Raw genomic sequence first — 142,179 nt, 5'->3', positions numbered from 1 at the left:
GAAAGCGACTCGATGGAGGAGGCGGAGATCACCAACTTTACCATCTGCAAGATCCAATCCCTGCTGGCGCACCGCACGCAACCATCGGAGGAACAGAACGATCCCACCAGCTTCCAGCTGGCGGTGAACAAGTTCCGCGAGAAGTTCCGCATGCCCGAGGACGAGAAGTTGGTCAACTACTACTACTGCAGCTACTTCCGGAAGATTCCCCGACAGGGCCAGCTGTACCTGTCGCTCAATCATCTATGCTTCTACTCATACATACTCGGCTCGGAAAGCAAGCTCTGCTTTCGCTACAACGAGCTAACCGAGATCAAGAAATCGGGCAACACGATCACGATCCGGGCCGGGCAGCAGAGCACCAAGGAGTACACGTTTATGTTTCTCCTGTCGCCGAGCGAAGTGTACCAGCTGATCGAGCAGCTGAGCAAGCTGACGATGCAGAAGATGATACAGGACCCGGACCGGCCGCTCGTCGACCATGATCCGGTCATACTGAAGAAGATGGAGAAAAACGTCTCCCAGAAGACGCTGTTGCTGCGCGATCTGACCGCGCGCCAGCAGTCGGACGAGTATCGGATACATTTTCGGGTGCCAAAAACGGAGATATTGGACGGGCGCATCAAGGCGTCCCTGTGGGCACCGTACAGAAAGAAGCACATCGAAGGTATACTCTACTTGTCGCAGAATTATTTGTGTTTCAAGAGTGACGTCGTTGCGATGGTTAGCTTGGTTATTCCTCTGAGTAAGATTGTTGTAAGTTTCCTTTCTTTACCGTTGTTGCTTTATAGTTGGATCATAACATTTTCGCTTTCTTTTTTTTTTCTTGTAGAGCGTGGAAAAAAACGAAGATCCTCACAATAGGTTCAGCAATCGAATCATTATCACCACCTCTGACGGGAACATTTTCGTGCTGCAGCACATCCTCGATCGCGAGTTTTTGATAAACAAAATTTCGGAACTACTTTCCAAAACTGTCGCGTAAGTATGGGTTATAAACTTGTGATGATGGCATGCTACGATCCTTTCCTTACTTTGACGTTTGAATCTCATTAGACATAATACGGTTTTGCAGAAAATTTTAAGAAGTCAGTTACATAATATACAGGTAATGGTTTGTCCTATCTCCCTCAGACCGGCCCGTGTACCCGACGATCTAGATTGGGTCAAACAGGAACCTCTGATGCATCTGTTCAAGGACCCGAACAATCGCGCCTTTGATGAACTTCAGGCGGAGAAGGTAAATAGCTAGAACGTGGAGGATGTTGACGACCAACGTAATTTGTTTTTCTTTATCATATCCTCAGATGAAACGTTGGGAGGAACACTTTTCGATGTACGGGCGAGGCATCTCGATGTTTCGTACCACGGACACGATCAATCTTGTGATCGAGGGCATTCCCGATCACCTGCGACGAGAAGTGTGGCTCATTTTCTCCGGGGCGATCCATATGAAAATGACACATCCGAACCTCTACAAGGAGCTGGTTACGAAGGCGAAGGACCAGCATCCGGTGTCGTTTGAGGAGATCGAGCGTGACCTGCATCGCTCGTTGCCAGAGCACCCAGCGTTCCAGACGAGCATTGGAATTACGGCGTTGCGGCGTGTCTTGCAAGCGTACGCATTGCGCAATCCGGAAATTGGATACTGCCAGGCGATGAACATCGTGACGTCGGTGTTTTTGATCTACTGCGACGAGGAGGACGCGTTCTGGATACTGAGCTGCCTGTGCGAGTCGCTGCTACCCGATTACTACAACGATCGCGTGGTCGGGGCCCAGATCGACCAGGGACTGCTGGACGAGCTGATCGCGAGTCACTTGCCGAATCTGCACGTCAAGCTGGCCGAACTGGGGATGATACGGATGATTTCGCTCTCCTGGTTCCTGACCATCTTTCTCAGCGTGATGCCATACGAAAGTGCCCTGCACATCATCGACTGCTTTCTGTGCGATGGTGCCAAAGTGATTTTCATAGTAAGTCGAGGCATTGAAGATCGCGCGATCGGTCCATTTTACTTATATTCCTTGTTTCCCTCTCTATCTTCTGATTCACAGATAGCTTTAAAAATTCTCGAATGGAACCAGGAGAAGCTGCTCAACTGCAACGACGACGGCGAGGCGATGCAACTGCTCTCCAACTTCCTGTCCGGCATCTTCAACGATGAGGTTCAGCGGATCAAGATTGAGGACAAGGAAAAGCAGCAAGTCAAAGTGCGTAAACATAATTTAATTTTGAATTCCGAAATGACATTTCAAGTTTCTATACAAACCATTTTTCGTATCTAGAGTCAATCAGTGCAGACACTGATCTACGAAGCATATCTGAAATTCGGCAAAGCAATAACATCCCAGAAGATTGAGGAACTGCGGAACAAACACCGCCGATTGACCGTCCACCAGCTGGAGAAGGATCTGGAAAATAGTGTGATAAAAAATTACAAAGACAATGGGTAAGGTTAGCTTCAACAGAATTTGACCTCTAGAATCCAAAAGCGGTCATTTCATGTGTTCCTTCGTCATATCTCGGAAACGGCATGATATTTTATTTAACAAAAACTAGGCTTTTCTGAACTTTTTTTGCTGCTGCTACAGCGTCGTTTTTCTTCATGATTTTATTAAATATGTTAGTGATTTTGTTTTATTCATTTTTACTTATCTCCGCTAGCTCGAGGCAAAGGAAAAAAGGAAAAATGAATTTCACATTTCCAATTTGAAAACACTCTTTAAACTATTAAGGACTGTGGTCTCTGTTTTTTACTTCAACTTTAAGGTACTTCGACTGTGACGAGCTGCGGATGCTGCTGTGCTACACGAAGGACGAAAAGATTAGCTTGAAAAATCGATCTCGTCCAACGTCGGTGAGCGGTGGTGAGCCGGTGTACGACGTTGCGGTGCTGAACGATGCCAAGAAACGATTCCGGGACAATCGCTACGACTGCTTCCGGGTCGACTATGAAACGTTTCGAAAGCTGTTTGTCGATCTGACTCCCTGGGGACACTGTCAGAATATCGACATTTCAGAGAAGTTGTTCCGGGTAAGTGATGAGCTTCTTAACGATGGGTGTTTATTTATTTTCATCTTTCACCCCCGTTTTTTCCCCCCGCAGTTGATGGATAAGCAATCGTGTGGCTACCTGGAATTCAAGCAGTTGATCTTCGCGATCGGCATCATCTGTTCGAAGCGGGCGACGGAAAAGCTGAAGCTGCTGTACATCCTGCACCTGCCACCGCTGCTGACCACGCAGGAACTCGAGACGAGCAGCATTAGCGAATCTCGCGACTCGGACACCGAGGTCGCTACCGAAGCGGAAAGCTTCTTCAGCGAGAATCCACTCGAGACGCTCAAGTCACTCCCGTCCCCGATCGACATAAGCCTCGAGGCCACCTCGGACGTGGAGAATCTTTCCCTTTCCCATTTCAACGCTACCCCGAACCTCTCGATGGACGAATCGAAGTCCGTCGGTGAGGGGGAAACGTCCTCCGTATTCTACGTGGATCTGCCCAGCACTAGCGGTACGCTGATGGTTGGAGGTGGTTCGATTGCAGGAACGTCGGGCACGGCCACCGGCGCTGCCAATGCGAACCTGGGTGAGGCGGAGTCTTTCGGTTCGCGTTCGGACATTAGTGATCTTGGGTTCCATCGGTACGGTAGTCTCGATGAAAGTGCAAGCCGTCGGACCGGGACGGAAGCGCGCAGCATCAGTGGCCTGCGCATCTTTCTGGACGATCCGGACTCGAACTTTACGTACAAAACCATTCCGAACATGACGCAGAAGAACTTTATCTCGCTGTGGACGACACTGTTGGAGATACTGAACAAGGATCGGAAGGTGACCGATCAGGAGGTTCAAACGTCCTGTAGGTTCCATCAATTGTGAAGGGGTGTTTGAACGACAATTTATAAATTTTCTCTTCTTTCCTTACATAGATAAAACGTTAATCGCTCTCGGGGAAGATGCCGCCTTCAATCGGCGAGATGACAGTAACGATAGCTTCACCCAGTTGGCCTACCCGGCAGTGGAAGTGGGAGGTGATGGCGTACGTATACCGTTCCTATAGAGATGGACCACAACTCATAACCTTTTACCTTCTCCCAATCTCACCCACTTTCAGTTCGATCCGAACGGCAACCCGTCGTCGTCCAGCTCGGAACGTACACCCCGCCACCGGTCGGCATCGGGTGGAGGGGGAGGTGGTTTTGCCAGCAACGCACCGGACGTACCGTGGGAAATTTCTCTCACCCAGTTCGTCGCCACCGCGATGGCCGTCGGTATTATCGAGGAGCAGTTTTCGCTTCCATTTTCGATCAGTACACGCGTCGAGACGCTGCAAAAGAATCGACGAAAGTGCAAAAGTTAAGCAGGAGCTGATACGTACAACTGGCCACACAGGGCTCTCTTCCCATTCCCTCCCCTTTCGCGCACACAGCGAAGCGCTTCTTGCCGCACACCGTTCCCGCCGTGTCCCCTTCCGTTCGAGCTTTATTCTCTCCCCCGGCATCCCCCGGGAGGAGGTTACTGTTAACGCGACGATGAATCGTTGCCCAGATGATAATGCCGCTTTCTCCGCTTTTGAGCCGGTGCTATATTGTTGATATTTGGAGCGCTTTGAATTGTTACAGTTTCTTACGTTTTTTTTTTGTTACTTGTGGTAGTGGAATATTTTCTTTGGAGCTCATTCCTTCGGCGCCAATTTCTGTTTGCCCGAGAGTAGAAAAGATTGCTGAGTGCTTCTAGCGAGTATCCTTTGTCCCGCTGCTCAAATGTAGTGCCCCCGTTTAGTGGACCCACGTGTATGTTTCCCATCATCCACTAGCATCGAGGAGCATGTAAACGAACAAACGGTAGAGGAAGAAAGCACATAAATAATCATCGGTACGGACGGTTGCTCTCAGGCACACATGGATGGTGATGGATTCCGCCTTCCCCCGGTATAGTGAATCACGTGTTTGGCTCGGCAATGGCCCCGTATGAAGGGGTCTCTCGTAGAGCAGCCCGTACCGTGGCTTGTAATGTGCGGGCAATATTCTGATAAGTTATGCCTATACACATATTCTATAGGAAGCTATTTTATGAGAGAAATATAAGAGAATATATATGAAACAAAAGGTTGCGTATTGTGGTTTTAAACATCCGAAGAAAAACTAAATTAATAAGAAAAAAAAAGTCCATTTTGCTTCCATTTTTAAGTTACATTGTAATGACTTATAGGTTGAGGGCCAAACTGTTTGTGCAAATTCTGATCAAAGCTGCTGGTTTTTTTTATCTGAAAAAGTTATCACACAATCGTGTGTAATTCTAGTAGTAAATACTACAAAAAGTAATATACTAAAGGAAGTGCTGCACATAACATAAGAACAGTCAACGACTTGTGTGTGTTCAAGCTTCAATAACTTTTCTGATTTTCATCGCTAACAAACTCAAGCCGTCTTGTCTAGAAGTAATCTAAAGGATTGATATACGAGTGAAATAAATCACTACGATCAGTTCCTAATAGAAAATAGGAAAAAAAAACCTCTGGGGAGATCCAAAGCGAAGCTTGATAAAATGCCATTCAATGAAGGATTGTTCTGTGCCTTGTGTGCATTTTAGCTAATTTGAAGTGGACCCCAGTGGTTCAGGCCCAAACCAACATGCCAACCGTCATGGCATCGTAATCTTACACGTTATGATTGATTTTCGAAGGCAAATTCTTGGACAATCTCAATTGAGTATCACATGGAGCAGAGAAGAAAGAAGAAACGTAATGAATTACGAACGGAGTGGAACTGAATCAGAATCTGCAGAATATCAGAATAGAAAAACAATTATTGGACCTGACGTTGGACAGCACAACATTAGATTCATCTCCACCGACACTTTCCACCTCCGTCCGCTGGACGTTGAGGCGAGCTTCTATGTGCTTTGCACCGTCGAAAACGTATTTAACTTCGCTGGACACTGGACAGTCTGTCAGCATTGGCAAAAGTACAAATATGGATTCGCAGTCGTTAGTGGAAAGCACTGGCTCGGTTTGGAGAAGCCTCACGCCTTGACGAGATCGGGTCGACACTAATTGCTTACTAGTTGGGCAGGATTTTAAGGATGGGACTGCTTATTAAAATCCGTGAAAATGATGATTCGAAGTTATAGCGAAAAATCACACCTTCTAACAAACAAGGTCAAACGGAGGCAAGGAAAGTGAAGCAATGCCGTGAAAAGAAATTCATGTTTGAAAGCTGCATCCAAGTATGCAACGATTTGATAGAAAACACGTTCCGGACCATTAATCTTGCCCACCCCGTTTGGTTCAACCTTAGAGCAACATTTTCGAACGAACTATAAAAATCATAATCATATGCAATCGAGATTAAAATTAATCTAGCCTACCCAGTTACATACAGAATAAAAGAACACACGCGTTGGTTTTCAGATGCCGTCTTTAATTAGTTCCTTACATTATCATAACAGTAGATGTAGTGGTTGGTTCCTACCCGCTATAAACTACGTAAGATAGTTATGCGCCGTCGTATAAATAGCGGAATATGTGTTGCTTATTGTATCATTGTTTCAAAGAGATTCCACTACGGACTACAAGTGTAAAATGATGTACTCCTCCCGTCCTCGGCTGCACGGGACCTCCAGGAGTCCGGGGGTGTGTGAGGTGGTCACACGGGGTGTATTGCTCATCCATTATGTTTATGCCATTATTTTCCACATTTTGGGAGCGTATCGACAATGTATTGAATGCTGATTATATTATTTCCATAACAGACGGTTTTTAGATTTCGATATTTGTTTCAAGTTGGCCGAATTGATCTACGGTTCCATTGAGATACAACAGGTATGTGTAGAACGAATTGAAATAGACAAAAAAAAATCTTACTCTAAAGTAGGATATAGTAAGGTGTAATAAGTTAGGTGGCAAAATAGGTTTCGTTCCGATTTCATCTTCCATTTGCCCCTATAGAGCACGACAGCCAGACCCTGCTAGTTACATGCCTCTGCTGTTTGACAGGGAATAATTTCGCGCATTGTATAGTTTTTTTTTGTTGTCTCAAATCTAGAAAGTTTCGCTGATGATTTTCATTTTCCCCTCCAGAAACTAGCTAAGCTAAGAAATAATAAATTTTTGGTAGAACCGGAATGCACCAGTGAATCGGTGCCTCCCAATGGGAAAGATAGCAGTTAGATACGCGATTTCTTGGCCTACGTGTGCCTCGAGCCCTAGTGCCGAATCTACGACAAATCTTGACAAACATATATTACGTTTAGTTGGGTTTCAATGCCAACAAGAAAAAAGTCTTACACAGACTTACAAATAAATAAAATTTAAATGAAATTCCAAAGTCTAAAACGTGTTCGTCAACTTACGTTTCTCCTCCATGATCCGTTTCTTATAACCTCTAGAATTATTTTCCAAAAATTAAAATCTAACAAATACTCGACTGTTTATGACTAAGATTATATAATTTAAAACAGTCCCTACCGTAGGTATACTAAGAAAAAGAGAGAGAGAGAGAAAAAAAGCTCGATATCAAAAAGAATTACTGGTGCGAACGGGTGCGTTTCTATTTTACTGGTTTGGTCGTAAAGTAAATCTTCCTTCCATTTGTGGAACTTCCTTTGGCGAAAGGAATCTTAAATGCTACACAACATTGCTCGAATGTTTTAATGGTTGTGCCATCTTTCTTTAGAGATAACTAAAAGCACGTAACTGTAACAAACATTGTCCTCCGTAGGTAAGCTTTCTTAACGAGCAAAAAATGGTTGAGCTGAGAAACCAAACTTCTCGCTGGGAGGGGGGTTAGTGGAATTGTGCACAAGAACGATACGTTCAAAAGCTTGCTATCAGAATACGATTAAACCATTAAGAATGAAAGAAAATCTAAACTCATTATGCACCTGACTATTCGCTAATAGGTTCATGAAACAAAGAGGTTGAAAACAAGCCAAAAACTAACTTTCATTGACAAGGACTCCGTTGTTGTCGAACGATCCTCTGCTTTTGCTTACTATCTGTTACTTCAGCAAAAGATTGCAAAGTGGAACGAAAACTAAGTATCTATAGTTTTGGAACCTTTTGATAAAGAAAACGGGTGTTTTTCTTCCTTTTTGTGCATCCAAGGAAATGTTAGCCATTATTTGCTCAATTATCCTTCCGTTTTCCTGCAGCCTCTCCGCTGTTAAAGATCGTAAAACTGTATGTACAACTAAAACAAAAAAAAAGATGAACCAATGAGTCTTGCGTGTCGTAAGACGCTCCCTCCTATCATATCCATTCTCATCCATGTAAAACTGATAAAAATGTAGTACCACCACAATCACGTTCCCTATCCACCCCTAAAAGCAATCTCAACGTTCCCTACACCTATATACACATTGCTTCTTCAGTAAACCTGCAAACCCCTTTAATCACCCGAGAGGACTTTTTCATCTTATTCAATTGCGAATGATTTTGTTTGATTTTATGTGGAGACATTTGGAAAAATTTGTCTACTAAAACAAATGCACTTTTGCTGTTCCACAGGTACAGGAATACATGATGACGGTTCCGGTCTACGGTCGTTCTGGTGGTTCCTAATTGCAAACATCTCCTTCCTTACGCTGCTGCTGCTGCTGCTGTTGTTGCTGCTGCTGCTGCTGCTGCTGTTGCTGTTGCTGTTGCTGCTGTTGCTGTTGCTGTTGTTGCTGTTGTTGCAATTCTCTCGCCTTAAAAAAACCCTGTTCCGTCTTGCACTCGCGAATGGTGACGGTTTCCAGGTTGACGGTGACATCCGTAATAAACACCTGGTTCGTCGTCTGCGACTTTGGCAACCAGAGACGGGGCGGAGCGGCCCGTGGCGATAGTGACAGGTTGCTGACATGCTTGTTGATGCTATTGTTGTTGTTATTGTTAATATTGTTGTTGTTGTTGCTACCGTTGATCAACGGGCACTCATTGTTGAACCGCTGGTTCGCGTTCGGTTGAGGAGGTGGTGGTGGTGCCGGTGGTTGCTGCCGCTGTTCATCGGGACCGGCCGCTCCGCCACCGGGTAGTTGATTGCTTTCGGCCGGTGGAGGAATGTTCGATTCTGGTCTCGAGGCGGGCGTGTCGGGCGAGAGGGGGGCCACCGGTTTCAGATCCAGCTTACCGCCGGGGGCACTGATCGGTGCAACGGTCGAGGCAGCGGCCGCCGTAGCGCTGATGGGTGCCAACGGCGACACCTCGAGCCGTTGCGCTTTCGCTAGGATACCGCCGTCGTCCGGCGAGGATGTCTTTATCGTCACACCCACCTTTCCACCCTTGGAGAGCACTTCCGCCTTTCGCTTCGTGCCCGCCAGATCCTTGTGGCTGAGCGGTTGATCATCGCTCGAGTTGGAGTTTGTGTCGAGATCGTTCGCTTCGCTTTCGGCGGACGAGATCGATATCTTTAGGCTGTGCAGTTGGGCGCCCGTACCACCGACCAGTGTCCCTCCAACGACCGTTCCGCCCGGGGTTGCGGTACTGTGTGTTCCCTCTCCGGCGGATTTCTCCTTCGAAGCGTTGTTTGGACTAGTGCTGGTGCTTCGCTTCAGACCACCGTCAGTTGATCCACCGACGGCACCACCACCGCTAACACCAGCGCCAGTGTCCTTTTCCTTCTTAACACTCCCCTGCGCTCCGTGATGGTGATGATGATGATGATGGTGATGGTGTGTTTTTTCCTCCTTTTCCCGCTTCACGGGCACACATTCCTTTTTATCCTCTTTCTTTATCGGCACGGGAGGCTCGGGGGTTGCCGAGGCAGAACCCGGTGCCGGTTCATCATCATCGTCCGAGTCCTCGATGACGGCCTTCTTCTTGCGCTTCGGTGTTGCGGGTCCGCGGAGCAATTTTTGGAAAATATCTATCAACCGAGGATCGAGAATGTTTTCCTCCGGCTCCCAGGTGTTGTGCCGTTGGCTCCAGCCTTTCCACTTAACCCAGTATTCTACTTTGCCCTAAAAATAAAAAGAAAAAATTTAATAAACGCATACAAGTATGATATTTAAATGTTAAAATTGAAATATTGTAACACAACGTACAGAAATTTCAACCACAAATTAGAAATTGAGTAATTTTCAATCGATGATTGTTGGACGGGATTTAGAATTATTTTATCTGAACTTTTTATTTTCTATATTCCTGTTCTATCTATTCTTCTTTTAGCATAGAATTATGTTGAAAATACAACTGTTAACTGGAACTTCTAAAACTTAATTTTTTTGTTTTAATAAAATAAGGACCATTCGTCTTTAACACTCCATTGTTTTTCAAAACATATTCGTCCGAACAATATCGTGAAAATTAATTTGAAAAGCTGAATCTCAGAAGAAAACATGACAACTTTTAATACTAAGAAGATACAACTCAAAGAAAACTACCCATAATCCTTCGTTAACCCTTCCATGTACAGGCGGTATCGCTAGAAAGGGAAACATTAGAGAACGCAGTGTGTTCGCGAATACCAAATTAATGCGCAATAGTTTATTTTCATATCGCGAGGCACTGGAATCGATGAAAAAGAAAGGAAAAAACTAAACAAAACAAACCGGAACCATCTCGCTCACTCCACCGCGGGGCGTTAAAACATTTGCCTCCAAAGCGACGCCGGCTTCGTCATCATGGGAAGCGCTTCGCAGCATAAAAACGGAGTCGCAAAAAGGTAAATTCGCAAACACACGCACACGCCAGTCAAGGTCAGCTGCATTCGTAGAAAGAAAAAAAAGGTTTATACTTCTCCACAGGGAAGTGCGTTCAGCATGCATACACGCTATATTTGAAGGGAGCTTGGCTAACAATTGCCTATGTTGCATAAATGTGTATGTGCGCTGGGTGCATCGACAGCATATTACGATGTGTGGAAAACACCACCTGCTGTATGCTTAATGTTGTTCGTGGCATCGTGTAACTAAGGTTACACCGGTAGATTGCTTGTGTGTCTATCAATTGAACAAAGCATAATGACGTAATAGGAGCGCTTTTTATAAACATGTACTACTTTTGGTAGATTTTTGGGAATAAACAAAATTGCCGCCCATACGGCATAATTTAAATTTTTCGCAATGAACATTTCCAACCCATTCTCACACCAACACACTTACCGCTCGGACACGTTTTTTCATAATCTTCTCGGCGGCGTAAACACGGTCGTCGGTAATCTCCATTTCTTTGGCGTCGTTCACTTCTTCGCCCTTTTCTGCCGGTTTCCTTTTAAGCGGTTCCTTTTCTCGTCCGCTTCACCCTAATCCGATTTCCGCCGTTTCCACTCCCAACACGTTCTTCGTGCCGAATGTTTTCCTTTCCAAATGCTCTTGCAGCTGCCTAGCAGGCAGAACTTTGGGTTTCGATGCCGTTTGCGATTTGCCTATGCTTTCCAAGCCCTTCACAACGGGATACAACTGGTCTTGGCACTCCGCAACCAAGCGCACAAACACGCACACACATACACACACGCTTGGTGGCAAAAATCGATTGTAAACTTTTCTGTTTCCTTGCAACTGGATGGTCGACAATGTATGGCAAAATTGTACACTATTTGAGCATAGTGATGCTTCCAGCACATACAATGAGGATATCAAATAAGAAATTTACGCCACTACCGCGCTTCGAACAGCATTTGCACTTTTTTAAACTGCTTCTTGGAAGACGATCTGCTGCTTGTTCACGCAGCAGCAATCCAAGCCTCAAGGGACGCGAAACCAAAACAAACCAATAAATCGTACAACGGGCGTACGCTGGGGACAAACTACATTTTCAACAGATGTGTCAATTGTATTAACTGTACACTTTGCTTCTCTCGCAACCCGATTCGCGTTGCTTATCGTAATAAACCACTTTTCGATTGCGTTCTCAAAGAACGAAGATGCTATCCCGTCGCGACATTTGTAAAATCAAACAATGCGTCAGATTGTGGCTAGTGGTGGCACAAGCGGGATCGGAAGATTTGTGCCTTTTACGGATTCTATAGGATTGGATCCCATTTGACTGATTCGTATCAGATTTGATCAAATTGGGATTTGAATGAGATTTGATTTGTTTCCCAAGAACTAGATTTAATTCGATTCACACCTGATTTGATTAAGACTTGATCCGAATCTGATTGCAGAGGTATGGCTCGATCCAGTATCGAGGTGAGTCGAACAAGTCGCCGGAAACCTGAAAACTAAGGTGGTAGCGCTTTTTCTAAACTTTCTTACGCAAGCCATTCACTAGTTTCATCGGTAAAAGAGTAAATGAGGCCCCGGCCGCCATGTTTTCGATCGTGGCTACACCTCTTGTGGACGTTTAAACTGAATGTATGCAATTGGTGATACATTAATTCGTTAAATTCAACCTACGAGTATTTGAACCGTTAATTTCGGCTACGCAATCAACCTAGGGGGTGCGGTATGAGGGGGGCCCACGGGCCCCCCTTATTTCTCAAAACTATAACAAACTCTCTTTTTCGGTAGACCTAGCGCAGTCCGCTCGCTTCGCTCGCTGCGGGCGCGCCGCCGTTTCCAAATCATTTCTTCGGCTAAACTCATTGTTTCATGCTGTCCATCATGTGTGGTATAGTTTACTTACTAGTAACTTAACATGTAAAAGTATATTAACCCGCATTCAACCTCCACTGGGTGATTAGTTTAAACCGTTATGTTCTTTTAAGCGAACCGTTAGCGTTCAAAAATTCGAAACGAATGCATGTGTCGCGCTTTGCATAGCTTCAGGCGCTTAATGTGAACCAGCAGGAAGAGGAGAATCTAGCCCGGGGCCTCATTTACTCTTTTACCGTTTCATCATATGATTACATCATCCGGATTACAAGATCCGGATCTTAGACCGGAGTTGAGTCCAAAGATACGATTCTGTACAGAGTTATGATTTTCACACCACTAGTCCGAACGGTTTTCATGTTCGAATATTTGGTTAATTTTCGAAAAGTCAGGCAACGTGTTTGTTTACATTTTTCTCGGACGTGCTACACGAAATAATTTAACAAAGATGTTTGAACAGGTTATTGGTGAAACAAGTGTACGAAAAGATTGTGTGCATAATTTCTGGAAAGCTGTAGATATTTATCTGTTCAAAACGCACGTTGTTAATAAGAAATTGTTTGGTGTTAAAACTTTGGCTCTCCTGACGATCCAACATACCGAGAGACCAGTGTTTGATCATGCATTACTGGACGATCTCTGTGCAGTACCGCTGGAACAATTCGTGGATCAAACCAGGCAGATTTTTGCCCAGAGAAATACGCAGCTGACTGAAGAAGCTCGGGACCATGCTTCCGTTGACCAATTGTCGCAGAAAGGAAGTGATGGAGTGGTTGTACTGAATCGACTCATTCCGAAGAACATTGGAGCTTTTCAAACGCTGGATGTAGTTGGACTGATTGGTGGGTAGTATGAATTTGAACACTTGCTATGAACTAATTATTATTATGTTGTAGATTATGGTTCCCGCTCGGTTCTTCTAAAATGCAGGCAAACCGGGGAAGAAAACAGTCTGTTTCCAAAATTTGCATTTTCGTTGCAAATCATCGACGACAACCTATCGATCCGTTATGAATCAGCAGAGAGCAATGACGAACGTTCAATATTCTGGTTACGTGAAATATTGCTTGGGAGGATGCAGAAATGGATGGAATCAGCTGTGCCAACGAACGCAACCGGTGTATCTACCTCATCCATCCGCTCGCTTGCGTTAGTGGACAACTTGGAAGAGTACAATTGCCTTTTCAATGAGCTAAAGCAAAAGTATGGTTTGTCCATGGTGTCCATTTGGCCCGAGTGTACCGATCCACAGAAGTTCGTGTTCGAGGATATAGCCATTGCCGCGTATCTGCTGATGCTGTGGAGGAAGGAACGAACCGAAACTGGTGAACATATGCTGCAATCTTTCGTTGACATAGGCTGTGGCAATGGCCTGCTTGTATATATTCTCGCCTCTGAGGGCCACAGAGGGTACGGCATTGACTTAAGAAAACGGAAACTTTGGGACCTCTACCCATCTGGGGTCGTATATTTGCGTGAGCAAACACTTGTGCCATCCAACTCATCTTTGTTTCCGGACATTGACTGGATAATAGGAAATCACTCCGACGAACTTTCACCGTGGATTCCGGTGATTGCGGCGAGAAGTTCTTATAGGTGCCGATTTTTTCTACTTCCATGCTGTGCCTACGAGTTCGATGGGAGCAAGTATCAACGGCAAAACTGTAACCTGAGCCAGTATGGTGATTTTTTGAACTATGCGAATCACATAGCGGAGATTTGTGGGTTTCGCGTGGAGACGGATCGATTGAGAATCCCGAGCACCAAGCGAACGTGTCTCGTTGGAGGATCTCGAAATTACCCTGCATCGGTTCATGACGAGCATGATTCTAAAATACAAGCATTCATTAACGATAGAACTAAAGTTACAAATGCATCAGTAGATGAGCCTTTAAATACGGTCAACGATACTTGGTCTTCCAGCTTTAAGCCGCGTGAAAGTACGGAAAAGGTTCGTAATTGTACACAAGTTGATCGTTCCGTTATAGATAAAATCGTTATGCTGGTGTTTGGCGAACTGTTGGCCAAAAGAAAAGTACTGCCCGAGTTCACCAATGTTAACTGGAACTCTGGAGGCACGATCACGATTGCCAATCTCGTCAAAACGATACCCCAAGAACAGCTGACCGCCCTGAAGGCTGAATGTGGTGGACTACAAACGTTGCTGAGAAATAACCATCAAATATTCCGCGTCGAAAGTGGAACGGTTCAGATTCGAATACCGACGAAAGTATCGGAGATCCCTGATGCTGGGCTTGCTAAGAAAATGAAAAAAGTGAAGAATTTTAAGCCCATCAATTTTAAACAGAGAGTCTGTTGGTTTTTTGCCAACCATCCGGATGGATGTCCGCTGGAAGAGAGGGAGTGTAGATTTAACCACGGGAGTTAATATAATAAAAGAAATAATTGGGTAATGAAAAAAAAAAGTTTATTATTTAATAACTCAATGTGATGTCATTTTTAAAATTTTTAAATTTCGAAAATATTGTTTGACTGATTGTTGTGCTAGCTGATGGGAGAATGCAAATTGTCATCGGAAGTACCTACAGTATTTTTGTTTCTAGATTGAAATTGTTCAAGTAAAAAGATAAATTATCATTAAAATTGTTCAACCAACGTCATGAGTCATGGATGCAAAGTCATCTGCCTCAAAAGCAAGAATAATTTACATCGTCCAAATCTCGTTAAAAGTTTTGTGTGTAACAGTTATATTCAGAAACCAACAGTTGATAATTTGAATGTAACGTATGTAGTTTTCCGAGAAAAACACTGTACAAACAACAAGCAGCACAACAGTAAACAACAGTTTACCAGCTCGCGAACCGTTGCTTGGGGCTTTTATTTTAAAATAGTTTACTTGTTAACACATGACACGGTTAGGACGAAAAACTTTCTTCTGGGAAGAAAGTGACCCAGATTGTAATAGAATGCGAAGATCAAATACTGCCATTCATTGCACGAAATGGTGGAGATAAAATCGTTCGTGTTCTTCGACCTAGAGACGACGGGCTTGCCAGAATATGAACATTTCAAAACGAAAATCACTGAACTGTCGATGGTGGCATGCAGCCGGGAGCATCTGCTGGAGTGCGTGAACGAGCTACCCCGTGTCCTGCACAAATTATCGCTTTGTTTCAATCCTTCGCGGCTCATTACTATCGGTTCCTCGCAAGCCACAGGAACGTGTTTAATCGTGAAACGTTTCCGGATTTGGAAATCGTCTTATCAGCTAATCGTTACATTGTTCTCCTTTCATCTATAGGTCTTTACAATGATTTGCTGGAAAGAGAGGGCAAATTCGATGGAGGCGCAGGCGAAATGGTGAAACTATTCCTCGACCGTTTGCAGAAACCCGCCTGCCTGGTGGCTCACAATGGCAACAGATTTGATTTTATCCTTCTCAAGCAACATATGCTACGGATCGGTGTTATGCTGCCCAGTTTCCTGTATGTGGTTGATTCGCTGCCAGCGTTCCGGGAGATTGAAGCCGACGTGGAAAAATCGTACTTCGAGAACAATGAAGGCCTTGACAGTGAGATCCCGGAACTCGAGTATCGAACCATCGGTATCATGGAACAACTAGAACGTGAAAACGATGGCATGAACGATCGGCAGCGATGCAATGAAACCACCCCACGAAGTGCACACGTTGAGCGCAAGTACAAGCAAACGCTACGCGAGTATCTTAACGTTACACCGGAAGGTACACCTTCCCCGGGCGAACGCGACATTCCGGTCTCTCGGACGGCAAACGCACGCAAAAGACTGTTTCACGATGCATTCGATGATAAAACGTCCAGTTCGGAGACGGAAGGATCACCAGCAAGGGTGAAAAAACGATACAATCTTGCCGAAATTTACAAACGTACCGTAGGGAAGGAGCTTGTGGCAGCACACCGGGCAGAAGAGGACGTACTGGCGCTGATGAACTGTGCTGCCGTACACGCAGTTCGGTTTGTGCGGTACGTGGAGGCAAACTGTGTCTCCTATGAGGAGGTGAAAAGTAAATTCTAGTGGGCAGCCTGCATCTTAATGTGTGACGACCATTCTTGGGAACAGTATTTTTTTTTTTGTGTAAAATTCAAAAATCTTTCGTGTAAAATTCCATCGTTTAACTAAATTCAAGTGATGTTTGCTCTTCAAATTAAAAATAATAAACTAGATGAAAGGTAGTCGTAAATTGTTTAATTTGAAAAACGTTTATTCACGACTCATTTATTGTCTCATTCGAAGACGCTTCATCCGGCGAGCAAGCGTCACAAATGTTCTCCATTATCGCCTCACATCCCTCCACGTAGCTCGTAAACTCGGCCAGTTTCTGTTGCCTCTGCGCCAGCGCAACCCGGCACTGCTCCAATCCTTCCTCCATCAACTGCTGCTTGTTTTGGGCCAGTTTCTCGATGGCCTTCTTGTTGCTCTCCAGCTGTTGCTTTAACTTTTCTGCCTCCTGATCGAGTTGCTTTTCCCGATCCTGCCAGTTCTCCTGCTCGTGGGCACGCATGGCCAGGTCGGTGAGTTGACGGGTGATGGCGTCCCGTTGCTGCTGGAGCCGTTGCAGGCGTGCCGTTTGGCCGCCGATCTTTGCCTCCAGCGGCTGCAAGGTGAGCTGAATGTCGGACAGCCGCTGCTCGAGGCGACACTTTTCCTGGCACAGTTTGGCGTACCGCTCGTGGTATTGTTTGAAGATCTCGTTCATTTGTAGCTCGAGTTCAAGCAAGCTTTTCTCCAAAGCCGGATAGTTTTCCGTCGTTAAACTGAGTTCGATCGGTGTGAAGAGAATGTCCGGCTGGAGGGCATTGGAAAGGTTGCACAGTTTCGTGTTGAGCTCGGAGATAAAATTGATCTTTTGCTTGATAAGCCGGGACAGAGTGATCTGATGGTCGGACGATGCCTCCTCAAGGCTCGCGATGGCGTTCCGTTTCGCTGCAACAATATTCTTATCGCGCGTTATGAGGTTTCTCATCTCGTCCCGTTCGGCCACAGTCATTTCCTGCCGGGCCAGCTCTTCCTTAAGCACACGGATAGATTTTTCGTAGTCATAGTACTGATCCTGCCGTTTGTAGTGCTCCTGTTCCTGTCGTTCGAGCTCTTTGGCGAGTTGCTTGGTTTCGGTGGCCAGTTGTTTCACTTCGCGCTGCTTTTCTAGAACTTCCCGCTGCACGCCGTCAAAGCTCTGCTCGCGCGTTTGACCCTCCGGACGATTGGCGTTGACCGATTCCAGCTGCTGCTGCAGTTGTGCCGTCCGTTCGTGGACCTGCTTTTGATTGAGACCGTTCGTTTTGCACGCCACCAGTCGGTCGACCATGGTGTCGACCTGTTCGCCAAATTCTTCCTCCTTTTTCAGATTCCACAGGTGAAAGATTTCCATCGCGGATTGGTAGAAAAAATGGGTGTAATCTTGCGATGGGAACTCGGACGCGTGCAAATAATTCGGTGCCCATTCTGACCCGCTGACGGGCGGGGGTGCGAGGTCGATCAACCACGAGAGCATCGTGATCACTTGGTGTATCGAATGCGGTGCGCTGGGAGTTTTCAGCATCGATTTGTTCACCGTAAACGGACACTGCAGCTCGGTGATCACTTTCAGGATGTCTTCTATAAAGTTCGATCCGATTTTGTACCGACTGCCGCCGATTTGACGGAACAGATGGGCCACGATGATGAGAAACTGCTTCATGGACATCGCTTTCAGGCTGCGCCGGTCAATGAAATCCTTCGGTAGATCGGGCACGTTCGCTTGTGCCAGGTAGTCGAATATTTTCTGCGCGTCCACCGTACTCCGTTCACGTTCCACCGTCGAGGGGATGGTCATCTGAAGGGCATTTTCCGCATTCCCAGCAAATCCGACGCTTCGCAATGGCGTTCGGAGGCGCGGTGTTACGCTACTGCTCCGTGGGTTGAGCGATTTTTTTGTCGCCGTAGATGGGACGCCCAGCGTCATTCCACTGAGCCCCTTTTCCATCGATCGCGAGCGTCCATTTTCACCAAACTGACCGAGCCCTGGTTTTGTGGATTTACGTAAGGGTTGCGCGATTCTGCTTACACGGCTGCGGGTGACACCAAGCGAAATGTTTAGTGACCAAACCAACGTTCTTGAAACGGTGAACTTACTTTTGTGGCTTTTTCACTGAGGACGGTGGAACGGGGATTTCAAATTCTTGCGTTCGGCGCGGCAAAGTTATCCGTTTGTTTGATGACATGCTGGTAATGTTTCTTTTTGAACTAACAAATTTATCAAAGCGAAAATTTGTTGTTCCCACAAGGCGTTGAATGGCGCCTAAAATTGTTTAATTTTCTGTTTGACGGTTGATTGTTTTGTTTTCTAAATTTTAAACTTACTAGCTGTCAAATACCAGTTTCCCATCAGCTAGCAGCAAAAGATAAATTTAACTGGGATAGACATTTAATAAAAAATTAAAACACAATTTTTTATGTAGAACAATCATTTAGGTCCACTTTTTTAATGTTATGAATCTTCTCATGAACCATTCCAAATAGCAATACCATTTTTCTAATGATTATTCCCAAACAAATCAAAATGTGTCAAATGGGACTCAATCCTTTCGAATCCGTCTAGGGAGCGAATCGTCGAGTCTTCCCAATCCCCATGCTGCCAACACTAATGCACGAATGCCTTGTCAAACTCATAAAAATATCGCGGTTTAGCGGATCGGTACCCGTACAAATTAGCGTCTGGAACGAGGATTGAAATCGAAAGGACGATCCTAACTTTAGTGTTATTACTGTGAGTTCAGTTACTTGCGACCATGATGCAGAAAAAACCGCAACATTTTGCGCATGATCCTATGATAATACCGCGCGTTAAGCAGGTAAGCATACGGGAGGCCGTACAACAAGCGCTTCGCTTGCGCCTTGCAGTAGGCGGAGGTTATGTAGAAAAGCGCGAGAGCAATGGGTAGCCATGACTCGTCGTACCCTATCGATTTGTATCGATTTTTATCTTTACAGTATTTGGAAGAGAATGTACACCAAACGTATGTGGACGTTGGTGTGATGGCACGCGAGCTCCAGCAACGCTACCGGGAGTACTACCGTCGTAAAGCCGGTGTTTTCCGTACGTTGGTGGAACAAGCGTACCGCACGGTGCTCCATAGCTACGGGCTGGACAGTAATCCGTCGTCGGACAACGACGACGAAGCGTTGTCGGATGTGGAAGTGATGGATGAAACGATGGCCAACAGCCGGGCCCAGATGAACGATACGCTCACGAATCTGTACATGAACAATCGCAACCGTCCACCGGCGTCGCAGGTGATGGGCGCGGTTGCGGACCAGTCGACGGCCGGTGGCGGAGGCGGCGGCGGTGGCGGCCAGGTAGCGATCGACATCAGTAGCGACGAGGAGGACGGCGGGCAGCAGGCGCCGGATGGTTCCCGTTCGGGAGGTGAAAAATCAAACTTTGTTCAAAGTATGGAGTGGCCCTAGGAAGGGGCCTCTTTGTCAGTTCATATTTACAAACATTTTTGTTAACACTTTCTTTCCCCTCCTCTGTAGCATTCGTCACATCCAACAAGCATGTAACGGTAACGAAGGTTACACGCACCAATAACACACGGGATGATGAATCGAGCAACGGTAGTGCGTCCGGCCCGGAAGGTAGTGGTGACAAGGACCCACCGGTACCGAAACGTCGACGAGTGGAAGAAACGGGGCTAACGATGGCACAACATTTGCGGAACACACTGAAGGTCAACAAGGACAACAACTCCACCGCCGATTCCGCGGCGAGTCGCCCGAACAAACCAAACAAGTCGGGAACAAACCAGAACGGTACCGGAGCAGGACAGCAGCGTATGGCGAAAAAGTACCGCAAGGAAATTGTCCCGCGTGTAGTGACCACCACGTTCGAAGACATTGGAGGGATGGATCGTATTCTGAAGGATCTGTGCGAGTTGCTGTTGCACGTGAAGCACCCGGAAATCTATCGCCACATTGGGTTGCCACCGCCGAGAGGATTTTTGCTCCACGGCCCACCGGGTTCGGGCAAAACGTTGCTTGCACAGGCCATCGCTGGGGTAAGGGGGACACATTTTTGCCCTCTTGTTTGGGTAATTGACTATACGGTTCTTTTCTCTCGTTTGTAGCAATTAAAAATTGAAATGATTGAAATCCCGGCCACGGAACTGATCGGTGGTATTTCGGGCGAGTCGGAAGAAAGGATACGGGAGGTGTTCGAGCAGGCGGCTGCGAACGCACCGTGCGTACTGTTCATCGACGAAATTGATGCCATCTCATCCAACCGCATCAACGCGCAGAAGGACATGGAACGGCGCATCGTTGCCCAGCTGCTAAGCAGCCTGGACAATCTTGGTAAGATTGAAGGTGGCGAAGGGGTGATTGTGATCGGCGCTACCAATCGGGCCGACTCCCTTGATCCGGCCCTCCGGCGTGTCGGTCGGTTCGATCAGGAAATATCGCTCGGTATACCGGATCGGACGGCGCGCTTGCAGATACTGAAGATCATCTGCCGGAAGCTGAAAATTGCCGACTCGATCGATTATGGCGAGCTGGCCAAGCTGACACCGGGCTACGTGGGTGCGGATCTGCTCGCGTTGGCCACCAGAGCGGCCAACACCGCCATCAAACGGTAAGCGTTTGGATGACTTCGTGTAGAGCTCTTCGTAATATTTCTTTCTTTTCTTTGGTTCAGTCTTTTTACGCAAAAGAAGCAGAAGCTACTGGAAGCGAATGAACTACAAGACGACACCTCGGACGATGTAGTGGCCATAGATGATGAGGTCGACGAAGTGGTAAACCTTGACGATGACAAAGATGAAGAAATTGCAACGGAAAATGAGACGGAACAGTTGAACGGCGAGAAGGATTCACCCGTTAAAGCTGCTGAAATGGACACCGAGCCGCCGGCGACCGTCAATCAACCGGAGGAAAGTAATAAAAAGGTAACTGACCAAGACGTCTCTACAGCACCGGTCAGTGAACCGGTTTCCAGCACCGACGAGCAGAAGGAAACAACCAACACAAACACCGAGGAAGTGAAGGAAAAGGCCGTACCAACATCGACCGAGGAAGTAGCACCTTCCGCTGGAGGAGAGGCAGAAAAAATGGATGTTGATGGGCAACCAACGAGCAAGGACGAACCGGTGAAGTCGGTGAAGGAACCTGTTGAAGCAGATACAAAGAAGGATGCCGAGGTGGATAAACCTGAAAACAAATCCACCAATGGTCCAATGGCGGAGGAAGAAAAGCAGACAAAGGAGAGTGAAAAGGAAACGACAGAGACGCAGGTGACAAACACAGTGAGCGAGGAAAAGGGGGAGGAAGCTGCAATGGAAGTGGACAACCCGCAGCTGACATCGGTGGTACCTCCGAAGGAACCCGTCGTATCTACGAAGGAACCCGTCGTACCTACGAAGGATCTCATCGTAAAGGAGGAAACCACACTCGAGCAGATGATGGAGATGTTGTTGAACCAACAGAACGCCCTACCGACGGACGAGCTGGAAGGTTTGTGCATCGAGCGGGAAGATTTCATGGAATCGCTCCGAACCGTGCAGCCATCGGCGAAGCGGGAAGGATTCATCACCGTACCGGACGTGACCTGGAACGATATCGGTTCGCTGGGCGATATCCGGGAGGAGCTGAAGCTGGCCATTCTCGCGCCGGTCAAGTTCCCCCAGCGGCTGAAGATGCTCGGCCTGAACGCACCGTCCGGGGTGTTACTCTGCGGTCCACCGGGTTGCGGTAAAACGTTGCTTGCCAAAGCGGTCGCTAACGAGGCGGGCATAAATTTCATCTCCGTTAAAGGCCCCGAGCTGTTGAACATGGTAGGTAGTGGTGGCGGAGTTGGAGGAATTAACGCGAAAGATTAATTGTTGACGTATTATTTTCACAGTACGTCGGAGAATCGGAACGCGCCGTAAGACAGTGTTTCCAGCGAGCGCGCAATTCCGCCCCGTGCGTTATCTTCTTCGACGAGTTCGACTCCCTCTGCCCGAAGCGGTCCGATACGGCCGAGGGAAGCGCCGGTACGCGTGTCGTCAACCAGCTGCTCACCGAGATGGACGGTATCGAGGAGCGTAAGGGGGTGTTTCTTATGGCCGCAACCAACCGGCCGGACATTGTCGACCCGGCCGTACTGCGCCCCGGGCGATTGGATAAGATTCTCTACGTCGGGCTCCCCGCTTTGACCGATCGGGTCGACATACTGCGAGCGCTGACGAAAAACCGAACCCAACCACCGCTGGCCGCGGACGTGGAGTTCGAGAAGGTGGCCGAGCTTACCGAGGGCTACACCGGAGCCGATCTGGCCGGGCTCGTGCGGCAAGCGTCGCTACAAACGCTCAAAGATTCGATCGTTGCGTGCGGTCAGGAGGAAACGACGACGGACGACGGTGGTGAGCAGGCGGAAATGTCCCTCACCGTCACCCTGGCACACTTTCTCGAGGCGATACGAAACATTAAACCATCTGTCGGTACTGAGGTGAGTGAGAACCTTACGGCCCAAGCCTTTGAATCGTCTGTTTTACTTACTCACCCCGCGTTTTTTTGCTTTGTTTTCACAGGACAAAAAACATTACGAAAAACTACGCCTCAAGTACGGAACCAGCGCCACGTGTTAGAGCTCGATCGTGGGATTTATTTCTAAGAGGCGGAAAATTACAATTTTTCGTACACTATTTTCTGTTTCGTTTTTCTTCTTTCGTTTGATGATGATTGATGGTAGCTATCCGACACTTTGACCATTGAAGATAGAGTAAGAAAGGGCCGGAGGAGAATTAATCGGTTTAACTGAAACGCGTTCCACTAGCTGTACTCTACTGCAAACGATGTTATACTAACAGATGGATAACACTTTGGATTATTGGATTTTCATTCACACTCTCACACTGACATACCCTTGCGCCGGAATTCATGATTTCTGTTTGTCCCTTTCGTCGAAGTCGCTATGGAATGGAATTTATAAAGCACGAATACACAGGTTACTTTCCCGCACGGTCTTTTCCCAGTGGGCTCGTACTATCTATTGGGCGTTTAGGCTGTTGGTATGTAAGAAGAATAGTGACTGGCCACCCGGTTTTTTCCAACCAGCAATCATGCGTAAAATGGAATAAAATGGACAAATATTTTTAGAAATTTAATTGAGCTTACTCTTTCATTTGCGTTCGTGGGGGTGTTTTTTTTTGCTCAGCGTAGGTGTAACGTTCCACTGCCCCGGAGGACGGTGCGGAAACTGCCGGCGAGACAGTTTACCATCGCCCCGATACCGATCCAGCTTTCCTCGCAGATCCGCTCGATGTTCGCCTCGGGTGGATGGAAACCCTTCGAGGCAACCTCCATCACGAGCGCGACCGGTACCTTCTCGATGTCGTGTGCGTAATCGATGCTGGAACCACCGATCGGGCGGTTCAGCACGGTGGACGCACTGCCACACCGGTACCGTACGCCGGTCGCTTTCTTCATCGCCTCGGCGCCCGCTTCCGCAACCGTCTGCTGCATCTGCCAGTTCCGTGGGAGGGTTCTGGAGAGGGGGAGGAGGAGTTAGAAGTTTCTTTTTCCGGTGACAATCATCCGGGAGGAAAACGGTGTTCCATACCTGGTGTACGCCCGGGGATAGAGGATCGCTTTGGCGTAGGAATGCAGTGAGAGGTAGAACTTGCACGAAGGTCGAAGCTTACGGAACAGATCGCGCACATTTTTCGTCTCACGTTCGGAAAATGGCCGCTCCCCACGATACAGTAGCGAGCAGAACCGGGTCGATCCGATCGTCCAGGCCACGTTAAAGTTCCGATTGCAGTCCACCCCAACGCAACTACGCTGGCTTTTGTGCCCAAGCGGACGGCGTGTTTTGCGCCACATTTTATTCTAGAACGAGATTCACCATAAAAAGTTCAAGTAGCGTGAAGAAAACAAATCATCACCGTAAATGACCTACATGCTCCCGGCTGTACTCGTATCCGTCCGGGTTTAGCAGGGGTAAGATAATCCACTCGAAGCTCCGGAAGCTCTTCGCACTGATCGCATCCTTCTCGAGTAGCTGCTGTACGATGAAGAGCGCCACCGAAACCGTTATCCACTCGCGGGCGTGTATCCCGGCGTCGATCAGGATGCACCACCGGTTGGCCGGCGGACGCTTCTGCTGCACATCGGAGCAGATACGGACGGTCAGTATTTCGCGCCCTTCGTACGATTCGGCACGGGAAAATATTTCCATTTTGCTGGAGAACCGCGTTAGCAAATCGTCCAGGTAGCGCTTGATGTCCGCGTGACTTTGGTAGGTCTGGAAGAGTTTCGCCGAATCAACTGCCATCTTTGGAATCAGGTGAGATTTAGTCACGGAAGAGATTTGTAACTAATGTGTGTGCCCTCAATTTAGCGGTTGATCAGTTGCCTATGGTAACGCTATCCCAGATGACTTTTTAACTTAAACTTTCACATATCCCACTCATATCGTTGGGGACTAAACTCTTCATTTAACTTCCGGGGGTACCACAACAGCCCTTGGTAAATTACTCCAATTTGTATGGTTCCGTAACATAGACATCTATGTAGGTCACGGGTAGCCAAGGATTGCTTTGCTTTTTCATTTAACTTTACTTAATCGTTTCTCAACTAAACGGGGTATCGAAAACTTTGACACAGTTTCACGAAAAACACGATCTACATTTCTGGAGGCGTCCTCTTCGTTTTGAAAATAAACAAGCACTAACTCATGCTCCAACCTCCCGAAGGCACCAGACGTGGTATTTGGGTGCCTTACTAGAAACGAAATTCGGCCACGATTACTATACTATCTGTGTTCCTTTGCAGGACGAAACGAACCACCACCACCACCAAAAAGGGTCCAAATGTGGTTGGCGTAATATACCCTCTCCGCTTCTGTCCCCCTCCGGGGCCCGAACTTCACGGTGGAAGGGTTACAATCGCTTTCTTCAAGCGAACGACGTCGCGAGTTCCGTGACGCAAGAGCAAAGGAGTCGACGCGCCGTTACAGGGCCGGAAGGATTGTCAAGGAAGATAGTAAGTAAATAGCCGGCGGCGTTGGAATGAGACGTTGGAATGTTGTTTCCAGCGGCACCCCCAATGCGGAGGTCGTAACCCGAGCTCGGCGGGAGCGTTAGTTATCAATGAAAATGGAAAAGCAAAACAAGAGAAAAAAAGGGTACAACGAAAGTGTTCGTAAAACACGACATTCCACGACTTCCGAGCGAGAACGCCCGTGTTGGGTTCGATGTAAGTGGCGGAGGAAGGGAGTTGGTTACCGACGGGTTATGACATTTGGAATTTGGTGACGTACTTCCAGGTGTAGTCCTCCGTGCGCGAGGATCTATTCTGACGACACGAGCGCCAAATTGGCGTTGAAGGTGGGCCGTCCCCTTTCCAAACCTTTGACTCGCAATCGATTCCATCGATTCGTTGGTGGCGAGCCGAAAGTAGAGGCGGAACGAACTCGGTATGGGTTTAGAAAAGTTTTGGGCTATAAAACTGCATGTCACGAAAGTTTTGAAATGGGAAGGATCATTAAGATTAACCTTTGTAAGGCAATTAAATGGTTGCCATTGATTCAACAACCTGCTTCTAGGACCACATGCAATCTGTCTGGAGTTCCCACTCTCGCTTGGACTCTTGTTTGAGTCAAGATTTGCCCCATATTTTATAGATTACACGTGAACATGGTTTGCATTATTTCATTGGCCCACCTTTATTTAGTAGAACAAGTTTTTAAAGTAACCAACTAAGCTAGTTCCAACTATGCCTACAAGTATTAAAACCCTATGCGTTGAGATGGCTTTGCTAGGAATAGTTTTTGGCGACCTCCAGCGCCATCGCTCGGATGCCAACGAAGGACTCCTTCACTATTTCTTCGATTCGCGACGGTGGTGGGTTGAATCCGGCCGATCCTCCACCAGGCAGTTCCATCGTGATCGAGATTGGTACCTCGGCGACCGCGAATGCCCAATCGTCGCTGCCTCCGGCGGCCGCGTACAACACATTGGTCGAGCTGCCCACGGTGTACCTTGTGCCGGTCTCTTGACGGATTGCCGATGCACCGGCCTGTGCCACCTCGTCGATCTTTTCCCAGCTCTCCGGCAGATCGGACGTCCATCCCCACGGGTAGAGTAGGTACTCGCCGTACGAATGCAGTGTCAGGTAGAACTTACAGCGTCCCTTCAGCCGCAACAGTTCGTCCCGGATGGCGCGTGTTTCCGGCTCGGAGAACGAGTGCTCCCCGTGGTACGTATCGGCACACGGCATATTGGAGGCACCCACTTCGGCCCAGTGGAAATCGAAGTTGCGGTTCCCGTCGATACCGTAGCAGCTAGATCCGGCCTGCCGGCGGGTCTTGCGCCACAGACGCTGCTGCTCGTGACTGTACTCGTACCCGTCCGGGTTGACGATGGGCACGATGGTCCACGATAGTCCCTCGAGCAGATCCGCATGCTGTGCCGCATTCTCCACCAGCTCGCTGATCAAGTACATGGCCGTCGCTGGGGCTGCCCACTCGCGGGCATGAATTCCTGCGTCAACAAACACGACCGGCTGGGAGGCGTTCGGACGTGCCCGGAAGGTGGGCGAGCGAATGGTTACGGCAGGGATGTCCCGGCCCTCGGACGACTTGCCGATCGACGAAACGGTCACAAGGTTCGAGTGACGCACGGCGAGTTTGTGCAGGTAGTCGACCATTTCCTGGTAACGGAGGTACTTCGTCAGGATTGGGCTCTTGCGTGGCACGGACCGCACCGAGGCAAACACGAAGTCATCCGTAGTCCTGTCGGAACATAGATATGTAGGGTAACGAAGACATTGTGGAACCTATGGTCATGATTCCAGCATACCTTGAGTAATCGGCGATAATCTCTCTATGGGGAATTCGTTCTGCTGCCAAAAGGGTTTGGAACGTGTGGACCTGCTCCGGCGGTACCAGGACGTGTGCCTCCGAGCCGGGCACACGATCAAGCTTCCAGAAGTCAAGATCCTCGACGGCTTGCTGCAGCTGTCGCAGGAAGTCCATCTGGTGCTGGTCATTCTGTCGCACGGAGAACAGTTTGTAGCTGGAAGGAGTTGGATCATAACATGTCTAAATAAACTAAAGTATCACTTTCATCACCATTACAGGTTATCGCCATCTCCTGATCACCAGTAGTGATCGGCACACGTCACGTTATCAGCAAAAATAAAACATTGAACTTGAACGAAAGGTGAGTGACTTGGGAAACGAAAACAAGGGCTTGACTAACACCGATGGCTTCAATGGCAGTCGAAGGAACAAAGCCAATCGATCCCGGCGGACCGATGTTAATTATTCACAGGTCCACAATTGGAGCCACTTACCCAGTGTAAGATTTCTTTCCACTTTCGGTGGCCACGGCTCCACTAAATACGACAACCAGTACCGCCAGCAGTAGACCGGCCTGGTGGATAAATGCTCGCTTCGGGAACGACATCTTCGATCACTGTCTACGCGGATTGACCACCGGGTGAACACTGGTTGAACCGACGGCTCCGAGCGTTCATTTTATAATGAAGGTAAGTATCGATCGGAATCATAGGTTTGCCGATGGTATTTGTAAGCGATAAGCGATTCGCAATGCAATGGTGCATGCACTTGACGCTGGCACGGTTGCGGATTAGGTGAAGTACCCCGCGTGAATACCGAACTATTTGCACAAAGCCTTCCCGAACGTGCCACCCGCGATCGGGGAGGGGACGGGTCTGTACCTCGAGTGGCTCTTGAGTCCCTGGTCATTCCGTGCGATTTAGAGCAGCCGACTGGAGTAATACCAGAAAACCCTTAGGCCAGTTCGACGTATCCGTTGGGTACTTTTCCTTTTCGAGTGCCTATAACTGTGTGCTAGTGAAAAATAGCTTCTGTGGCAGTGGTGATGTTATTTTTAATTTTGCTTATCTCTTTTTAGCTTCACCTGGTCGGATCGTTTACGCGCACGTTTTTTTCAAATACTTTTTTCTTCCCCTCATTTAAGTAGCTGCAGGATGCATAATATTGTCCTATCAACTGATAACTCACCCCTTTCTAAGGGTGGCGGATGTGTATGGGGGGTTTTTTTTTAATAAAAGTGAACAGCCAGCCTGGGGCTTACATTAGCGCTTCACATTCTTGAAGCAGCTGATTCCTGAAGCTATCTTTCGAGACTGTTTGTTTGAAAACTTTAAACCAGTTTTCAACGAGAAGTGTTCGATACTTATGTTGTGAATAGTGGCGCAATCGGCGGATGATTATTAAACAATAAACTTTTGCTTGAAAAACATTGGAACTGAATGCCTTCGGACGATGCCCGAATGCTTTGGAGTAGTCAGTCATGGTCATTTTCCAAACGTAATTTTTCAAAAAAATTTCCGACTTGTGTGTTTTTTGAACTCTTCTGTACCACGTTACAAAAGTCCAGCTATTCGCATACAAAATGCTTGACAGAGACCGGATTTTCTGGAAACATTAAGTCATGGAGTTAAGGCCAAAATCGAAAATGATCCGTTTCCGAAAATGATTTTTGATCCTAAAGTCGAGCGTTATGGCGCAATTATGAGACGATTAACAACCAAAAGACTTCCCAATGTAATTTTTAAATTAAAAACTGTTTTCCATAGATAAGAAATACAATATGCATTTGTTTGTACTTTTTTTTTGCTAATGACTTTTTTTTCTCAGAATATGAACAAGGTGTCCAATGTCTTTGGATTGTTTCCGAGAAACTTATCACACAAAATCTCATCGTCCCAACCGGACAACCGGCGCAGGTACAATTTGCAATTATGTGTAGAGCATCTGCATCCTGTTCTCCAGTGGCAGCTTACAAAACAGCTTCTGCGCATAGTAATCTAGGTGTGAGGCCGTATCGCAATGTATCGCTTATCATAATTGCCAGGCGCCATACTATCTGTAGGGAAGGTGACTGCAGACTACCGTACACCTAGAGCGTTGGTATTGGCGTGAAAGGCAATTTTACTTTGATCGATAAACAGTTTGCCATCAGCAACCGATAACATGACATGATAAAGAAACGTTATCAACCAATACGATTAATGAATCCAAGAGCGTACCGTTGCGAGAAGCGATTGAAACGATTAAGTCTTTCAATTTCAGTAATGTTACTTAAGTATTTGGAATAAGCGTCACAAATTCGGTTGGTATACAGAAGATTAAAAGAACTTGAACCATTCACCCGTTAGCCATAAATACTATTTATAGCCATAAATACTATTTATAGCCATAAATACTATATAAAACTCATTCGCAAAATGTCATAGAATTCGAGACTCCTTCCTCTTTGGCGTCCAAATATTGCGTCTCATTTGATCGCTTGTCTTACTGAACGATCTACGCAAGCGTTCGGCCATATCTAATCGTAGGGATATACAACCTCGCTGTAGTATTACGGCATGAAACAAAGGTTGGCTGTACACGCAATCTTGGACTGTGTCTTATGGGTTTTTTGGGCCATTTATCCTACGTCAGAGTGACTTGTGTTGTGGTCAGCTGGGAGGGGATTATCAGGATATGGCTCCCGCAATGGTATAAATTGAGCGATTTTAGCCGCGCTGGCACCATCATTGTGCGTGGTGTGAAGTGATACGGTTTGTGAAGCAATGAAGTTCTGTGCCGTGTTTGCGCTGGTGGCCCTCGCGCTGCTCAGCCAGGGTGGTGCCACCGAGCGGGTGTCCTATCGGAAGTGAGTTGGAATGACATCTTCCAAAATTAAATACGAAGTAAAGCTAACCCTATGTGAGGGGATTATTTGTGTCGTTACAGCTATAAGGTGTACAGCATCCAGGTGGATAGTGTCGAAAAGCATAACATTCTGAAGCGCTGGGAGGATCGGAAGGGGGTGGACTTTTGGGATCGCGCTGGCTACCGTGTGATGATTCACCCGACTCTGCAGGACGCGTTCGAGCGGTTCCTGAGCGCGAACAGATTCACCTACGAGCGCATTATCGAGGATGTTGAGGCGTGAGTTAAAGCGTTATCGACTAATTCAATCGGAGTTGATCATTGCTTGTTATCGATCGCACCAACAGCACCATTGAAGCTGAACGGCAGTACGATCAGGAGTACCGTCGGCGTAAGGATGCCACTGGACGTGCCACGGTCGATTTCGAGCACTTCTGGACGAACGCGGAAGTGAATGACTACTTGGATGAGCTGGCACGCACCTATCCGAGCCTGGTGAGCGTGGAGACGATTGGATCAACCCATCTGGGCAATCCCATCAAGTCTATCAGCATTTCGACTAACGGAGGTGTGGCTGGATCGAAGCCGGTTGTGTTCATCGATGGCGGCCTCCACGCACGGTAAGGGCAGACTTCATAGGACCGTACGTTGGTTGTTTCGATAGATAACCATTTTGATTGATTACAGTGAATGGGCTGGTGTGATGTCGGTCCTCTACCTGATCCACGAGCTGGTCGAGCACTCGAGCGATTATGCCGATTTGCTGAACAAGGATTGGGTGATCGTGCCCGTGGCGAACCCTGATGGGTACGGTTTCTCCCACACCGACAACCGCATGTGGCGTAAGAACCGCTTCCCTGCGACGATCCTCTGCACTGGTATCGACCTAAATCGTAACTGGGCCTATCAATTTGTTGCATCTACTAATGTAGGTTTCAATTGTTAAGGTTAGTGACCTTATCGTGCATCGCTGACTATTGTCGTCTGCTTCATTCAATTTGCAGGCGTGTTCGGACTCGTACACCGGTACGGCGGCGTTCTCAGAATTGGAAACGCAAGCCCTTGCCCACTCCATGCGCCGGTATGGATCGAACATCGCCTTGTACCTGGCAGTGCACACGTACGGTGACATGATCCTGTACCCGTACGGTTACGCCTGGCCGTTCGTGCCAGTGACAAACCAGGCCGCACACATTGCCCTCGGAGAGCAAGCCCGCGATGCGGTGACCGCTGTCGGTGGTCCCCGGTATGTCGTTGGCAATAGTGCCGAGATTCTGTACACGGCCAACGGTTGCAGCGATGACTATGCCGCGGCCGTCGTCGGCGCCCAGTTCGCTTACACACTCGAGCTGACCGGAGGTGGCAGCCAAGGTTTCGATCTGCCCGCTTCGCAGATTTTGGCCGTCGCCACGCAGACCTTCGAGATCTTCCGTACCATGGCCAATAATGTTTAGTGTAGTATTTGCAAAGAAATACAGAAGCTGCCAAATAAAATAACGTAACATTTTACATGTATGGTTTTGCCTTTTGAATATTTGTAGAACGTTCTTCCGAGTTCCATATTAGTTCCCTACCTTGGAGTCAAGAATGAACACGGTCGTGCACCGTGAACACTTGCAGTTTTATCAGTATCACAGCCAGCCTATCAAATTAGACTGTAGTTCCTGATATTATCGAAATTTCAATTACAGAAATTTGACCGCATGTAAAATGTGTTGCATGAAAATGTTTCCGCACGTCTACCGGCCCTCTTATCTGTGGTGTGTGCGACCCAATTTATACGACTGCATTCGCAACGGACCCGAGACAGTCGACACAGGACTCCGAAACGATGAAGTTACTCGCAGCGGCGCTGCTGCTACTAGCCGTCAGCCTCGGCTGCCAGGCGCAAGTCAAAACCTTCCAAAAGTAAGGCATAGGTGGGCCTTCCGTAGTGGTGGTTAGGTTTGTGTGTGTTGAAAGTATATATAGATTTATTTTTTCGCTTCTTTTCCCTTCTGTCGTATGTAAAGCTACAAGCTGTACAAGCTGATCGTAAACGATGACGAACAGGCGGAGGAGCTGCACAGCTGGTACGATACGGGTTCGCTGGACTTCTGGAGCTACGCCAGCCTCAACCACACTTTGACGGTAATGATCAATCCGGGCCTGAAACGGCGCTTCGAGCGCATGCTCGACGACCAGGAGATCGAGTTCGAGCTGGTGGAGGACAACGTCCAGTCGCTGCTTGACCACGAGCAGGAGCAACGCAAGCTGGCGCGCAACGTCACCAGCAAGCGTATCGTACAGAAGATGGACCCGATCGACTTTGATCACTTTTGGACTCTGGACGAGATCTACGAATACATCGATAACCTGGCGAAGGCGTTCCCGAAGACGGTGAACGTGATGGAGATCGGTCGTACCAGCGAGAACCGTGCGATCAAGGCGATCTCCATCTCGAGCAAGGGAGTGATCGATCAGACCCGGCCGGTGGTGTTGATCGACGCCGGTATCCATGCGCGTGAGTGGGCTGCTCACATGTCCGCGATATATCTGATCCACCAGCTGGCCGAGAAGGCAGAGAACAACTCGGAGCTGCTCGAAAACACCGACTGGATCATCGTGCCCGTGGCGAACCCGGATGGTTATGTGTATAGCCACGAGCAGGTGAGTACTATGTTCTGGAAAAAGATGTCATCGGGTATCACGTTATGTATCATTTTATTGAATCATTTTATTTACTACCTTGGCAGAATCGTCTTTGGCGTAAGAACCGTTATACCGACAACGAACTGTGCCCTGGTGTTGATCTAAACCGCAACTTCCCATTCCGTTGGGGATACACTTCAAACGTAAGTTCAGTCTATTGTTGTTCAATGTAGAGACACAGTGTTCCCAAAGTTCATTAATCATTAAGTAATTTAAAAATAGCTAAGAATTTAAGTCCTTGTTTTACACTATACACTATCGGATCGAGTGTTCTAAAATTCTCCATCTATATGTTCGCTCCCTTGCAGTCTTGTACTGACGGCTTCTCTGGCAACGCGCCAGCCTCGGAGAAGGAAACGCGCGCTCTGATGCTGCTGATGGCCCAGTACTCGCGCGCCATCAAGATGTACCTGTCGCTGCACGCCTGCGGTGACTACATCCTCTATCCGTACGGGTACGACTACCAGCTGGCACCGAACGCCGGTGCCCTGCACGATCTCGGTCTGAAGGCTGCCCGTGCCGTCCAGAAGTTGAATGGTACGGAATACGCGGTGGGCAATGCGGCCGACCTGCTCTATCCGGCCAACGGCAGCGATGACTTCATCTACGGTAGCTACGGTGTCGAGTTCGCGTACACGCTCGAGCTGTCCTGTGGTGCGCGCGGATATGGCTTCATCATCGAGATCGAGCAGATCTCCAAGATTGCCGGTGAGGCGTTCGAGATGGTCCGGGTGTTCGGAGAGTTCGCCGGTACGCAGACCGTGTCCAAGCGTCCCCGTGTGAAGGTCCAGGCGGAGAAGAAACCCGTCAAGGTGGTGGAGCCGGTGAAGGAACCCGTCAAGGTGGAGGAGCCGGAGAAGGAACCCGCCAAGGTGGAGGAGCCGGAGAAGGAACCCGTCAAGGTGGAGGAGCCGGAGAAGGAACCGGTGAAGAAGGAGGAAATCGATGCCTAAACTGTGTATGTTGGACGTTTGAAACGCGAAATCGGTGTTGAATTTTAAGAATGTAATAAACAAAAAAAAACAGAACCCCCCCTTATGCTCGTATACAGACTCGTGCTCGTGCAATATTAATAGTATCAATAAAATAAAAGAACCCCTCACAAACATCCACTCGATTCCCGATAACACCCGTTTTGGCGATAAATAAACTAATTCATTCTGTCCGCCCTATCGAGATTGGGTCAATATTGGTTCGGAGACGCTCAATCGATTCGAAAAGAAGAAGCAGCAGCTGCAGGGACACGGGAAGGCGGGTCGAAGATAATGATTCCGACGAGATAAGCTTGCGATTCAGCACGAACTTCGCATGGCATGGATCGGCGAGAGGCGATTTGACCGGTTCGGTTCCGCCAGTTGACGTTCGGCAGCGGATGAGCAAGGAAGGATGAAGTCACTGGTCGCGCTGATTGGTTGCCAGTTGCTGCTGTTGGCCTTGGCCAGAGCCGGTTCTTACCACGAGTGCGTACCGGGTGTTGGATAAGTTGTGTCAACGTTTGGAAGAGCAGTGGGATTTTTGTTGTTTGTTCTGGATCTACTTAAACAATGATGTTTTATTGCCACTTGAAAGGTTTGAGGTGTACAATGTACGGCCGGAAACGTCGGAGCAGCTGACGGAGCTGCTGAAATGGCGCACCATAGCCGATGTGGATTTCTGGGACGTTCCCAAGCTGAACCGGAACGCACGGGTTATGGTGGCCCGACCGGAGCGTAAAACCGTCGAAGAGTTTCTCGAACGCCACGACATCGAGTACGATCTGGTGGTGGAGGACGTCCAGGAGTAAGTATCACGTGATCCCACGCCTCGGGTTCGGGAATGATCTCTTACGTCCTCTCCGATGTTACCAGAATGCTGAACAAGGAACACCGTCGTAATGAGGAACACAACCGGCGTGTCAAACGTGACTCAAACTCCCGCTCGACGGTAAATTTCGAGCACTTTTGGACGCTGGACGAAATCTACGACTATCTGGACGAGCTGGCTCTTGCCTATGGATCGCTGGTCCGTGTATCGCAGGTTGGCGAGACGCATGAAGGTCGCCCCATTAAGGCCATCACTATCTCGACGCGTGGCGAGATCGATCAGACCCGTCCGATTGTTTTCATTGATGGAGGTATTCATGCACGGTAGGTAGTAACGTTAAGCCTCAGGCTATCTGCATTCCAGACGACCGTCGTTTATCATGCTTCTCGATCGTTCGCCTTTCAGAGAGTGGGCCGGAGTGATGTCGGTGATGTACATGATTCACGAGTTCGTTGAACACTCGGAAGAGTATGGGGCTCAGCTGGAGAATGCTGACTACGTCATCATACCGGTCGCAAACCCCGACGGGTACGTGTACACGCACGTCGAGAACCGTCTGTGGCGCAAGAACCGCGTGCAGAGCAACGTGCTCTGCTACGGCGTGGACCTGAACCGCAACTTCCCGTTCCAGTGGGATCGAACGACCAGCGAGTGTACGAACAACTTCGCCGGCAAGGAGGCGTCGTCGGAGAACGAAACGAAAACCATTATCGCGCTGATGGATCGCTATAAGGCGGCCATTAAGGTGTACCTGGCGGTCCACACGTACGGTGAACTGATCCTGTGGCCGTGGGGTTACGACTTCCTACACGCACCGAACGAAGCGGACCTCCAGCGGCTTGGCGAGCAGGCCCGGGATGCACTGGTGGCGGCCGGTGGTCCAACGTACGAGGTTGGCAACTCAGCGGACATTCTCTACACGGCCACCGGTGCGACCGATGACTACGCGTACAACCTCGGCGTGCCGTTCGCGTACACGCTCGAGCTGACCGGTGGAGGATCGCAAGGATTCGATCTGCCTGCGTCCGAGTTGCCCCGCGTAACGGCACAGACGTTCGAGTTGTTCAAGGTGTTCGGGCAGCACGCCGGCACACTGTCTCTATCGTAGGCACACGATCGCTGATACGGAATCGCCAGCTCAGTGTCCCGGCTTGAATGAGCATTTCCCTAGTGTAGAGCAATAAAACATTATCGTTTCAACGTAAGCGATAACGCTTCTTGGAAATGCAAAAGCTTTCTTATCATCGAGGTGTAGCTAATTATTCGTTGATCGGCTCGTTGCAACTTTTTGTTTACGTACGTAATCCATTGAATCGTTTTCGCCTTTTCTTTTATGTTTGTCACAAAACAGTTTATAAGAAATTAATAAGGATTTTAATGGAAATGGAATCTTCGCAGGTGATTTTCAAAGCATTAAAATTATATTTTGAAATAAATCCATCGTATAAAAGGCGCACGCATTCCCTTTATTTATTTGCCGTTACGGCATAAAACCAGAAAAATCAAAGTATGTGTATTATGTTCATTCTTTTTTTTACCCATTGCTATTACAATGTGTTTAATGAGCGTTGCGTGTTTATCAAGCACATTGAATGAATATTTTCCGCTAATATAATTAACGTTTGTTTGCGATCTAAAACAAAATAAACAGTTTGTAAATGATTGGTAGAAATCGATTTGCTCTATCGATCATTATTATTTGCATGTTTTTTTCACTTCACGCCAAACATATTGCGTGCTGCCTTATCAGTGATCAGGTTTTACTTGTTTTGCGATGAAGAAGTATGGTTTTTATTGCAACCTGCCCGTTACGCATTCAGAAATGGCCGTTGCCCTTTTTTTCCTCTCGGCCGCTGTTGAGTCACACTGCTCGAGGCGTTAAACGATTGCTAATGACATTTTAATAGGTAGGGGTGTAAAATTTGTTGTTGTTTACACTTAATTTCGCCTTTCACCCACAGCCGAAAGGACCCTTTTGGTGTTCCGAAATGGTGGTGTGTCGTGAATTTTTGCATTCTTTCAACCACTCCGCGAAACGCTTTCTTTCGCTACTTACCACGTCCGGGCACCGTATTCCGTCACAACGATGGCCGGTGTGATAACGTTTCGTTTAACCGTTGCGACCACGTTCGTGTCGCTTATCGCGTGGCCAGCCGTTTCCTTCGATGATGTAAAGAAAACGGCGCCCACACCGCCGAATGGGAGTCCTGCTAAAAACGAAGGCATAAATTTCAACACCTCCCAACACAAGGGACCATTCGCTCCCCTCACCGACGTGGAAAAGCGTGTTCAGCGCATCGCATTAGTTGCTATTGTTATGCATTTAAATGCGAATATTATTGGGATATTGCATACATCCAGGCGGCTTCGCTCCAAATGGCCTCCAATCGGTTTGAACAAACGGTAAGGAAGGAAAAAAAAGCAACGGACTAAACGGGATCAGCAACAGAATCTCGGGTCCGCCCTTTTTCCGCTCTGGTGGCACATAAATCATAAACATTATCGAAGGCTGTCCACCCGGTCCGCCCATGTTCATTCCGCTCCATGCCATAAACAATTGGCCGTTTGCGTTGACAACAAATAACGGAAGCTCCAACGAGACCGGGGTGGGCCTTGCTGGGGATGCTAAACCAGGGATGAGATTTTTACACCCCCACCCGATTCCTTCCTGGAGTCTCACTTCTTCCACCCGTGCGCCTCATTGGCACTTTATTCATTGTGGATAAAGTTTAGCGTCGAACGAGGATAAGAAGCTCAGCTCGCGTTTTCCCAGTCTGTGTCTTCGTTTTTTTGTTTGTTAAGTCTTCTTGCCCCAACCGGGGCGGTACAATGCAAATATAAATTTTTATTATCACGTAATTGTTTTCTATCACGGTGTGGGCCATATTTCCATCCAGCCAGCCAGCCACAGCATCGACAGCGTCCTGGCCCAGCAATGGTACAAATGAACGCTGGTGGCTCGGGGAGGGAAACCAGTGGAAAACTTTTCCTACCGTCGAAACAAAACTTCCATAGTGGGTCGGAAGGCTTTTCCTCGTTGCCTTTTTTCCTTAGATGAACTGCTGCTGCTGCTGCTGATGGCCTTTTGTGTTTATGCTCCACCGGTCGGCATTTTCAGTCTTGTCATTGTCATTTGAAAAGGCGAAAGTCGAAGACAGCGGAAGAATAAATAAAACTAAAATTGCAAATGAGAGTGCAGATAGATAGAGTAAAAAAAACACGTAAAAAGCTGGTAGACTAGTTGGAAAAGTCTACCCTCAGTGCTCGGGCCATTTTCCTTCCCGAGGCCATTGGACGTTTCAATGCCGATCCTAGCTGAGGTTTTAGGAAATACGAATTGTACGGAGGGGAAACAAGGGACGGGGACAAAAGTATAGGCTTAAAAAGTTTCTCTACTCCACGAACCGTCGGCGGATGAGTAAATCAAGCAATCTGTTCGCCGGAAGTGCACAAAGTAATAGACTCGATAATGTCCGATATTGAATTTCACGATAAATTTTAATCAATTATTCAACCGCACCAGCAAACCGCACCACGTGGAAAATGGTTGCGGGCAACTGAGGGTGGCAGCGGTTTTTCCGCTCGTTCGATTCCTGCGGCTGGCTGCGGTGGGTAAGAGTAAAACAAAAACAAAAAAAAAAAAACGGTACAGTGAGCAAAAAGTTGTTCCCACCGCTTCTCACTGGCCAGTTGGTCGTCCTGGCACTGTCATTAATATTTATGAGACAATCGAAAGTTAGGCGTTTGGTTGGTTGGTCGGTTGGTTCGGTGAGGTTTTTTTTTCGATCCGTGGATGGACTATTTTTTTTTATCGGAAGAGGAAAGTTTTATTTGTTTAATAGGTTTTGGCATGCTAAGCCGTTAGTGCGGATATGGTTTATTGTGCAACTTTGGTTTCTGTAACGGACAACAGGATTACAGATTAAAAACAGTAAGCAAAATAATGCAAGGGGAAATGTTACAAAATAAGGAAAAAGGAAACCATAAAAAGACGAATACACTTATGAAAACTTGAAACACTATTCAACAAAACCTAAAAAATTTAATATTGATCAATCTCTACCTATAAATGTGCCAAATACCCATCAATTCACCGAACAATATTTAATCTTTTAATGCACACACCTTCTAACAAATTAGTCCTACGGGGTTAACCACACTCACGATGTTACGGGAAGGTGAAAGAACGAAAGTGAAACATTATTCCCACATCAACAACCGGAAAGCGGAAGAATTTTAACCCTTTCCGTTTTCCTATTCATGTGAAACCTTTCAATTTGCATCAATTCAACCAGTAAGTATTCCCCTGACACACACACACACTCTCTGTCCCTTTTTTTCAACAGTCCGGACACCATTCGTCTCGAGGTTAAAATAAAACACCCCGACTCCATGGGTTTTGAAGTGAGAAAAAACCCGACACAAATTCCCAAACATCGAATCCTCATCAAAATGCATCACTCTGTTTCCCTTCGTCGCACTCGTTTTCCCATGTTCGTTCCATCCTGTGCCAGACGGTTCCCGTTATCGTTGTTTTGCGCCAATGTTACGCTCCGTTGGGGGGGAGCTGGCCGCTGGCTGGAGCGACCCCACATATCATAAAAAGCTATTTGGCTTATAAAGAAATACGTCGGAAACGGTGGAACAACATGGGCAGGGTTGGATCCTTTGGGTGCACACGATGAAAGGCACTGGCATCCCTCTGGAGATCCTCCCTCCGGTATCCGGGTGTTTAAAAAACTTTTCCACCAGTGTTGCCAAACCCAAGCGAACTGAAAATCCCGACAACACGGATGACGAAAGCGGTTCGCCGTTCGTGACTTGTTGGTACATTATGGATGGATTTAATGGTCCTTTCGAGGAACGATCAAATTGAAGGGCAAATAAACCTGAAAGAAACCTTGCGTCAACCACGTGGTGTGCAAGGGTAATTAGATTTTCCATAATTTATCGCCCCAATCGCGTTGAGAAGTGCAAAACCCAACGTAGAACGGAAAGGCATCAAGTATGCAATGAGTCGTAAACTTGGGCCGAAACCGGGGCATCGTGAACCAGTTTGGCAACACTGCACGTTTTCACTGGAGCTTGCGGTTTGTTTTTCCATCTTTGATCCTTCGTGGAAAGCCAGCCCACTTTGGGAATCCCTTCCGACACGTTCGACAACAGATGACGAGGGAGGGGAGAAAATAACGGAACAAGAATGGAGAAGTTGTTCAAGTATCGTTAGGATATCGTTAGGTCAGGCCGGGACAGCAAGAGAACGTATGTTTTCGAGATGAGAAAAATACATACTCCTCCACAAAAAAAGGGAAAAGAAAACCCACGGTGTGATGTTTTATGATGTTTTCACATCTTCAGTTACCCTTCCCACTCGGTGGGGGCATTATCTTGTTTACGGTGTATTGTCAAAAGATTTATCTCTCCAAAGTCGCCGACTGCTTCGGATCGCCGGGAAAGAGAAAGGAAAGCTAGGCGAAAGTTTTCGACAGCCTGAGAAAAAGTTGGCCAATAATAAAAGGAAACCTTCGTCGAAGGTAAAGGGGTTTGTACAGAGAGGAAGGAAAATCTAGTCCCAATCTTTTTCGGTACATCTTGGAGTGAAAAATCCACTTTAAAGTTTTTCCACACTCTTTTCTATTTTCTCTGAAAAAAACGTGCAAGTGGAAAGCCCACCTACAACCGAGGACAGATGGGGATGTTACGATTTCCGATGTCTTATTTTCGCCCTTTCCTTTCCTTTTTTTTATTTTGGTCTTTTATCGCTTTATAGATCTTACGACACTGAATGAAATGGGATGTATTGATAATGTATGTTTATTACACTCGTGGGAAATTTCGCCCCCGGAAAAAGGAAAGTAAAACCATTTTGAACCTTTGCTTTTTCATTTGATTTTTGTCTTCACGCACGTTGTGAAGGAATTATATGAGGGCACGAAAAAAAAATGATGAAACTTTGAGAGTATTGTTAAGATTTAATATTCCAATGACGGATTTCCTGGAATACAGAATTTAAAGGAAAAGTATGTCAAATAATTGCATATTGTTCCTTTATTGCGATACAAAGAATTCATTGAAAATAATCAAATGCCTTGAAAAAACGATTGACAAACACAAGCGCAGTTTAATTGTGTAGTAAAAGTATAAGATTTATTCAAAACCCACTTTCCGCCGTCTCCAGAAAATCCTATTGCTAAAGAGTAGAGTGTCCAGGATCACAAACGCTTCACTTGTTGTCGGCAACGTACGTCGCCATCGTCAGGAAACCGTACGTCGTCTCGCTCAGGTATTCGGCCATCTGAGCTTCGGGAACATCGTAGCCGGTGGTGCCGCCAGCACCGGTCTCGAGCGTGTACACCAGGTTCGGCTGGAAGGTTCCGGCCACATAGTCGATGCTGCTACCCGACGCGGCCGGCTGCAACAATCCAGCACCACCGACGGTAAAGATGCGTCCATTCTGGTTCATCAGTGTCAGCGCAACACTGTTGGCCAGCGAGCGCAGCTCGGCCACGTTGCTCGGGTTCGTCATGGCACTGTGCGAGAACGGATAGAGCACCATCTGGTCGGCCGACTGAATGCTTAGGTAAAGCACCAGGTTGGCACTGTTGGCCTGGATGAAATCCCGCAGGGCGGCCGTCTCAGGGGCAGAGAAGGCAGCCGTTCCGACGAAGCTATCCGAGCAAGGCTACATAAGAAAAATGGATTAGAACATTCGTGAAGGAATGATGGGTCTCGGAGGGGACTACTTACATTCGAGCTTCCACCGACGGTATTCCACAGGTAGCCAAAGTTACGTGCAAGATCGGTTCCGAAGCAACCGTTTCCATTAACGCTACGCGACTTGACCCACATTCGGTTGTTTGGGGTGCGCGAGAACTCATACCCATCAGGGTTAGCCAGCGGTACGACCAAGAAGTTCACGTTGTCCAGGATGTGCTCGAATTCGTAGTAGTGCTCAACGATCTCGTGCAGAATGTAGCTAGCAGACATCGGCGAAATCCATTCGCGGGCACGAAGGCCACCCTCTACGATAACCAGAGGCCGGGTGGCAACGTTATCCTTGCTGACACGCAGCGCCCGGATGGGACGACCCTCGGTACTGGTTCCAACATTCACCACACTTGCCAACGTTGGGAAATCCGCCACCAGTTCGTCCAGGTAGGCGTTGATCTGAATTAAAATCGCGTGCGTCAAGCCTTGTCAGAGTTGGTTGTTCTCTGAAAGATCTTACCTCCTGAGCGGTCCAGTAGTGGTCGAAGTCAAGGGTTGCTCCAGCCACAAGGGCCACCAGCATGGGGAGTACGAGTAGACTGCGCATCTTGACTGAGTTGTACTGGGTTGCAAGACTGTAACGGAATACCTAACGCTTCCAGGCCCCATACCATCCTTTATATACGAAGTCCTAAGCCGGCCTCCAGAAGCCGTTAAGATAGCAACAGTGCCCAGCCTGATATCGTCGAGACGTTGCGGGCTCAGTATGGTCCACATCAGCAGCACGTTATATCAGCATATACGGCGTTGGTGCGTAAACGTTACGAGCGTTTAATTGTTGTTCGCAACATTGTTGGCCCCAATCAGCATCGCCCTACCGATTATCACGTGCCGTTATCATGGCGAGCCGTTGAACGGAATCGAAGTGAACAACAACAAAACGAAGAAAAAGAACCATCAATTACCGAATGTAGCCGCTATCGGAACGAAAATCTTCGATCGAGAGCGAACGGATTACGGATGCCGTTACAAACAAGCCCGCGTTTGGGTTCGCTACATCGTTTAACGATAACGATTTTTAGCGGGTTTTGGTGGAAAGTACAACGGGTGATAAAAAATAACCGTGATAATGGCAACACGGTCGCCGTTTACTGTGGAATCTTATCGGTGGAAGCTAGCGGCAATGGCAGCCTATGGTAGCCCGTTAGGGATTCGCATGTCTATGGTACGATGCAACGCGTTATGTAGCGATAATCTCCTGATGTCATAATCGTACGGTGTGGTTCAAGAATTTGCTAGAAGGATGTTGGTCTTATCAATGGCATGATCGAAAGGTCGTTTTACGATGTCTGAAAATTTAATTGAAAATATGAGATATGTGGATTTGCGGAACATGACGAAATTTAAATTATAGGTAAGGCAACGAAATTTAAAGAGAAACTTATCTGTCATAGAAGTATCTGCAATATCGAAAAAATATAGATTCAACTGCTTTTACCCCAATTATGCATATATGGTGTGGACAATAAAACTACCTTAAAAAAGTCCCTTGATTAATTTATAGAGTTTTTTTTTAATCTATACAATGAAACAGAGAACATCTGTTTTGTGATAAAATATCATGCGAACCTATTGTTGTTTATAAATGTAATTTCTTTATATGTATGTGTTTCAACCTTTCTTATATTTATTTACCAAAATTCGCCAAGAATATCTTTCACGCGTTGCGTCTTTTGCGTATGTTGCAAATACGCTTTACATACTTTACTGTTGACGAGCAGTTTTAATATTTAAGAATAAAATTGAAAGAATTAGAAGTATTTAAGGGTTTTCCAGACATGAACATCAATTTGACTATTTTTTTGTAAGAAATTCACAAATTTTTTTTTATGACACATAATACACAATAAATAAATATTTAAACAATAAATACTAATTGACATCATTTACATGTAAGATCTTAAACGCTGTGCCTAAATTATAAAATAAAAAATAAACTTTGTGAAATATCCTAAGATTTCCATAATGTAATGTAGATGACATTAATGGTCTAAAAAAGACCAATTTCAAAGAACTCAAGCTAATTTTCAAATTTAAACTTATTTGCTGATTGTAGCTTGTTTATGTAGTTACATTTTAAAATAAAACAATTCCAATCCTACCAGATTGTGACATGTCGTTGCGCTTGCTAATTCGTAACAATTTCAAGCGCTTTGTTACTGATTTGCAACAATACATCATTATCATAATCAGCAGCGGTGAACGTCTTGAAGTGCACGTTCATTGGATTGATTAGTGCGCTTTAACATTTACCATCCAGCAATCGTTCAACGTTGGTCTCGTTGTGAAACAATAGTAGCGTTAAGTAACGCGTTCGCCATTGGCAATTGGGTGGAAGGATTGCCGACGTCTTCGTTCAGTGAGCTACATAGGGCCTACACATCGACAGAGAAGTGCACCCGAAAGCGCTGTCGAGCAGAGACTTCACCGTTCCTCCGTTCCCGCGCAACCTTAGCAGACATAACTCATCGACACATTGTTCTGGTAATTATTCCGTTATTGTTGACCGTGATTTATGGACGTAATTAATTAGAACTTTCCATTTCATTGTCCTTCGCGATGTGGGCGATGTTGCAAAGTTGGCGCGATGTCGGCAACCATATGCCATAATGAACGCACCGCCCAAAGGATCTGGTGGAATGTTGTTCGCCAGCTGACCGCAGGCCAATAGATGTTGCGTGAAGTCGTCGAAATGGACACTTCATCGTCTAAGAAGCAAACGTCCGTTTTCGGAGTACGAAAACTCGAGTTCCCCTTCCCTGGCCAGCGAGCGCTTAAATTAGCACTCGGTGCGTGTGACATTAATCCACTTCCAAACCCGGCAACATATCGAGCTTCAACTGGCCCACCCTTGCGTAGTCTGTCTGAGAAGTGCCGCAAACAAACCGTCATCCATCGGATATATTGGGCCGAAAATAGCTGAGCTGCTTAAGTAACTACACTTGTGTGGTTTTTCCGTGTAAACACCTACCACGAGTGATCCACCTTGGCCGCTGAGATGCGGGGTGTGGACCCGCTGGCACTTTGCCTGGATTTCCGGTCAGACAACCTGGTAACCCGCCGGTGGCTTACCTTCCTGGTGGTGGAGTGAAAGATAAAATTTAATCCTTTATAAATCTCTCCGAAAGCACACAATCCTGGGTTGCCCTCCAGGAGGGATGAGCCGATGGGCGGGGGGGGGGGGGGGGGGTGAGGGGGGGGGGTTTGTTTGTTGTCTTATGGTTCCCATCCGAGCCATAACTTATTCATCGGGCTGCTGAGGGATGGAAGGAAGGTGCTAACGTACCGGGTACGGGTACCGTGTCCAGGACGCAGGCATTAAAGGTAGCGTAGAGATAAGAAGTATGTTTTCGTTCGTGATGCTCGAGGAACATAGGATTTATGCGGCGAATAGCCGTCTGGGAGTTGTCTACCGGTACGCGGTATTGGCTCACCGGAACTGGAACAAACAGACAGACGGTTTGTTAGCTCTGGTGCATATGAGAACTTTCTTTCGTTGAGTTGATATATGGTTTGGAGATGGGGGTGATATCAAATAGTGAAGTCTAACCGCTGAATGATCTGGATCAATTTTGGTTGAGCGTCAGAACATATTTATGACTGCAAGTTTTTTCATCGAACATCACCCGTTGCAGGTATTAGCACATTATTATGGTTTGTATTAAAATTCTTTTCCTTTCTATTGGATGAATAAAATGCATAACACTTTCAGATCAGACTGTCAAATGTATCCTGAAGCCTAACCTGACCACCACTTCCAAACACAACATTTCTAGAGAAAACTAAAATTTTTCATTCGTTGCTATAGTAGTATGAGTTTAAAAATGGTAGCTTGAGATTCAGCGAGTAGTTTTACAATTAACGAAAGCTGCAAATTAAAATCTTTAAACAGGCTTTTACATTTTGTCAAAATGAATTTTGTTTAAATATCGCCAACCCTAATATAAACTGCTTTTACGCGTATTACAAAAAGGAATGGAAAATATCTTCGACCTATTTCCTTGAGGAAGACATCTTCTCGCAAACCCCCGGAACACATTGGCATATGCATAACGAACGTATTTTGTTTCAATATTCATGCAATACGAGAGGCAGTTATGCTGATTTCCTTACCAATGGCTGCCACTGGGTCCCTTCCCGAGGGTGCCCTTTCTTCGCGGTTCTCTCTGACTTCCCTGCGTGTCTGTGTGTGATTCGATTCGCTTCTGGCAATTCAACGCCACATCGACAATAACGGCGTGCCGATGGCGTACGGCAAATAAAGATAAAGAAAAATGCTCCCCATCTACGGGAGGTTCGGTTTTCGGGGTCACGACGTTCGTGTACTGTGCGTTCCGTTGGTGGCGTGAAAGTGATAGTAAATCAGCCAATAAGCGGAAATCGGCGCCCTAACGTTGGGACTGGCTGGCTCCGAGGCAGTAGCTCGAATGTGTGTGAGGAGTTTGCCAGGTTTTTTTCATACTAGCCTCACAAGGAACAGTCGTAATGATCACCCTGGGACGAAGGTAGACCGTAGATGCTTGGAGGGGCGAATGTAAATGAATATTTGCAAATGATTTACGCTCTGCAATGTGAGCCTCATTAGATTTGCCCTCGAAATCGGGATGGGTTTTACTTTTCGGGATGGGGAAGCTGATGTGAGGGGCAAAGAAGAATGGATAACGAATGAGTTCCAAAGTTCATATTTGTAGAATAAGTAAAACGAAACAAATAGAAACAACACTATAGAATTATTTTAACAATGGAAAAAGTAAATCACATCTGTAGCATACTTTAAACTATTACAATAAGAAAAAAATAATAAACAATTGAAGGACGTTTAAAGTATGCAACGTAAGAGAGAGTTTAAAGCAATGTAATGAAAGCATATGCAACGTAAAGAAATTTGGTAAATGATAGAAGAACCGATTGGCATTGGTCAAAAATACAACTGTAGAACGGCTGAAAAGTAAAGACATAAATCAACTTAACCGGTAAATGAAACAGAAGATGGAAAACTAACATATTTAAAGAAAAAGCGTCAACTATCGCAACCAGAGTCAGAACCCTGTCTTATATCAATATTAACGTTCGTGCGGGATGTTTCCTTTGCCGGAACGAATCTGTTGATTGTTGACTCCGGGAATATTGATTGTTTAATGTCGGGATCGCTTCCAATAAAGTTGGCACGTGACCAACGACGCGCGAAAGAACAAAGTGTCGAAGTGAAAGAACAAATCTTTACCTATCGTTTGAGACGGGTGGGTGAGGGGAAACATTTTTCATTCCCAACCTCGATCCACCCCTCGATGTTCGTCCCTCGGGGTGAACTGGTCCAAGATCGAGCCGTGATTCGCAAAATCGATTGAAAAGAAATCTTGTGTTAAATGTAAAATATTACCATCATTTCCTCCCGGCAGGGAATGGCAAGTGACCTCAAGAGTGGAGATGGATTATAAGCGCCCTTTTTTGGCGTTAATGAACATTTCCTCCATCTCGTCCTTCGTGCTGCCCGGTTGATGTAGTCGTTTGTTTGTAAGGTTTTTCAGTAAAATTTTCAGAACCTATGTCCGTAAACCCATTGCGTTTGTTCGAGGAAAACAATCGGTACTCAGTTTTAGGGTTAGTTTTGCTCGTGCTTGAAATAAATCACCTACTCAACCCACGCCTTCTGCGATACGAGCGGAGAAATCTCGCCTAACGCTACGAATCGGTGGAAGAAAAAGAAACCAATTTATTTTCAAATGAGAAAATTTAAATCGATTTTTTTGTTCTCATACGCTTTCCTCCTCTTCAAAGGCCCCCGCAATGCGCATGTTAATGCAATGGTGTAGATTTGTGGCAAGGATTTTCACGAGAGCGTCCTAAGATTTCCTCTGGTTGGTACGCTTTTCAGAACAATTAACTGGAGCCGACGATAAATCTCAATTCACGTCATTTAACAGTGATTCCGGGCGTGTGAAGTGATCCGACGACGGTTTCAATTACGATTCTAAAAGAAATTGAAGTAAAAAATCTAATAGATTGGATAAAAGGTGAAGGATTCACGTAAATGGAGAGAAAAATAATAAGGTATGCTATAGGCCATATTATAATGAGAGATAAAATCAGTTAAATGTTTTTATAGCAAAATTATCAGCCTTAAAGATTTTGTTAAAGTTTCAAAGAAAAACAAATAACAATGTAGTAAGTAATGGAGGAACTCTTCTGGCTTTAACATTTTAATTCATGTCGTGCCACGGTTGAAAGAGACAATAAAATCAAACAACATAATCCAAAAGGAAAAACTAAGTATCCACTCATCAGGACGCTCAATGGTACATAAAAATGAAACACCCAACTACGTACAGCAGCTAAAGCAGTGCGCGTGTGGGTGGCCACTTGAGAAAAGCCTCCACTCGGCGGTTCTTTCCCCGATCGTCTTCTGGCGAGGGGCTCGCGGAAGGGTGTAAATCTGGTCCCGCGGAATGGATGAAACAAACATTAACAAACAGTTGAATACACTCTCTCCTATTCTCGACGAGTGTCGCAGGAGTTTTCCACACCGCCTCCACCAACATTCCACATCGAATGGAAATGGCTACGGGTGGTGAAGTGTTGAAGCATAAAAATGAAAAAATATTACCAACTGTTCACTCCTTTCGGTCTCCTTTCTCCGCTGCATCCCCTTTTAGCAGTGCTGATGACACCATCATCATCATCATCATCACCAGCACCGGTATCAGCACGAGGACCATACGTCCCAAATGAATCCGAGCGAGGCTACGTTGTCACTGGCTACTTTTTTTCCCTTTCCATCCTCCCGACGTACCAGGATACGCTCGATGGGCGATGATATGCTGCCGGTGACATGGCCGCCGCTGGTTTCGGTGACGATGGTGCAACACCGGGTGGAAAATCAGACTCAACAATAACAACCGCGAATCCAGCAGATGAAAACAAAACACCGTCACCAGGGAAACTTTAATTCTGCTTAAGCCTTCTCCGTGACTTTCCATGTGGATTGTAGGTGTATATGTATGTGGCTCGTTACCCTGGTTACCGTTTGCTTCTGCGAGTACAGACACGCGGTGGTATTTTTCAATTGTCTGTCCATTGTGCAAAGGGATGCTTTTTAGCTAGCGATGGTTATAATTGTTCTTTGCGTAGTTGTGTGTTTTGTTTGTGCATGACTACGAAATAGCAGTTACGGTCATATAGTGGTTAGTTTTTTTTCCTTTTAGTCAAAAACCAAAATGGAAAATTCGATTCGGTCCATTCCTATTGAACATACCGAGTTTCAATTGGTTTTGATTGAAAATAGAATAAGCGAAAAGCTGCTAGAAGACGTATGCAATCTTTCAATGCAATGAAATAGACTTTAGGGCTTCTACCAAAAGTGACAGCCATTGCAATATTATATTGCATATATTACCACCCCGGTTAGATCATTGCAATGTTGCAATGCAATACCTACAGAAATAATGCAATGACGCATTAAACAAAATCGAAAATGACAAGGAAACATGTCAAGGAAAAACAAAATTCATAAGCAAAAAATATACCGAATTACAAAAAAGACAAGCACACAGTTCTCAAAAAGTGCTTCGGGCCAACGCAGAAGAGTAAAAACACTACACTCTTGTAGATTCCGGTATGTTTCAAATTAGGATGAGTTTACAATCAATTTAAAATATCAATAATAATAAAACCTCCATCTGTTCGTCGACTCTGAACTATATTGTCGTCCATGAATGTAAAATTTTACTTTTATTTCATATTGTATTTGCCTTTTTTGTAACAAATTTCTTTTTTACAGTGCTATGCTATGGATGAAAGCCATACTATCTGTTTCTTTTGAATGGTTGGCTTCCTCGTCCTTGTAAGAAGATCACCATTCTAACCAGATTCGTGCGAAAGAACGCGCTTCCAGGACAAAGTTCTCGCCGTTGGCATCGCAGTAAAATTAACCATGAAATTAGATTAAAATTAAAGCAACTGGTAATGAAGATGGAGGATGCTGGCAATACCCTGTGTGCCGTTAGGAAAATGATACTCTTTCTTTACAGGATGTTGCACGTGCCGTGCGAAAGGGAAAAAAGTGTGGAGAGCTGGTCTGCCTGAAAGTGCCAAGTCAAACGCTGGTAATTGAATTAGCATTCATCAGCTCGGTAGCCGGCGTCGTGTCGTTGTAAGTCCGGTAAGGAAAGAACCATTATGCGACACTTAAAAAAACTGAGGAGAAAAAGGACGAATAATGGAGAACGGGCAAAATTAAGAGGGAGAAGGAATAACGAAACCATCTGAATTGTAATAATCTAAAGAAGATATTATGGTTATGTTTATGGGGATGATCCGTGACAGATTTAAGATTATTCGCAAAATAACATTGGTTTGCATACTTATTCAAGACACATTTATTTCAACCATATTGTTGTATTAATCTTGTTTGCTCAAACCTATGTTGGGGTAAGAGGTGGGGCTCATAATCATCATCATCATCGTATCTTCGCACGAACATTCATCACAATGTATTTATTTCACTTCAACGAAAGAAACTCATGATTTGATATCTAGCAATTGGTTCCCGGTTTACCTCATTTTTGAGATTAGAGTAATCCAATTCTGTTAAGCCTTCGGGGAGCTTTTAGCATTAGTACTTCAAAAGAATTTATCGTTTGAATAAACAGGTGTCGAATGGTGAAGATATGTTCCTTAGTGTGGTTTTTTGCGTTTTCCTCGAACAAGCTCAGGTACAAGAAGAAATAGAAAGAAAGTAAACGAATTGCCCAGCACCTTCATACAGGGCTTTTCGTATGAATATTCGTTATTAGACAGCTCTAACAATAATGTTTGGATTAACATGTTTAATAAGAATACTCACCTCCTCCTATATAAATAATTATTTTACTTGTTATCAGATGTTTACTGAGGGAATCGAAATGCTATATTTTTTAAATTTTTAGGCTGAACCCTACGTAGGAAAATCCTGTGCCCTGGTCATATCCTACGACTGTTACCTTCTCTCAGAACTTTTTCGAAGCTCGTTCCAATAGATTGCGGGCATTGTGAACTAGAATTTTGTTTTACCACTACACCTTTTTCCTTTTTGCTTGGGTTATCCTTGAATCCACCTCTTTGAACCCTCTCCGTCGAGCTGCAGGAACGCGTTCTGGTGCAGTTTGATTGAGGATTGTTTTGTGGGATTGCGGACGATCGCTCCGCCGCCTGTGGAACATCGAAAACATTTTAAATGTTGCATCCCTACCGGGTGCATTCTGTGGAGGAAGGTGAAGCAAATCCCTACGGCGTGTAAAATCGAAAAATAGCTATTCCGGTCGATGTTAACGGTTCAGGTGCGAGAGACAATGATTTCAGTACGGGTACCGCCTCCAGGCGGAAGAGCTGTTCGGAGGTTGGAGATGTTTCAGGTGTGCATCCCTGAAGGTTTAGGTTGGAACCGAATGGAAGGAATGTATTTTTACAGCAAGCTACAGATGAATCGTTCCTTTTTTGTTTCAAAGAGGAGAAGCTCGCTCGGCTCGTAGAAGAGTTATCGGTAAAGCTGAAGGCTTTGGTTGCCGCCGGTGTTCTCTAGGTTGGAACCCGGGAGCCTTTCTCACTCACCCCGGGACAGAGATGAAAAGATAGACAAGTGAGTGGAAAGCGGGCATAGGAAGAGCTGTTAGCCTTGCACTTCCTTGGAAGCCGTCGAAGTCGAGATTAAAGAAGCTTATTTTGTATGAATTTTACCCGAGAGATTTTGCAGCAGGAAGGATGTTCAAATTTATTATCAGACCAAACGCATGTGACCAGAGGTGCTTCTCCGTCTGATGCACAATGTAGAACAACGGGTGCGTGATAGTTTAAGCACAGGTCAAAATAATAAAAGTGCTTCAACGTTAATTCGATTAATTCTATTTTAGTTTTGTTTTTGTAGTAATTAATTTTTTGAATGCAATCATAAAAGTTTATGAAAAAATATGTTGGTTTTCTGTCACGATATTTGTGTCCAATTCTATAGAACCTTCTCGCCCACTATGCCGATAGCATCGAACGCATAACGTACGCTTTTGATTGCCCTGTGGTTACGAATGATTGCAAACTAATACCTTACATCATCGAACCGGACGATCGTCCATCCGTCCGTCCGTTGGACTCGGATCATCGCAAAGGCAGCCACCGAAGAGGTATTTGGAACATTTTACGACTGTCAACCGGGCTGGGAAGGCATGCGGACCGTTTGAGCTTCTGCCTCCGGCAATCGCGAATGTGGTTAAATTGTATTTTAGCTTCCCATAAATGAAGTGCCGCTTCGCTTCGGGGGCTTCCCGGTGCGAGGAGTGGAACACGCACATCGATGCCGATGCCGGAGGACGACTGACTGTGGCCTGGACTCCCCGTGGTGGCTTGGACACATTTCCACAGCTCCACACCGTGTGCAGCACGATTGATTTCAAACGACACTTTGAACGCCTTACCTTGGTGCCTTGGTGGTGTTCCGTAAAGTTTATGGTATGCCTTCGTGTACGTACTTGCTCGTTCGATCCGATGGATGTTGATAAACCTGCCAGTTTATCGATGGCCAACGAGCCTCCGGTCATGATGATGATGAGCAGTTTAATTAAAAGGTGAGAACTGAGTGCGCTTGCTTCCCAACCTGGACCATCAGCAGCACCGTATCCGGTCCGGCCGTTCCAGTACATTGACTTTAATTCTCTCGCCCGAGACGAGAAGGTGGTACGGAAAAGGTACAAATTAGATTCCGTGTAGCATCCGGTGCTTTCGTTTTGCGAACCGGTGGCCAACCGGAAAGGTGTTAACCAACTACGTTCCACATTTGTAAATCTCGAGAGAGTCATCATCAAATTATGGAAGCGTGTTAATCTCCCCCCGGGTTGGCTGGCGAGGGGGGGCTGGCAGATGTTTAGTGAAGGCCTTTGGAAGGAGACTTTCGACAAAGTGAAACCATCGATCGAAATGCCATTTCGACAGTCGACAATGTGCCCGATAAGACATGCACATGGTGGGGGCCTTTCCGTAGAGTAGGCAGTTCCATTTTTTTTTGTTTCACCCTGCCTGCTGGATGGAAAACTACCCATGCACGCCCAGTCCCTCGGTACCATTTTTCCGGCCATTTCCTTTCAATCTTCCATTACGGCCGACGACCAGAAAGTGTTGCAGCATCCGTTTCCCTTGAGCAATCCGGTCCGTGCTGGACCGGAAATGGAAATGTGGGGGGGACAAAAATATAAAAGAACGATGCAGATGGGTTTTAAGTTCGCTGTTTGTGGAAAATCTTTGTTTTCTTCGTGCCGTTTCGGCGCGCGTTGTCCGTCGAGATGAAAAGATCCTCCACAAGGGAAGTGCAAAATAAAAAAAAAACAAAAAAAAAAAAACAAAACGAAGGAAAACATGGCTCCATACCGTTAGGATCGTTGATAGTTGCGACAGAGCAATGATGCGCAGGGCCAGCAAACCCCCGGCTTTCGGCTATGCCATTGCCATTGCCCGACCGTCCTTGTCCACCGACTCCCGGGGCGCACAACGGTAGACTTTGGGCTGACATTTGGTGTTTAATTAAAAAGTTATTTGGAAACGAAATTGGACGGAAATGGCAACCGGAGACCGATGTTGGTGTGAGGTCCACGTGTGAGTGTTTGCGTTCGAGTGTGCATGAATAGGAAATTTGTAGAAAATTGCTACCCATCCCAACTGATTCCCGGGTCCGAGTGCCGTTTGCTCCTGCCACTGTTCGGAGGTTCCAAGTACTGATGGATGAATTTTTGCACTTCTTTCCGGCGCTCGCTGCGGTGATTATTGTCCGGAGACGAGCTCTGCAGCAAACATGGTGGTCAAAACCGAGCTCCGGTGCCGGTGCTCGCTGGCAAATGGAGAAATGAAATGTGTAATTTATGCAATGACCATCACCGAGATCGTCCGAGATTTGATTGAGTTGTAAAATTGGAATTAGCTAGCGAGTTACTTCCCGAGGTGGTGTTTATTATGTGTGCGAGCACGGTTTGTTTTTTTTTACGTTTGGTGTGTGTGTGTGTGTGTACCGTGTTTATGATGATTCACGATTATTAGTAATGGATTCCATCCCAGGCGTCGTTAGTGTGGCCCCAACGGTGGGATAGGATTTATTGTTTATGGCGCTCCGGTCATTACTGAAACTTTCCCAACTCATGATAATCAGGTTTTTCGCATGCAGACAGTGTTCTACGTTACAAATAAAGGATTGAACCCATTTTAGATTTGGTTATTGGTTGTATGAACGAGGATATACAATTAGATGTTTTAACTCAAGTTTTTCTTGTATTTTGTAATTGAAAAAAGACCCTCGACTTAAACATCACAGTGACAACCGTGTAGCTATATTAAAATGTTCGTTGCTTATGTTCCCTTTCATTAGTACTTTTTTTTTTACTTAGCACATTGCGTAAACAAGGGCTATAAAGTCCAGTGCTGGTATGGCCTCAAACAATTACCCACCCAACGGATATTGCACCGATCGGCCGCTGGGGCTGGGCATCTTTTTTCAAGTCCTCCACTCACGAGACCATCCGACATAGTACATCCACTAGAAACAATAGTAATTTATTATGAACAGCGCCGTGGTGCACGAAGAAAACGGCAAACCACTCTGGGAATCGTAGCCAGAACACAACGATGTCCTACTTTTGTTTTTACTGACAATGACAACGCACGCACTTCAATTATTCAGCCCACATTGGCCATCCCCGGATCAAGCTCCCATCGTAAGTTTTTGCTAATGTTTCCAACCCGGCTAGTGCAGCTTGCCTTTTTGAAGGGCTGGACGAGTTTTGCGTTAGAAAAAGTTTTTACCACCGTCGCGTGTTCTTGTCAATCTAGTGAGGAGAGAAAAAAGAATGGGGAAAAGAAAAGAAACTCTTATTGTGGAAAAATGGTGGGCCGGCACCGATTGGTGGATGGGTTTGCGTGCGTAGTAATTAAATGGGGGTGGAACGGACCGTCAAGACATGTATTACTGGCAGTCGTATTCCAGTTACGATCGAGTTACATTAGGGCACAGCAAGGACATTTTTCTAATTGCTACGCATTAAGTTTATTGAAACGGTTTATTTAGTTTCACTGTTAAAGGAAGCTGCTGTGTGTTCTAAATGTATCTACTCTTGAATAAATATGTTATTTTAAGAACTAACAATTCACAAACATTAAATAATGAATGTTTAAATAAACTATTCAATGATATGATAGACATACCATGATTACTAAATGAACTGAACATACAAAAACCGTTTCATGATTGTTTACTCAAATATATTCATACCAATAGACATCGCATTCTCACGACCAGGCATGGATAAGGGATGATTGTTGGGAAAAACTCCGTTAGATTTTTATTTATTTTATGAATGCATTTTTCAAATATGCAACTTTTAATGAGTACATCACCGAGGGATGCTTTGAAATAAAACTGATGTTGTTACTTACTTTGAATCAATTGCACTCGCAACATAATTGAACGTTGTTATTTGCTCGCTCGTGGCGTTGGAAATGTCACTTCCACCGCGCGTTGCTTTTGTTACCCGTTCCGTACAATTTTAAGCGATATAATCAGCAACTCAACAGGGGTTTTCGTTTTTCAATGCGCCATTTTACATTCCCATCAATAATACTGATTTTTGCTTTATTGTTGGGTGCATTTGATTATCGACCGAACATAAAAACAGGAAATTAATACATTTCGAGTTCAGCTGCAAATAAATGCCACTGCTTTCCACCACATGCTGTCAACGTGGTACTGATGTGTGACATTTCACGCGCCACCACACGAAAAAAAGACGAAACACAAAATCTTTCCCGCCGGGGAGCCAATTATTTCGTTAAATATTTTCTACCACTCTTTTTTTAACCGATCGGTAAAAACACGTGCGGCAAAGATAAAGGTTTTTTTTTCTCCTGTTGCTGGTCTACCGGAATAAACTCGTTGATTGTATTCGAATACCAGCGAAATTTATTGATTTCGTGTTGAATTGGGCCACTAACAATATTTGAATGGAGTTCAAAATTAACCGACAGGGAACTCGATTTATTATGTTATTATTTTGCATGCTCCGCCTGCAGTTGCTATTCAATGTTTTCCATTGTGGATGTAGATAATAACTAGTGACAATTTAGTTGTAGTCCCGTTCATTAAAAACTAAATTTATCAGGTGAATCGATCAAAGTGTGTGTCTTGCCTAATCTACATTTTCAAGCCATTTCTTTTTCCTCAATACTTTGTAGAAAGAGTTTAGTTCAAAAGAACGTATGTAAAAGATGTTTTCATAATGCAATATCGTTAAATACATATTTTCTGCTGGAAGCATTGAACTCTTTTCTGTTATTGTATCAGTCTTGAGTATTAACAAGTTGGCATGTCATGAGAAATCCTAGCCTCGTTTTTTACTCATCAACACAGCTCGACCATAGCAGCTTCCAACATAAATAAAACTACGAAAAAAGAGAGCAAGAGAGTGTGTTCCATGTTGTACCAGGAAAAATCCCTTGGGAGAAAGTATCGCCTACAACTTCCGTTGAGTTTTCCAGCATGAAAGCATACTTTCCCCTGATGGAACAGCACGCCCTTGAGTCTTGTTGCGTGACTTCGGTGGGCCTTTGCGTGCCTAAAATAAAAACGTCGTCCTTTTCCTGCCAATTCGGGCCGGCTTCGGTTAACCTATTCCGGTGGGGAGAGTGGGAGTGTTCAGAGTTGACTGAAGGAGCGGAACGCACCACTTACGGTGGATGCGTAAATTACGGTAGAATCCTGTTTGAGTGAGACCGACTGAAAGCCGCCCATATAGGAATGTTCACGAAACTGATGACAGGTTTAAGAGCTCGGGGCGGTTATGGATAAAACATGCATGTTTAACATTAGCCCGAAGCACCCATATTGTTTTTTTTCGTAGCAACATAAAAGTATCCTTTTCTGCAAGCATATAAAACTACGCTAACAACAATGTCTTGCGCAGAACATTAAGGAGTTCTAGCGGAAAAATAATGTTCCGACGACAAATTGTTCGCCCGTGAAAGGATAAAAGGCGAAAAGGGAAAAATTCCAGATGCATTGCAATTGAGCTGCACAAAACGGTTACCGTGAAATGACGACGACTACGGCGACGATGATGGTAATGATGATGAAGCTTTTCGCGAGTCAATTCCGGAGGCAATAAAAGGTGAAATTTATGCTGTATCTACCGCTACCGATTCATGCTCTTAAATCCCAGCCAGCATCGCTCCACGAGAGGCAGTGCTTGAAAAGATTAATCTTTTACCAGTTGATGCAGGCAGCGTTTTTATTTTACTTTCGTTCCGTTTGTATTTATATTTACCACCTTTTTATTCCGCAAGGGTTGTCAAGGATCATCGACAGTGTTACTGATGCTCGCCTTTGTCGGTCAGTTCATAAATATTCATTTGATTACCGAGCCGGTGTGCGCTTTACCGAATTGTCTTTATTACGGTTGCGCGTGTTTTATTCGAGGATTATGATGCATTGTTAGTTTCGGTTTGTTCAAACGCACTCGTTGTTACATATTTCTACGAAACGATAACAATGGTTGGACAACAAGCGGATGAATTGATATACGGCGAACCGGCGTTTGTCGGAAACGAGCGAGGTTTTATTCAAAGCGGCTTGTGATTCGCACGAATTTATTTGCCTCTGTTATTTAAAGGATGTAATCAAAAACCATAGAGTAATGTTTGTTTCCCGACAAAAGGAAAGGTTTTTGATATCACGTTCGTATATTCTTTACAAATAAATTGAATTTCCGACAACAAATCGAGACTGTGAAGGCAGGAAAATAGTAACTATAATTAAAGGCAATTTGAAACGTTCGTTTTGTTTCTTCCTCTGGTGGCAAATCAAATTTATAAAATTATACGATCCCACACAGAGTGCTTGCTTCCTCAAAACTTCGGTGTGCAGCAATTTGATCGCTCTAATCTGACCACAAAACGGTGGGTTTCAATTCCGCCACATTTCCACTCGCACTCGGCCCTTTCCGGCCGGATCAGTCGGGTACAATAGGAACCATCGCTCATCGTCCAACGGCGGCTGCTAAAGAGGAAACCGCAAAACCATATTTAATATAAGTATGAAACATAAATTTCCCCATGAAGGATCCAGACGCACTGGCGAGGCTGAAGAAATTTACGGTGGCGAAGAATTGACCGACAAAAAGGATAGAAAAGGGGTGGAAAGCAAAAAGAACGAATGAGGAAAGCTGAGCAATCGTCCTGTTGCAGGAACATGGAAGCAGGAAAGTATTCCAACGATCCGAAGCGCATACGGGAGCGGAGTGGGAATGGAATCGAAATGGAACCAGAAGTCGGGTCCAGTGGCCGTCGGGCAAACCGGCAAACCGAGGAGTCTCGGTAAGCATCTCAGTCGGCTGAAAAATGAGCCACCCTCGTCGTCGTCATCGTCGCCGTAGTTGTGGCACCCCAAGGGCATCGCTGGAACTGTGGTAAAACGTTGTGAAATGACGAGGAAGATTAAAAGTGTGGCCAGGAAAAGCCTCAACCCATTCGACTCGGTTGTGGCCGAACTCAACCGAGACGTCGTTGTTGGAGGAATGGAAGCTGGCTAGTGGTGGAGGGGTTCTAGGTCCGCCAGCAACTAATAAAACTGATGACAGCTGTGTATAGCCACGATGCTGGACTGGCGGGTTTTCCCGCGCAGGACCGCTTCTTTGGGTTGGGAGGGTTTGTTATATGTTGACGGAAAAAATATGAAAAGTGGCATCGGGACGAGTGGCATTCTCTACTGAGAAAATGAAAAAGACTAAGGAAATGGGAGGCAAACACGCGGGGAAAACTATGTCCCCAGCTATGGTCGGAGTGGTAGAATGTGTGGCGTTGGACGGTTGGGTAAAGTTTTGCCGCTTCGAAAACTGTGTGTTGACAATGTGAGAAACTAATTTGCGGATTTCTCTGCCGATGACAGTTCCAGGCCACCGGCGGAAAGCCGGAACGTATTGTAGCGATATTTTATTGCCATGATTCGTGGCGTCTTTAATGGGAAAGAGTACTGCTACGGCGGATCAACCTGGAGTGGGTTTAATTTTCGTCTTTGGTTTTTATTTCGACTGAAACAAATATATTTGAATCGTAAAACAATCGGTTAGTACTTTAAAGAGAAATATGTTGATCTTTTCGGATATAAAATAACAAACAATATCACTAAAATAGATTTTAAGCGCCCCGGAAGTGCTCAAGTATTTCCAAACACATGTTGGAATGTAAAGAAATAGGTACAAATTTGTTACAAGACAGATGGAAATAGAATACAACGTATAAGGACTTAGTTGTTAACTGTTACTTTGATAACATTGTCGATAAAGAATTAACCATCTATACCGACATACATACTAACGAAAATTAGGATGAATCCGAAATGGTTCATTTGAGAGCTAATAAGAAAAATCGATGCGATGTAGATACGATCGCATAACCAGATCCGCAGCAAAATAGCATAATGAGTGACATCGACAACACATTTCAACTTTTCATCATTATTTTCTCGTGATTTATACTTCTTTTATTTGCGATCCGGAAGGAGTGAAGTGCCAACCACCGGAATTGCCGGATGAGGTATGTAAGCATTTCCACCAGAAGCCACCACTTCCGCCCCGATGTCGTCTCCGTTAAGTCCGTTAAGTAAACCCCCTTCAACAGGTTGTTTCTGCAGACGGTTCATTTCCTTTTTTTTGTTCGCAGAAGAGTATTGCTTGCTTTTCGCTTTTGTTGCGCACTTCCGGTACCATTCGCGGTATTCCTTTCAGAAGCACCGGTTCATTGTTGGAGTGTTCCGTTTCCGGGGCGGTTTTTATTTCTCTTCCAGCCGGTTTTGCACTTTCCCTGTCTCTCATCAGCTCCCGAGCATCGAGCGTTCGAGCGGCGGGTGGTCAGTGAACCTGAACAGCAACTTTTCAGTTACCGCCGTTCGTCCACCGTTTTCACGCACGTGGGAGGGTGAAGAAAAAAATCTCAATCCACCCCGGAAGTGTCACCCCGCGCGAGGCGGAACCTAGGACTTTACCCGGTTCCGTTCTTCCACGAACTTTGCCCTTTTGTCCATTTTTTTCACACTACACTCCACTGATCCGGTCTCTCGGTTACTTACTTGCTTACTTACTTATCGCGTGCCCGAGGATAAAAAGGGCGTAGGGCAGCGAAGGAGGCAATGCCGGAATCAAAAGCAGCAGCATCATGCCCATCAGCATCATCATCATCATCGTCGCCACCAGCATCAGTTGACCGTAATCGGTCTTTCTCCGCCACAGGATGGAACCACCGGGATCCTCTACCGAATCCCCTGGACGAAGTGAGCATGCTTCGTTTTGTGGTGTCCTCGAGGATGCTTGAAGGATCCGGTGGACTGTTCCCAGCGGCAGGCACCATGGGAAAGATAAATAAAAGCGAGCAAATGTTTGCGGAAGGAATTTATCCGACTTGAGCTGCGGTGAGTTTTGAGAGCCGGAAACCGGAGCTGGCCCGGGTGTTCGGGGAGCAAATACCGATGAAAATTGATGGTTAATCGGTTCAAGTGGAGTTAAGTGGCCCGAACGAGCGGTATTTGACTTTGGCGAAGCTCAACGGGACACATTGCGGGGCGCGCTGATGGCCCGTTATGGTATCTCGCTTTGGTGAATCGGTGGATTAAGATGTACTTATGGTAGACAATATGTCTGCAATTTTGCGCGAAGCTAAGAGATATCATTAGTTTGGGCAATGTACAAAGTTGCAAGAGCCTTTGCACAACTTTGGAGACTTTGAGAGACTTCATAGCATTATCGTAAAAAAAAATTAAATTATTGTGGAATATCTTCAATTTCATAATGCCTTATTTATGTTAGAGATGTGTGATATATGGTAAAGATGGTTACAACTACTAGCAAAATTGTTTTTTTCTTTTACAAATCCTTCGAACATTGTTTGTTAATCGTTCTCAATACTGTAAAATTAGGAAGCAAACTCTTTTTCATGAACTTTATCCAGACAAGTTCAACGCAAAACACAATTGCTTGAACGCGAAACCAATTGCAGATACCTTTAATGAGAAACCGAGTATATGAAAAGAAAGCTTTGCTTCTTTCACCCCCCCCCCCCCCCCCCCCCCCCCCCCCCCACCGAATGTGATACCATTCCGACGCGGGCCTTTTCTCTTCACGGAAAAGTTCACGAAAAAGGAAAAAAGAGAAACATATGGACGAAAAATAATGTCCTTCAACCGACCGACAGCCGGAAGTCGGCGCAACTCGTTCCAGCGGCCGTAAAGGTAGCACACATGTGGTGTAGAGTGGATAACATAAGAAGCAAAAAGTGGCATGCGAGTTGTGAAAACTGAAATCGGGACAAAATAAACAAACCTTCAACCGTTCCGCTGTCGGGAAAGTTGGTTCTTTTTTATTGTCGAGGTTTTTGAAAGCAGTTTTCTAATTCCACGCCGCAGTGGATTAACCGCCGTCGTTGTTGCGCTAGGCGAAAGGGGGCCACTTTTAACGGGAGCAATCGTCGCAAACAAGCCAAACAAGCACTGCCACATACAAACACGCCCCGAAATCCCTCGAGGCGGAAGGATTTCTTTAAACTCTCGTTACCGTTCCGGCCTCACGGTTTCACCTACCGTGACTGTACACACCTTATGCTTACTTTGTGTTGAACCGATTTATGTTTCTTGCACGGTTTGGTGAGGGAGCGGTTCGCTAGGAGGTTAGGTATGAGTCAGCTGCGATATTGTGGTTATGGGAGTCGCTTCGTTTTTACCTTCTTTTGATATACTTTTCGCTATAAAGGTCGGGATCGGTAGAACTGAGGTCGTGATCGTTTGTTTGCGGTGCGAGTTGCAACTTTGACGTTGTTTGTGTGCCATTGTGCTTTTCTTTGCCGCGAAAACGTCTCCGTGCGCGCAATGGACCCTTTACCTTCCACCTGTTTCTGTTCTTTCAGACGAGTTCACAGCCGGTGTAGACGGTGGAGCATTATTATGAGTACAAATGTTTTCAATAATAAACTACAGCATAAGTACTGCGACCGTCTCGGTTCCATTCTGCTGGCTGGTCCGGTTTTGAACTGATACGCTGTATCATATGTTTGCTACGCTTGTTTGTGCCAGGTGTGTGTATGTGGTTAAATAAAGTTGGGATGCTTTTTTGTGCACCTTCAACCGGAGTGGATTCTTTTGCTGCCAACTTTTGCACACGACGAGGGCAACGGTACGAGATTGACCGCTTCGGGGCACAGTCGTCCTTGTTCGGAAGGATAATAAACCGGACCGTGAGGGTAAATAATCAACTGCACTTGGCTAGACGACGAAGACTTTTTTTAATTTAATTTTGAAATTATTATTAAAGTCAGTTTGTGCTGGCGTGGCGCGTTGCTCTTGAAGGATATTGTGGGGCACAGACCAGCCATTTCTAGTAATTGTTATTTTTCATACAAAACACTGTTCTTACCTAGCTACAAGTTTACTTTCACCTAGCAAACACTTGAGAGTTGATCTAGGCAACCATTGTTTTTTCAAACCACATGTAAAATAGCATGAACAATACTTGTTGTTCGTAAGTTCCATCTAAGTTTGTTTGTTTCTGTTTTCTTTTCCTTGCCATTTTGTTTAATCGTCAAAATACTGGCATAGTGTGCACTTACTTAATGTAACTAACAATATGATGTAATTTATAAGAGTTAAGATCACAATATTTTACATATTTGTACCAATTATGATCGAAACACGACTTTTCTTCAGGAAAACATCTATTGCACCAAAAAACATAAAAAATAGACGAAAAAAAAGTATATTTCTTCCGAGTTGGTAACTCCTGTAATGGTGGTATGGTTCCCATAGTTGAATGTAACAGAATGGCCAAATTACTCATTGGCCTTTGTATTCTCTTGGTCATAGACCACTTACCCTATTTGTTTTCATAAAATACAAACTACCCAATAAACCCACGCATCTGTTGTTTTAAGGCAGGTTTTGCATAATTTATAATTTCCATAATGCAATAAAATTGATGTTTTTAAACTATTCGAGAGAAAAACTGAATATTTTTAATTTGAACCCGCTTCAGATCTGTAAAGTTCGTTTAAATACATCTCCCGTAGGTGGTGCGTTTGTTTCATAGCATTTTTGATTGAATACGTTTGTTTAATTAGATTATCGCTGGCCGCCCGTCGAAACACGATGACAAACCGGATGCTGCCTCCTTTCGTTGCTAGCAAGCCCATTCGGTGGAAGGGTGTCGTAATTGAGTTTGCAGGAAAATCAAACCCCTGATTGATGGACAACCGATTGCTGGCGAGCAATTTCAATCAATTAGCCGCTTCGGTCGTGGTGACCAGTAGCATCGTTGGCAAAAATTACAGATTATAGGGTAATAATTGATATTTTACCGTTTGATTGTGCAATTAACGTCAATTGTTTGGGCTGTAAATATGGCTGGGATAAAGCGACGCGTGACGCGGTTGACGCAGTTCGAAGTGAAGTGTTGTTCTCGTTGAAATGTTTTTTTTTATTGTGCTCGTAAAATGTCTCACGTGTCGCATTTTTCAATTTAAATTACATTACCTTATTATTTGCTAAAAAAAATGTTTCGTGGGTTTCGGTGAGGGTTAAAATAAATTAAGTAATTCAATTTCAACAAGACGTGTTGATGCAACGTCGTAAAGCTCAGGCAAACAGCATAACAAATGAACACATTCCATAAGTATTTCATTTGTAACACTCATCCTCGGCGAAACCATTCCGGCCCAGAACAGGTTTTAAACTGAATGGATTTAATTTTATCTTCTCCACCAATTGCGTTGGCCCAAGTGGTGCCATATTTTTCTGTTAATAATGTCCTGTGCGTATTCGGGACGACATCAACATCATATTTTCGTGTGTTGAATTCCCTGAATTTTTCCCACAAAACCCCACTGTGGTAGCCGATAAGGATTGCTGTTCCATTGCATTTTTTTGTTAGTTTAAGTATCACTTCAAACATCTGAAAGCACCGTTTTCTGGTTGCATGTACAATTTTTGCGGAAAACATTTTAACTGCCACTCACATGGTTATTATTGTGTGAGGGCCTATTTTGGTGTTTGCCTTTCGTAAACTGCACTTTCATCTTCCCTTTTCACACCTCCAGCCCAACTCTATAACATTAACTTTTGATTGCCACTTATTCGGTTCGTTTTGGTAACCTTTCCTTTTTCATGTATAACTCCTACCGTACTTCAAAAATTCAACGCGTTGCCCCTTTTTACCTCTCTGTACATTGCAACGCAGCTATATTTTGGGCTCCCACCGGATTGAGTGTGTTTTTCTGTTGATCTTTCAACACCTGTGCCGTTGTTTTTCCACCCAGATGCATCTTTTTATGGAGCATAAATGTTGCGGCTTGGACGGCAAAGCCACCGAAGGACTCCACACCGCGCGCTTTTGTTTATCATTCGATGACCTTTTATGGTGTCTATAAATGGGGTTGTTATTACTGTGCTATCATTGCAGCGCAATGTGGCCCGGAGAGCATTCGATTTCATTTGTCAATATCATTCAATAGCGTAGTGTAATTGAAGCACTTAAAAAGGTTGCAACAAACAATCGTTTTACAGTTAATTGAGCAGCGCGAGTTTATGATTAAATTGCCAATAAATCAAATTTAGCACTTTGGGATCGAATCGAGGAAAGAATGACACCATGAAAACAATTAAAAATAAATGAAGAGAAGAGTGTGTATTTCTATGTTTATTACCTTAACAAGTTCAGGTTTATCAAGTATATCCACATATAACTCAATTTGTAAAAATGACACAAAAAACCTATACTAACAAATTTGTAGGCGTAAACAAATCAATTCCTAAAATTCTAACCAATTTAGCGACATCGAGCTATCGATGCAACCGTTTCGAACCGGACAGATCCGTGCTGCTTCCCATATGCGCATATTTTGTTTCGGTTATTGATTTGCAACTCTTTATGTCACCCCTTTCCGAACCGACCGATGTCAAATGAGGCTGCAAAGTGTTTCGCCATAATGAAAATATGCACTAAACTACATCCGGCTCCCGGGTGCATCCTTTGCGGGCAAGACAAAATTGCTGCGAATGAAAATGCGTCTCTTCGTGGGATGTTGTTGGCATTCACGGTCGAGGAGAGCCCTTTCGGGTGTGTGTGCTAGTGAAAATGAAATCCATTTATGGATGGAAACGGCGAACGTCAAGTAAGTTCGTTGGGGGATAAATGTATGCCTCGAGCAGTGGTTCGAGCGCTCATGCCTTACCCGGGTTGTTGACATCAACGCTGCGCTTTCACGCAAGCGGATCATTGCGTGCGTACGCGTCATTTCCACGTGCAGTCCGGGGACAAATAGGCTTTTCCGGGTGCCAACGACCAACGACCCTCTTCTGCTTTCACCCATTCAATTGCACACGCGCTGACCGAACCCGGTGCGGTGATAAATAAAATGGTTCTCTGATTAGCTGCGGCTTGTTTTGCGTAAACAGGATCAAGCTGTTGACCAAAGCTGGACCGTCGAAGCTGGCGTACGGCCACAAAGTCTGGCACCATAAACGCACCGAATGCACCGAACGTCCCCGTGTTTACGTTGGCTGGGTCTGCAGCGTCCATTTGGAGTATTCGTTTCACAAGCCCCAGCAAAAAGGGATGAGCCGACCCAGGGCTAGGCTCCATCATTTATACATTCTTAAGGAATCCAGCGTATTAGTACCGTTTGGAAAATACGAATTTTGAGGCCAGTACATTATGGAGTGGGAAAGTTTATCTTTCGAACACTCCGTAGAAGATCAGATAATATTTCAAACTGGGACGCTATTGTATTTATTTTTTCGTAAAGCTTGGATTTTATTCCACCAAAACTACTACTGGTACTAGTACCATTATGGGATTACTTACCAAACCCTTTTGGATAGAGTATCAAATTTGTTAGTAGTAAAGGTTCATTAAAAAGAGGCATGATACAAAATATTTGAAATTTTTCGATCGATGAATTTCCATTATACGGCATTTAGCGAAAAACAATAGTACAGGTCTGAAACTTGCACAACTTCATTGTTACTATTCACTTATACTACAAAAAATATTAGTTTCCGGCTGACGCTACTAGAGGCGCCACAGTAGCGCGCTTTCTTTGGCTCAATTTACTATGAGACAGGCTTTATTTTAGAGATGTTGATACTTTTTCAACGTAAAAATGTTTGGTTGAAGTACTTCTAATTATTTTTAAAATTTCACTTGAAATTAATTTTCAACATAAATTATTTTACAATTTCTTGGTTTTATTGGTGTACTTTCAGTAAATAACTCCGCTTCGAGATGTTTTCAATACTCCAACCCATATTTTATTTCGGTCGTAATAGGGTCGAAAAGCGTATTCCTTGAATTTAGCTATTTTAGATGCAAAACAAATGAGTTATCTCCACTGAATGTGATTAACGAGACTGGAACATTTCGGAAATATAAATAATACAAATGACATGGGCAAAGTTTAACAAAAACTATACGAGGAAGTCGCCTAGAACTGAACACTCCGTATAATGAACCCAATCTTCATTTTTCGAAAAAAAACTAGTGTAAAATCGTGAACAAATCCGATAAGAATTGAGATGTGTTTTTCGTACGTAGCCAAATAACTTACGGGCCGGATAACATCAGTTCGGGAGCTGGGCTTTGGCAACCCCTGGTCTATAAACATCGCTCTTTTTCTTCCATCCCGCGCTGACTCACCCTGGACAGCTCAGTCACATTAGATCATTTTTTATGGTAGGTGTTAATACCTTCCAATGGTGTGCACGTCACACCAGAATCTTTTTTCTCCTGCTCGTAATGTTACCATTGGAATGATCCGTTGGTGAAGGTTTAAAAGTATGGTACAGCAGAAAATACCAAAGGTTTGATCCCATAAATCTCCCAAAATGAAACTAGCAGAGGATGGGAATGATTAGTTTCTAATGTAGCAAAGAGTATAAAGCATTGACTACATGTCATCAGTTCATTGGTTTATCTCTTTTTACACAGCTTTCATTTTCGCTTTTTGAAATATTTTGGAAGTGACAGTTATTATAACATATTTGCAATAAGCTGAAATTAGAGAAGATTTTTAAATATTTATAGATATTATTCAACCTTTCCCAATAGAATGTTGATCGTTCAGCAGCTTCATCGAACGAAGGTAGATCTCCCAAAGGATTCTGTTTTGTCGCAACATGCCGGTGTGTTAAAATGTTAATATTCACGCATCCACAGGCAAAAGGATTAGCTCCATTTGGAGGGTACATTAAGAAATTATCTGCAGTGAGCCTTCTCTTTTTGGAATCCACTTTTTCCTGCTCTTTCAAACCGTAACTTACTGACTTACTGATGGTGGAACCTTTTTTTTGGGGGAGTTTTTTTTCATCCCTTGTGTTATCATCACTGCCAACGGCACCAGCTGGAGTGAAAAAGTGGGAAAGTTATGTTGTCAACATATCAACATATATTCGGTGCTTCGTCACGGTTCATGGACTCGTCCATCATCTGGGCGTTTCCGGGCGGAATAGTTTCATCTTATTAGCTAAATGTTTTTCACGCGTGCTTAGCCTTAGTGCAGGGGAAGAGGGCCGGTGAAGGGTTGGTGGTTGGAGGGAAAACGCTGGAACCGAAACGAAACGAAACGAGCGAACGAACGAACCAACGTGGCAGGCGCTGATGATGAAGCCATTCGTTGGCGGATAAGGATGGATTTTGTGTCGAGTTTGGGGTGAAAGTAGATGGAGTTTTCTAAAGGAGAACTCGGTCGGTGCTTTTAGTGTGTATTAGAGCAGTCATAGTTGGTTGGCTTCCGAACGGGGGCGCCCAGTGTATCCCGTTCAATGTCTATCGAGCACGGAACCCAATGCTATCGAGCGAAACTGAACTGATGGTGGGGTCCGGTGTGATACGTGGAGGTTCCGCTACGCTAGTGGTGAGCCTTTCGTGAAGCTGAAAAGCTGCCAGTTTTTTACTTCACACAGAAACGGGTTGGTTCGAGTGGGCCCGATAAGAGACCGGGCTTGAAGTCACTGTTTTGATGTGTCTTTATTTTTATGGCTTGTGGAGGGTTAAGGAATGTCTTTGAGATAATAACCCATGTAGGGGACAATGTATTGATTACTTGGCAAAAAACTTCAGAGGGTTTAACTTGTTTAATTACAATGGAGACGCCTGGTTGTTCACTTCAAGTATGCAAAAATAATGAAAATATGATTCGTCGTGCAGTGATAATAAAACATTTTGGAAAAGAACTTGGAGATTGCATACCAAGTTGAAAAAAATTATGAAAGTTTCAAATCTTTTTTTATTTTCAGTCATGTACTTAGAGGAGACATTTAATTTGACTTTAAATTAAGTTCAACGTTGGATCGTTTGGAAAAGGTACTAGATGCTAATATAAAACTAAGTAAATATTATTTTTATTTTATTTTATTCAAAACTGTCGTTTATATCGTTGATAATCATGATTAAATACACAATGACATCTTATCATCAAGGTGCACATTAATGGAGGCGCCTGGTTGTTTTAACAAATTCCAACGACGCGTTTTGATCGTCCTCACCAATTTTTTTCTACGTTTTTTCCCAAGTAAAAAGAAAAGGTTAAATAGGTTAAGAGGAAATTCATGATTGCTTAAACCTATATTCATTCCCTTGTTAAAAACCAATAAAATACCCAGGGCCAGACACGAAATCATCATTAGCTTGATTTATACATTAAAGTGTTCCTATTTAACACATAATACGAAAAGTTTAACCTCCCTTCATTGTACTATTTTTGTACGTTTGCTCTGTAATGGGCAACACAGAACAAGTAGAAAAAGTGTGAAATAGAACACTAGAAAATGAAAGAATTTTCGTATAGACGATGGAAAAGAACAAACGAAAATTTGTTCCAAAGTGAAACAAAACTAAAAAACACACTGGTTTCGAGAAAAATGATTTCCATTGGCACTCTCCGTTGTTCCCAATACTTGTAGTTAGGTGTTTTTACCATTTTTTCCCCATGTTTCTTGGCTTCTTTCTGGTGGTTGTTTTTGCACAGCTACCCGCCATTTGTATTTGTGGAATTGAAAATGAAAATTCAAAAGTTTGTGGAACAACTTACCCTCCCTAGGATTGCACTGGCAAAGGACTCGGGTCAGGGAGCCGGCAAAAACTTTGCTCTTTCTCAACCTCAACTTACGTCAACTCGGTGCCTAAGACAACATACGCAGCGTTCGGTCGCGGTCGGTTTCGGATGAAGAAGTGAAAGTTTTAGTGCAAGTGGTTTTTTGAGCGTTTTGTTTTTCTCTTTACTTCCGTTGTAGGATGGCATGATTTCTACTCTCAATTTTTTCATGTTAAAATCAATTTCTGTTCGCGTCTTTTTCATTTTCTTATTTCCACTCAAAGAGATTTGAAGGAAGAGATAAGGAAAAAAACTCACCAGATGCTTTGGTCCTGCGATTTGTAAAGCGAAGGAAAGCAAAAAGTAAAATGGAACAAAATAAGAAAAAAATTGAAGGTGTTGTTGTAAAACGCAGGGTGACTTCTTATCTCAAAGTCAGTTGCAAATAATGCCGAGTAGAAGATTCGGTACCTTCCCCAGTACACCCATCTTGCCAATGAGCCGACGATGAGAGCTTCTTCATCATCGAGAAGTGGGAAATTTTGATTGAGTTCGGAAAAGCAAAACAATTACATTAAAGTTCCCACCGTGTTGGGCGGAAAAATTTTCCACTGCACGAGTGCTGAGACTCCGTAGTCCTTATCAAATATTTTTCTTCATTCTTTCATTTGTGTTTTGTAATTCTTTCGAACAGCGCTCAGCGAGTGTGAAAGAAACGGGAAACTTTCGGTGTTTTTTTTTTGTTCACTTTCGTTGGTTGACGATGGAAAAACCCAACCCACGAATGGATGCATTACAACGTAACGATTACTGATGAGAGTTCACTGCTGGTTGGGGGTCAATTTTGTTTTTTTCATTGTTTGTTTGGCGTTGCCTTTTCGCTATCGCGTGGAAATATCATTTGCAAAAGTTAAGTTGTAATTTATGAAAAATGAACTTTGGTGTCAAAACATCCATTATCGACTACCTCCTTTTCTTCTGTTTTTCTATTCATTGAGGCGTGTTTGTGTTCTCAATTACGTTTTCTTTTGTCAACATTTATCGTTTCCATTTTGCTTCTTTGCTTAGTAAGAAAAACATTCATTAGTTTGTGTATTTTTTCCGTAGCGTAAAATTTAATTGTAGCTTTTGTCTTAAAGCGTAACATGCTTATTATGCTTAAAAATACTTTTCTAACACAAAAGTAACGAGTGATTAAACAGACAACGATAGAACATGTTTTCGTCATCAGCCGAAACTTCGAAGACGATCGTCGTCGAGTTCAGAAACGCGACAAGAATAACTTGTAATGGGACTAGTTTTGCTTAAGTATGATAATTTCTTCATTTATGCGGATGAATAATTTCCTCCGACAATACGATAATGAGCCCTATGGAGGTGGCCCGACGGTTAACCAACCCCTCGCGGAAAACATTAGCAGCATAACAATTAGCATTTGGTTGGCCATTTGGGTTGTTCAGCGAGAAGGGCCGGATTGTGAGCCAAGAACAAAAGGAAACTAAATGTCAATTTTCCTTTTCCAAAGTCTCTTCATTTAGGGGTAAATGAAGTCAACTGCACGTTAATAGAAGCAGACGGAATTGAAGACGGTAGGAAAGTTTTTCGTGCCATTTCCTCTCCACGTACAAGCTATCCATTTTCGAGCATTATTTCATTTCCATTTCTGTTTCTCAAAAAAATAAAAATATAAGAGCCAAACAATTTTTGCCAACCGATTGGACCAAACACGTGCAATCTATCTTTGCTGTTTCGAAGTGTCACAAAGCATTACGCTTTTGAAGCAAGATTTTTTTTGCAAAACCAGCCTCGCCGTGAGTCAATTAATATTGGAACGAAAGGAAAGTTTTTATACTACTCTTGGGAATGCAAGGTACGGTTTATAAGTTTGGAAATCGATCAATAAATAAAATTGAACGTAGCAAAAATGGTCCCGAAAAGAAATGTGTTGTTTTTTCCCCTTCTGACATTGGTCCGTTATGTATTTTTACCTGAACAGCGAAGCAAAAGTCGGTGTGGAAAACGGTTTTTTTCCGGCGTTACCTTTTTCGTTTAATTCCCACGTGCACAATTTGCCTTGTCTTTTCCACTCTGCCTTGGCACAGTCGAGGTATTTCTTCGGGAGAGGAAATATTATTGACTAGTTCATGGGAGCTGGACCATTTTTTATGGAGTAACGAAAATATGCTATGAAAAAAGAAGAAATTTACCGCAATATTTCATCACCGACGATGAAAACTCCCATATGTACACACACTCCGAGCTGGTTCTGCTCGCTTCTCCGGGACACTGACGACGCCAGTAATAAAGCCATAAAATGTCAACGAACGATCGTAAAAAGATGAAATGTAGAGCAAGTGTATTTGGGCAGCCGTGATCTCCTCCGCTTCCGGGAAAATATTCCATCCTCCTCCCTCCGAGGCCCTTGGACGTGTGTATGTGTGTTATCTCGTTGAGAAATATACGCTCAATTGACGATGGTCGTTTTGTCGTTTTGGGGAAAGGGGGAAGGCTGTTGGGCCGTTGTAGGACCTCGGATGTTCGGTTGATTTAGTTGTTGATCTCCTCACGATTACTCATCACTCTTATGTTCTTGGGCGGCATGAGATGCTCCGTTTGTTGGAGGGAATGAGCGTGATGCAATTATGATTATTGGCATTTTACGTGAATGGTTTGATGGTTGAGTGAAAGGATGGGTCCTGTTGCGAAATGTAATTAATGATGTTTCAATTTGATTGGTAGCGTGTAACCCTTTTTTTATTGCAGAATATGATGTTCGTTGAACGAAATCCCTTTTTCATCTGTTTTGTTGTGTTGTGTTTTACATTAAAAAGAAACATTTGTTTGAATGTTGGATATCTGGATACCTATTTTTTTAAATTTACGGTGAAAAAACAACAAAAACGCATTAGAAATGACTAAAGTTGGCAAAATCGTGATACATAAACCTTAAAAAACCGAATCTAAAGAATGAGTAATAACGGAAAACATTGCCTTTTTCAACAATGCAGAACAAAATTTCTAATTGCATACCATCAAAAACCATTATGAAAACCTAGAGCATGATTACTAATACTAAGTTCACTATCGAAGGAATATTTTTGTGACCAATAAAGTAAAATTATGTGTTGAATTGTAAGTGCTGTGAGTCAACCTTGATGGCATCGAACATTCACGCTGTGATTGATTTTTAGAACAATCAATAAAATATTAAGCAAAGTGTATAATGGAAGAACACAAAAAGCGGGTTAAAATAAGATTATAGCGCTTTTTTTCAAATTGCACTACCTAATTAAAATAACTTTTTGTTGTAATTACTACCACCAAGGATGTATGGTCATTCTATAACAATTATTCAAACTTTATTTGATTAATCGGATACCTGAGTTAGTGTAAAAATAACAATATGTACAGTAAGCAGTAATAATGCAAAGGGGCAAAGTCAAGGGACATAAAAAAAATATAAAAAACGAATCTGAAGATTGCGTTACGTAAACCACAGTTTTTTTTTACAGAATCAACGAAAATAATTAATTAAACATTTCTGTAGCTGTGTGTGAATAAACCATTTTTCAATAATGTAATGAATTATGTTTCTGGTGGGTTCAAAGATTAGTGCGTAAAGTCAAATTAGTGCGTAATGAAAACTTTACATGTGAATAACCCTGTACTTATGTAAAACAATTACTTGACTGCTTATTTTATACTCGTTATTAGAGAAATGTTTTTTGTCATAAAGCGCATGACGAAATGGCGTTTTATGACGAATTCAAAATTTCGAGTGATGTAGAAAAGAACAGGCTCACTGTGGGACTTAACTGTTTTAGGAACGTTAGTGACTAATCACAACGGAATGAAGTTCATAGCATTCAATAGCGGGAATGTTGAGAAAAAATCGAAAACGGCATAGCTTATAAGTTCAGTACTTTTGTTTTGCTAATTTTGTGGAATTAGAGCAACCAATGGAGTTGAGTAACGGCATTGAAAATAAAAATAAAATAAATGAAATTGAAAGTGTAAGTGTATCTTCTTCTTCTATTTTCATTGGTACAACAACCGTTTATGACTACCTATTATGAGCTTATTGGACTTTTTTTTTCTATGCGCATGTTAGGTCCTTTGCGGTACTGATCTTCAATCAACCATTTTAGCAACAAACAAATTCCGTTCGCGATTTGTTGCACTTTACAAGCGTCCCGAAAACCAATCACCAAATAGGTTGGGGTTTTGTGTAGGTGGCTCCGGTCGACCGGAACCGAGTCGACAACCGGATTCCATTAGCGTCCGATTCCTCGAACAGTAATACGATAACGGCATCAAGCATCCGGTTGCACGGCCAAGCAAAATGGTCATTTATTATTTAAAAGGCGACAATTAAATCATTCCGTTCGGTGGACCGTAGGACCTCCCCCGTCGTGCGCTACGTTTCTTCCACGTCGCGTGAAGTTGACGTTTGGCCAGAACAGAAGCCTTCTGGCTTGGGCCATTAAATGGTGGATTAAATTGCGAGCATCTAATTGTTTTGCCAAATTGTATTCCATTTTTGCCAAAATTGCCAACCCATCCCGGAGGTAATGTTTAGAGAATCGGGTCGTGGCTGTTACCTCTCTTTCACTTTAGCTCTTTCACCTCTAGCGTGACATAACAATCGGTCCTTTCGTACATCTATACCGTCTTCCCTCATTTATCAATCTTTTTTTATGTTTTCGGTTAGAAAAGAGTCAAAGGACATGCCTGACATTAATGCAAAATAATTCCCACAGAACGACTAATCGGACACGATGGGACGAATGGGGGGTGGATGTTGGGGGGTGGGGGAGGGCTTTGTGACACATAAAAAATAACCACCAATTAAAAACCACTAATCACCGTACTTACAGCGTCCGCTCAAACTCCCGCTCGGTCATACACATACACACTCGGTCACGAAATCCATTCGATGACGCGTTTATGTTTCACACCCCTCACGTTCTTCCCTCTAGCCTTGATGAAGGCCCGAGCCTTTCGAGCCGACGGGAAACAGCGCTGCTAATGAGAAGGAAACTCGTGTTTTGGGTGATTTTCTGACTCATTAACCATCCGATCCCCCGAGGGTGGTCTGCTCCTCTCACTACTGTGGCCAGCACGGTACATGTAACGACAGCTTTTCGGACCTCGAACCCCCGGGGCAAACAAAAAAGCCGCAACGGGTGGCGCCGCTCGTCGATTCCTCGTGGGGCTTTTCGGAGTGTGTTTGTATCGTTAGCCACGTACACAACATTTTCACCCACAACAATGAGAGGTTCGCAGCAGAGGGGATTGTGCTGCTTTTCCAGACGGGGGGAAAAGCGTGGAAATAATTGGTCTGCGTCGGGAGGGGGAAAGGCGCTTTATTCCCGTTGAAGTGTTTCTATGCTCTAATAATTCGAAAACGGTCGGAAGGGAGTGATGAGGAAATATGTTGCGGTCCACATCATCGATGGTTTCTTTTTCCCGGCCCTCTCTTGGGCACTAGTTTGCGGTTGAAGCCTCCATCACCTCAGCACTAAGTGCCATGGCCAGTGGACCGCCAGCATCGGCTCCATCTGGCGGAGGGGAATGGGATGATAAATATCACAATTTAACAAATCACTTCGCAGCTTCTGTGTTTGGCGTGTTTCTTTTCGGGTCAGAGAGAAAATGCGTGAAACTAGAAGTACCGGAGTGGGTAAATTGTTATTGTAGTAAATTAACGACAACTATACAAATAGAAACTAAGCTCAATATTATAGAGGAAATATCATTCAATAACCTTTAAGACTTGAGAATGAACCCAACTTCCGATTTCATTAAATAGTTTTAGGAAAATTAAAAGATACATACATCTGTTTGAATCCAATTATTAGTGTACTTGCTTTTTACTTTTTTTATGCCTTTTTATTACTTTTTTGTTTTGTTGGTTGTTCAACTAGTTTCACTATAAATAACACTTCTTTTACATTTATTACTAGTAAATCGAGTAAATATACAACTTCTCCGTAGAAACACATCCATTACAAAGTGATCGAGTGGAAAAAGAATGCGATCCCAGCCAGCATCCCTTTCGAGGCGGTGGGAATTTATGAAATCCATTAATTGCTACATCCGTTAAATGCGCCATCGAAGACTAATGACGAACCATCTGTTGCCCCAGCGGCCCTAATTTTTCCAATTATCATCGGTCATCGCGAGACATCCGTTATCCACGGCTTTTCCCGCTCGGGGATGATGGATTTTTCATAATTTCTCCCAAACCGGTTCCCGGGGTGGCGTTCCCATTAGCTTTGATGGGCCGTAGGAAAAACCCCCGGTTAAACCCGGGAGGGTACCGAGATGCGGCGCGGGTATCATTAGGCGGAGCAGTTGTTTTGAGAGAGTATAATTTTACAGTTAACGACACCATTAACCTGCTGAACCTGTTGGTTTTTCGCTTTGTTCCCGCAGTTTCGCTGTATCGCTTGCGAAAGAAGCATTTCGCGCTGAAAGATCTGCCACCGAGCCAATTATCTACATGTCACGTTCACGTTCCGGTGTTCCGTGTGACTGTCGTGGAGCTGGTGGGGGAGATTCCCTATTCCTACCGGGCCTGCCGTTGAAAGATTGTGGAAAGTCAACCAGTCTTTCTTTGCTTTCCTTTGGTTTCCAAGAGTTTGCTTTTTTTCATCGAACTGAAAACGTATTTTCAAAGAGCTTGTGGCCACTTTTGTACTGTCAACGAAAATATTTTCTTATCATTACTTCTTTGATCACGGTTGCTTGTTCGTATCGCTTCTGCCGAGCCTTTATCGCACGCTCTTCATCGCCAGAGCGCACTCCGGCCGGCGATGGTATCATCGCATTTCGGTTGGGCAGCATCCGCGCGGGAAAGTCTCAAGGGACTGGGGTTGGCTAGTGTCTTTGGAGAAAACGCTACGAAGAGTGGGGGTGAAGAACATGATTTTTTATTTTCAAAAAACCCGATCAAAGACACAGGATGTTTGGGGCGCGTGTGGTTATCGTAAGGGAAAATAAATTGGCAAACAAAGGAAAAATCATGTTTCTACCTGGTGCACAGTAGGCATGCATCAGGAACAGGCACCGGTTTGAAGGCATTCCGTTTTTTGTTCCAGGAGTTAGTTATCGGATTGCGACGAGGTGCGCGGAGTTCAAGCTTCATATCATTCCCAGAAAGCGGTTTCAATTTAATTTCTTCTTTTGGTTTTTTTTCTTACTATATAATGAACGAACGTGTCATTCAAAAAAAACCTGACTTAAAAATGGATTATGGCAATTTATTTTATTTCATAAAACGATCGAAATAACTTTACAGTCTATTTTTTTGCCATTATGTTTGAATTGCATTGGTTATTGTATTCGTAACGCAAGTGTTCCACACCATAACAATTCTTCTCAAGGAAATGCTACAATGGAAATATCATCTAAACCAATGTTAAAGTGTCTACGAACTTTAATGACCAATTATGAATAAGCGTAAATAATATGAAAATGAAATGGTATACTATGCTTTCAGTAATTGATACGTCAACCTAGTTCATTATGCTAGATTTATGGATAAGTTAAATACACTTCCATAAACTATTTAGTTGCAAAAATAACTTACTAAACTATTATAACAAACTACCACACTATCGTTTATTGCAGCATTATGGTTATACTTGTAAAGGATATGCTTTTGTTCCTTTTTTTATTGTTATTAATAATAGTTCGTCGAGTATAAAGTTTAAAACAAGATTGAGATAGTTATTAAAATCAACCAAGCTATAATAAAAACATCATGTCAGATTTTGGTAAATTTTTATTGTTGAACACATTAAAGATCAAATACTGTGATTATCCTGTTGTCAATTCAATAGGGCCAAATTTGGTCTCCTCATTTTGCCATAACAGGTGAAACGATTAAAAACTTTCACAAATAATCGACGAATAAGTTGAGCTGAAACCTGAAAATACTCTTAAGAAGCAAATGTCCATTTAATAGTAATGTCGGTAAACGTAAAGCTGCGGTTATAAAGCAAACATATACAAAGTCAATCTCTTAGTGGCGAACATTTCACACACTGTTGTTCGTCCCACAGGAGACACGTACTGCCATCGCTGATCAAAGGATTGTCTTCCTATCTGTCCTTTCTCCCCTCGAACTCTGCTCGATGGGTTTAAACCGAGACTAAATTCCATCCGGACTCTCGCATACCGGATGACACGCTCTGGGTGATGGCATCCCCCGTCGGTCATGGAGAATGTAAGCCCTCGGAATCGGAATTCAACACTCCTCGGTCGAATCAATCCATATGCTAACTACTCATTTGCAATGCGTCGCCTTACGTCACCTGATGGCGGTGGTTGCAAATGAGGTTTATTTGTGACGCTGGCCTTCGGATTTCCCACCCTTTTTGTAGTTCGTTTGTTTGTATGTATCACTGTGCTATTTTCCCTCTGGCAGTGTGTGCGCGCACAATTGCGGCTACCGTTTGCGGAAAGTTCAATCCAATTAAATAAAATTTATGATAATTTTTAATAAACTTTAAACAATTAATTACGGCGTACACATCATTATCGTTGACATAATTTAAGCCTGTGCCGACGCGGAACCTTCGCGCGTAAATGATGTTTCGATGCGTGTGAGCGTTGGTGTGAAAATTCACAGCGTCGGAAAGTGGCAAGTACGGAGTGTTGGTTCCCCCTTTCCTTCCCTTTCATTTCTTCTTTCACCACTTGGTGGTTCAGGTGGAAACTACATTTTGTTTGTCGACCGGATTCATTATGATTAAATGCGAACCGACAGTTGGTTGTGTCTTTTTAGTGTGTGTGTGTACATTTCAAGGATCCTCTGAGAGTTGACCTACTTTAGTTTTGCCAATTTTTTCACTGTCATCAGTAGCTTAGTTTGTGGCTTAATTAAGCCTGACTGACTGCTGTTGCGTTGTGTGATGTGATGCGGTTTTTTTTGTGTTTCTCTCTGTTAAAATGCAAATTGAGGTATTATAAAATATCCTTGTGTGAAATCGTTATCTGGGAGAAAAAAAAATAGATTTCGGTTTAAATGACATTGAGCTAAATAGGTATGATATTAGTTTTAAATCTCGTTAAAAGGTGGGATGTAGTTGTCCAAAACACGAATGAATTGGTTATAAACATGATTAAAAAAATAACATATTTTCTGTTATCACGTTCAAGAAAACAATCAAAGTTAACTTGATTGTGGTTAACCTATCATACTATTTTTCGGTAAGTAAAAGAAGTAAATGATCTGTTAGCTTGAAAATAAAACAAGAAATATAAAACCGGCTACCAAACTGAAAGGGCGATGATAAGTGCTTTTCACTATTATAACTTACCGAACGTTGATACAGTCACAATCGAAGGAAAGCCTGCCCACATTCACATGTTCTATCGATAAAACATCCTTCCTACCGATTCGCCCCGTTTTTTCCCGAAAGACGAACTTTATTTTCTCTACAAGGAAGCCAGAAAGGCAGGAAACAAGTGAGCGAATGACGTGCAGGAAAAGCGACCACCGACGCCAAACGGACTCCGACGCCGTTCCTGACGATTGCATTATGAAGATTGCCAAGCCCCGGTGCGCTGTTGCCAGCAACAGGATAATCTTTTCGCCGACGGGACGTCGAGAAGGCGAGAAAGTTTCTGCCATCCTGCTCGGCCAAGGAACTGTGATGATTTGCTGAGCCCCACGGACGGCTGACGATGGACTTTCCTCGCTCGAAGTCGATCAAATATCTCTCCCCCGCTGCTTCCCCGGCACTAAATTATGTGTTTCATGTCGGAATTCCATCAACAAGGGAAGTGCTAATGCGTGGTAAGAGGTGTTGGTATGGGCACTGTTGTTCGTTGAAAGCCACCACACATGCAGGAGGAACGTAGGGCTGCGAGATGAAGAGTCATATAAAATCGATAGTTTTCAGAATATTTCGGGATGAGAGAACCGTTTGTTTTGATCCCGGAAGAAACGTAGAGGATTGCTTTTATACCAAAAAAGCGAACTTTAACTATCAGTTGTGATATATGGATACAGACTTCAATGCAAATTAAATTATATCCACACGATTGAACAGTTCTACAATTATTTTGTTATCTTCTTTTTTATTTTATATTATCTGTTTCTCCGTTTTATGTATCATATTGACAATATTTATATATTTTGGTTTACTTTTTGTAGGTTTTTGCTTTAATGTTTAGTTTTTTTCCTCGTTCAATTTTGTATGTGTGTATGCATATCTGATTATTACGTGCCCTTGAATCTGAACAAACGTATGCTGTGACCCCGAAAGGCAAATCAGTTGAGAAATAAACCCATTGGCAACGAGTTTGACTCACAATTCACTTCGATAATGAGCGCGGCGTCTGCATGATGCAACCAGTGACCGCAAGCTGGTTCATTTTCATGATAAAACAATCCATGGCCTCGTGCACGGTGTAAAGCAATTCAATTTCGCTTGGCGAGTGGAGGATAGACTAGTGCACATCCTTTCGCTGGCATATCTCGTGCTGGGGCAATTTTATAATAACATAACAACTCGTTTAGGGATTTGAATAATGTATCGGCGGGCGTCCGGGCACTCGCAACCGACGAACTTTTAACGTCACGTATTGGCGACAGGAATCGTTGGCATTTGTAATGGGCAAAAGGAGGGAGGGGGGATGGGTTTGGTGGTACAGAATGCCCCAGGAGGGAATCGTATGGAGTTTATCAGCCCGCAAATGTTTGTGTGCGTGTTTGGTTGCGCTTGCCGGCCAACCGTATCTGATGCATTGGATTGAATTTACGTACAACGAGTGCGCGCCGATCGCATAACCGGTAGTAACAATAATGCTGTAATTAATTTAGCATTTTTCAAACGGCCCTGATAACGCGGGATTGCGCATAAAATGGGCCTCGCGAGATGAGCACTTTAAATGAAACGAGCCACGGGCAGAAACTTTAAAACTCCTATCAGATTTTGATTTTGAACCCCAACTGCTACTGGTTGCAGTTATGAAAGATAATCGAAAACAAAAAAATAATACGCCGAACGTAACTTTGCTGGTGCGTAGTTGTAACAATTTCACAGTTATTATGGTTATTCATGGCACAGAGTTATGGCTAAAACTAAATCGCATTCCGAACCAGCTAATTATCATTGCAAATGAGAGATTAACCGACGAGCGATGTAACGGTGGTAAGTAAAACTGATTTTATAAAGTGCTTGTTTAGTGTGTGCATGTGTTTTTTTTTCAATAATAGAAAGATTAATTAGAGTGCCGCTTTTTTTAAAACTTGTTCAACTGATAAACAGTTAAAACTATAAAGGTTTGTTTATTTGCTTGGGGAACACATTTAAACACATATCATTGAAACAATTGTTAGGGTCATAAATAGTAAATTTATTCAAATCCTAACTTTAATCAAATATTCAATTGATCGACAGAAAACTCACTACTTTTTTCAATTAAAAATGGCTGTATGGGAAAGGTTCATAAAGTGTAAAATATTTGCGTTGATATTCTTAACAATTAAACGGAACGATTAAAACAGTATTGATGCTACAAGTACAGCTCACTTACGTTAAACATCAAAGATTCACCGTCTTAGTTGCCTTTGCTTTTGATTATGTTCAACTTTGTTTATTTTCACCTACACTTTAGTGTGATAGAATGCGAAGGAGGGGAAAGTAAGTCATTTAATCCACTGTAACACTGACGCTGGTGGAATTTTGTCAATGCCGAATCCTTTGAGATACGGAAAGCCACCATAAGTGGCCGTCGATTCTCCCGTTTCCGAGGCCGAGTTTAAGGGTTTTGGGGTGATATGTACACGTAACACTTTATGCTAGGATCAACGGCGTATTGTGTTGCTTGTGTTTGTGCGGATGAGTAAGGATTTCGAAGAAGTCCTACTGAGAGATTGTGTACCCTGTTTATGTCAAATCCTAGCTATTCCCTTACGCCTGTTTACGCCGGCGGAGTTTGTCGTTCTGTCGTACGTTTGGTTTTATCTGAAAGTCTGTTCTGCCTTTTGTCGCTCCTTACGGGTATTATCCAATCAACAGACGTTTGGTAACTAAAAGAGGATTTATTCCGTTGCTCTTTTCCCTATCGTACTCTTCACCACGTGCACCTTATGTTTGTTTGTTCAAAAGTCACTAAAGCAAACCAACACCTACCCTCACGGATTTTGCTATCATAATACAGTACAAACATAAATCATACCATAAGCTCTCATTGTTTTGTATTCATTTATCGTTCCGTTTTGGAATTTTGAAACACTGCTTCACCGTGTCGTGGTACCTACCTTCGTCTATACGCCTCTGAGCAGTTGGAAAGGCTTTTCCGGTTTAACAAAAGCTTCATACTAGCTTTTCTTTAACTGTTTGTTTGTTTTTTGTCTCAGTTTTATTATAATCTTGTTTTAGTTTTCAAAGCGTTAGATGAAGCGCTGTAGCCTTCCGTTTTTTGTGTGCTTTCGGCCGTTCCTTAAACGCTTAAGTGTAGCATATTGTGTGTGCGTGTATGTATTTATCCAGTGTATTTTATGGTTCCTTGTCTTATCTATGCAGCAACTTTTTATTTTTCTTTCCTTACTATCTACGTCAATAGAATACTTTTCGTTTCTCTCATTAGAAGAACGGGTGATGTGTTGTTGTATTAGATGTTTCGTCATGCAAAACGAAATCATTGGAGAAATGTATAACGAGAAAGAAAGGATATTTTTTCAAAACTTCAATGAAACTTTCAATAAGATTTGATAAGAGAAAAGGTAAAGTTTTTTACAACATTAGAGAACGAAATATCATTAGATTGGGCTGAAACAATAGAAGTCATAAACTTACTTATTAAAACTATTTCAATGTTATAGGTCCAATCAAATCATCTTAAATGAATTACAATGTTCACAGGAGACCACAAAGGAAGCCATGAATATCTTTACGGAAGATCGGCAATAAACAATTCACTGCGTAACGGCTGTAACGGTAGCGCCATTAGTAAGCGTTATGCCCATCGAAGACGTTACCATTTTCAGTGCATCTGAGTTGGATTTTGTGTCCTGTAATGGAAAACGATGTGGAAACAGTTTGATGTTAGATACGTGCCCTGAAAAACGCCCTTCGATAAGGACCTCCTTCAGTGGATAAGCTATCGAGATTACTTACTATACTGAGTGCCGTCATGATGCATGCCCTTGGCGGGTTTGTCTCCTTCAGCCCGGGTGCGTTCATGCCACCATTAACGAATCCATTCGCGTGCAGCACCGACGATTCCACCTTCCCATTGCAGCCGATGGTCGCATCGGTCATCGAAGAAATGTCCTCATTCGAAGACGCCGTCTGGAGACCTTCCGGGGAACCGAGGGTCGCCTGCGATTGCGTTTCCTGCAGCGGGAGAACAAGGAGGGAAAAATTCGCGTTGTAAAACAGATAAAGTACCTCCTGATGGACAGAACATAATGTGGGGCGGGTGTCGTGATTGAAGCATAGATTGTACCGTACGCGAATGGCCACTCCCCGGCGTTATAGTGGGGTAACGGGGCACACCTAAAAACCCACGTCAACCTCTGAGTCTATATTTTTTTTCCACACGGTCCTAAGCCAAAGGACACACCGTTTTATTAGATCGACAAATGAGATAATGGGCGCTGTTTGAGTAACCCATAAAGCCTGACATACAGCTTTTAAGCTGGCGGTGCTGATAAAAATAGAGGCCATTCTGCAAACCGACAGGCACGTTCCAGAAGGAACGATGCAAGGATGCCGGAGGGCAAAGAGGCCAATGAGAGCTTCCTTCTGGGCTCTGAATTTCCATTTCGCGGACACACTGTAGTGATTGTCCTTTCAGATGGTGGACTTGTTTCCCGCCCCTCTTTATCGTCTTTATCCAAGGATGAATCCAGGATTCCCGTTTTAATTCCCTCGTTCGTTTTGTTGACCAACAACGAAAGGTATAAATCGGAATGGAATCCTTCCAGTGCCGGTGGAGACGAGCCCTCGTTGCCTTGGAAGCCTCCGCGCGGAGGTGCATAGGGCGTATGGTTTTCCGATTCAACTCGGTCCGGTTTATAATCCGTCGTCGGGACCGGATGTTCGTGACCGGACGATACTGAATGCCAGTTAGATATCGTGAGCTCGACGGTGAAAAGGGAAAATTGGTGGAAATGGTGCCCATCCTGCCTACGTCCAAATCGACAGTGGTCAGCGAAGACAAACATACCCTGCGAGGGAAGGAGGGCTGGAACCTTTTAGGAAAATTATTTCGAATGAATAATATATTTTTATCATTGGACTTATCATCTCCCGGTACTCGTCGGTATGCTTTTCCTCGCTTTCTTTTATTCTCCAACCGGTCGGGCAATGTCGGGCATGCAGGGCATGTTGCATATCGCTGACCGTACCTCCACCACCGACGCTTCCGCCGAAGTCACGACAACTGACTATCTCTCGGGCCGGCTACGTGAGGTGTGGCCGACATCATGCCCTGAATGTTCGACTCGCTCAAGAAGACCGAAACCTATCCGCCGTCGCCGGCATGATACGAGCGGACGATGAATGGATGAGACTTTGGTGGAATTTTTCGACGCTGTGGTCTGCGGTTTACTGGTTGGAGTTGTATGACTACGGCCCAGTTTGCGCCGGGTGAATCATCGCCACATACCGGTTAGGGGAAGGTAACTCGGTAACTTATGTTCCCAAGCAGCACATGAATATTTGTTCCTGCCATTCTGCATTTGCAAGCAGGAAGGTAAAAAGTGGCCAGCTTGGTGTGAAGCTTATCGACGGCTGGCAATCAGCAAATCGTGTGGATTAATTTTAAACAGAAGCTTTAACAAGACACCTTGTTTCCGGTGCCTCATGTATTTATTTATAATCTGATAAGTTCAAAGATAATTTATGTAGAATGATATTTGTTTTCCTTATTTGATTGTAAGGCTTTAAACGACGAATGACCTTGTTTCTTATATAAATAAAATATATTTACAATTTTAAATTTTTTTTTGACAAGTTAAAAAATAAAATATATTTACAAATCTTTCGTTTCATATTAGGAAACATACTAAAATGTTCAGTCTATTGAAATAATGCTTTGATATTTGTTAATAAAAAATTTAAAACTGGTACTGAAATAATAGCAGAATAAGTAAGTATTCTTAAAAATAAAAAGAGAGTCATAAAACTCTAAACAAACTGAACTGAAATCGACAAGAAAAAGTAAGACGGTCAACTTGTAGCTTCGCTACAACTAAAACGTATCTTTGTTGACAAATGAGTTTATTGAATAATATTGTTGATATCTTTGAACATTGAAATCCACCCGCCCCAAAAGTATCGCCCCGATTCCAGTCACATTGGGACCATCACGATAAAGTAACTTCCCAAAAACTTCGCCATCGTCTCTGATCCGAAAGGCGGAAAGGAAAGAAAACCCGAAACAGGATATCTTGATTTATTTGCCACAAAAGTTTGTTTCCCTCGTTTGCTTTTCATGAGTCCAAAACGAGTGAGATAACGGTGGGAAACAAATCAACCATTTCCCAGGGGGAAACTCGGTGCCGGGAACGCCACGGCTACCGAGTGCGGAAAACGAACATCTGTTCGCGCGATGTTTTTCCGCGAGAGATCAAACTTTCTTGATAAACTGACGCCGGCCGGTCGAACCGAAATTCGTTGAAGATTTCCGACCAGCTTCCGATCGCGAAAATATGCTTCCAAAAAATGGAAACAAACATTCAACACAAACACACTGACATTTAGATGAATCTGCTGAGAAGGAAAAAGTCACACGGAGAAAATGCTGTTTTCACTTCAACGGCCAGTCAACCTCGACGAGGACATAAAGCGTGCTCGAGTCTCACGGGCACTGTTTGAGGTCGGAAAAAAGGAAAGGGAAAAACAGGAACAAGGCAAGTGCACGTGTGTGAAAGTATGCCAGTTGGTCCCGTTTGCTCGATCAGATTTCTTTTCTACTACCCCCAAGGATAACGATGTCTTTCACACCAGACAAATGGCGTTAAGTGACTGTGTGTGAAGAAAGTGAGGTAGAAGGAAGAAATGAAAATATCTATCGGGAAACCGTCACATACAAACACGGACGATACGGGGACGGAATGTTGGCACTCCGAACGACTAGCACGGGATAAATCTGTTGAATTTTGAATGCAGTCCAAAACTAGTTTCACGTAGAATGGAATCGCGGTGAGGGAAGGTTGAAGAAAGAGCGGGAAATTGGCGAGTGGTTTTGCAAGTTCCGTGAGAACATTCCGAAGAAAAAAGAAAGCCCTGGTTTGGCTAAGATCGTCCCACGGCACAGGAGTATCACTTCTATCACCGTAAACTCCCCTTCCGAAATGGATCTTGGACAGAAGGCAAGCGAACGCTTTCGTTCTGTAACTCGTCTTTGGGCGAGTGGTTTTGAAGTGGAACTAGCGAGACTAGAGGGAAGGAAATATCCGGGGCTGCAAACAGGGGAAAAAGATTCAACCTGATAGCACTAATCTGAAATCTTCATTTTCAATTTGCAGTACCACACATTTTTCGACCAATTTTCCCCTTCCTTGTTGGTTGTGTGGAGGAGCAGGATCTTTGAAGGATCTATTCGGGTAGCTTTTATCCCTTCCCAAGTCGTATTGGTAAGCACCGTGGGCATCGTCTGGACAGAATATCCGCAACGGTGGACGGTTGGTCAACCGATGCTGAATGTCTGAATGAGTGATGGCTCTGAGGTTGAGGAGGCATGCATGATTGATTTGAATTCTGCGAATTGTTCAAATGCATTAAGTAATCTAGAGCTCCTTCGAAGGCAATTTATTGATAACGCTTAGAATGTTTGACATTTAGGTTTTCTTCTTTGGTTTTTTATGCTACCCTTTTCATGGCTTAACACGTTGCGTACCAAGCGTTTTAGCACAAATTTTAGTACATTTTTTTTAATTACAATTTGTTTATAATATTTGTTAAACCGATTGTTTTCAAAGACCAAGCAAAAACTTAGCTTCCCAAAAAATTTATATAAAATATTACAATAATTTTTATGTTGCATTTTCATGTATTTATGGGTCAAAAACTTTTTAGAACTAGAACGCGGTACGGAACGTGTTAAATGAGAAATCAAACTATTAAGGGTTTTTAAGTATCGAAGATTGATTAAAATCTTCTTCTCTACTACATATTTTAGCTTTTTTTATGTATGGAGTTCTGTGTACACTAAAAACTCGACCAATACTGAACCGTCGCTTCTGAAACTTTTCACACATTAAGTTTAAGTACTGCAGATGTTGTTGAAGGTTTGCTTGATCACTAGCTTGATGTTGTTGAAGGTTTTGCTTGATCACTTTTTGATAAAATTATCTAAATTTTACAATTTAAACTCAGTTTTACTAACACTTACAAAACAAGCATGTAAACAAATGTCAAGGTGTATCCAACATAGTTACCCTAAGGTTTATACATCACAGGGAAATTCATGAAATTTCATACATTTAAATTTGCCGTTATTGTAACTAATAAATTAATTCAAACTTTCAAGTAAAGAGTAAAACCATAATTATTTTCTCAATCCCTTCGTCACCGAGCAACGGCGGGGCGTCAAGCTAGTTAAGAATAATTTGAAATCAAATAGATTAGTAACAGTAAATTGAAATCTAAAAGGCTTAACACAACATACGAAATGGGAGTTTATTTTAATATTGTTGTTTGATTCAAATTTAAAATTATTTGATGTATGAAACATAAGAAAAAAGAATTATTATTGTAAAGGTCTGAAGCACCAACTCTTCTTAACACCTGTGCTACATTGAATCAAAACGCCCCCATCACGCTACAGATTGAAAGAGTTTAACTACTGACCTGGGTTGAAATAGTTTCCCTGCTAAAGAACCCCCAATGACTCTAGCCTCAGTAAAACATGTACAACATATTGATGCTATCATCTTTGGCTTTAACACCTCCACATGCCCGCCCACACGAGTCTACTTTCGTCTCTGTCGAGCTTAAGCTTTCGTTTCTTCCCAGTCTCCTAGGGGGAGGAAAACCCGTAAATGCATAATCCGGCCTAGTCTTTCCAGAGGCAATCTTTTCCCACCAATGTGTGTGTGTGTGTGTGTGTGTGTGTGTGTGTGTGTGTGTGTGTGTGTGTCTACATGATGTCTTGCTTGAGGCCTGCTCGGAGTGGGTATCGTTCGGGACGATATTCCAATATTTGCCTTTTCCCTTTTCTGGACGGGCTTATGTTCGCCAAGGGGTGGGTGGGTCCGGGAGTCCGAAAACAACATCCCACTTCATCCCCCTACCGGATGCAGATTGAATGGTTTTCTCGATAGGAAATAGATTACGCGTTCGCGTGGATTGGGGGGTGACGAGGGGTGTAGGGTAGACAAATGGGCGAAGATAGCAAGCATTGGTAGTGTGAAGAATTCATGTCGATTTTTCGCCTCCAATGCGAAGGCGAATTTGCTTTCCCACCCGATGCCGTCGAGCTCGAAGTGATTTTTATGGTTTCGAATAAATTTTTATGTTCGCAATGAGGCCGAACATTTCGGGCCGTTCGATGCTGCGATGCGATTTCAATGTAGCGCACGGTGGGAAAGTGGCAGCAAAAACACGAACTGGAAATGTCCTCGGGGTTCGCGTTCTACTCTTTTTCCTCTCCAGACTCGAGATGAGCTTGAGAAGATTAAAAATGACGTCCGGATTGGATTCTTGTCGAATTTCGAATCCGTTGCCTTTTCCGATTGGTTTAGTTTCCACTGTTCCTCGTCCCGAGAAAGAAGAACAGAGGAAGGGAGAGTGGAATGCAGGACACTCTCGTGCCTTGAGTTGCCGAAAGAGGACGAATGGAAGGACGAGCAGGAATCCCGCCGGGGCTGCCCGCAACGAAAAGGGAAGAAATGGTGAAATTGCAGCGAGTAATGTGGAGCCGGTAATCCGTAAAAAAGCGGTGAAAATGGGAAATTCCGTCACGTTCGAGGTTTGTGGGGGATCGCCCCGAAGAAGTTCCCCCCGCACGCCGGAAAAAAGAATTAGCCGAGAGTGGTGTTGAAAGTAATTGATTCTTGATTAAAATCAGTTACATATCGGCCAGTTCGGGTCGGGACGCCACGGGGACGAGGCCCGAGGACGGCAGGGGTCAATAGGGAGGCCGGACATACGGATTCAGCTCGATGTCACGTACTGGGACCGGATTTTCGGGGGATGGACCGACCGACCGACAGTGAAAGGAATGCCGTGTCACCGTTTTATCGACGTGACGGGATTAGAAAGTATCAGATTTGAGTATCTGGCGTTGATAAACCGTTTACAAAGTGTCGGTCGTTGTTTTCGTTTACGGGAACATGCTCTTCGGTGTTCGTTCCCGGGGGGATTGCCTCGGTTTGATTGTGTCAATGTTAATGTGCTGAAATGCGATTCGGAGAAATTTATCGATACCGAAAGGCAGTGATGCAAATGTATCGATTGATTTTTTGGAACATTGAAAACGGGAGGAAATAAATTTTAAGAAGCATAAATACCACATAAATCTTTGATTTTAGATGGTATTTGTGATTTACAGGGGTTGTAAATGTGTTTTATTGTACATTTCTTTTAAAAGGAATGTTTTTTGTGTTCTTGTTTTAATGTTTGCCTAATTGCAAACAAAGATTTAACAATCGAATCCGATGATTTGAATACACATTAAATAATGGCATTTTTAAGGAGTTTCAATTTTCTGCTTACCAAGTCAAATTTTTTGCTGAAAATGAGATAATCATGTGCCGTTTTTACTAGCACTGTGAAATACAAACTTTTCTCTGGATTGCAGTTTTTGTTAACGTTTAGTGATTTGTTGTTTACCATCTGGAATTAAGAGTTGTGAGTCAAGCTCTGAAGAATGCGTTGTTTACAACTTTCGACAGCAAACAAACCGCATGAATCATTGAACTAGACATCGACTAGTTTGAAATTAGCAAAGCGTTTCTTTAGTTGAAAAATTCGTGATTATATCGTTCTGTTTCGAATGGCACGCTTTAACTCGAATGTGCTGCCAGTATATCGCCAGTACTCGTACAGATATCTTCGGAAAGCGATTTGTGCAATGAGAATTACTTTACTTTAGAATGAGGTTCATTATTGTGTATCTTTGCCTAGTGTTGAGCGTAACATTGACATTAAACGAGCAGGTGATGGCTGATGGTGACGCGCCAACCGTCATGGAAGCGGTTATTCACGCTATGATCGATTTTCGGAGGGAAATGTTGGACAAGTTGAAGCTTTCCCTCGAGTATCATACGGATCAGTTGGAAGAGATAAAACATCACGTGAAGCACGTGATCGAAGAAGTAGAAAAACGGATGACTAATCGAGTTGTGCAACTTCAGGATAACATTGAAACTATCCAGTCTCGGATCGTAGATCTGCAGGAGGAAGCGAAGCAGATGAAAGTGATTAAGAACCGCGTGGAGCACGTGATCGAAGAAAAAAAATCTCAAGGAAATAGAATGAAAAAGGAAAACCATGAGATTCGAAGAATACTTGTCGAGTTGCGAACGCCTGGTTCATGCAATCAGGTTAAATCCAACACCACTGGAGCTTATTACATCAATCCTTATGAATACATTGAAAAGCCTATCTTGGTTTTGTGTAACTTTGAAAACAACTTCAACCGCAGCGGTGCCTGGACAGTGTTCCAGCGTCGGATGGACGGGTCCGTGGACTTTTACCAGAATTGGACAATGTACAAACACGGATTCGGTGACGTATATGGAGAGCACTGGCTCGGTTTGGAGAATCTTCATGTCATGACGAAGTCAGGAAAACACGAGCTGTTGGTGTTGTTAGAAGATTTCGAAGGAAACTCGACTTACGCGTTGTACGACGAATTCAAAATTGGTAGTGAGGAGGAAAAGTATAAGCTGACTGTAGGAAAGCATTCGGGAGCCGCTGGTGACTCATTGGTGGGCCACAATGGAATGAAGTTCTCTACGAAGGATCAAGACAATGATCTAGATAACATGTCTCATGGCTGCGCAGAAACCTTTGCAGGAGGTTGGTGGTTCGGAAGTTGCTATAATAGGTAGAATTCTTCGTACTTAATTTCACTTCACTACTTTTAATAAAATTTTTAATTCACCTCGTTTACAGCCATTTGAACGGACGATATTATCAAAAAGGAAACCACCTCGACAAACAAGGTGTTCATTGGAGCAGTTTTCCACGTGCCAACTACTTACTGAAATCAACGACGATGATGTTCCGCAGCCGAACTTGAAGGTTGCATGTATAAAACTGAATAATAACTAGAATTAACAACAAGTTTCGGTTGTATTGAAAACAGTGCCATATTTAGCTCGATACTGCTTCATACGGGACAGGGTTCGTCAAGAAAGATAGCAAAATGAAATACTAATGATTAGATTGGTAATTTGATAAAGTTTTGTAATGCTTTCACTATTCAAAATCAAATAAAGTATGTATGAAACTGTATGGATATGCAAAGCAAGTTCATCCTTGTCTTCAAACTTAAACTTTTATCAAAATGGACGAAATATATCGTGCTAGTCTTGCAAAAGGAAATTGAATAGGCTCAAGAAAGAAAAATGGACGCCAGAAACCAGTTTTATCCAACTGTACCAGTTTTATCTGACTGTAAATGAGACATGTTATATTTATTTGATTTGGTATGAAACCTTTTTCCCGTGCATTATATTCCAACGTATATGCAGCATGATGTGTTTGCGTTATTATGTTTGCCTATTTCACAGATTTTCACTGTTGGATCCGATGTTTGAAAAAACTGTTTTACACATTTTTTTCACGACAGTAAATTAACGTTTCTACAAGCCCTATGTGTGCTGTAGTGTGATCTGTAGCGTGAAATTTTTGTTAAGCCTTAGCGATTTGTTGCTTACCATCTAGGGTTAGCAAATTGTGAGTCAAGCTCGGATGTATGTGTTATTAACAACTTTCGACAGCAAACAAACCAAATGAATCATTGAACTAGACATCGACTAGTTCGATATTAGCAACGCGTTTCTTTAGTTGAAAAGTTCGTGATTATATCGTTCTGTTTCGAAAGGCACCCTGTAACTCGATTATGCTGCCAGTATATCGCCAGTACTCGTACAGAGACCTTCGGAAAGTGATTTGTGCTACGACAAGTCAATACTTTACAATGAAGATCACATGTGTGTATCTTTGCCTAGTGTTGAGCGTAACATTGACATTTAATGAACAGGTGATGGCTGATGGTGACGCGCCAGCCATGATGGAAGCGGTTATTCACGCTATGATCAAGTTTCGGGCGGAAATATTGGATGATTTGAAGAATTCCCTCGAGTATCACGGGAAGCAATTGGAAGAGATCAAGCAATACATGGAGCACGTGATCGAAGCGCAAGAAAACAGGATGAAAAAAGAAAACCATGAAATTCGAAAAATACTTAGCAAGTTGCGAACTCCTGGCTCATGCAGTCAGGTTACATCCAACACCACTGGAGCTTATTACATCAATCCTTATGAATACATTGAAAAGCCTATCTTGGTTTTGTGTAACTTTGAAAACAACTTCAACCGCAGCGGTGCCTGGACAGTGTTCCAGCGTCGGATGGCCGGGTCCGTGGACTTTTACCAGAATTGGACAATGTACAAAAATGGATTCGGTGATGTCAATGGAGAGCATTGGCTCGGTTTGGAGAATCTTCATGTCATGACGAAGTCGGGAAGACACGAGCTGTTGGTGTTGTTAGAAGATTTCGAAGGAAACTCGACTTACGCGTTGTACGACGAATTCAAAATTGATAGTGAGGCGGACAAGTATAAGCTGACCGTAGGAAAGTATTCGGGAACCGCTGGTGACTCATTGACGGAGCACAATGGAATGAAGTTCTCTACATTTGATCTAAGCAATAGTGAAGAAAGCTGCGCAAAAAAAGATGAAAGAGGTTGGTGGTTCAAAAGTTGCAGTTTCAGGTACATTTCTTTATGCAACATATACTCAAGTGGTGTAATAGCACCATACTAAATTGCTTAATTTACCTCCTTTACAGTCATTTAAACGGACAATATAATCGAAAAGGAAATCACCTCGACAAACAAGGTGTTCAATGGCGTGATTTTCCACGTGCCAACTACTCTCTGAAATCAACGACAATGATGTTCCGTACCAGAGCTTGAAGATGATCTACGAACCTGAATAAATTCTAGAGAAATCAACTACAACAATCTCAGTTAAAAACAGTGTCTTAAATAGCTCGATACTGCTACATAGAGGCCTGGGATTGCCAAAACGGATAACATATCTTATATACCTATGATTAGATTGTTGGTAATTTGGTATTGTTTTGTAATGCTTTCACTGTTCAAAATCAAATAAAGTATGTGTATGAACCATGTGGACATGCAAAGCAAGTTGGCTTTATCATTAACTTTTATGAAAATGGACGATGGATATCGGACTAGACTTGCGAAAAGGGAATTAAATATGCTCAAAAAAGAAAAATGCACGTCGTAAATCAGCTTTGTCCAACACTGTAAATGAGGCATGGTATAATTTTGGATTCTGTTATGAAACCCGCGTTCCTGTGCACTAAAATTCTAGCTAATTCTTCTTCTTATTGGCGTAACGAATTCTTGGTCATGCGTGCCCGTTAAGGGCTTACGAGACTTGTTTCCCTGTTGTACGTGGATAGTCAGTCCTCTCGTACAGCTAATTATATGCATCATAAAGTGATTACGTTTTGAATGTTTGCTTACTTCAATAGCAAAAATAGATTTTCACTATCGGGCCTAATGTGTATGAAATGTACTGTTCAGCGATGTAGTCAAGGTATGATCAATCTAAATCACATTTTATACAATTTTAACAGCAAATGCAGTTCTCTAAACTACGGACAGTGCCCAGTTGAACCATTTCTAATCGATGAAACGCAGTGGTCCTGTGAAACGCAATGTTTTGTCTGGATTGGTGTATTTTTTGTTAATTTTTAACGATTTGTTGCTTACCATCTATAAATAAAAATTGTGAGTCAAGCTCTGAAGAATGCGTTGTCAAAAACGTGCAACAACCAACTAACCGTATGAATCATGGAACTAGACATGACTAGTTCGATGACAGAAACGCGTTTCTTTGGGTAAAAAGTTCGTGATTATATAGTTTTGTTTCGAAAGGCACTAGGTATCTGGATTGTGCTACCAGTATATTGCCAGTACTCGAACAGAGACCTTCGGAAAGTGATTTGTGCTACGAGAAGTCAATACTTTACAATGAGGTTCATAATTGTGTATCTTTGCCTAGTGTTGAGCGTAACAATGATATTAAACGAGGAGGTGATGGCTGATGATGACACGTCAGCCGTGATGGAAGCGGTTAATAGCGCTTTGATGGATTTTCGGAGAGAAATATTGCACAATTTGAAGCTTTCCCTCGAGTTTCATACGGAGCAGTTGGAAGAGATTAAGTACCACGTAGAGTACATGGTCGAAGAACAAGAAAAACGATTGAACAAGGAAAACCGTGAAATTCGAAAAATATTTGACGATTTAAATACGCCTGGCTCATGTAGTCAGATCAAATACAACACCACTGGAGCTTATAACATCAATCCTTATGAATACATTGAAAAGCCTTTCTTGGTGCTTTGTTACTTCGATGACAACTTTAACCTGGGCGGTGGCTGGACGGTATTCCAACGGCGGATGGATGGCTCCGTGGACTTTTACCAGAATTGGACAATGTACAAACACGGATTCGGTGACGTAAATGGAGAGCACTGGCTCGGTTTGGAGAATCTTCATGTCATGACGAAGTCGGGAAAACACGAGCTGTTGGTGTTGTTAGAAGATTTCGAAGGAAACTCGACTTACGCGTTATACGACGAATTCAAAATCGGTAGTGAGGAGGAAAAGTATCAGCTGACCGTAGGAAAGTATTCGGGAACCACTATAGACAAATTTTCGAAGCATAATGGAATGAAGTTCTCTACAAGGGATCAAGATAATGATCTAGATAACTCGCAAGAAAGCTGTGCAGAACGCTACAAAGGTGGTTGGTGGTTCAATCGGTGTTATTGGAGGTACATTTCTTTATGCAAAATATGCTCTAACGTTGTAATAATAGCTAAATTGTTTGATTTACCTCTTTTGCAGCCATTTGAACGGACAATATTATCAAACAGGAAACCACCTCGACAAACAAGGAGTTCAATGGCACGATTTTCCACGTGCGGATTACTCCCTTAAATCAACGACAATGATGTTCCGTAGCCGCACTTGAAGGTGATTAAGAGCCTGAATAATATCTAAAAAAAATCAACTACAACAATCTCATAAGATTCGGTTGTATTGAAAACAGTGCCATATTTAGCTCAATTCTGCTTCATACGGGACAGGGATCGCCAAAATAGATAACAACTCTTATATGCATATGATTAGAACTTTGGTAATTTGGTAATGTTTTGTACTGCTTTTACTTTTCAAAATTGATTAAAGTATGTGTATAAACCATATGGATAGGAAAGCGGGTTTAGTATTGTTTTCAATATTAATTTTTATTTAACTTCTCCACAGTCCTGTCAAGTTGAGATAATGGCTCATCAAAATTGTCACACTGTTTTTTTCACATTTTGGTATAGTTTTTGATCTAAAACAGAAGAAAACGTTTTCCTAAAATTTTGGAGGTGTTTTTGATGAAGTGAAATGAAATGATGGTCAGTTTGCATAGTCATTATTAATGATTGTAAGCAGCAATAATTTGCCGATAACGAGCAAAAACTTTGGTTCAATTATGTCAATTAGTCTCAAAAATATGAATAAAAATTTACAAACACATAAGAGCGTGTTTTCGAAGCAGGTGTACTCGAAATGAACGACGCGCAACGAAAGTAGAATCAAAACGTGCGACAAAAAATTACCCGAGCCAGGCTAGAGCACAACTGTAGAGGGGTTGAACATTTACGAATTATATCGGACTAGCCTTACAAAAGGGAATTAAATATACTCAAGATAGAAAAATAAACGTGGTGAATTAGTTTTGTCCAACACTGTAAATGAGATATGGAGTATTTAATTTTATCTGTTATGAAACCGCTTTCCTGTGCACTATAGTCCTAGATAATAATAGGCGTCGTAAAGTGTTTATGTTTTGATGTTTGCCTGGAAACAAAGTTGGAAACACAAGATAAATAAGAGAATGAAATATTAAAATGTAAACAATTCTTAAAGAATTTCAATGTTTGGTTTACCAACTTTTCACAATTCGTAATTGCCATATACGTTAAGCAGGTTGTTAAGTAGAATCCAGTAGAATGTGCAATGTCTTGTAGTTGTATATTATCGAAATTTAATGTTTGTAAACATCGCACTCGTCATCACGATCTCACGGATGCTGATGATGAGATTTTTGTTAAAAAAAGTTAAATGTAAATAAAACAAAACATGAATATCTTTGAGACACGCGCGCTTAAAAGTGGTAATTTGAAGTTGATCCTTCTATAGAAACTGCATCTGTCGCTCTTGTACAATCAAGTGACAGATGCGTTGAATTTATCCATCAAAAACGCTGGAAAAAGGTATTTCTCCTTCAAATATGGAAAATGGAGATACCGGCTACACGAAAAGGAGAGAGCATTTTTAGCCGTGCACCGGAAAGTGGTTCCACGATTTCTGTCTTTTGAAAGTTGTACTAACCGCTATTTTTTTCATGAATGGTCTTTCATACCGCCATTTCATTATTTGCTTAAAAGTTTGTGACAAATATTTTAAGATAACTTCGCCATCTTGAAACCTATGTTGGGGTAAGAGGTGAGACTCGTCATTATCATTACCTATGAGTTTTATCAATACTGTGCGAAATAGACATATTTAACTCACTTATAGGGAACATAAGAAATTTTACCTACATCATAGTATATAAAATTTCAACAGTTAAAAATATACCCTAGACTAGAAAAAGTGCACAATAGAAACGTTTTTACTAGCACTGTGAAACGCAGCGCATTGTTACGCACCATCCATACTTAGAAGTTGTGAGTTAAGTCCTGATGAATGTGTAATTAAAAACTTTTGACAACAAACAAACCGTATGAATCATTGAAACTAACATGACTAGTTCGATGATAGCAACGCGTTTCTTTGGGTAAAAAGTTCGTGATTATATCGTTCCGTTTCAAATGGCACCCTGTAACTCGATTGTGCTGCCAGTATATCGCCAGTACTCGAACAGAGACCTTCGGAAAGTGATTTGTGCTAAAAGAATCGAATACTTTGAAATGAGATTTACATGTGTGTATCTGTGCCTAGTGTTGAGCATAACATTGACATTCAACGAGCAGGTGATGGCTGATGGTGACGCGCCAACCGTCATGGAAGCGGTTATTCACGCTTTGAACGATTTTCGGAGGGAAATGTTGGACAACTTGAAGCTTTCCCTCGAGTTTCACACAGATCAGTTGGAAGAGATAAAACATCACGTGGAGCACGAGATCGAAGAACAAGAAAAACGAATGACTAGCCGAGTTGTGCAACTTCAGGATAACATTGAAACTATCCAGTCTCGGATCGTAGATCTGCAGGAGGAAGCGAAGCAGATGGAAGTGATTAAGAACCGCGTGGAGCAAGTGATCGAAGAAAACAAATCAGAGGAAAATAGAATGAAAAAGGAAAACCATCAGATTCGAAGTATACTTGGCGAGTTGGTGCCTGTCTCATGCAATCAGGTCAAATCCAACATCACTGGAGCTTATTACATCAGTCCTTATGGAAACATTGAAAAGCCTATCTTGGTTTCGTGTAATTTTGAAAACAACTTCAACCGCAGCGGTGCCTGGACAGTGTTCCAGCGTCGGATGGACGGATCAGTGGACTTTTACCAGAATTGGACAATGTACAAACACGGATTCGGTGACGTATATGGAGAGCACTGGCTCGGTTTGGAGAATCTTCATGTTATGACGAAGTCGGGAAGACACGAGCTGTTGGTGTTGTTAGAAGATTTCGAAGGAAACTCGACTTACGCGTTGTACGACGAATTCAAACTTGATAGTGAAGCGGACAAGTATAAGCTGACCGTAGGAAAGTATTCGGGAACCGCTGGTGACTCATTGACGGAGCACAATGGAATGAAGTTTTCTACAAAGGATCAAGACAATGATCTAGATAACATGTCTCATGGCTGCGCAGAAACCTTTGCAGGAGGTTGGTGGTTCAAAAATTGCTATAACAGGTACATTTCTTCATACTAAATTTCTTTAACGTTTTTTTATATCTTTTTAATAATACGTTCAATTTACCTCCCTTACAGCCATTTGAACGGACGATATTATCAAAAAGGAAACCACCTTGAAAAACAAGGTGTTCATTGGAGCAATTTTCCACGTGCCAACTACTCACTGAAATCAACGACAATGATGTTCCGTAGCCGAACTTGAAGGTGACTGGTATGAAACTGAATAAAAACTACAAGAGTTACCAACAACATCATAAGATTCGGTTGTGTTAAAAACAATGTCTATTGTAGTTCGGTACTGCTTCATACGGGATAGTGTTCGCCAAGAAAGATAACAACTCTTTTATGCATATGATTAGAGTTTTGATAATTATGTTTTGTACTGCTTTTGCTATTCAAATGAAATAAAGTATGTGTGTTTACCGCACGGCTTTGCAAAACTAGTTTAGCCTTGTCTTTAATATAAACTTTTATTAAAATGGACGAAGGATATCGAATTAGTTTTGCAAAAGGGATTAAATTTTTTTCAAGAAAGAAAAATGCAAAACTATTTTTGTTTTGTTTATCTGCTGTTGTGTCATGACATAGCTTTCCAGTGCACTAAAATCTAAGTTATTTGCACAATAATAATGGGGACATATGGCCTTAGTTGCCGGTCCCTCTGAGCTCTACATCACCAGGTTAGCTGGCGAAAGCTCAGGAAGCTGGATTCAACAGCCGTACTGGTGTATAACCTCGTAGACAAAGAAGAAGAAGATGAAGAAGAAGGCAATAATAATGCTGCGAGACCCACCGCGATGAATAAATAAGGTAGCAAATTCAACCAATTGGAGTCTAATTGTTGTGAATTGTAAGCTGACAATTATACTACTCCTTGCACGCATGATGCGCGTCAGCATAAATCTCGAAATGAAATTCCCAATACTCACCTCGACATGATCGTGCTTTTCGTCGTCCAGCTCGTGCACTCCGTTCGTGGCCATCGGCAGAACGCCATTGCCACCCGCCAACCCATTACCGTTGACTTTGACCAGCTCCTGGGCCGACGAGGGTGAGGCGGGCATGGTGGGCGTACTGTTGGGGGTACGATCGCAACCCGACGCTGCCGAAGACGAGGAGGACGAGGACGATGATGAGGAGGAGGAGGACGAGGAGGACGAAGACGTCTTGCTGTCATCGCCCGACGCCCCGTCCGAGCCGAGCTCGTAGATGTTCACCATGTGCGCGGCCTGGACGTGCACCATCAAGTCCCACGGATTGGAGAACGAGTCCTTGCACGCGACGCACAGCAGCTTGGCGTGGGGTGCGGGATCTGCAGGAAGGAAAAGACCATCCACAAGGTCAGCCAGCGGACACGACGGGGCAGGGTGGTACGGCTTCCGAGCAAACTTACAAACTTTCTGCACCGGGGAGGTACTGAGACACTTGCAGGTGAAGCGAAGCTTGCAGTAGCTACGCTTGTGATCCAGCAGCTCGGTCAGGTCGGTGAACAGCTCCCGGCAGTTGCCGCAGATCAGTGTATCGGGATTACCTGTTTGGGGAGGGAAGCGAAGAAGAAAAGATATAGCGTCAGAAGATGGCAGGGGACGAGTCAAACCACACACACCATCGGTGTCGGTTGGGGTTAAGTTCAAACCGGAGTTCAAAAAGGTGTCGCGGAACGTCCCATCAGGCACCCGAGCGGCGGAAGTTGTTATTATCCAATTTTACCCACAACATCCCCTTTATATCCTTATCAGATTCCCATGGCCTGGTGGTGTGTGTGTTTCTGCAAACAGGTAGGGACGATGCGGAACGAACAGGAAAATCTCCCGACACGCATCGTTCCCTTCGGCTTATCTCCCCTTTTGGTGGGATGGAAAGGGTTCTTCCTTTCGTACCTTATGACTGCCTGCTCGAGGATATGTTATGCACGTGGCAGAGATTGAAATTTACGACCTTACTGCCTCCCATCACCACCACCAACACATCATCAGTTTGTGCACACAAATCAGTTGTGTAGCGGCATCAAACAGGATCGGAATCACCGAATATCCTGCTCGGATGCAGTTTCTGCTACCACCCGCACGTTCGTCATCGCCAACTTCGATGGAAATGGAACGAAAAAAGGAAGGACCGGAAGTAGTTGCATGGTTTCGAAACACTCGCACACGCAGACAAACGGAAAACCGGTTAGCTACAGTTTGAATCGGGGTCGTACATTGAAAGAAAATAACAAAAAACGCACACACAAACACCAGTGATGCAGGCCTGAATCATCAGCTAGTTTTATTTCCGTGCTTTAATTAAAATATGAATATTTTATCAACTAGCGAGCGACCCCATTCATTTATTTGTTACAAATACGGTTTTTGTGTCGGCTCGGAAGCTCGGAAAACACGGAAGCTCGAGCCCGAAGTGCTTCATCATCGTGCCATGTTCGGTGGTGGTTGGATGGGCGGGGAATGCTGCGAGGTAGAGGTAGGTTCATATTGCCAGGCTAGTGAACTCCGCACTCCGATTCCTCCGAAGCGATATAGTGGTGACGATGGCGAAAAAGAAGAAGTTCATTTTATTGGCCCTTTTCCGATGGGAGGAGATTGGAGTCGGGAAGGGCATGGAGGCAGAAGATGAGGCGTCGTACCCGTCGTAGCCGTTTCCGGGTTGTCTACCGGATCCAGTACATATCCCTTTCGCTTCTCCATCGGCTTTGGAACCTTTGAAGCCGTAGTATGGCGTCGAGTCTTTTGTGTTACTTCATCAACTATCTCAAACCCTCACCGGGAGGATGGGAAAGAGTCGAGTAAAATGGATCATAGTGGGAGGGTGAAGAGCACGGGAGGTGTTACTTTTCCGACCGTCACCGTCTGTCAGCTGGTTGAGAAGTAAACAGACGAACTGGCGCGTGGGAAACTGGAAATGGGGGAGGAAAACACGGAAAACAACGACGATAGGTTTAGTTCATCCAGATGAGGTGAGAAAAACGAAAAGGCAACCACGTTTTCCAGGCGGGAAAAAGTCAACCCCGTTGCGATTGTGGTGAGGGGTTTTCTACCCACTGCCACTGACATTTTCCATGTTGAAGGCTGGTGAATGCCGGCATCCACAAATGCGGCCAATTTTTCGGCACCGAGTAGTTCAAACTCTTTTGTTCCCGATTCACATTTTCTCTCACATAAACGCACACCGCCAGACAAATGAACACACAAAATGCAAAAGTCTTGGAGGTGTGAAAATTTTACAACAGGCATTCGACGGCTGGCGTTTTCCACTCCCTTGCCTACCCGATAAAGGCAGGAAATTCTATGCAAGAAGGAGTAGTTGCGGTGGGAAAGTCTCGTCAGAAAAAGAAAATCGCTCCACAATGTGGTTGCTGTGAGGTAAGACGGGGGATTGGAGAACGTAATATGATTTCGAGATGAAGAAAATGGTACAAATTTCGTGTAAGGCTTGGTAAGTTGGGGTTAGACAAATAGGTAAATTTCAGATGGCTTTTAAATGTATTAAATTTTTCGTCGTATATTTCCTGTCGAATTAAAAGTGCAAGTAATTTTTTAAGAAAATAACGTTTGTTCATTAAATTACCTCGGAATGGACAAAAACATGGTTATAGTTTTCAAAACTTTCTTAAATTTAAACATTTAAGACAACTTTCAACTTTATTCTGTTTCGTTCATTTTATTTTCACGATGAAAACTTAAAAACCATTTATTTTTACAAAATTATCTTGTTTGGAAACTGCCTGTAACATTGTTGCATGTTTCAGAGAATCATAAATCGTTTTAATGATATCTGGAGAACATTAAAATTTTAGTAAAATGATGACCAAATAATTTCGTGCACTACTGTCGTGAGCCAATGTTAACCCAATATTCAATTGAAAAAACACATGTATTTGAATATGAAAAGAAAACTTTGAAATGTTGAGGTTTTGCTACTTGAATTTATTTTTCTTAAAGAAAAATACATAAAATGCCATTCAACTGTTATGATAACCATTATCAATTTGAAAAACAAAACCACCAAGTCAGTATTTCTTTAGGCTATTGAGAGTAAAGCTATGAAATATTACAAATATATAACCGTGTTTGTTATCATTATATCTTCCAAGAACGTGTTAAAATAGTTTGGATCTTTAAAATTTGTTTTTGTTTATAACGACGAACGAAAGTAAAACAGTATATCATGATAAAATTATCGTTACAATGGGATTTTTTGACGTATTCCTCTTGAGAGTGACAAAGTTAGCTTAATTAGTTTACCGTTTTGTTTTGCTCATTTTGGCATATTTCACTTTGATATGAAAACAGAATAAAACAAATGTCATACTTTCATAATTTGGTTAAAAAAACACTCCATAGGCCTTCCAAAAACATAAACCAAAACACTAGCTACTCCAATTTTCTTGTTGCCTTGTCTGTCTTTCCGATGCGTTCCCGCCAAGCTGCCGAAGCGGCTGGACGTCATGGTGCGAAAGCCCTCGAGCCCAGCACGCTCCAACGTGATCGTCATTTTTTATCTCACGTCCTACAAATCTTAATCACACCGACACTGTACATAATTACACCGCATGATTTATGTCTTGTTTTTGCCGTTACGCCTGTTTTCCACGCCTCACAGCAAGGAAAGGCCGCTCGTGGCGGGAAGGAGGTCGTTCAGTCATCGTGGGCGGAAGTTGTTGGTTACAAAATGTTCTCACCCAAGACGAGCCCTCCACAGCAACACCAGTCCATTTCCCATAAAACATTAACAACGATAAGGCAAACTTCAACACCTCATCGAGGAGAGATATGTCCTGCCGGTTTTTCGCGCCCTTCCTCTCCTTTTTCCTTTACCCGAGGAGGCAGTTCCCGGGTTTTCCCCGTTTTCATTTTCTTCCCGAATGTCCTGCGGCGTTCCACATTGGGCCGAAAGATTGTGCTCGGTTGTAATGAAAACTTTCTCCGTCGGTTCTCTTTCTCGCTCCTCAAAATTGGTAAGATTCTATTCCTTCGTCCTACCGAGGGTTTGACCCTCTGAGGGTCCTGTTTTCTAACAGAGACAAGTAGGAAAGTATATGTGTGCGAAAGAGATCGTTTCTTGAACTGGAACCTAGCCATGGTCCATGGTGAGTACAGTCATTAGCTTTCGTCGCAAGGGTGCTTTGCCCCCGTAACACAGAATGTCGCTTCCGGTTGGTAAGGCGTACGGCTTGTTGATCGCCCAAGGATGCTTCCTTAATGGGGTTGGTAAAGGAATCGGTCGGTCGGTCGCTTCTCGTTCGCTTTCGCCACAGTTCATTACACGACCGAATCATCGTTAAAATCAAAAGAAAACCGTTCGGTGGAAACTTTACGGTGGAAAGGCCTCAAGGAAAGGAGCGCTCGGCAGGACAAGGACAAGTTGCGAGTTGCATGGAGTTTCGCATCGGTACACAGAAGCCCGCCGGAGGTTTGTACTTTCGTAGCATCGTCAGCATGCTTCCAAAGGGACAGAAGATGGAGTTCGCTATACAAAAAAACAGCCAAACCCGTTCACTTTCTGGAGGGAGCGGGCCGAAGGGCGCACCGAAAGGGAAACTTCGTCCGTCACGGCCCGCATTGGATGGTAGGAGTATAATTATGAATGTAAATTCAATGAATTGTAAATGAGACCATTTTCTTCGGCCGTCGAGATAGTGGCCGGCGGCAAACCGGAGCACTTTTGCCGGCGAGCAACCGTTTTGACCCCGACCACCCAACCCTCTCTCTCTTCCCTTCCCAGGGTGTACGCTTGAACGATGCCTTCGACACCAACACGATGCCGGCATGCGATGGGATTGAGCGACTTCCGGTGCCCGTAAATGTGGACGGAATGAGGCCGTCAAGGAGTTTTTTGGTCTTGCCCTTCCCTCGTAATCCTTCTCTCGAGGATGAGCCGAAGGACAACAAGTGGATAGAGGGGTTTTGCGTAGCCTTGGCCACCTCTCTACTGGGCCATCCTTGGTTGGAGCTGTTTTGAATGTGGGTTTTTTGTGGCAATCAATATTTGAACCGGTCGCCGGTTTCTAGCATCAAAGGTGGTGTAAACATCCGCATGTGAAGGGGTTCACTTTAATTCACTCCGCTTGTTATGGCAAGCAACAGATTAAAGTCATTGGAAGCATGTGCTCCAGTTATTTTTTCTATTTTACTTTGTCTTCTGTTGAGTTTTAACTGTTTTACTGATCTAACTGTTATTTCTATGAAGTTGATGTTTAATTCAAGGAAGAGATTATTTGTAAATTTCTGGTAAAGGTAACCGACTTTGATAAAAGAAAGTTTAAATATAAGAACAAGATGCTTATAAATTAATGGGATTTTGAATGTACTAAGATCAATGTATCTTCAGTGGCGGATTTAACGGTGCACGGACTGAGCGGCCCCGAACCTTCAGCGGCCAAGTTTGTAAAATTTATACTTAAACAATACTCGATAGAATTCATTAATTTGCTCTTATGATCGACACGTAATAAATTGTTTGTTTGTTTGTTTGTTTGTTTGTTTGTTTATTTCAGTATTCAAGTTGTCCGCCAGCAGACTTAACAACTTACTTATGCTAGAACTCCGCAGGGGAGAGGGTTACAAATAGGAGTATAGGGTGGGTTAGGATATAAGAGATTCTAGGAGGCAGGCTCTGAAGGAGGATAGTGGGATATGGTAGTCAAACAGATGGCTATGAGTATTAAAAAGACGCAGAGCGCGCAGAAGAGGATCGTTAAAACCGGCTGGAGTACGGCGTGTAGGAATGGATAAAGGTTGACGAGGGCGTAGACCGCGGGAAGGGACAGCGAGACCCACAGCAGAAAGGATATGAGGGGCATCAAACGCGTTGGAGAGGGTTGAGGCAATGAACATAATTTGCGCTAAGGTGCGTCGCGCTTCCAATGTTGTTAAACCCAGCATTTGACATCTAGATTCGTAGGGTGGCAAAGGGGAGGTGTTCCCCGCCCTACGAAATACGAATCGAGTAAACGATCGTTGGATCGCCTCTAACCTGTCGATACCAGATCTTGTAGTAGGGGCCCATAGAACAGCACAGTATTCTAAAATTGAGCGCACCAGCGAACAGAATAAAGTTTTGAGACAAAATGGGTCGGAGATATCACTTGCCATACGTTTAATTAGGCCCAAAACTCTACGGGCCGAAGTGATGACGGCGTCGATGTGTGCCGAAAAGGTTAATCTACTATCGAGTAACACACCCAAGTCTTTAATCGTACTAACCCGGCTGACTTGAGTGTTGTCTAGGTAGTACGTATGAAGGATCGGGGACCGAGAGCGGCAGAAGGATATAACATTACATTTTTCTGGACAGAGGGTCACATTGTTCTCTGTACACCATACATTGAAAAGATTGAGATGCCTTTGCAAACTCATGCAGTCGCTGGGAGATGATATTGGCATAAAAATCTTGATGTCATCTGCGTAACACAAGAAATAGTCGGGGGGAAGGACAGCACTGATATCGTTAATATATAAAACGAAAAGTAAAGGGCTTAATACACTACCTTGAGGGACCCCAGCTGCAGGGGAAAAAGGTTGAGAGAGATGAGATCCAAGTTTGACGCGAAATGAACGATTGCATATAAAAGACTCCAGCCATCCAACAATGGATATGCCGAATCCCATCTTGGACAGCTTATCAAGGAGACGCGCATGAGGGATGCGGTCAAATGCTGCTTTAAAATCAGTATATACTGCATCTACTTGCAAACCGGCTTCAAATTTGGTGGAAATAAAAGTTGAAAAAGAAAGTAAGTTAGTTAGGGTTGAGCGTTTAGGGCAGAACCCGTGCTGTTGTGGGACGATGCAATTCCGGGAACTGAATAGTAAGGACGAGTGAACAATCCCTTCAAGCACCTTGGCACTTGCACATAGAAGGGAGATGCCACGATAATTGGAGACAATTGACGGATTGCCCTTTTTGGGAATGGGAACAAGCCAGCCCTGTCTCCATACTGCTGGGAAAGATGACGAATTTAGAGATAAACTGAACAGTTTAAGCAGTAAGGGAGCAATGACGGTGCTACACTTTTTTAGCACAACGGCGGGAATACCGTCCGGACCGGGAGCAAAAGATGGTTTTAATTTCCTGATTGCATCGAGTACAGTGCGTAGGTCAATATTTAAGTTGGCACTATCTACGGTGTCCGTCGACGTAGTCGGCACCCCCTGTGCAGTTATCGGTGCACAACTAGACGGTCCGGCAAAGACACTCGAAAAATGCTTAGCGAACAGTTCACAACAGGCTGTAATTGTAACTGATCAATAGTGGATATTTTTACTTTGTCCTATAAAAGTTAATGCTAAGAACCATAATAAAATAAAGAAAGTTTGGTCCGGTATATAATCAGAGTTGAAGAGTAACAGAAGATACATTTTTTATAGTTTATTAATTGTAAACAAGCATATATTTGCATCAAAACAACAAAATTTTGGAAATTATCAAGCATAAGAATAAAATAATGCGAATGAAAAACTTAAACAATTTCAATGTAAGCAATGCGTTTGTTCTGCATACCATTTTTAATAAAAATTCTTTATTGCATAAGACTTGTTAAACAACATAGATAGAACTTCGAGGAGTCAGCCAGAAAACTTTTTTATGATAAAATGATATCTAACATTGATTTTATTAAAAAGCATATAAACAAGACGAAAATCTGTTACTTTTTACGGTAGTGCGGGGGCCCCATTCATTTTACCGCTTAGGGCCCCCAAGAATGTAAATCCGCCACTGTGTACCTTACATATTTTTGATTTATTCCATAATTTGGTATTATTTATGTCTTCCAAGAAAGGTAAAAGCTATTATAAGGTAGGAATAATTAGAAACAGATTTGAACGTTTATATGAACGTTGAGAAATCATATAACATTTAAATTATTTTTCAATGATTCATTTCGAACGTCGAGAAATTGTGGTTTGTTATGTTTTGAACCGATATGAAAAATGCGTTTAGAATACTTCATATTAATTTTAAGTTCAAGGTTAAAAGTGAAAAATTCGATGCGTTTAAAATACTTCATATTAGTTTTAAGTTGAAGGTTAAAAGTGGAAAAGCCAATACTCACTGTACGTTTTGAATGGCCCCACCACGTGCTGGCCGTTGGTGTAGCTCGACATGTTGCAACCTCCCGCAGGGCCGCCGACCACCGCCACCACATTTCCGCCCAGCTCGACCCCGTTCATCATGCAGTTGTTGTTGTTGATGTACCCGTTCGAGCCGATGCACCCCCCGTTCGCCAGCGGACCCATCTGGACGCCATTGCTGGAGCCGATCTGGTTGGTCTGTTGGTTGTAGAAGCTGCCGAGCTGCTGGCAAGCGTTCGCCACCGGACTCGTGGCCGCCTGCTGCAGGTGTTGTTGCAGTTGCTGCTGGGTGTGTGCCGCCAGCTGCATGTGTTGCTGCTGTTGCTGCTGCTGCTGTTGTTGTTGCTGTTGCTGCTGCTGTTGTTGCTGTTGCTGGGGATGTCCGTGTCCGAGGATGGGCCCGGCACCGTTCAACTTGGGTGTCATTCCCATGCGCCCGGGAGCCATCAACCGTTGCCGTTTGAGGGGTCGGGGTTGCGAGTTCGGTTGCTGCTGAAGCGGGCCGAAGAGTGTCGATGCGTAGTAACTGCGGAAGGAGAAGGTACAAGAGGGACGGCACAGAATTGCCTCATTAGAGCATATCACTTGAGCGGGCGAAGCGGACGAAAAAGAAACTTTTCCTCATGACCGAATAATGACCACCCCCCAGCTGGTGTTGATGAGGTGCCAAATGTTGGATCAATCAAATAAAATGAAACGACAGCGTAAACAAACAATTAGGTGGCGTAACTTTTTGCTTTCCTTGCGCCGCATAAGGAAAATTCAGCATAAAGTGCCAACAGCAGCAGTAGCAGCAGCCCACAAGCACGTCCTTAATGACGCCGACTGTTGATGATAATGAGTGGGCAAACTTTTCCCGACCAACACCGTTTTCCCCGGCATCTGCAATTGAAGGTGCCGGGTTTTTTCCGGTGGCTACAAGCAAAGATGGGAATAATACCGGAGTATATTCAGGTGGAAAAACCTTATTTCCCATCTCGATGCATCCCAATTGGAGAGGGGAAAGCAATCCAAGGATGGTTCAATCAAGTGGGAAAAAGAGAAAGCAGGCGAATGAGAAAAATAAACTCGGGCGAATCTTTTTGAACTTTGGTCCGTTCAATTAAATTACAATATAATGATTATTTGTTTAGCTGTTGTACTGTGCAACTTCAACTGTCGTGGCAATGGTCGGTGGAGTTCATTGTAGTTCCATTTGACGACGGAAAAACCGTTCACCATCGGATGCTCCAGGGGGAAACACTGGTCCAACTTTGTGCGCCACAAGTTTCGCTCCGCTTCTCCGTGAAGCAATGGCAGGAAAAAAGGACGCGAACTGAAGGAAAAATAAACTTGATACGGTTGAGCTCAAACCAGCTGGTGCTGGCGCTGCCGAGACAGCTTGTTGCTGTTCCGGGGAAAATCGGGGTCGGGTAAGTGTGTTCATTGTCATTCGGATGACAAGTTGCTTATCGGGTTTTTGCGTTCGAAGCGATGGCAGGAGAAGGAGGAGTTCTCGCTCGAACAGCACGATGGCACATACAAGAGGCCACTTGGGCTGTTTGTAGAAGAAAGAACCACTTCTCCTCCCCGCCATTCCCACCAGCGGGGCGCTATGTGAATAGGTTCGTTGGAGCATTGTATGACAACACTTGAGTCGAACGAAGAAACACATTCATCCCTCACACTCCGAGACAGTGATTGAGTCAACATGCGGCAAGGTGCCAACCAGAGGGCGGAAATGTGTTTGTGGAAATGATTTAAATCGTACCCATTAGGGAGGAAGGAACAGCCCGGAACGGGAATGCCGGCAGACTATGGCGTGCAAAAGACTATAGAATTGACTTACGGAATTGTTTTATTTGCACAAAAGACGATTGACGATTTGCGGAGGTATTGTTCTCGGTGTTGCAAAGAATGAGAAACTATATTGGCGTCAAGGTAGAGTGAGACTTCACGAAATCCACTATGCTAATATTTATTCCAAACAGTCCCTGTCGTAATGGGTTTGTTAATATTTAATTTCTTCGCAGCACGATCGAATAGAACTAGATTACTATCAGATTCACTTGAAAATATTCAACAATCTGATGCTATTTAAAACACTATATCCTTTTGTACAGACCCCAAATATTGTTCAATAATTGAATAAAATCATTTTTCAAAGTATTGTCTTCCAATAACATATACAGCGAGGATAGAAAAATTAACGAATCGTCACTAACCTAATTTGCATCGTTATCGCACCCGAGGGGAGATGAATTTCAATTAGCTTCCTGTTTGCTGATGGATCAGAAGAGATTCCCGCTCTCGGGCCATAATTGGCAGCAAGAAAGCAATTTTTCGCCCCACCGAGCGAAAGCCAAACCGAAAGGAAAAAGACGGTCACCAAAGCCATCATTATCAATTTTCAAGAGAGACTGCGACGTGAGGATAGGAAGGAAATTAGGAGTAGGAAAACAGAAACAAAAATTGATACCGTTTCGAAACGGTATGCAGTTCGAGACCGGACGACAATCACGCGCGTCATTAAAATTCAAAATTATACAATCAGCTCATCTCCCGGTCGGCGGTGTGCCGTTGCTTCCGGTTTTTCTTTTTTGTTTTCTTTTGCTGTAAGTAACAAACAGCCAGATGAAAGAAACTCTACCGCACCCGGTGTATTGGCATCAAATATAAACCAGATACTTTTCCCACCCCCAGGGTAGGGGTTGAAAATGGCCATTGGGTGCGAAAGCGAAACAGTAACCACATCAAAAATGTTAAAAAATATAGGTTGACGAAAAAAAGAACAATGACAGCACGGTCGTTGCGTGGAAAATGGTAGGCGTGGGGATATAATAAAAAATACAACACTCATCTCTCGTCGAAGTAGGCCTAAGGAAATGGGAAACAAAGCATGCGACAACTTTCCCTTTTGTTTTCTGGGTTCTATCTTTGTTTTTGTTCTATTATTTACACCGCCAAGCGTGGAAAGCGTTTCGGGGCAGTAATGATGAAAGGACGATCCGCTGGTGGCAGTGTTTGGTGGCTGTTTTTCCTTTTTTACCGTCCATTTGCATCCAACTTTTTCCGTGGGGTGGTTTTTACTCGCAGTAGAGCGCCTTGTTGTTGTAATGTAGCCCAGTTTTTTCTGTCATTGCATACTCCAAGTTTGTCTGTGTTTTTTTTCTTGCTCGTCTCTCCCACAGCCATTTAGGGTTTGCTCGGTGGTTGGAAGTCTAGTTTTTTTAACAAAATGAAACACGTAAAAAATATGCAAGTATAAACAAATGGATGAGATAAAATATATTCATCTCCAACCATCAACGATGCGCTTTTCTAGCAACGTGATGTTCACGTAGTTTTGTGTTTAGAATAGCAATACTGTCTGCTATTTTATTATCGACAATGAAGTGGTAATAAAAGTACCACTTACTTTTCGGTTATAAAACATAGAAAGACAGGATTATGAAATTGGAAGAGTTATTTTCAACAATACAGAAAAGCACATTCCCGAGATCGATTGTTCAACAGTAGGCTATTGAAATGGATTAAATGCAAGTACAATTCAAGAAAGCAATTCATAGTACAATAATCCAAAATGTATATGTTGATCATAATTCTATGAAAATGAAAATGTTTAAATAAGTTTAGAGATAAAATTTCAAATATTCTAGCTATCATCACTTTTATATAACTTTACTATTTAGGAAGTTGATAATCTATACATAAGAGTTTAGTATTACTTTGAAAACATAAAATCGTCGTTATCTGGCCCGCGCTTCCGGAATTGCTGACCCTTTTTGGAAAACATGTGCCAACCGCTGCTTCCCGGATTACGGTCGACGTTATGCCAAGAAGAAAAAAATAGATCGACAACATATACTACGATTGCGCGAGTTAAGATGGAACTGCAGTTGTTCGGTCAAAAGGCCGAAGCTCTCAGCTCGCAGCATCAGACAGGCGTGGCTTGAATTTGGTGGACACCACCGTCACTGGGGTGTACTATAGGGGTGAAATATACTGTTTAGCGATGTAGTCAAGATACGACATGTGTGAGGCGGCTTTGGAACTAGCTAGATGCCACACAGCGTAGAAAAACATTGACTCTAACGAAAAACATTATGTTATTAAATAAAATTTATCTATGAGTTCTTAATCACAACACAAGTTTAACAGCCAATAACAACGAAACGCAAAGTTTTCTTTGTTTTCGTGTGGTTTTTGTACATTTTTATCGATTTGTTGCTTACCATATATGAGTAAAATTGTGAGTCAAGGTCTGATGTATGTGTTGTTAACAACTTTCGACAGCAAAAAAAATCGAATGAATCATTGAACGAATCAAACTAGTTTCTTTGGGTGAAAAGTTCGTGATTATATCGTCCAATTTCGAACGGCACCTCGGCACAAGATTGTGCTGTCAGTATATTCCTAGTACTCGAACAGAGACCTTCGGAAAGTGATGGTGCTAGGAGAATTCAATACTTCACAATGAGGTTTACAAGTGTTTATCTTTGCCTAGTGTTGAGCGTAACAATGATATTAAACGAGCAGGTGATGGCTGACGGTGACACGCCAGCCGTGACGGAAGCGGTTAATCGCGCTTTGATGGATTTTCGGAGGGAAATATTGCACAATTTGAAGCTTTCCCTCGAGTTTCATACGGAGCAGTTGGAAGAGATTAAGTACCACGTAGAGTACATGGTCGAAGAACAAGAAAAACGATTGAAAAGGGAAAACAATGAAATTCGAGAAATATTTGACGATTTAAATACGCCTGGCTCATGTAGTCAGGTCAAATCCAACGCCACTGGAGCTTATTACATCAATCCTTATGAATACATTGAAAAGCCTATCTTGGTTTTGTGTAATTTTGAAAACAACTTCAATCGCAGCGCAGGGTGGACTGTGTTCCAGCGTCGGATGGACGGATCCGTGGACTTTTACCAGAATTGGACAATGTACAAACACGGATTCGGTGACGTAAATGGAGAGCACTGGCTCGGTTTGGAGAATCTTCATGTCATGACGAAGTCGGGAAAATACGAGCTGTTGGTGTTGTTAGAAGATTTCGAAGGAAACTCGACTTACGCGTTGTACGACGAATTCAAAATTGGTAGTGAGGAGGAAAAGTATAAGCTGACCGTAGGAAAGTATTCGGGAACTGCTAATGACTCATTGGCGGAGCACAATGGAATGAAGTTTTCTACAAAGGATCAAGATAATGATCGATCTAGTAAAGGTGACTGTGCGAATTCTTTTAAGGGAGCTTGGTGGTTCAAAAGTTGCTATATCAGGTACATTTCTTCATACCATTTTTTTAAAAGATTCATACAATATTTTAATATAAGTGAAAACATTTTACCTCCCTTACAGTCATCTGAACGGACTATATTATCAAGCAGGAAAGCAACTCAACAAAACAGGTGTGCATTGGCATGGTTTTCCACGTGCCATCTACTCACTGAAATCAACGACAATGTTGTTCCGCAGAGAATAGAAGAATGAAAAACAACCTCGTTGATTTCGGTTGTCTTAAAAGCAGTGTCTTATGTTATCGTTCAATACTGCTTCATACGGGAATCATTCGCATATACTGCTTCATACGGGAATCGCATAGAAAGATAACAAATCTTATATGCATATGATTAGATTTTTGGTGACTTGGTAATTTTTGTACTGTCTTTATTATTCAAAATCAAATAAAGCATGTGTAGAAACCATATGGATATGCAAAGCGAGTTTAACCTTATCTTTAACATTACCTTTCAAAATGGACGAATGATATCGGACTAGTCTTGCAAAAGGAAATTAAATATGTTCAAGAAAGAAAAATGCTCGTCGCGTGTTAGTTTTGTCCAACGCTGTAAATGAGACATGGTATATTTATTTTTATCTGTTATGAAACTGCTTTCCCCTTGCATTGTATTTCAAGGTGTATGCATCATAAGCCCGCTAGCTAAAAAAAAAAAAGGCTCGTCCTAAAACCGTGGTACGCCCGAGTAAACGTCCTACTTTTTTCGATGCTCGATGTTTGTTTCACGTAGGCAGAGGCGGATTAAGCATTCTAGGTTCCCCAAGCAGCTATAAATTGGAGGCCCCAAAAACATGCAATACTTTCATCATTCAATTCTATATCCCAAAATTTCTAAAATTTCAATTTTGATTAAACCATATATTTTTTATTGAGGAATCGAATTTAAATTAACGTACAATTTTCCTTAGTGGTATTTGATTGAAAAACTGCATTGCTAAAAGCCTGGTTTGCAAAGACTCAATTAATGCAAAAACATCAATAACCTTTCGAGAGAATCTTTTTCCACGAATATCATTTTCTATTAACCAATTAGACAAGTGATTGATTTTTATTTTTTTTTAATGAATTGGTTGTTGCGATTCAAGATGGACAATTTTGAAATGTTTAAAAATGAAAAATCACGAATAATTTTAATCATATTTACTATATTTGGAAATGTGCAGCACATTTTGCTAATTCATGTCCAATATCCTAAAACTATTGTGAGCTTTTTCCTCTTCTTTTATCAAATTTCAAGACTGATCTCTTTAATGTACGCCTGTGCATCAATCTCATATTTTAACCTAAACAACTATGGCACCTGTTTTGCGTCAAAACACAATTCAGATAAGCTGGATCATTCTGACATTTTCATGTTCTAGATTTACTTTCATTCAAAAGTAAATTCATAACCCCATCACGCATTTGCTGAACAAGCAACTGTTGTAAAAGAATAAAAACATGGGCCAAAACGACGGGGCCCCTGGAAAGCTCGGGGCCCCAAGCAACTGCTTAGTTTGCTTACCCTATGATCCGCCTCTGCACGTAGGACATTTTTTAGGATGATTTGCTCGAAATCGCCTAGTGAGAAGTGTTTATGTTTTGCTGTTCACTCGATGCCTAATTAACTATCAAAAATAGTTTATCACAGTTCGAACCAATGTTTGAAAAAATCGATTGGACAAAACTGGTTGTTTCACGATAGTATATTGACGTTTCTCCAAGCCCTATGTAATGCTGTAGTGTGTTCTGTAGCGTTTTTTTTATTTCTCTAAATCAGATATTTCAAATCGTATATTATTTAGTAGTTTGTTATACAAAAAAAATGCACTAATGATAATTCTCGGCAGCACTGGTTTGGACGGAACTGACGGAAACATAGTGGTGGTATTGTGAAACGCAAACTTTTCTTCATATTGGTGAAATTTTTGTTAAGCCTTAGTGATTTGTTGCTTGCCGACTGTAATTAATAATCGAGAGTCAATCTCTGATGTTAACAACTTTCAACGGCAACTGAATTGAGCTGCCAGTATATTACCAGTACTCGAACAGAGACCTTCGGAAAGTGATTTGTGCCACGAGAAGTCAATATTTTACAATGAGGTCCACAAGTGTGTATCTGTGCCTAGTGTTGAGCATAACAATGACATTAAACGAGCAGGTGATGGCTGATGGTGACGCGCCAACCGTGATGGAAGCGGTTATTCACGCTATGATCGATTTTCGGAAGGAAATATTGGACAATGTGAAGCTTTCCCTCGAGTTTCACACGGAGCAGTTGGAAGAGATCAAGTATCACGTGGAGCACGTGATCGAAGAACAAGAAAAACGAATCTCCAACTCGGTTGGTACAACTTCAGAATAACATTGAATCCATCCAGTCTCAGATCGTAATGTTACATTCAAATGAAACTTCCTTGCAGTTAAATAAAATTTCCAATGCTTTGGATCAGCCAAACACGCGGTTGGTTCCAACATCATGTGATGAAATAAAATCGTCTTCCAGTGGCTCTTTTTACATTCGTCCTTACGGCAGCACTGAAAAGCCTTTCATGGTACTTTGCAACTTCGAAAACAAGTACAATCTAGGCGGTGGCTGGACCGTCTTCCAACGACGGATCGATGGATCGGTGGACTTTTACCGGAATTGGGAAAGTTACAAAAATGGATTCGGTGACGTCAATGGAGAGCACTGGCTCGGTTTGGAGAATCTTCATGTCATGACGAAGTCGGGAAGACACGAGCTGTTGGTTTTGTTAGAAGATTTCGAAGGAAACTCGACGTACGCGTTGTACGACGAATTCAAAATTGGTAGTGAGGAGGAAAAGTATAAGCTGACCGTAGGAAAGTATTCGGGAACTGCTAATGACTCATTGACGCAGCACAATGGAATGAAGTTCTCTACAAAGGATCAAGATAATGATCTAGGTGATAGTGAAAGTGGCTGTGCGAATAATTATATGGGTGCTTGGTGGTTCAAAAGTTGCTTTTGGAGGTACATTTCTTCATACTAAATTTCTTTAACGTTTTTGTATAACTTTTTAATAATATGTTCAATTTAACTCCCTTATAGTCATTTGAACGGACGCTATTATCAAAAAGGAAACCACCTCGACAAACAAGGTGTTCATTGGAACGATTTTCCACATGCCATTTACTCACTGAAATCAACAACAATGATGTTCCGCAGCCGCACTTGAAGGTGATCTTAGAGCCTGAATAATATCTAGAAGAGTTAACAACGACCTCTTAAGTTTCGGTTGTATTAAAACATTGACTTATGTAGCTCGATACTCTTCATACGGGACAGGGATCACCAAGAAAGATAACAAAATGGAACGCCTATGATTAGATTTTTGGCAATTTGGTAATGTTTTATACTGCTTTCACTATTCAAAATCAAATAAAGTATGTATGTAACTGTATGGATATGCAAAGCGAATTTAGTCTTGTCTTTAACGTGAACTTTTATCAAAATGGACGAAGTATATCGGACTAGTCTTGTAACAGGAAATTTAATATGCTCAAGAAAGAATAATGGACGCCATAAACCAGTTTTATCCAACACTGTAAATAAGACATGTTGTATTTATTTGATCTTGTATGAAACCGCTTTCCCGTGCACTATATTTCAAGGTATATACAGCATGATGTGTTTATGTTATTATATTTGCCTTATTCATTAGCAAAAATAGATTTTCACTATCCGAACCGATGTTTGAAAAAATCGGTTTTACAAAATTGTTTCACGACAGTATACTGATGTTTCTACAAGCCCCATGTAGTGCTGTAGTGTGTTCTGTAGCGTTTTTGAATTTCTCGAAATCAGATATTTCAATTCATGTATTATTTAAAAGCTTCTAATACAAAAAATGCACTGATGATAAATCTCGGCAGCGCGGGTAAGGACGGAACTGATGGAAACATAGTGGTGGTACTATGAAACGCAAATGCTTCTTTGTATTGGTGCAGTTTTTGTTAATTTTTTGTGATTTGTTGTTTACCATCTATGATTACCCACACAACACGAAGTCGTATTAAGTTGAAGAAATTGAATCACATATTAGTATTTTTCGAATCGGAATCGCAGTAAGCATAGACAATGTACGAGCAATGTATATTCTTTGTTCCATATGATGCCGATTAAGAATGTAATACGATTTTCTTTATGCATACGTATAGATAAACGAGCAATGTCCGGCTGATGTATATCGTAAGTCGTATATGATGCCGACTTAGAAAATATACGACTAAACATACAGTCTATCAAGAAAGTATTCGTACAGTCACCAATTTCAACTTCAAGTCTAGTTATCTCAGCGACTACGTGACCTAGGACAATTATTTAAACGACATATCGTAGATAAACTTCTATTCTATCCAATGAGGTCTTAACATTTCGAGAAAGTTACTTGTAGGTCACTTTGTTCTATAGAAACCCAAAAAAAGGCTCAAAATCGATGACAAAAAAGTATCCGTACATGATGAGTATTGATGATATGCCATCCGTACATTGTGTGCCAATATGGTGCAATCAATGCCACGTGCCTCAATAATAGCCTACAAGTGCCAAGGTGTCATTTCTACCAGTTTTCTTATCGAAAGATGCTGGAAATTTGACCCGATTCCATAATAGTTCTAAAGATGTCTACTAAGATCAACATAATGTCCCGTTGATGGTAAATCTAGGTATCTTTCGACAAATGTTGTATAGAGATCGATTCCGGAGACTTTGGGAGTATCGTTAACACTTGTACGGTCTCATAAAGTGGTCACTCTTAGACAATACATGGCCTATTCTAGAGATCGTTATTTTACTCAGAGACCATATTATTGAACATTTAAAGTTTATCCTAGGCATGGCTTGTCCAAGTGACAAAATGGGCGAAGTAGACTATGTCCCACAGATGATTCATAGTTAATTCAATATTTCCAGTTCGATTTATGGCCTTGGAACACCATAACACATAATCTCAACTACTGTGTTTTATCGTTGGAACAACGTTGCTCGTACTGATGGTTGAGTTCGACGTCTGGTGTCTATTGTTATTCGTTTTTGGCCAAAATTGCTTAATTTTGTCTGTATTAAGTCTATATATAGTGTATAAAACACTGAGCCTACACGCCAATGGCATCAAAATACAGCGATTTTCTAATCCCCAGTCTTCCTTATTCTTTCCTAAGAAACGAAAAGTTTGCAACGTACAATTATGCAATGTAATTGTTATTTCCAAAAAACCTTCTTAAGAGTTGTAATCCATATCATATGATTGATGATCTAGACACTTCGTTCGTCATGTTTGAGAACTCTAAGTATGGAGGACTTCATAGCTTTTCGAGCAATCACCCTTCCATAGCGATTGAGTAACCACGAAAGATGTCTGTTTGCAGGGTTTAGTCTAGTTGCATCCTGGTTAATTTGACAAATTATAAGTTCCTGAGACTTAGCATGAGATTTTTCACAGGGTTCATAAACTTGCCAAGTTAGGTTCCCTTTACATCACATGAAAAAGATAGTTCTCTATCGGTTGCAGCTGTTTGCCTAGTTTCACCGGCCATTTCACGTTAAATGAGGATATAAAATTGTTGCCGCCATACTATTAGACACTTGATAACTCAAAATAATGACTAGGTTGATATTTTGCCAACTAGAACCTCACCAAACCGGTGTTTTTCTTCAAGAAAGGTGGGTGTACGGATACTTTTTTGTCATCGATTTTGAGCCTTTTTTTGGGTTTCTATAGAACAAAGTGAACTACAAGTAACTTTCTCGAAATGTTAAGACCTCATTGGATAGAATAGAAGTTTATCTACGATATGTCGTTTAAATAATTGTCCTAGGTCACGTAGTCGCTGAGATAACTAGGCTTGAAGTTGAAATTGGTGACTGTACGGATACTTTCTTGTCAGACTGTATACATTTTGAATAATGTACGGTTAGCGCCTCCACTTTTGTACGTATAAGCATTATTTTAGCATCATTTACGATTCAATCATATTGCATAGAAGTACGATTATTTCAAGTTGATATTTGATTTACATGCATATGTGTTGTGTGGGTAGGAGTCGTGAGTCATGTATGTTATTGTTAACAACTTTCGACACCAACGAACCGTATGAATCATTGAATTAGGCATTGACTAGTTCGTAGATAGCAACGAGTTTCTTTGGGTAAAAAGTTCGTGATTATATCGTTCTGTTTTGAATGGCACCCTGTAACAGGATTATGCTGCCAGTATATCGCCAGTACTCAAACCGAGACCTTCGCAAAGTGATTTGTGCTACGAGAAGTCAATACTTTACAATGAAGATCACAAGTGTGTATCTGTGCCTAGTGTTGAACATAACAATGACATTAAACGAGCAGGTGATGGCTGATGGTGACGCGCCAACCGTGATGGAAGCGGTTATTCACGCTATGATCGATTTTCGGAAGGAAATATTGGATGATTTGAAGCTTTCCCTCGAGTATCACGGGAAGCAATTGGAAGAGATCAAGCATCGCATGGAGCACGTGATCAAAGAGCAAGAAAAACGAATCTCCAAGTCGGTTGGTACAACTTCAGAATAACATTGAATCCATCCAGTCTCAGATCGTAATGTTACATTCTGTTGGGATTTTAGTAAGAAAACCAAAAACACGTGCTACTCGTTTCGTAGTCCAGCAGCAAGAGTGCGAGGGACTTTTTATTTCCTGTCATATTGACAGCCAAAGAAAACAGTGCTGCCAAAAACACAAAAGGTATGGAACGTTCGTATTCCAACACCCCAACTCGGACCATACCATGTCAACATTTATTTGGAAGCACATATCCCGAAGCCTTCAACGCAAAATTTTATTCTTATGCCGTTCACTCCGTTGGTCAATCCATCGGCAATGTTATTCGCGGATGGGATGTATTCGAGATGTACCAGGCCTTTACTGACAAATTCTCGAATAAAATGGTAGCTGACGTCAATATGCTTAGCTCTAGGACTGTAAGCTTCTCTACTAGCCATTATCATAGCGCTTTGATTATCGCAATACATTTTAATCATCTTTTGCTCCTCGAACTGATTAACAAAACGGAGTAACCAAATCGCCTCTTTCGTTGCGTGGGCCATGGCAACGTATTCTGCTTCAGTGCTGGAAACTGCGACGGATGTCTGCCGTTTACACGACCACGACACAGCTCCTTCTGCCAACTTGAAGACATAGCCGGAATGCGATCTGCAGGTGTCTCGTTCGCTAGCCCAATCTGCGTCGACGTAACCGCTAAGGTTTTCGCCCGATCCACGACGATAGCAGATTTTGTAATCGACGGTGCCCTTGAGGTATCTCAAGATTCTTTTGACAGCTGTCCAATGTGTATGATCGTGCCGGTCGTTGTATCTGCTAACGTTACTCACGGCGAAGGCCAAATCGGGTCTAGTCCCTTGTACCAGATAAAGTAGGGCTCCCACAGCTTCACGATAAGGCACGTCATCATTAGGTTCTTCAGTGGCTGCAGCTAACTGATGTGAAATATCGCAGGGCGAACAGACTGGTTTACAATTTTGCATATTGAAGCGCTGAATAATCTCCTTTGCATATGTGGTTTGATCTATGCTGATCGTATCATCATCATATGTGATGGTCATACCTACACAAGTTCGGGCTCGACCAAGATCTTTCATAAAGAAATTTTTAGATAGTTTGGCCTTAAGCTTATCACGTACCTTCGCATCGGACCAAAAAATCAATATGTCATCGACATATATTGCTACTATCAAGCTGCTGTTGCTATTGTAATAGACGCAAGGATCTTCAGCTGATCTTTTGAGGTCGAATGAGATTAAAGCTTTATCTAGGCAACTGTTCCAGCAACGTCCACTTTGTTTGAGACCATACATGGCCTTATTCAGCTTGCAAACTCTGCCAGTGCCATCTTCAAAACCTTCGGGCTGCATTACATATATTTCCTCGTCTATTTTTCCTTGTAGGTACGCTGTAACTGCGTCCATTTGGTCAATATTCATGCCCTTCTGGGCAGCCATTGCAATTAATAGACGTAGCGAGCCATAACGAACTACTGGGGAAAAGGTTTCAGCATAATCAACGCCGTACTGTTGACTGCATCCTTTGGCAACTAGGCGTGCTTTATGTCTGACTACACTGCCATCTTCTGCGCGCTTCCTTTTAAATACCCATTTCGTTTTAATGGCTTTGCGCCCTTCAGGAAGATCCACTAATGTCCAGGTCTGATTCTTCTGGAACGAAGATAACTCCTCACTCATTGCCCTTTCCCAGAGTTTCGCGTCATGTGTACTCAACGCGTCATTTCGATCTTTCGGGTCCTCTGGATTACAATCTCTGGTGAAGTATGAAACGTAATCGTCGCGTATGACCGGGCGAATTGTTCGCTGCGATCGCCTCAAAGTGGGTAGTTCTTCCGTTGCGCTCTCCTCGGAATCGTCATGGATGTCATTTTCAGCGTCTTCATAATCCGCTTCTTGGGAAGTATCGATGTCCTTCTGATCTTCGTTTTTAACGGCTGTATCTGCCTTATTTTCTTTTACCTTTCGATCAGACGCCCCAACTGAATTAGTTACACGTTCGCCGTCGTCATCGTTATCGACTATAAACAAAGATCCGTTTTTCGATGGTCTTTGTGGAAAGGATGTCGCATCTCGACTGGTGTACACTCGCTTCGTCTTGGGCCAATAGAAACGAAAAACCTTGTCCGAATATCCCACGAACTGCATCTCTACTGACTTCGGGTCCCACTTTTTGCGCATCACATTGGGAATACTAACCATGGCCTGCTCTCCAAACGTCCTTAACGAAGACAAATCTGGCTTACTGCCTGTCCATATTTCTTCAGGAATGCGGTTGCCCAGCGACCGGTTAACTGATCGATTTACAAGATGAGCGGCATGGTTAACAGCCTCGGCCCAAAGCCTCTTGTCCACCTTTGAGTCTTGCAGCATACATCGGGCTCTCTCAATCAGGGTTCGGTTCATCCTTTCGGACACTCCATTTTGTTGGGGCGTGTAGGGAACTGTCGTTTCATGTAAAATGCCTTTTCCTTTGCAAAATTTATCCATTTCCGAATTTACTAATTCCCTACCATTGTCCGAACGCAGACGTTTAACCCTTATACCAGTCTGATTTTCCATCTTCGTCACGAAGTCTCGAAACGCTGAGACTAACGCTGATTTTTCAGCTAGAAAGGAAACAAACACTTTCCTTGAAAAATCGTCCACGAACACGGCAAAATACTTGGCACCTCCCAATGATGCACTCATAGGCCCACATAGATCGGCGTGAACCAACTCCAGGATGTGTCGCGACTTGATTAAGGTTGCTTGTTTCTTCCGGAATCCGCTCCTTGCTTGTTTACCTTCAGCACAGCTTTCACAGTTATTAATCGACTCACGTGTATCGGTGAAATTGAAGTTCTCATCAGCTTTCTGGATCCTTTTGAGTCCTCCAAAACTCAAATGTCCCATTCTGCGATGCCATTCACCAGATTCTGCGTTCACTGCAAGCGCACACCTTACATCGCTGGCGTCGACCTTATACGTTCCACCCGACGACTTGGCTTCTATTACAAGCGTTCCTTCTGGTTTGCTAAAAATACGACAAACGCCATCCTCCAATTCAATACGATGATTAGATCGGGAAACTGCATCGAGAGATATCAGATTAGCTTTAAGTTTGGGCACATACAAAACATCTTTCAGGGTTATCTCACGACCATCGATAGATAGGCACACCGTACCAACACCAACAACGTCAAGCTTTCTGTTGTCTGCAACCATCACACCTTGCACGTTAGCTCTATGGAAATCACAAAGAATTTCCCGCCGCGCTGTCATGTGGCAAGATGCTCCGCTATCCAGGTACCAATCATTTGTGTACTGGTACCTTTTTGGTGAAACTGGAAACGCTGACGCACATCTTGCATCAGCCGAATCTGCTGCTTCTCGATTCCTCGAACCTGACACGAGTTTCGGGCATTTGTTTCGGTAATGTCCCACTTTGCCGCACCCGAAGCACTTTACCTTCTTTGGGCCACTCATTCCAAAGGGTTTCTTTGCTGCTTCTTTACCGGATGTTCCAGAGTAAAACGCCGTACTCGGATTCTGCCGATCAATGGGAGTCAACTCCAGCAAACCGGATTTCACTCTCTCTACAGTGATTTTCTGTCCACTCCCGATCAAGCTTTGGCGAAACGCTTCATAGTCGGGACCCAAGTTTCCCACCATAAATAGCGCCACAATGTTGTCCTCGAAAACAATGCCTACTTCGGTGCAACGGCGCCACGCCTCCATCATCCGTCCGATGTATTCATCGTTTGTATCGCACTCCGTACGATACGTGTGCGACAGCGTCATAACCGCCTGCAGATGCAGACCCTGGCCCGATTCAGCGTACGTCTTACGCAGCAGCTCCCATATTTGAAGAGGTGAATCGTCCTTCCCGAAGTGGTGAGTGACATGATCTTCGCATGCCAGGAAGATCCATCCTACTGCCCGCGACAGTTTGTCCTCATCCTTCTCGGTGTTCGGCGCTGGCTGTACACACTTGTAGAGATCTCGCGTGCGCAGAAACGATAGCATCTTCTTCTCCCAGGTCGAAAAGTTCGATCGACCGTTCAATTTGTCGAAATTGATACTGTCTTGACCCATTGTCACACACAATTTTACTAACAAAAAGAGAAGGTTCGCGGTCAATTGTTTAACTCACAAAACGCGACAATACTATTGGTTTTCTATAACTTCACGGCCTGGGCCCATAACCTGTTGGGATTTTAGTAAGAAAACCAAAAACACGTGCTACTCGTTTCGTAGTCCAGCAGCAAGAGTGCGAGGGACTTTTTATTTCCTGTCATATTGACAGCCAAAGAAAACAGTGCTGCCAAAAACACAAAAGGTATGGAACGTTCGTATTCCAACACATTCAAATGAAACTTCCTTGCAGTTAAATAAAATTTCCAATGCTTTGGATCAGCCAAACACGCGGTTGGTTCCAACATCATGTGATGAAATAAAATCATCCTCTAGTGGCACTTTTTACATTCGTCCTCACGGCAGCACTGAAAAGCCTTTCATGGTACTTTGCAACTTCGAAAACAAGTACAATCTAGGCGGTGGCTGGACCGTCTTCCAACGACGGATCGATGGATCGGTGGACTTTTACCGGAATTGGGAAAGTTACAAAAATGGATTCGGTGACGTCAATGGAGAGCACTGGCTCGGTTTGGAGAATCTTCATGTCATGACGAAATCGGGGCGGCACGAGCTGTTGGTGTTGTTAGAAGATTTCGAAGGAAACTCGACTTACGCGTTGTACGACGAATTCAAAATTGGTAGTGAGGAGGAAAAGTATAAGCTGACTGTAGGAAAGTATTCGGGAGCTTTTGGTGACTCATTGACGCACCACAATGGAATGAAGTTCTCCACAAAGGATCAAGATAATAACCCAACTGAAGGGATGGAAAATTGTGCAATAGCATACCAGGGAGCATGGTGGTTCAACAAATGTTATAACAGGTACAGTTATGCTAAATATGCTCAAACATTGTAATAGCGTCTCACTGAATTTATCTTCCTTACAGCCATTTGAACGGACGATATTATCAAAAAGGAAACCACCTCGACAAAAAAGGTGTTCATTGGAGCAATTTTCCACGTGCCAACTATTCACTGAAATCAACGACAATGATGTTCCGTAGCCGCACTTGAAGGTGATCTACGAGCCTGAATAATATCTAAAAGAGTTAACAACGACCTCATATGTTTCGGTTGTGTTAAAACAGTGTCTTATGAAGCTCGATACTCTTCATACGGGACAGGGATCGCCAAATTAGATAACATGTCTAATATGCCTATGATTTTGTACTGCTTTTATTATTCAAAATCAAATAAAGTATGTGTATAGCCCATATATATTTACATAACTTTTGTATGGGATTCCAATTCTTTTAAAATAAAATTGTATCCTTCTCAAACCAATTCTCTACGTTAAGGTGAGCGTTTGTCAGTGTTTTGATCTAAACTGATCCCTGTATTTTGTTGATTTGATAAATATAATCCTCTTTAGGTACCTTTTCCATGCTTTTCGAGAATCTTTCTTTTTCTCGCAGCCTCTCCTCCTCTTTTGTTACTGTTCAACATCGTATGGAAAACGAGTCCCATGGCAGTAGTCATCAATCATTCAGTCCTTCGCTCCATTGGCATTGTTTGTCGAGAACGTCGTTTTCCTAAGGCCTTCGGAACTTATCTTGCAAATTGATATGCTATTGATCAAATAATTTAGCACTGGCAATTAGAAGAAGCTGTTGGATTACTTTCGTGCGTATCATCGTCTTCGGCCGTCTTCGCTACGGTTTGAAGGTCGGGGTTAATGTCGATATACGAGTATTCCTGCTACCCCTCCTGCCCGTGAGTTTCCCAGGAAAGCGTGAAGGAAAGGCTAATTTTTCTTCTTCACAGCAGGGGCGCGTCGAAGCGGAATGGTTCCGGATCACGATCTTCGTGCAACGCCCGTTCCGGGGCTCTTCGCTCCGGAAAGCAGGGGATGATGGCTTTCGGGGGGGTCGATAAAGTGAGTCGAAAAGTTAATACACCACAGGGTGACGCAAACGTGCCAACTCATGGCGTGATATGAGCCCGTACTGCGGAGGCGAAATGACGCAAACGGAGGGGGGAAAACAAATAAGAGGTCGGATAAGCCAAAGACTTTCGTCCCACCGCAGGGTACAGGGTCTTGGTCTATTCTTCAAGGAATCGATCCACCATATGATGGAAATCCTCCTCAATGACCTTTCCCCCCCCCCCCCCCCCCCCCCCCCGCTCAAATGTGGGTCGATGTTCCAACGGGAGTGAAAGTGTACTCAAAGCAAGACAAACTGGATATTAATTGATTATGATAGCTCGATAAACGGGCGCTCGGGTGAGTCGGTGTGTAGGTGGTGGTTGGATGGATTTCCATTTTCCTCCCCTTCCCGGCAGGAATAGAGAGTATTAATGCACAGCAGGAGAACGAAGGAAGCGCCTGCAGACGTTAGTGCCGGTACTGGTGGTGGTGGTTAATAGATTGAAAAATAGCAGAAACGATTCCTTGTCACGAAAGGACACGCGTCCAAGGAGGAAAGCGTTACGGTGTCTTTAGGCCCCTGGGGGGAAAAGATACGTTGGATGGGAAGGAATTTTTTATGGAAAGGTGATCTGTCTGCGAAGCAAAAGGGAGACGAATCGAACCACCTTCGAGGCTAGAAAGTGAATGGCATGGCATTCAATGAAAACAGTGACGGGGCATGAAAGTGGATTAGAGAGAAGAAAAAAACATAAATAAACCGGTAAACAGAAGACGAAGGAAACCCATTTTCTTGGGCTTAGGGAAATTATGGGACCTTGCGGCAAAGTGTGGACAGTCATGCGTGACGTCTTGAAAGAGCGATAAAAGTGAAACATCACGACAGCCAAGGGGAAGGAAGATGGTTCCGAAGGTGAATGACGATGTGTTGGTATTGAGTTTTTGGATCAAGTTAAATAGCCGAATTCTCAACTGCTACCTTTCCCTCTAAAGAATCCTCTATCCTTTTGGAAGAGTAGGTAAAAAAAATAAGAAGAAAGATACATTTTTAGCAAAGTCAGCAACTGATTAAGAACTGATTTGCAAGATATTTAATATCAAATTTACCTACTGCCTGCGGAATAATGTAATTCTTGCAAATCATTGCAGTATTTTTATTTGGAATTTACTTATCTTAAACTATCTCTTGCTCGTCCAAGCTGTTGATAAATATCATAGCGGATTCAATAATTTACCAAATCTCGATCTTATCTTCCATACTGATTGCTGCTTTTATTGGTCCTTGGATTGTACTGATCTCTTTTCCCTAACAGTTTTCCCAGAACCGACCTCTTTTGCACTTTGATTCAACTTCTTCGATGTAATTTCTTTCTGTGCGAGGTTAATGAAAAATTCATCCGCAAACGTACGCCTTCAAAAAACCGCCTTTCAACGGCTCAGATTCGGGTGCACGTTGACACCGACCTTCAGCCTCAACAAAACGAAACCGAAACCGGAAGCGAAGAAAAAACATCCCACCCTCCCCTCCGCAAGGTCGAGGGGTTGAGCAAAGGCTCATAAATTTTAAAATCAACATTATTAAAAGATTACATTAGAAGATTTATTGGGTTATTTCACTTATTTATGAACAAACGGGGCTTATCGTTGGGGAAATCTATCGCCATCGTTCGCAAGCGGACCTTGCCTTGCTTGGAGGCGCCCGGTGGATTTTCATTTAGAAGGGAGGGCCGGAGAATGAATCGATCTTCTCAATCTCGGGTTTGGAAATGGGACAAGAAAAACAAAATAAAAGATGAAGCAACCACGGAACACGCTTGTTGCTTGTGGAATTGGCCATCATCGGCGTGAGATGGATTTTGATGCCGCTCGAAAGAAAGACAATTCGAAGACGTAACAACATGCAACTTCGTTGGTTGGAAAAACTCTATACCAAAGCGATATACGAAGGCCAGTCCCGGAAAAGTTTTCCTTTCCACATTTTCGATTTTCTCGTCCTGCTTTGTATTCAGTCGTAGAAGTCGATCGATTCGCCACGCAACAAAGCATTGTTCCGTGGGTGGAAGCATTCTCGCTTTTGTTTCATTAATAATTGATTGTTTATCTTTTCGATTTTTGATTCGAATTTTCCCCCCCTTGCGACGCAGCTGGGGGATGCGATGGTGAAACACGAACGTGTAATTTGTTTGTAGATTTACTTAACCTTCAACTTTCACTTCCGCCTGAGCAGAAGGGGCCGGATCGGCCTCGTCGAGGAAAAGAAAATAAATAAACTTTGTCCATTTTGTTTATTTCCTTGTTCTTTTTTTCTTTTCTAAGAAGCACACTCGTTGGTAATGGATTGCGAACGACGTTACGCGGCGTTCGTTGGGGGGTGGATTTGGAAGAGAAATGTTTACGGCCAATCGGGTGGAAATGGCCGCCAACCCGGTAGCAAACCGATAGAAGTCATTTGAGTGACACGGAAAGGTTTGATAGCGACCATACATCACGTCGTAATGAAATTGATAGCAATTAATAGTAATGTATTGCCTAGTTTTACCGTTTGATGTATCTTTTTCCCTCCAAAGGGTAATAGAACGGGTGGGCAGTTAATCGGTAAAGGTAAATTAATGCTCATAGAAAGTTAACAAGCGCACGTGTAATGTCCATTTGATACGATCAGATTTAAGTGAAATTGCTCATTGCTTAGAACTTGCGAGCGTTTAACCGTGTGGTAATTTATTTCTTATGTTTATTGTTAGCAACTTTTATCTTTAGCTATTCTTTGGTAAAGATAATACCACTTTCGCCATCCTGATACATTTTCAACAAGAAGCTATTTAAATAATCGGCTTCAGTTCATCGAAATCAATTCTCGTTGATTAAAATAATAATCTTTAATTTTCTGGAAAAGAAACTGTAGAGCTATTTTTATTTTAAAAAAACTCTGCATTTCGTAAAACCTTTGAGATTTTTTTCCTTCAAATTATTGCCCACCGCTCGCATTGTGGACAAGAGCAGATAATTACCCTAATGTAATTGGAAAGTTCATCAAAACTTATGAAATTGCATGGCCGGGTAGAAGCATGGCGTGGCCAGGCCCTATTACACCGTCCTGCCGGCCAAAGTTCATAGCAACCGTAAACATGTCCGTAACCGATTTGCCATGAGTCTCAACCCTCTCTCTCTCTCTTCCTCACCCTGACTCCCCGGGAAAGTGAATAAAAACTTGCTTAAGCTTTAATGACCACAAAAGATTAACTTCGGTCGCAAGCCCGCAGTAAAAGGATGCGGTCCGAAAAACCAGCTGCAGTCGAGATCCTGAGCGCGGACTTGGTTGCACGATTTACGGATGGTAAACAATGTGGTTGTCCCGCACAAAGTGGCTCTCGGGGTTGCGGGTTGATGCTTTCGTGAAATTGGCTACGATGCACACCACTTCGGGTTGCAGCGAAAGTCGGTTTGCCGGACGGAGGGGACGAAAAAGAAAAACCCGTGAAACACTCTGGCAGACATGGGATCTGATTTTTCCCATTCCCTTTTTTCTTTTCGAGTCAAACCCGTTTTCGTACGGGAATCCTTCTCCGACGGCGATGAATATGAATGGGCGAGTAAAACGACCGGCGTGTAATAAAAAGATTAAACTTTCATTTTAGCCTTTCCCCGTCCGCCCGAAATTGCTGCCCCGACCCCCGACTTTGAGGTCGCTCGTTACCGCTCTTGGAACCGAAAACCGCGTCATCCGGTCGGGGAAAGTGATCTCCACAGTTGGGACGAAAAAAAAACAGGGGGCAAAGTCGGAAAGGTTGTCCAAAATCGCCCTCGAATGGAAGGAGCGGGTGTAGATCCTCCGCAGCCTCATTTAAGCGAAAACAAGGTGGTAAAAAAATATAAATATACACCCCTTGTGTGGACAACTAACTGGCTCATATTTCCATATGAACCGCAGCTAAGGGAAAATAGTGGCGAGGTTCGTTTTTCCCAATTTGGGTAGAAAATTTTGGCTTTTTTCTTTTCGGTCAAAAATGGCTTGATAGTTTGCACCACATTTCCCGGTTGTTCGTAGTATTTTTTCCCAGAGGAAAAGGATTGCTGTTCAAAATTCATCGCCTTTTGTTTCCTCTCCCTTTCAAAGTGAATAGTGTTAGTTGTGGGGAAAATAGGATCAGCAAGTGAACGAACAAGGAAACCAGATTGTGGAGGATGCTGAGGGGTGGTAAAGTTTGTTGCATCGCATTTGGAACATGAAAATACTGTTCCTTACCAGCTTGGCTAATTCGAATGCAGAGAAACGAGGAATGTACTAAAGGTGAAGAAGCTTGGAGGAAAACTTTTAACGACATCGTTTTCCAGCAGCCTTTCGGCCCCCTCCTAACCCACTCGCATGCATCGTTATTTTATGTGTATAACTCATTTTTATAAACGCTTTCAAACGCTTTCCCTCCTTCGCGCGGTTAAAACGAAATCTCCCACTCACAAATCTCATGGTGGAGGAGGTGAATGAAAAAACGGCGTTAATGATTTTCCGGTTGCCCGCTGCCGGCGCGTTTTAGTGTTTCCTGTCGTCGCGATTAAACGCTACGACAACGAGCGGAAACTGGTAGAATTATGTTGGTGGAAAAAAATATTATCCACTGCCCCTCACCCTCCTCGAGGTGGCGTTCTTGTGACGCTATTTTCCAGGACAAGATAATGGGAGCGAAGGGTGGAGAAAATCTTCCGCAATCTTGCACGCCACAGCTGCTGGAAATGGCATGCTCCACCGGTCGCAGCATGCACGTTACGCACCATAAAAGTGGCCAATTAGTTAAATCATGTGTGGAAAAATGGCGGAGGGAAAGCCGACGATGGCAAGTGAAAGTGATTATCGCCCGGGATGGATGATGAAGTCTTGAGCAGCTGGTTTTCCACCGGGTTGTTAGTACTGGTTTGGGAGAAAAAATGAATACAGGATGCCGTAGCACTTACCTGTCGTAGTAATAATCCCTGAAAATAGAGAGAAGGAGTAATGGAGAGATTATTAGATGATTTAAACAAACGGAGAGATGATCAAAGATAATTTTTTTAACTAAAATGTTGAAAAAAAAGTTCATACGAACATTTTTTAAACAATAATAGAAACAATGTTAACCCTTTCCACTCGAACGGCGCCGATACGGCGCCCAGCAGTAGCATAGCACCAACTCGAGCGGCGCTGCTACGGCGCCAAGCCGGTTTGAAGCTGATGTGCCGATCAAGTCTTACTCAATTTGCAGTTCTTGATCCATGCGCTTCAACGTTAAAAGTGGACATATGTCACTTTTTGTCATTGTTTACGTTAAGCAATTGCTGTTTTTAAATATTTGAGTAGCATTCTGTACAGCTTTAGAGCAACAAAATACAATTTATATCTCAAAATGGAAAAAGATCAGCTTAGCTCCAGCTCGGACGAATTCGAATTTAACAGTTTAGATAATGAACTTACACAAATTGCTGGTGGCTTATGCCGTGAAACGAACGAATTTAGTGAGGAAGACAGCGATAAAACAAGATGTGTTAGAAGTCGAAAAGTTAGAATCATAGAAAGTGACACCGATTCTGAAAGTGATGTTGAAAGAGTAAGAGAAATTACAGCTACCGATGGCACAACCGGTTCAACCTGGGTACTTTGTGGAGACTACGTTCAAGTATCACCAAACGAGCAATTTGTAGCTGGTGTGAACCCTGCAGTTACACAAGTAGTTTCTGATGTACAACAACCAATCGATTTTTTCAAACTGTTTTTCACAAATGACCTAGTGGAGAAAATTGTTCGTGAAACGAACAGTTACGCCAAACGAAAATTAGAAGGAAAGACGCTATCGTCAACATCCATATGGCGTAATTGGCATGATGTTACCAACGAAGAGTTCTGGGCATTTCTTGCTGTGGTTATCAATATGGGGACAATGCCTTTGGCAAATTTACAAGAATATTGGTCACAAAATATCATAAGCAAAATTCCATTCTATTCGGAAACCTTTACCAGAGACAGATTTTCTCAAATATTTTGGATGCTTCATCTGGAAACTATTCCAACCCACACTACCAATCCACGAACACGACTGCAGCGAGTAAACTGCTTTTTGGAGTATATCAACTCAAAATTTTTGGATTATTTTACCCCAGGCGAGCATATATGTGTCGACGAATCAACCGTAAAGTTCAAGGGTAGAATTTCGTTCATCACGTACAATCCAAAAAAACCCACAAAGTGGGGCATTAGAGTTTATACTCTAGCTGACTCTAAGACTGGCTACGTTTGCTGCATTTTGCCATATTATGGATCACTCACCACAGACCGTTTGGTCAGACCCGATTTACCAGTTTCATCAAGAATACCAATACATCTGTACCAAATGTTGTTAGATAAAATTCCAAGTGCTCAGGGGCACCATATGTACACGGATCGATACTATACAAGCTTCATATTAGCTCAAGAACTAGCCAAATTGAAATGCAGTCTTACCGGTACAATTTTAACGAACAGGAAAGAATTGCCCAAAGAAATAAAAAAGCCATCTTTTTCGACAAATCGTACGATCGCTTATCGACGCGGAAACACCCTAGTTTTGGGGTGGAAAGATAAGAGAGTTGTCACTTGTTTGACAACGAAAGGTAACACAGGAATGACGACGGTGAAAAGAATTAGACGTGGTGGCGTGGATGTGATGGTCAAGAAACCTAATATTGTATTGGACTATATAAAATATATGGGTGGTGTTGACCGAGCGGATCAGTACGCATCAACCTATTGTTTTATGAGAAAATCGCTCAAATGGTGGCGTAAGCTTTTTTTTTGGGGGATGGAAATTTCTCTGGTAAATTCATACATTTTGTATAAACAAGAAACAACCAAAAGAGGGAAAAAGCCACTAAGCCACTTGCAATTCGTAAAAACAATTATTACACAATTGAGAGGATCATATCGCCAGCAACGAGTACAAGCGTGTGCAACGCATGACGATGAAATACGACTGAATGGGAAGCTGCATGTAATTCTTAAAGGGCCAAAAAGAGACTGCAAGGTTTGCTCAAACCGCACCAAGCCTGGAGGTAGGCGAGAAACTACTTATTACTGTACTACATGTCCGGATAAACCACGAATGCATCTCGGCGATTGTTTTATTGAATATCATACCAAGACAAATTACAAAGCATAAAATATATTGAATTGTGTTATAAAGGATGAATTAATAAATAAACTACCAAACTGGAACATTTTTCTACGTTATTTTGAGTAAAACAGTTAATGCGCGCACGTGTAACACGTTTAGCAAATTTGGTCGATTTCGCCTCGAGTTGCTGGTTCGCGCGGGCGAAAACGCTTTCGAGCGCAAAGGGTTAAATTTCTAAGTAGCAACTATTCAATTACAGTATAAAACTGAATTAACATAGTTTAAACATAATTTAGCTGCCCTGCCAGTCCTACATACCAATCATTTCCGGTTTTAGATTTGTTCTGTCGCTTCCGGCCAGTTTGGTGTGGTTTGGGTTCTGCCACCATGTTCACATCTGTGGGGGAAGAAAAAAATAAAAACATGAAAAATGGTAGTGAAAAACAGTTGTCAGTGACAGAAAAAGAAAACAAACAAACAGGGTCACAAAAAAGGGCTCGCTGTAGGAATGTTAATGAGGGCAACTTCAAATGCTGAAATGCTAGACGACCAGACGTGCGACATTTTTGGGAAGTTAATTTTAGTGTTGGGCCTCCCTTTTCGCCCAACCCAGGGCCACCCGTTCGCCGTTTGGCATTTGGTGGGTAAAGTTATGAACTCGTCCCTCAATGGCGGGGACGGATAGTGACAGCGGAAGGCGGACCTTGTATGGGTTGGCGGTGACGGAGATAGTTCACTAACAAGCGCGGTTTCGGCTAATTATAATTAGTTCAATTGTCATTCTGGCGTCATTTCGCAAACAATGAACCACAACCGGGAATCCGACCGGGCGCGCGCTCGCGCGTGTGTGTGAGTGTATGGCATCATGACGCCATCGTCTCTCGCCAGCGTTTTGAGTGGCGAGTTTATTTCTTTCGCTGAGCGTAAGTGGCTACGCGTCATCGATGCCTTAATTCTGGGAATTCTTGGAAAGAATGCTCACCACGCGGCACGGCCGTCCCAGAGTGACCACCAATTTTCCTACCGCTGCTGGTCGCAACATGGCACGATACATGAAAAATAAATTTTCGTACGATCGTAACAACTATTTTTATCGACGCGTCCGGACGGACACCGCAAGTGTTTGCGGCGGCCACCGCCAAGGTGGACAGTTTATTAATGTCGCCGGTGTCGAGCAGGACGCTGGGAAGAGGAAAACTTAAAGATCAAAATAAAAAACCGAGACAGTGATGATCACTTTAAGGTGAAGATGTTTCGTCAGCTTTGTGATTCCCTGCTTCGTTAAGATTTATTTTCATCGTTCCATTGTTGCTGGATGGACGGAAATGCCAGAAAAAGATCGTCTGTGGTTCTTTAAATAACATTAAAAGTTAATTTTATTTGGCTTTAGCTGTGTCTGTGACTTTGGTGTGACTCAAATATCGTGACATAAGGCCACGTGCTTGAGCTTTGTATGTGAATAGATACGATCTTGATAAGAAAATAACAACCTAGAAGGGCATGCAATAGTAAACATTTGATTTAAAAAAATGGTTGATAGTTTTTACCAATGAAACAAAGAATATTAAAGCATTCCTTGAATATTTAAACTTGTTTTAAAATATCTACTCTATGCATTAATAAATATAACAAACAATCCAATCGAGGCGAGCCAGAGTAAAACATAATAACCCACTTGACTCATCATCGCTTCTTCCCCGCAAATGTTTGACTTTTCCCACCTGCCAATCATGCGTACAGGTTGCTCAACTTTATTACTCGTGGAGTGGAGCATTACTCCACCACCGTTCTACTGGCTTTCGGGGGAAAACTCACTTTTCGCGTCCTCCGGATAAACGATCCCACCCGATCCGGCCAATCACTCTCGGCAGCTGTTAATCGACCTGCTCGAGACACTTTAAAATTAGAACATTTCCATCCCAGCCATGTCACCTTTTCGGTGTGGATAAAAACACACTCTCACGTACGTGTGTGGTTGGTGTGCCGGTACCTTCACCTTCCCACCTTGCGGGCGGACCGGTTTAATTGCTTAATAATTTCATCCGTTTTGTGTGTTGGGAGTGCGTTGGAATCAACCTGTCAATTTGGAAGTGGAAAGGCCTGGCACGGAGAGTGACAGCATTGCTTTTCCGTTGCAGTTTCTTATGGCACGGTTCCACCACGGCTGTTGCACCGTTGTGAAAGTAGGTGACACGTGGGACACATGTTTGTTAAGTTTGATCGATACGGCTCGGAAATGTGGCGTGGTATCATAATCACCACCGGCTTAAAGTTCGCCTTTAAGATTCGTTTTCCTACAATCTTAAACTTCGTGTTCCCGATTTCTTTTTCACTTCGTGCAAGTTTTGCCAGCTACCAACGAACATTCCCTCTACTTTACGGCATAATGTAGTAGTTAGGGGAGGGGGCCTTTTTTGTTAAACCAAATTATTCCTAGATCCCGTGATACAGTTTTATATTCACGCTCTGTTTTTCTCGTGTCACACAAGGAATGCGGATAAAAACGGAATTACGTTAAGCAGCGAAAAACAGCTGTTGCCGTGCGAGATTAGACAAACCGAAGCAACGCTGCGTGTTCTTTTTCGTCGTGGCTGTTAATCGTATTATAGTAATTATGTGACGTTAAAAATTTTATGTGCCGCATCATGCCACTAGCAATGGCTTAAAATTAATTAGCCGAGAAAATTAGATTACCATGTCGGTGACGTTGGTGGGCAAGCTAGATCAAAGCGTCTTGCCATTGAAAAGTGCTCTTGTTACAAATCTCTTCTTTTTTATAATGTGCACCTTTATCTGGTGGACGAAAAGAGTAGGGTCTCCTATTAAATTACTACAGTTGTACAATTATGACAAAAATAGCTTTCATAACGGAAAGAATAGGGCCAGACCATTCTTTCTTATATAGATAAGTAAATAAATAAATAAAGAAAGAAATAAATCAAAAGATTTCACACTAATTTACGTTTAGATTTCGTTGGAAATATTTCGATCTCGAAGCAAGAAAATAACACCATAATAATGTAAGGCTTAGGACTAAATAGAATGTTACATGAGGTCACGGTTCTCCATTCGAATTCCTGAACCCGAATGATTAATTTATTCGTGCTGAAAATGTTTGTAGCGTATCATAAAGCACGTCATATTTTAAAAGAAACAAATGAGCAGGAACTGGAGCACGGATTTCCCGATAGTTAGCGTAGCTACATTGTGGCATTAGAATTGCTATGCCTATGTTTCCGAACAAAACGGTGCCCGGCCTCAGTTTGTTCCGTTACGAATCCACCCGCCTTCACAAATGGGGTGAAGGGGGGAGGGGCGAAAAAGGGTTAGTCCAAGCGAACGGTTAAAAGTTCCTCCATCGTGCCGGGGAAAACTAAACCGGGCAAAAGAGCATCGGCATAGCGTGGAGTATTGGCACGCACTTTTACCAACCGGTCGGTCGGTCGGTCGGTCGGGAAATGCATGTATTTCCACCCCGGGCCCGGTACGGTGCTTACTTGCTACCCAGTTTGTGATGGAGAAGAAAATAATTTATGTATGACATGACAGCGAAAGTTTTTTTCCTCTTTTCCGCCGTTGCCGTAGTTTTTATCATTTTCCACCCATGATTGATGATGGGCGCTCGGGCCTCGGGTTTTTGTGTGCCGGCTCGGGGGACAATGTGAGCTGGGTAAGGGGCAACAATCATGACATGATGTATCCATTTTTAGTTGGTCCAATTTTGCCACCCCGGGTCGGACACGCTCACGAAGGCTTGCCGGTGCTGGGTTATGGAAATTAAGGCATAATTTTCTTTTCCTTTTTGCGTGGTGCGTACAATTGAATTCATGTTAAGCTTGTTTAAGCGAAGTAATCTGTGAACTATCTGCTGCACCATACGATATGTTATTAAAAGTTAATTATTTATCGGCATGGAAGTAAGGGATGTGCTTGATGGTATGCTTCACATTGAAACATGGTCGTTTAATGCTCGAGGATTTCATGCTATATATGATTTTTTATAAAACTCCTTGGGTCTTAGACCTGTATATTATTTTGATAAAAATAATAGATTTTTCATGGAGCCCTTTTATATTTGATTTACTTCTCGAATAATATTACTTACCTAACGTTTGGCTGAGCACCGTTCGACCATCCTCACCGTGACATGCGTTCCGAGCATCAAAAGGATTTGTAAACTGCACAAATGCGTATCCTTTATGCATGGAAATTCCTGTGAATGAAGGGTGAAAAAAAGTACACAAATTAAACTACCGAACATTGATGAAGATTATGTTAATGTTAAAAAATTGATCGATGAAATGCGAGAAGAGGTAAAAACCAACATACAAAAATGAGACAGATGAGTTTTCACCCAACAGACGCTATCCATTTTTACCCGATTGTGCCAGAAAAATTGTGAAAACAAATCCCCAAGACAGGCACGAAACAATTTCAGCATAGGACCAGTTTTATGCCCTGTTTCACGCAACGATATTGATGATTTTAAATTGTTCAGCTCACAATGGGCTAACCGTTGCTAGACGGCTGAAATTGAGCCGTGGAAATCATCCGTGTAACGCACTTTTCCGAGGTGTTTCGGTGAATGTAAAAGTTTTGTGTGAACAAGAATTCCACCACCTGCTGCTCTTTGTTTTTACTTTTTAGGTTGGAAAATGCACTCCCAGTGGCACGCGGTAAAATGTGATACATTTTTTAGCGATCCTAGAAAAAGAGTTGCAACCATTGTCAGCGGCGTGGTTCATGCCAACGGGGGATTTGAAGAGGGGAGAAAAAGAGAAACGAGCTGTCCAGTCCGTGCCCGGGAGCATTTTCCAACAGTGCGACTGTTCCAGCCGATATGATTGTGGATGGTGCAGGTATCGATTCGAATCAAAGCTCGCACACTCGTCGAGGCAGTGGGAAAACAAAGAAGTAAAAATCCCAATTTCATCGAGTGAATAATTCACGCATGCATGGGCAGCGGAAAATAGGGAAAGGATTATCTGGACGTTCTGGAATTCGTATCTCTATCATTTCGGTTCGATTTTGACGACTCCTACTCGACGTAATAGAAAACGGAGAATGTTTTTTCTCAATCCTAAAGCTTCCGAGATTTGACAATAAAACCATCCCGTAACTATCCATCAAAAATTTGTTTTAGGTTTTTGTAGAGTTCGAGTTTTTTTCGAGTTTCCTAGTAATTATGACATGAAAAACTTTTCAACAAGGAAAACCTGGCTTGAGTTAATGAAAAACTATCCAGTGTTGTGCGTATTGTGTTGTTTTTGATTAAAATGGAATAGTATTGAACGTATTATCCATCTAACAATTAGTATTGAACGTATTATCTATCTATGTGTAACAATTTGGTCAATTTGCAACCAAATTTTTACAACACTCATTAACGACCTTTGTGTTTCCATGTATTTTCATTTCAAAAGATTACACCTAGAAAAGATATTGAATTTTCTAAAAAAAATAAAACAAATATCTGTTTATTGAATCAGTTACTACAATGCACTTTAATCCTACTGTTCGTTTCCCACCTCTCTAACTCCGATCACTATTCAATGGCCGTGCGTATGAATGTGCAGTTAATCACTGGAAAATTGGTATTTTTACATCCACCCCGAGCTTAGGCCCTTCCAATCCTTGCCTATAGACATGGCGCTTTGGCGGAAATGCACCGTCGAATGGTAGAGTTTTGAATCTTTTTATTTCCTATTCATTTTCACAACTCATCAAATCGCTTTTCCATGTTGAAACCCAATCGAAGCGATGGAATAAAGATTTGCAAAAAAACAGAACTTTCATTCCTACTGCTGATGGTACGATGAAGGGTGATAGTGTTGGTTTGGATGCCCGTCGGACATCGCTGGTGGATGGAATTATCTCGAGCTAAGCCAGCGCAACCGTAGTCGTTCGTTAGAAGGGAATTGTTTCACGTGCCACTCGGTCACCCAAAACCAGATCCATTTCACTGTGGAAACCCTCGGGCTGGATGCGTCGTTTGAAAAATTGTAATCTGTCTCCTGTCCGAAGTCGCATCGAAGCCCTATTTTTCCGGCCAAGTTCGATCGGATCAGATCAGAGTCCCGGTGGCGTAAGAGTTGGGCCCGACCAAAGAGAATAATTCTCGCGTCCAGATACTTCTTGTTCAGCATCTCGTTATGTGAGATTTATTTACCCTTCGCATCGGGAGACTATTTTCCATCCGCTCGGATGTGCATGTGCAGCTGCAGCCGCCGGCGTAATGACGCAATCAGTGGACCACTGCAACGCGTCACCAGAAAATGGCCATCGCCGCGGTCCGGCCGGTGGGCTTTTCATCGTGCCGGCTCTCGTCGCCATGTGATGAGCCCGAAAAAACTAACGATCACCAATTTGGCGGTTTCTTTGTCTGCAATTGGCGTCGCATTGCAGGCGCAAAATAGCAATCAAAACGCGGCAAAACATGGCAGAGGGATGCCGGAACACCGGAACCGAACGACACCATAAACAGTGTGTGTATGTGTGTATCTTCGTTGTGCCTAGGAACTTCCTTTCCATTACCAGCGCACGAGTTGAGTGATATTAAAAATTGATAAAACTTGCAAAACTTGTTCCCCAACCTCGCGCACGAGTCGGTTACACCACGCGAACGTATGAAAATTAGCCCCCCGAAACTTTGTGTGTACCAAACCGGGCCGCGTAGCGACGCCATGACCAACTGTAATGATCGTGCTTTCCGGGAATAAAGTTTTTCGGGCCCCTCCGGTTCCTGAAGAAGCAAGAAACCCAAATCAACCGCGCAACGAAACGTATTTTTCGCGTATTTTGCCCCTTACAGGGATGGCTGAAGGGATCGGAAAGCCGAACAAGGTGTGTATTTTTTTGATATTTTTTACCACACGCGGAAAAACACCACAAACGGGTTTATCATAAACCAGTGTTGGGTGGTGCAAATGAAAGGTGAAACAACCAGTAACATTGGAAATGAAAAAGAAACGAAAACGCGCATAACACCCTGTCTGTGCCGTGGAAAACTCACCCAGTACCGAGGAAAAACCGGTTGGCTGCCAAGAAACTATTAAGAAAGTTTCTAATTAAAAGCATGCAATAAACTTTTATTTACAACCATTCAGGGAGGAGAACGCGGAAAAGTCGACGATGGGGTCGTTGATTCGCAAACCGGTCGTGTGAGTTTGCAGGAGTCGATCTTGGCTGTTGGAAAATTGCATTCCCATTTCCGTTGCATTGTGCATGACAGTTTGACAAGGTGTGAAATCCCTCCACACCTCGGCTGCGACTCTCAACTCCATTAGGGTAGTTCTTGTAAAGAATTAGCTGTACATTGCTTTCCCCTTTTTTTTTAAATCGTGTTATTTGTCGCTTGTCGAAAACATTTGCCGACAAACGAAACGTAAACGGAGTTTTCCGAAAGGCACAAGCTACGGGGAAAACTTGATTTTTCTTGTTCGAAAATTACATCATAATGAGACCAAAAGGGTTGCAATTTGAGGCGGGAAAAGGTTAGAAACAACTTGGAAAACTTTTCCCAGAATCCAATCGTCGAACATATTTGGAACAAGTTTTCAAGTTGTGCCAAATGAAGATAAATACCGCATGAATGTCTCTCATTTGCTCGTTAAACACATTGCGGTTAAAAAAGGGTGTGTTCGAATCGAAAACAAAATCTGTGCTGCTCATCTTGCAAACGAACAAGTTTTATTGCAACCTAATGCATCCATTTACTTCTGCTTCGCTGTGAAAAATATCCCGGGAACTTTTTACTTCCCTCCACTTTTCACTACTTTCAATTCAATAGTTAGTAGCGCGATTGGAAAATGGATTTTCTATCCTTTAAATGAACTTTAATAGTAGTTTGATTCTTTGGTGCTTGTTTGATTCGTGTTTTTCAGTCTTTTCTCTGTACTTCGTCGTTTCTTCCTACTTGTTTTCGTTGCACTTCCACCACCGCTTTCCCAGCATGCCCAGTTAGAAAATGTTCCTCTTCATCGATTCCCGAAATGAACAGAGAGCGAAAAATGTTTGATACTGCTGGAAACTGGACACGGGACTGGTGCAACTTCTGAAAATGGTGGACAGAACAGAACACTCGAACATTTAAAGAGTGACGAACTTTGACACGGTCGGAATCGGGAGCTACTGAAAGCAGCTTACAATTAAGTTTCTTAAGACGATTTTCCACCCTCTTATCCACACCGAAGGGACAATCGGCGGTCCGGAGACTTCCGTCTGGAGTCGCTGCCTCCCCGGGTTTGTCTGGACGTCTGGAGTGGCATCGATTTGTTCTTATTTCTCGTTGGTTTTTATTTCGTCCTTCGTTTGGCAGCAGCAATAGCATCGAAGAAATCTGACCATGCAACGTGCGACGCGGGTAGAAAGTAGACCCCGAAGACGAAAGTGCACACCACACCCTTCCTTTCAGGGCCAAGGAAAGCTAAGGAAGCGAAAAACGAACCGCTTGTCCACTGGAAACTTTCTCTAATAGACTATTGCAAATTCAATTACCCCATTTTGTAGTTTATACTCGCTCGCTCAACCTCCAACACGTTCGCTGGGGTTCAGGTTCGAAACCGAGAACTGAGTCGGGAACTTTGATCGATTTATTTCCCCCGTCGTAGCGTGCCGTAGCTGCAAGGGGGAGGAAAAACACCGACAAGGCGTTCGGTGAGGTGGACAAAGTGGATTCTGTGTGACATCAAACGCACGAATTATTGATGCGATAAATGGCCCGTCGTGCTGTCGAGAAGTCCGAAATCGCTCCCCCCCAAAATGCAGGCAAATCTTTATCGATTCACGTTCGCTCCCTGGAGATGTGGATGCCCTTGATTGGCTTGGCGCGGTGGGCATGCAAGACCCGGGAAAATGCCATTTCACCCATCGGAATGGTTCAACGAGACGAAGTCATACCTAAAGCCTTCCATTTTATGGAATTCGTTTCGTTATTTCTCGAGCTTGAAAACGAACTTAAAACCTGAACGGATCATTGGATTTCGTAAAATAAATGGTTGGGAGAGTTTTCGGAAACTGCTTCCGGAGCAATGAAACAAAAAAAAAAAATGAACGAGTGAAATTAACTCACCTGCCAACCGGCCGTAGCGTTGAAACATCCGCTCCACATCAGTCTTGGAGCACTGAAATGTGTTGAGGTTGCCGACGAAAACTCTCGAGTTTACCGCCTGCGGGTCCTGCGAGTTGGTCTGATTGGAGAGTTTTGACATCTTCATCTTGACTGCTGGTGGATGAGTCTTTCAGTGCAGGGGAAAGAAGCTGAAATTGGGGAGAAAAGAGAAAGTTGTTGATAAGTCAGTCATAAATATTTGAAGAAAGCGTACGAGCAGGAATGTGTTGTGTATCTTTAACATTAGAGGTTTTTTTGTGAGATAACAATTCCTGCTTCGACACAGCTTGTCAAAATCTCATGCAAAGCGTAAGAAGAAATTAGACATAACCGCCTTAATCGACTATAACAATTTCTTTTTTTTTCAATATGTTATCACATCGTCACAAGTTAAAGCGCGAAATGCGTTGTTATCTTGGAATGGCCTCAATGCGTTTCTCCCTTCCTTATCGGCTGCAATGCGTTTATGAAATATATAAGAAAAAACGTACTGCACCCAGTTCTTCCCAAACGGTTAAAAATAACCGAGTGAATCATTGCTACACTCGTACTCTGATAAAGAAACTAACCGAATGGAATGTTTAAAGCAGCGATTAAGTGCAACCACACTTCGACTTCAAAAGGGCAAATAAAAAAGTCATCTCCCCAATTGGTCCAATCCGACTGCGACACGGCGTCTTCCGTCGTGCTGACGGTGAATTCTGGAGCAGACACATCGCCCCCGAAGGTAGAAGGAAGGGATCCAGGTAAGGGATGGCATTCGTAAGGACGTAAAAATGCAAACGATAACTTCTGCACGACCCGGTCCGGTCCGACTGCCTTCTGCTGCAGACTTCCAGAACCGACGTTGGTCGAGTTGCGCTCGTCATCTTGGAGTCGTCGCCATCGTGGAGTCGTCTGAAGTTGGAATGCGAGGAATTAAAGTAAGAAGTAATTTATATTTGTTGCTTCATCATTCCATCGTTCGGAAGCACTTCGTGCCACCGGGTGAAGCGATGGTTTTAATAGTTTTAATATTTCAATTTTGCTGGCACTCCGACAGAATGTGCAGGAGGATTTAACTTTTGGAGTTCAGCTTCGGGAAGGATGTTCACCGGTTTGGCACGGAAAGTACCACACGGTTCCCCCTTGCTGCGGATCAGCTAACCGGGTGTGTTACGTCCGGAGCAATTCCATTCATAACGCTCATGAGCTTTACGGCCAACAGAGAAACCCCATTCGAGATTGTTGCATATTGCAAACCCGGGTCGATAGTGGACCCAAGCTCAAAAGCTGCACCAGCGAACATACGCAAGCATACATTGGCCATGGATGGGTTTGGTAAAACGAATGCAAAGGAGGCTCTAGGCGGACCGATGGGGGATTCGACGAGCAACAGATTGAACGAAGCCCGATGGCGATGGGTTTCGATCCGGTGCATGACACGAAAAATAGTTATTGTTCGCTAACCGAAAAGGTTCTAATACGAGTGTGACAGCAAATAAAAAAAAGGAAAACGGGTCAAAATATCTAAAGAATGAGAATAATTGGCCAGACATCCAAAACCATGCAACCCACGTCGGAAGCCATTTTTTCACATGAGTAAAATATAATCAATTGGGTTTTTTTACAAGACCGCACATTACAGTTTGTGATAAAAATGTGTTACTTTAAAAACATACCTGGGAAGAAAAAGAAAGTTTTTAAATATAAAATAACATGATTGTTACTTTTTTATTTGTATTTTTTTAAATTTTTTTATATTGTTGATTATTGATTTTTTTATATTATTCAACACATTTTTTGCAGCCTTTGAAGGAATGACTAAGATTTTGCGCTGCTGTTTTTAAACATTTGCACTTTAAGAAAGTAAATTTTCACCAACTTGTGTTTTTTTTGTCTTTATTCTTAAAACCTTAAAAAATGCTAAGTTTCCCAAAAAGAAATTCGCATTAAAGTTCACCAGAAATCATTCTGAAGATCCTCCCGACGGTTTCGTTCTACCGCAGAGTCAAAGTACCGCATTGCAAATGATGAAAAATTCATCGGTAATGCATTCCTCCGGCTAGAAATGGCTTTCTATTTCTAAATATTCTTCAATAAATTCTCGACCGAATTCTTCGATTTGCTCCGAAACGCGAGAAGCGCCGGTGCAGCAAACATGCTGCCATTTCCGGTGCACCTTATCGCGGTTTGAAGAAGAGTGGTGTTGGGAAAACATATCGACAAACCCCGAAATGCAGCGACCGGGTATGATGTTTCGTGAAGATATGTAAACTACACACCGCCAGGCAACGTGCATATAAATTTTGTTTTCTTCAAACCAACCCCGTTGGGGCCAACCAAAGC

At 43.3% G+C, this 142,179-nt stretch overlaps 12 protein-coding genes across 12 annotated transcripts in view; 6 read left to right on the top strand and 6 right to left on the bottom strand.

The window, feature by feature from the left end:
* The window catches only part of LOC131283284 (TBC1 domain family member 9), a 5,640-nt gene extending 737 nt beyond the window's left edge, over positions 1 to 4,903 (top strand). Inside the window, exons 3-12 of the mRNA XM_058312759.1 lie at positions 1 to 756; positions 833 to 981; positions 1,135 to 1,240; positions 1,308 to 1,976; positions 2,058 to 2,213; positions 2,289 to 2,452; positions 2,773 to 3,037; positions 3,110 to 3,860; positions 3,931 to 4,040; positions 4,116 to 4,903. The exon at positions 1 to 756 is cut by the window's left edge and continues 86 nt beyond it. Coding sequence (XP_058168742.1) covers positions 1 to 756; positions 833 to 981; positions 1,135 to 1,240; positions 1,308 to 1,976; positions 2,058 to 2,213; positions 2,289 to 2,452; positions 2,773 to 3,037; positions 3,110 to 3,860; positions 3,931 to 4,040; positions 4,116 to 4,361 — 3,372 coding nt within the window. The 3' untranslated portion in view covers positions 4,362 to 4,903. The remainder of the gene's footprint in view (positions 757 to 832; positions 982 to 1,134; positions 1,241 to 1,307; positions 1,977 to 2,057; positions 2,214 to 2,288; positions 2,453 to 2,772; positions 3,038 to 3,109; positions 3,861 to 3,930; positions 4,041 to 4,115) is intronic.
* A 3,723-nt stretch (positions 4,904 to 8,626) lies between these two features.
* On the bottom strand, positions 8,627 to 11,852 carry LOC131282256 (polycomb group protein Pc; the record flags this gene model as incomplete). Its single annotated transcript, XM_058311670.1, has 2 exons — positions 11,087 to 11,852; positions 8,627 to 9,943 (listed from the first exon to the last, which is right to left on the bottom strand). Coding segments are annotated over exons 1-2 (1,380 nt in total), but the record flags the coding sequence as incomplete, so codon positions are not given.
* A 1,116-nt stretch (positions 11,853 to 12,968) lies between these two features.
* Positions 12,969 to 14,909, top strand: LOC131294478 (probable tRNA (uracil-O(2)-)-methyltransferase). The gene is made up of 2 exons (XM_058322525.1): positions 12,969 to 13,362; positions 13,417 to 14,909. The coding sequence occupies exons 1-2, from the start codon at positions 12,969 to 12,971 to the stop codon at positions 14,907 to 14,909; spliced, it is 1,887 nt and encodes a 628-aa protein (XP_058178508.1).
* Positions 14,910 to 15,426: 517 nt separating this feature from the next.
* Positions 15,427 to 16,573, top strand: LOC131281181 (uncharacterized). Its single transcript, XM_058310441.1, has 2 exons — positions 15,427 to 15,705; positions 15,783 to 16,573. Exons 1-2 carry the CDS (start codon positions 15,483 to 15,485, stop codon positions 16,532 to 16,534), a joined length of 975 nt encoding a protein of 324 aa, XP_058166424.1. The 5' UTR covers positions 15,427 to 15,482; the 3' UTR covers positions 16,535 to 16,573.
* A 129-nt stretch (positions 16,574 to 16,702) lies between these two features.
* On the bottom strand, positions 16,703 to 18,720 carry LOC131289463 (uncharacterized). The gene is made up of 2 exons (XM_058318733.1): positions 18,632 to 18,720; positions 16,703 to 18,567 (listed from the first exon to the last, which is right to left on the bottom strand). The coding sequence occupies exons 1-2, from the start codon at positions 18,718 to 18,720 to the stop codon at positions 16,725 to 16,727; spliced, it is 1,932 nt and encodes a 643-aa protein (XP_058174716.1). The 3' UTR covers positions 16,703 to 16,724.
* Positions 18,721 to 19,183: 463 nt separating this feature from the next.
* Positions 19,184 to 23,121, top strand: LOC131294477 (nuclear valosin-containing protein-like). The gene is given in 6 exon segments (XM_058322524.1): positions 19,184 to 19,350; positions 19,490 to 19,949; positions 20,036 to 20,556; positions 20,626 to 22,326; positions 22,395 to 22,982; positions 23,065 to 23,121. Coding segments are annotated over 6 exon segments (3,390 nt in total). The 5' UTR covers positions 19,184 to 19,287.
* Positions 23,122 to 23,686: 565 nt separating this feature from the next.
* LOC131293720 (carboxypeptidase B1-like) lies at positions 23,687 to 24,809 on the bottom strand. The gene is made up of 3 exons (XM_058321791.1): positions 24,435 to 24,809; positions 24,096 to 24,364; positions 23,687 to 24,020 (listed from the first exon to the last, which is right to left on the bottom strand). Exons 1-3 carry the CDS (start codon positions 24,807 to 24,809, stop codon positions 23,687 to 23,689), a joined length of 978 nt encoding a protein of 325 aa, XP_058177774.1.
* A 1,484-nt stretch (positions 24,810 to 26,293) lies between these two features.
* On the bottom strand, positions 26,294 to 27,945 carry LOC131294980 (carboxypeptidase B1-like). Its single transcript, XM_058323036.1, has 3 exons — positions 27,833 to 27,945; positions 27,337 to 27,552; positions 26,294 to 27,269 (listed from the first exon to the last, which is right to left on the bottom strand). The coding sequence occupies exons 1-3, from the start codon at positions 27,943 to 27,945 to the stop codon at positions 26,294 to 26,296; spliced, it is 1,305 nt and encodes a 434-aa protein (XP_058179019.1).
* Positions 27,946 to 30,103: 2,158 nt separating this feature from the next.
* On the top strand, positions 30,104 to 31,639 carry LOC131285041 (carboxypeptidase B-like). Its single transcript, XM_058313905.1, has 5 exons — positions 30,104 to 30,186; positions 30,267 to 30,464; positions 30,533 to 30,805; positions 30,873 to 31,113; positions 31,190 to 31,639. Exons 1-5 carry the CDS (start codon positions 30,104 to 30,106, stop codon positions 31,637 to 31,639), a joined length of 1,245 nt encoding a protein of 414 aa, XP_058169888.1.
* Positions 31,640 to 32,016: 377 nt separating this feature from the next.
* LOC131294476 (uncharacterized) lies at positions 32,017 to 35,787 on the top strand. The gene is made up of 8 exons (XM_058322523.1): positions 32,017 to 32,093; positions 32,198 to 32,834; positions 32,921 to 33,019; positions 33,185 to 33,802; positions 34,254 to 34,336; positions 34,446 to 34,655; positions 34,724 to 35,002; positions 35,085 to 35,787. Exons 1-8 carry the CDS (start codon positions 32,017 to 32,019, stop codon positions 35,785 to 35,787), a joined length of 2,706 nt encoding a protein of 901 aa, XP_058178506.1.
* A 5,115-nt stretch (positions 35,788 to 40,902) lies between these two features.
* LOC131282061 (carboxypeptidase B-like) lies at positions 40,903 to 41,994 on the bottom strand. Its single transcript, XM_058311450.1, has 3 exons — positions 41,908 to 41,994; positions 41,427 to 41,846; positions 40,903 to 41,361 (listed from the first exon to the last, which is right to left on the bottom strand). Exons 1-3 carry the CDS (start codon positions 41,992 to 41,994, stop codon positions 40,903 to 40,905), a joined length of 966 nt encoding a protein of 321 aa, XP_058167433.1.
* Positions 41,995 to 81,501: 39,507 nt separating this feature from the next.
* Positions 81,502 to 139,957, bottom strand: LOC131281247 (uncharacterized). Its single transcript, XM_058310520.1, has 9 exons — positions 139,813 to 139,957; positions 134,848 to 134,955; positions 131,061 to 131,139; positions 128,575 to 128,592; positions 105,787 to 106,331; positions 98,128 to 98,265; positions 97,664 to 98,046; positions 81,704 to 81,922; positions 81,502 to 81,597 (listed from the first exon to the last, which is right to left on the bottom strand). The coding sequence occupies exons 1-9, from the start codon at positions 139,955 to 139,957 to the stop codon at positions 81,502 to 81,504; spliced, it is 1,731 nt and encodes a 576-aa protein (XP_058166503.1).
* Positions 139,958 to 142,179: the final 2,222 nt, after the last annotated feature.

The sequence above is a fragment of the Anopheles ziemanni genome, chromosome 2 (genome assembly GCF_943734765.1).
Source record: "Anopheles ziemanni chromosome 2, idAnoZiCoDA_A2_x.2, whole genome shotgun sequence".
NCBI lineage: Eukaryota > Metazoa > Arthropoda > Insecta > Diptera > Culicidae > Anopheles > Anopheles ziemanni.
This window is presented reverse-complemented; position numbering and strand designations above follow the sequence as displayed.

Excerpts from the sequence above, each read along its gene's own strand:
- LOC131294478 (XM_058322525.1), top strand. The coding sequence starts at position 12,969 with ATGTTTGAACAGGTTATTGGTGAAACAAGTGTACGAAAAGATTGTGTG. Across the intron at positions 13,363-13,416 it reads GGATGTAGTTGGACTGATTG|ATTATGGTTCCCGCTCGGTT; the intron begins GTGGGTAGTATG and ends ATTATGTTGTAG.
- LOC131281181 (XM_058310441.1), top strand. The coding sequence starts at position 15,483 with ATGGTGGAGATAAAATCGTTCGTGTTCTTCGACCTAGAGACGACGGGC. Across the intron at positions 15,706-15,782 it reads CTCGCAAGCCACAGGAACGT|GTCTTTACAATGATTTGCTG; the intron begins GTTTAATCGTGA and ends TTTCATCTATAG.
- LOC131289463 (XM_058318733.1), bottom strand. The coding sequence starts at position 18,720 with ATGTCATCAAACAAACGGATAACTTTGCCGCGCCGAACGCAAGAATTT. Across the intron at positions 18,568-18,631 it reads TCAGTGAAAAAGCCACAAAA|CCGTGTAAGCAGAATCGCGC; the intron begins GTAAGTTCACCG and ends TGTCACCCGCAG.
- LOC131293720 (XM_058321791.1), bottom strand. The coding sequence starts at position 24,809 with ATGGCAGTTGATTCGGCGAAACTCTTCCAGACCTACCAAAGTCACGCG. Across the intron at positions 24,365-24,434 it reads ACGAGTACAGCCGGGAGCAT|AATAAAATGTGGCGCAAAAC; the intron begins GTAGGTCATTTA and ends ATCTCGTTCTAG. Across the intron at positions 24,021-24,095 it reads TATCCCCGGGCGTACACCAG|AACCCTCCCACGGAACTGGC; the intron begins GTATGGAACACC and ends CCCCCTCTCCAG.
- LOC131294980 (XM_058323036.1), bottom strand. The coding sequence starts at position 27,945 with ATGTCGTTCCCGAAGCGAGCATTTATCCACCAGGCCGGTCTACTGCTG. Across the intron at positions 27,553-27,832 it reads GGAAAGAAATCTTACACTGG|CTACAAACTGTTCTCCGTGC; the intron begins GTAAGTGGCTCC and ends AACTCCTTCCAG. Across the intron at positions 27,270-27,336 it reads ATTATCGCCGATTACTCAAG|GACTACGGATGACTTCGTGT; the intron begins GTATGCTGGAAT and ends ATGTTCCGACAG.
- LOC131285041 (XM_058313905.1), top strand. The coding sequence starts at position 30,104 with ATGAAGTTCTGTGCCGTGTTTGCGCTGGTGGCCCTCGCGCTGCTCAGC. Across the intron at positions 30,806-30,872 it reads GATGGCGGCCTCCACGCACG|TGAATGGGCTGGTGTGATGT; the intron begins GTAAGGGCAGAC and ends GATTGATTACAG. Across the intron at positions 31,114-31,189 it reads AATTTGTTGCATCTACTAAT|GCGTGTTCGGACTCGTACAC; the intron begins GTAGGTTTCAAT and ends TTCAATTTGCAG.
- LOC131294476 (XM_058322523.1), top strand. The coding sequence starts at position 32,017 with ATGAAGTTACTCGCAGCGGCGCTGCTGCTACTAGCCGTCAGCCTCGGC. Across the intron at positions 32,835-32,920 it reads ATGTGTATAGCCACGAGCAG|AATCGTCTTTGGCGTAAGAA; the intron begins GTGAGTACTATG and ends CTACCTTGGCAG. Across the intron at positions 33,803-34,253 it reads AGGAGCCGGAGAAGGAACCG|CAAGGAAGGATGAAGTCACT; the intron begins GTGAAGAAGGAG and ends GCAGCGGATGAG.
- LOC131282061 (XM_058311450.1), bottom strand. The coding sequence starts at position 41,994 with ATGCGCAGTCTACTCGTACTCCCCATGCTGGTGGCCCTTGTGGCTGGA. Across the intron at positions 41,847-41,907 it reads ACTACTGGACCGCTCAGGAG|ATCAACGCCTACCTGGACGA; the intron begins GTAAGATCTTTC and ends ATTTTAATTCAG. Across the intron at positions 41,362-41,426 it reads CCGTCGGTGGAAGCTCGAAT|CCTTGCTCGGATAGCTTCGT; the intron begins GTAAGTAGTCCC and ends TTTCTTATGTAG.
- LOC131281247 (XM_058310520.1), bottom strand. The coding sequence starts at position 139,957 with ATGAAGATGTCAAAACTCTCCAATCAGACCAACTCGCAGGACCCGCAG. Across the intron at positions 134,956-139,812 it reads ACGCTACGGCCGGTTGGCAG|GAATTTCCATGCATAAAGGA; the intron begins GTGAGTTAATTT and ends CTTCATTCACAG. Across the intron at positions 131,140-134,847 it reads GGTGCTCAGCCAAACGTTAG|ATGTGAACATGGTGGCAGAA; the intron begins GTAAGTAATATT and ends CTTCCCCCACAG.